The sequence below is a fragment of the Acomys minous genome (assembly GCF_964271855.1).
Source record: "Acomys minous genome assembly, chromosome: 12".
Classification (NCBI taxonomy): Eukaryota; Metazoa; Chordata; class Mammalia; order Rodentia; family Muridae; genus Acomys; species Acomys minous.
In genome coordinates this window covers 63,954,510-64,098,688 of record NC_140493.1, presented here as the reverse complement: position 1 = coordinate 64,098,688, position 144,179 = coordinate 63,954,510, and the positions used below count along the sequence as shown (strand labels likewise).

The window sequence follows — 144,179 nt, the reverse complement described above, 5'->3', positions numbered from 1 at the left end:
GGAGAGTGGGGACTGACTTTCACACAAACTCTAGTGCCCCATATTTGACCACGTCCCCTGGATGGGGAGGCCTGGTGGCACTCAGAGGAAGGATAGCAGGCTACCAAGAAGAGACTTGATACCCTATGATCATATACAGAAGGAGGAGGTCCCCCTTAGTCACAGTCATAGGGGAGGGGAGCAAGAGGAAAGCAGGAGGGAGGGAGGGATGGGAGGATACAAGGGATGGGATAACAATTGAGATGTAATATGAATAAATTATTAAACTTTTTTTTAAACAAAAGAACAAACCCTATTCCCTAAGACCCGCCTCCTCAAAGGCAGGCCAGGGAAGGCCAGGGATGGAGTCAACCAGCTCCCGTGGTGACTGGCAACATCCTTTCTCTAAAACTATATTTTCTAAATCTTAAAAATAAAAATTGTCTCTGATTTCCTTTATTCTGCTCTCACAAAAAAAGTCTTACAATTGTTTATTGGGTGTATGATTGTTTATTGGGTGTCATGTTTGGACCACATATAAAACTTAGCCTCTTTTTATTTCCTTTCAGATTTCAAGGTTATAAACATTTATTTAACGATTATGTTTTTACCCTGATCCAAAATGTTTTTGTTTTAATTTATGTTTTTACTAATTCCTAGACAATTAAATAAATGCTGTTCCTCCTGTCATCAACTAACCTGGATTCAACTATAGGCTTCCTGGCTAATGGGTTCAATACTTCAAAAAATATTCTACAATGTTCTACTGTGTTAGAATTCATTTGTTTACCATGTTAAAACCTAAATCACTGCCTTATAAATATGTTTAGCCTAAAAGTCTAAATGTAATGTTATAGATCATACAAAAACCTATTCTGCTACTTTTGGACTGTGCTTACGGTATTTTACACTTGAACTTAACAGGGATAAAACCTAAAGTCTTAGTCTTTAAGTATTAAGATAAACTATAAACAAAATTGTCTATTTAAATATTTTTAAGATAGACAAAACTTCAGTCTCATTGCCATCTTAACAAAAGGCTAAGGATGTTTCCTGAACACCCTTATGGGAACTGGTAAAACAAAACAAAAAACCTTTAAAACCCAAGAAGAGCCTTCCCAACAAACTCAACTACAGCCAAAACTATATTCCAGGACATAGCCACTACCCCTGAGGGAAAAAGTAGAGGTCTGCAATGCCACCTCCCACCAGGGTCCAGCTTGAGCCAGTTCTACCAGGGACCTGTTTTAGATGCAGCCAAAAAGGAGACACTGGTCCCACAGCTGCTGAAGAAAGAACAGGCCACCAGTCCCACAGCCTTGCCTGCTGGCAAATTGGTCTATGGATGTCAAAATGCTCACATGCAGGCTTGTGCTCTGTGCCTAGTCTGGATGCTCAATCAGCACAAGACCTGTAGACACTTCCAGCCTTCAGGTTCCTTGACTTGGTCAAGTACAGATGGCTCTTATATTCAGCAGCCTTGCCAAACCCAGGGTTATGCTATAGGTCTGTTTTAACCTCATTCTTGGTCTACATAGTCACATGGCCAACTACTATCATGGGAGGCTTCCCATCCCTCTTCATATGCAGGGTACCAAACTTTAACTGGCAGGTTTTGATGCAGTCTACCTGGTTACCATTCTTTTAGCTAAAAGACAGTGACTACTTACAGAAATTGCACCTCTATCTTAAAGCATCCAAAAAGACATTTTATGAATGTCAGAAGGACTAAGAAAATGTTTTAAATTGGTAAATGCAAGATATAAGGTCAATATGTCTAAAAGGGTGTTTTTTTTTTCCTGTTGCTATGCTATTGTTGTATTAACTGTTCAGAACATTGACACTGATCAATGGAGCTCTAGTTTACTAACCTAGCTATGGTAAAATGTTCCAGTATACGATCCTATCATAATTCCAAGTACACATTTTTAAATTTCCTTTTTGTTTGTCTTTTTCTTAAAATGTCTCTTATTGTACTAAAATTATATACGTCCAGTCTTGTTGGCTCAGTTTTTTAACAATTAAACTTTATTATACAACCCAACTAGCTTACACAAGAAGAAAAAAAGGTTAAAGGGACAAAAGAGTGAACCTTCTGGTATCCGTTCCACGGGACGGGTCCTTAGGTGTCTCTCTGGCCTGCGTGCTGGTCTGGCCTGTTCGCGGCTCCACACGCGCTCAAGTCCAGGCTGAACCTGTTGTTCTCTCCTTCCCCACCTGCCTGAGTCATGTGGGAAGGGTGGTCTCCTTCTCCTGTTGAGGGTCAATTAGAAAAACAATAGCCCAGGTGAGGTTTCCAAGTCTGCTTCCTGAATTCCAGGCTCAGGATGGCTCCACTCAGTCTGTCACAAGGTATTCATGGGGTGCCCCAAGGGTAATGCCTGGCAAGACTGCTTCCCCCTGCAACAAAGCTTAATCTTTCCCACACAGTCTTTTGAGGAGAGGGAAGAAGCCCCTCTTTCATGATTTGTACTGATGCTAAGTAAGCTTTCACCTTCTTCACTACAGGAAATTTCGTCCTCTCCATGTTACCATTTCATAGGTATCAGAGAGTTCCATAAGGCTCTGCCTTTCCTAAGTTCCCCTTTGAGTATTTGTGTTTTGACACAAACTTTTTCCAAAGCCTCTACTATTATGTATGTCCACTGCCTTTTCCTAAAATGTATACATGTCTCACAATGTGTATCTCACCACAGATTTCAAACAATGATGCTGTTAACATGTCTAAAATGTATCTCCCTTTATGAACGTAAAAAGATTCTTATAAGCTATAGGAAATCAATCTCTCAGGTCAAATGGAATCCAGATAAATACTGCCAATCCAAAGCCTAATCTCACCTATCTCCTATCTCTGAGGATGGTATTTCTCCCCTTTTTCACTGGTTTTGGCACTCCCCTCTCCCTAAATACCTGATTGCCACCTTTTTGCACCCAACACCAGCTGAATTCCTCCTTCCTAGTTGTGTAAATGCTTTGTCTGAGAGACTTGTCAATACCTCTCTAGCTTACTGGGAGCGGAGGTACCCAACCTAAGTCCTCCTCACTGACCTACAACTAGGACCTTTCCTATTGGGTGAGTTTTCAGACATAGCTTTTCTCCTACAGCTGTCTTCCAAACTCCGATGCACTGGGTAGCTACGTCACCAGGTCAGCTCATCTGCTGTCGAGCTGTATTCTTTTGGTCACTGGGCTGTACTGACGAGCTGCTTAACAGTCCGTACCTGTTTTTCCATGAGTCACTATCCATTTTGAGGGACACCCTAATAGATTACTGGCTTCACCTCCTCTTGGAAAACATGCAGACACCGTTCCTCCTAGAATCCCTTTGGGGTGCTGTCGCGAGCAGAGAGTTTACACTCAGAATCCGGAACAAAAGAGTCAGGCCAAGAGCAAGTGGTACGATTTAACAAGAGAGGTTTATTAGCAATACAAAGGCAACTACAGCAAAGGGCAGCGGCTAAGGCTCCAAGGCCAAGCCACCAATACCATTTCATTACACTCTTAAAACTATCTTAATTCTAATAGGAGTAGCATTTAGCATCTTATAATATCAATGTTCTGGGAGCTTATGCCATTAGGGTATACGACCTGATATCGCGAAGTTCTGTCGAACAGGTTCGCTGCTGCGACTTGATTCAGTTCTCGGGTTGTTATCTGACAGCATGTCTGTCTGCTCCGTCCTGGGAGAGCGCCCATCGGCTGGTAGCATTTTAGGTAATCATGGTGACAGCGAGAGAGAGAGAGAGAGAGAGAGAGAGAGAGAGAGAGAGAGAGAGAGAGAGAGAGAGAGCGAGAGAGCTAGCGAGCGAAGAGAGCGAAGAGAGCGAAGAGAAGAGAGCTGGCTGCTTCTTCTCAGGGTTTTTATACTTACTTTTGCCTTACCCTCTCTAATTCACACATCTAGCTTTCTGCGGCACTCTTATCACTAACTTGCAGTCCTGGCTGCTCCTAGGTCAGAACTTACTACTAAGGTTTTATCTATCACTCACACATCTGGTCAGACGTCAGCTTTTTGGGCTGTCAGCTATTTTCTACGCTGGGCTTTGAAACAAGCCCAGGCATGTAGCTGCTTCCTACACTGGGCTTTGAAACAAGCCCTGACATGTTTATTACATTCCACCCCCTGACACCTGAAATGATGTCAACATGAAAGGTGTCATCCTGGTTAGCCATCAATTGTTGGCTATTGATGGTTAAACAGTTGCCTCGCAGGGCTGGGGTTCACAAAGTCATAATGGCGCAAACTTCTAGTAATTAAAGTAAATGGTTTCCTTAACTTAGCTTCCATATGCAAACGTTTTAAAATTCTATATCTTCTATTCATTTCATAACATGTTTTAAAGGCTGCAAATTCTAATAACATTTCATCCATCATTGGTGCTATCAGGGCTCTAATTGCCCATGATTGTAAGCTATTTTGGGGTATAAACATGTTCCACTGCACAACTGCAATAATAATCTCCATATAATAACATTCTAGCTTTATAAGGGTCATGTCTTATCATTGCCTTACATAAACTATAATGAGTATGAGATCCTTTCATAATATAACAAGATAATAGGCTTGCTAACATATGCACTATTTTTCCTACTGGGTGACTTCGCATATTATCCAAAGGGTGATGTACAAAATGATTCATTAAAAATAACAATTTATCATTATCCGGGGGGCCTGAAAGGAACATGGATGAGAATCTGTGTCGACAGAAATGACAAGATTCTTCTCCAATGTGTCCAGTTGCCAATCCCATTCTATGTAGAAGGTGGTAGAAGTGTGAGATGAAAATGCGGGGTCCATTGCGCTGTAATGGGTCACACCGTCTTCCACTGGGTCCTTTTCCGAAGTTTGGCATGTTTTCTCTATTTCTGCATGATAAAGCAAATTTTGCAAGAATAATGACAACAATAGCAATGCCTGCTACCATTACCATTTCTTTAAACCATTCCCACCATCCATATAGTGGGGAACATATCCTATTTTCCTGCTTTGTTTGTCTAGCCACCAATAATGCTGCAATTACTTCTGCGTGTTGCGCTGACTTTCCAGTTCCTTGGTCAGTTATGACCTTACCATCTTCTGGCCTATAGGCTGCAGCTTTCCACTTCACTATATTATTAGTAGTTGTTGATGACCCATCCGTAAACCATGCATTTGGTATATTCTTGCTGAACTCCTTAGTGCCCCACAAACCAATGGTCTGATCTGGGCCAGGTTCAGCGCCCTTAGGTATAAGACTGGGTGGTATCAGCCAAGTGGGATTTTCAGTATTTCCTGATCTCAGAACTTCTTCTGAGGTTTGGGATATACGTCCCTGGGTTGATACTTTATTATGTTTGAGAAAGTCTGACAGGTACCACTTCCAGTGAAGTACTTTGCCTTCCATGGGTTGTCCTGCCCAGGCTTCTCCTGGTGCTTTAATCCAGTCTATAATGGGCATTTCTGTTCGGATCACAGTTGGGTTATTCTTTATTAGTGAGTGGGCAGTTCTGCATGCCTCATATGTAGCCCAGATGGTCCTCTCAAATAGAGAGTATTTATTTTCTGACCATGGGAACTTTTTGCAGTAAAAGCCAATTGGTGTTAATCTACTTCTGAGAAATTATAAAATTATAAAATGTAAGACGCTTGCTTGCCCTGCCCAGAGGCTTCTCCCAGTTCTCGTTACTACTAGCCTCAGAGTCCCACCCTAGTTCCCAGAATAGCTACATGCGAGCTCCCGATATCAGAAGTCCCATATGGTTTCTAGTAACCGCCCTAGGGACCCACACCCAAGTCCCCACAAGAAGTCTCCCACTGCCAATGTCCATATGGTTTAAGCTTGATAAGGAACCCCACGTGCTTTGTGGTTTTTGCCCTTAAAAACTAGTCTGTAACAGCTACTCGGGGTCCTTCACCTCCCGAGGCTGAAGGGACCCTGGCGCGTCAGTAAAAACAATAAACCTTTGCTTTTGCATCAGTGTGTTGTGCCTCGCGTGGTCTCTCACGGCGACCCCCCTTCCCGAGTTGGGTGTTAGAGTCCAACATTTGGTGCATTGGCCGGGAAGTTGAGGTCGCCCGAGACCCCCGACTCACCCACTGAAGGTTCCCCTCCCCCCGGCCCGGGCCGCCGACGGACGACTGAGACGTAAGTGACTTTTGTTTCGTATTTGTCTGTATTTTTGTTTCTCTGTAGCGCGCAAGTCAGTAGCAGGGACAAGAAGTAAGGGCAGACGTGCTGAGCACTCTCTCTCCCTCACCCTAGAGGACGCTCTAGGTGGTTTGGTATCACCCTGGAGGACGCTTCAGTGGTGTTCTGGAGGAGCCCTGACGGCGACACCGTCAGTCTCCTCAAATCAGTAGGCGAGCGTGTCCGCACGCCGCCGTCAGAATCAGTATTTTTGGTTTGGCGTCGATTCAATGCTGCGCAGCGTGTGTTCGCTTGTCTACTAGTTGCGTTTGTGTGTGTTATAGCCCTCTTTGTATTTGTGTTGACTGAAGCGACCAACGCTGACATGGGACAGACTGTGACCACCCCCTTGACTCTAACGCTTGACCATTTCAAAGATATACGTGCCCGCGCACACAACCTCTCTTTAAGCGTCCGCAAGGGACGCTGGCAGACTTTTTGCTCTTCGGAGTGGCCCGCCTTCAATGTAGGCTGGCCACCCGAAGGGACCTTTGACTCACTGACTATCACTAGGGTAAAATCCATTGTCTTTAGTCCAGGGTCGCGTGGCCACCCCGATCAGGTACCCTATATCTTAATGTGGGAAAGCTTGGTTTCAGACCCTCCCCCCTGGATCCGCCCATTCCTGCCGCTGAAGCCTCAATTGAAACCTGACACCACCCTCCTGCCGGTAACGTCCTCAGCTGCTGGAGATCAGGACCAGACTTCAACTTCCCGCGATTCGATTTCTCGGCAGTTCTTGAAACCTGTTATTCCCCAAGATCCAATGCAGGACCTTCTCCATCTGGACTCCCCTCCTCCGTACCCCCTACCTCTAACCCCACCAACTTCGTCTCTACCCTCTACCACCTCCGTATCTACCCCCTCCACTGTCTCACCCACAGCACCTCCTTCCCCTGACCCTCCTCTTACCCCAGCACCCGCTCCCTCCCCTCCTCGCCTCCGCCTCCGCCGGGGCCCCACTGAAGACCAATGGCAATCTTCCCTCTTTCCTCTCCGTACAACCAACGGAGAAATCACTTACTGGCCTTTTTCAGCCTCAGACCTTTATAATTGAAAAAACCATAACCCCCCTTTCTCCCAAGACCCTCAGGCACTGACATCTCTGATAGAATCCATTCTGCTGACACACCAACCCACCTGGGATGATTGCCAGCAGCTGCTGCAGGTGCTCCTGACGACCGATAAACGACAGCGGGTCCTCCTAGAAGCCAGAAAAAATGTTCCTGGCCCCGGGGGCTCACCCACACTCCTGCCCAATGAGATTGATGCAGGGTTCCCCCTCACCCGTCCAGACTGGGACTATAAAACCCCAGCAGGTAGGGAAAGTCTCCGTGTCTATCGCCAGACTCTGCTGGCAGGCCTCAAAGCAGCGGGCAGACGCCCAACCAATTTGGCCAAGGTAAGAACCATAATTCAGGGAAAGGATGAGAGCCCTGCAGCCTTTTTGGAGAGATTATTAGAGGGGTTCCGAATGTATACCCCGTTTGACCCCATGGCAGCTAAACACAAGACAACAGTAGTCATGTCCTTCATAGATCAAGCAGCTCCTGATATTAAAAGGAAGTTACAGAGACTGGATAACATTCAGTCCTTCAACACCCAGGATCTTGTGAAAGAGGCAGAGAGGGTATATAATAAGAGAGAAACAGAGGAAGAGAAGGAGGCTAGGATAGCAAGGGAACAAGAAGAACGAGAGGACCGTCGAGAAAGACGTAGAGACAAAGAATTAACTCGGATCTTGGCCACAGTGGTAGCTAATAATTCTAGGTCTAAGGGGCAAGATAGAGAGGGGGGAGATCGGAGGCGGCCCAGGGTAGAAAAGGACCAATGTGCTTATTACAAGGAGAGAGGCCATTGGATCCGAGACTGCCCTAAGAGACCCAGAGACCAGAAAAGGGTTCCAGTCTTGGCCCTAGGCAAAGATAGTGACTAAAGGTGTCAGGGCTCTGAAGCCCCCCCCGAGCCCAGGCTAACTCTTACAGTCGGGGGGCAACGTACCACCTTCCTGGTGGACACTGGCGCCCAACACTCAGTCCTGACCCAGCCAGCTGGACCAATGTCATCAAAAACTTCCTGGGTCCAAGGAGCAACTGGAGGCAAGTTACACCGATGGACTAATAAACGGACTGTTGACCTTGGCACAGGTATCGTGACCCACTCCTTCCTAGTAGTTCCTGAATGCCCTTATCCCCTGCTAGGAAGAGACTTGCTAACCAAATTGGGGGTCCAAATACATTTCTCAGAAGAAGGGGCACAAGTACTTAACTCCATGGAAATGCCTGTGCAGATTCTTACTGTCAAACTGCAAGATGAGCACAGACTGTTCGAACCCACCCCTCAAGGGCCTCTTTCAGAAGATAACCCATGGCTCCAGCAGTTCCCTCAGGCATGGACAGAGACTGGAGGGCTCGGACTAGCCCACACACAGCCACCTATTATTGTGACTCTTAAACCCTCGGCTGTACCAGTCTCAATCAAACAATACCCAATGAGTCAAGAAGCCCGGCTGGGCATTAAAAAACATATCCACCGATTCCTGCAACTAGGAGTCTTAAAGCCTTGTCAATCTCCCTGAAATACTCCACTCTTACCTGTAAAAAAGCCAGGGACGCAGGACTATAGGCCCGTGCAGGACCTCAGAGAAGTCAATAAGAGGGTGATAGACATCCATCCCACAGTGCCTAACCCATACAATCTACTGAGCACTCTAAGGCCGGATTTTACTTGGTATACTGTTCTAGACCTTAAGGATGCCTTCTTTAGTCTGCCCTTGGCCCCCCAAAGCCAATTGTATTTTGCCTTCGAATAAAAGGACCCTGAATTAGGACTCTCAGGACAGGTAACCTGGACGCGCCTTCCTCAAGGTTTCAAGAATTCTCCTACCCTGTTTGATGAGGCCCTGCACCAGGATTTGACTGACTTCCGCACCCAGAACCCTGAGGTAACACTCCTGCAGTACGTGGATGACCTTCTATTGGCTGCTCCCACCAAGGAGGCCTGCATCACCGCCACCCAGCACTTACTCCAAGAACTAGGTAACAAGGGCTATCGTGCATCGGCCAAGAAGGCCCAGATCTGCAAAAAGGAGGTAACATATTTGGGTTATGTCCTGCATGAGAAAAAAAGATGGCTTACCAAGAGCCGAATTGACACGGTGGCCAAGATTCCCCCACCTCAGAGCCCCAGACAGTTAAGAGAGTTCTTGGGGACAGCAGGCTTCTGTAGATTATGGATACCAGGCTTTGCTGAATTGGCTGCCCCCTTATACCCTCTGACACGGGGCACTGACTCTTTCCAGTGGGGGGCCCCCCAGCAACAGGCCTTTAAAGCCATAAAGAAGGCCCTCCTGTCTGCCCCAGCCCTGGGATTGCCAGACACCACAAAGCCATTCACCCTCTTTGTAGATAAAAAACAAGGGATCGCCAAGGGGGTATTGGCACAAACTCTGGGACCTTAAAAACGGCCTGTGGCCTACTTATCTAAACAACTAGACACTGTAGCCGCTGGATGGCCTCCATGCCTGCGCATTATGGCTGCCACTGCGCTGTTGGTTAAAGATGCCAACAAACTGACCTTGGGACAATCCCTGACCATAGTCACGCCTCACGCATTAGAGGCAGTGATACGCCAGCCCCCCGATAGATGGGTCACCAACGCCCGTCTCACTCACTACCAAGCTCTACTCCTAGACTCCGAACGTATCACCTTTGGCCCTCCAGTTACCCTCAACCCTGCCACATTGCTGCCAGCCCCAGACCAAGGACAAGAGACTCCACATGACTGTCATCAAGTGTTGGCTGAGACACATGAAACTCGAGAGGACCTCCAAGATCGTGAACTTCCAGAAGCCGACCACACTTGGTATACAGACGGTAGCAGTTATTTGGACTCAGGTACCAGACGGGCCGGGGCAGCAGTGGTGGATGGGCAGAAAGTCATATGGGCCCAGGCCCTTCCCTCGGGGACCTCTGCCCAAAAGGCTGAGCTTATAGCCCTAACCAAAGCCTTGGAACTCTCTCGAGGCAAAAAGGCTAATATCTACACTGACAGCCGGTATGCCTTTGCCACTGCCCATATACATGGGAGCATCTATGAACAGAGGGGCTTACTAACATCAGAGGGCAAAGAGATAAAAAACAAGCCCGAAATTAAAGCCTTGCTAAAAGCCCTCTTCTTGCCTGCTCGAGTGGCCATCATTCACTGTCCTGGGCATCAAAAAGGACAGGACCCCATTGCCCTGGGGAACCAACAGGCAGACCGAGTGGCAAAACAAGTCGCCTGTATGGAGGCCCTAACACTGGCCCTAGAGGCTGATAAAGCCAATCAGGCAATCAGCCAAGTAGAACCATATATCTACACTTCAGAAGACCAAGCCAAGGCTCAGGCCTTAGGGGCCTCATTAGACTCAAAACTCCAACAGTGGATCAAAAATGGCAAGACTGTGCTACCAGCCAAAGAGACAACTGCCATGATCCAACAGATGCATGCCTGGACCCACCTAGGATCAAAAAAGCTTCGACAGATCCTGGACAAAACAGAGTTCATCATCCCTGGAGCCAATGCCCTGATTGACAAAACTGTAGCCAATTGCCAAGCCTGCCAGCAAGTCAACGCTGAAAAAAGCCAAGCCCCAGAAGGAACCAGGGTCCGTGGGGACAGACCAGGAACTTACTGGAAAGTTGACTTCACTGAGGTAAAGCCCCCAGCTGCGGGTTATCGATACTTATTGGTCTTCATAGACACTTTTTCAGGATGGGTAGAAGCTTTCCCAACCCGACGGGAAACAGCACAAACAGTAACCAAGGCTATCCTAGAAGACATCTTTCCTCGGTTTGGACTCCCTAAGGTAATTGGGTCAGACAATGGGCCAGCCTTCATCTCCCAGGTAAGTCAGGGATTGGCCAAGATCCTGGGGACTGATTAGAAATTACATTGTGCTTATAGACCCCAAAGTTCAGGACAGGTAAAAAGGATAAATAGAACCCTAAAAGAGGCCTTAACTAAATTGACCATAGAGACTGGCTTAAAAGACTGGAGACGCCTCCTACCTCTGGCCCTGTTTAGGGCCAGAAACACCCCTTCTCGTTTTAATTTGACTCCATATGAGATTTTATATAGAGGGCCACCTCCTCTGTCTACTATGCTCAATTCTTATCAGCCCTCTGCTTCCAAAACTGATTTACAGGCTCGCCTAAAAGGACTACAAGCAGTACAGGCCCAAGTTTGGGCCCCCCTTGCTGAGATCTACAAGCCTGGCCACAACCAGACAGGACATCCTTTCCACGTCGGTGACTCAGTCTACATTCGACGACACCGGTCCCAAGGACTCGAGCCTCGGTAAAAGGGACCCTATACAGTCCTCCTGACCACACCCACCGCTCTCAAAGTAGACGGAATTGCAGCTTGGGTACACGCCTCCCACGCCAAGGCCGCTCCTCCTCCTCCTCCAGACCCCGAACAACGCTCCCAATGGCGCCTACACCGCTCCGGAGATCCTCTAAAGATAAGACTCACCAGATCTGGTCTTTAACTGTGCTCTTCCTCATGCTGGCCCTAGGGACAGTGGCCTACCTCAATCCCCATCAGCCCATAAAACTCACTTGGCAGGTCCGATCCCAACTGGGGGATGTGGTCTGGTCAATATCCCGAAAAGCCCCCCCCCATACCTGGTGGCCTGATCTAACCCTAGACTTGTGCCTCTTAATTGCTGGCTTAGATACTTGGGATATCCCAGAAAAAAGTTATAAAGAGTTACCCATTCTTTCTAAAGCCACTCATTACCAAAAAACAGCAGCCTTAGGTTGTGCCAGGCCCTGGTCAAGATGCCAGTTACGACTGGCTCCTTTTTATGTTTGTCCTCGAGATGGTAGATCAAGATCAGAAGCCCACCGATGCGGAGGGCTGGAAAGCTCTTATTGTGCTGCCTGGGGGTGTAAAACGTCAGGCTCTGTCTATTAAAAGCCCTCCTCGACATGGGACTTAATAACTGTATCCCGCAACCACTCTGGCACTACTAAATGCCCTCAGCGGGGACGCTATCTTCCTAGCTCCCAGGCTACTTGCAATCACAATAGCCAATGTAATCCCATAGTTATAAAATTTACAGAAAAAGGAAAAAAGTATTCAGATTGGGTAACAGGGCGACAGTGGGGCTTAAGATTTTATGTAGAAGGCACTGACCCAGGACTTACTTTCTCCATTAGATTAAAATTAAAAAAACCCCTAAAAATGTCTATAGGCCCCAACCCCGTCCTTACTGACACTGGAGTACAACCCCCACGCCCCAGGCTCCCGACTATTGCCCCAACTCCTCCACCCACTACCCCAAACACAGAGCCACCCTTACCCAAGACTGGAGATCGGCTCTTTAATCTGGTTAAGGGGGCTTTCCAAGCCCTCAACACCACCAACCCCCAAGCAACCCAGTCCTGTTGGCTCTACATCACCCCAAGCCCACCTTATTATGAGGAAATTGCTACCTCAGCCACTTTCTCTAACACAAGTAATCATTCCTCCTGTGACTGGGGTCAGCACAAAAAGCTCACCCTGACGGAAGTTTCAGGTCAGGGGACCTGCCTAGACACTGTTCCTCCTAGCCACCAACACCTCTGTAATCTTACCTTCTCCATAACTACCACCACCAGTAACTACTTCCTTACTCCTCCCTCTAACCTATGGTGGGCCTGCAACACTGGACTCACCCCTTGTGTCTCCACTGCCATATTTGCTGCAACCCACTATTGTGTGCTAGTCCAGCTTGTCCCCAGGATTTACTATCAGACTGCCCAGGCTTTTAAAGCCAACTATGAGGACACACGTCCTTCCCGTTTTCGGAGAGAGCCAGTCACTCTGACTCTGGCTGTCATGTTAAGCTTGGGGGTTACAGCAGGGGTGGGGACAGGGACAGCAGCCTTAATACAAGGGACCCAACAATTCAATATGCTTAAAACAGCTATAGACGAGGACCTCCGTGCCATAGAGCAGTCCATCACCAAGTTAGAAGAGTCCCTCACATCACTATCTGAGGTGGTCCTACAAAATAGAAGAGGGCTAGAACTTGTGTTTCTCAAAGAAGGAGGTTTATGTGCAGCTTTAAAAGAACAGTGTTGTTTTTATGTGGATCATTCTGGGGTAGTTAGAGATTCCATGACTAAGCTCCGAGAGCGCCTTGACAGGCGGCAACGAGAACGGGAGGCCAACCAGGGATGGTTTAAAACATGGTACAGTCAGTCCCCTTGGTACTCTACCCTGATATCGTCTATTATTGGGCCCCTGATCCTGCTCCTGCTTATACTCACCTTTGGCCCTTGCCTCTTAAACCGCCTAATGGCTTTTATCAGAGATCGACTTAATGTCACTCAGGCCTTAATCCTGACCCAACAGTACCAAGCCCTTAAACAAGAGCCTCAAGATTGAGGCCAGATAAAAAAAAAAAGGAGGGAATGAGAAATTATAAAATTATAAAATGTAAGACGCTTGCTTGCCCTGCCCAGAGGCTTCTCCCAGTTCTCGTTACTACTAGCCTCAGAGTCCCACCCTAGTTCCCAGAATAGCTACATGCGAGCTCCCGATATCAGAAGTCCCATATGGTTTCTAGTAACCGCCCTAGGGACCCACACCCAAGTCCCCACAAGAAGTCTCCCACTGCCAATGTCCATATGGTTTAAGCTTGATAAAGAACCCCACGTGCTTTGTGGTTTTTGCCCTTAAAAACTAGTCTGTAACAGCTACTCGGGGTCCTTCACCTCCCGAGGCTGAAGGGACCCTGGCGCGTCAGTAAAAACAATAAACCTTTGCTTTTACATCAGTGTGTTGTGCCTCGCATGGTCTCTCACGGCGACCCCCCTTCCCGAGTTGGGTGTTAGAGTCCAACACTTCCTTTTGCGAAGATATTCCAATTACCATATCCCTTTGTATACAATACTTCTATTATTACTGTATCTTCCTTATTAATATAGCCAAGGGATTGATACTGTCTGATTAGGTCAATCATGGTTCTGACTGCCTGTTCCTGTGCTTCTGACCATTCAAAGTCTTGAGCTTTTTTGATAATTTTTGTAAAGAGGCTGCAGTAGGAGTTGCTGATAAGGAATATGTTGGCACCAGTAGCCAAACAGTCCTATCAGATGCTGCACCTGCTGCTTATCTTTAGGCTGTTCCAGAGTATCTAGTTTACTAATAACTTCTTCTGGTATTTTAGGTCCTTCTGTGGACCAATGTACTCCTAGAAATTTTACTTGTTTGCTAGGTCCTTGAACCTTGGTTTGGTTAATAGTTCATCCTTTATCTCTTAAATGTTGTATTAAATCTTTTACTGTATCTTGAATTTTGTCTTTGTCCTGTCCATAAATCATCAAATCATCAATATAAGATACTAACTCCACCCCTGACTATCAAAGTCCTCCAGGGTTTTCATTAGGATGGTGTGGGCTATAATTGGACTGTTTAAATAGCCTTGAGGCAGTCTTAAAAATTTATATTGCTTTGACTGCCAGGTAAAAGTTGTTATTTCTTGTGATGCTGGATGCAATGGTATTCCAAAGAACATATCTGAGAGATCTATAGTTGCCATCCACTTTGGTGCTGCTTGTCTTATTCTTAAAAATATATCCTCAATGTCAGGTAAGGTTCCTGGCATTTTTGGACTTAATTCATTAATTTTTCTATAATCTACTGTAAATCTCCATTTGCCATTTGGCTTTAATACTGGCCAAACGGGTGAATTATAATTAAAGCTTTGGGTAGGTGTCACTATACCTTCTTTAAGCAGTTCCCTTAAGGTGTTTGTAATGTCCTCTATTCCCCCTTTTATAGGATATTGTGGGGTGAAGGAGGGCTTAATTTCTGGTAACCTTACGGGTTCTATTTTTACTTCTGCTAAATTAGTGAAAAAAATTTTAGTATTTTTGATTTGCAAAAATTTTGGAAAAAGCATCTTAATATGATCTATTCCTAAAACACTTGAGGGTGCAGTAAAGCTTGCCATATCTAACTCATATTTTTTACCAAATAAGTCTACTGTTACCTTGATAACTGGTACTGTTTTAGTTGAATTTACTCCTTGTACCTGTATATTTTTAAATCCTTTGTTTTGATTTGGGTGGCAGTTTATAATACTAATTTGACTTCCTGTATCTAGTAGCCACCTTACTGGTTGTAATTTTCCATTTATATCTATTGGGAAGTTAACAAATGGTCTGGAGTCTAGGTCCTGCCATTCTGGTTCCGTTGCCATTGTCTGACTTGTGCTTGTGGGTGAGGAGCCCTGTGGCCCCCGTTGCCTAAAAAAGGTCTTGTCCTCAGGAAAGGTCTTATCACTGCTCTCTAGGTTTGACTTTCGCTTGGAAAGATACCACTCGTTCTTGTTCTAATTCTCTGAAGCCTTTAAAGAAATTAATAGCTTCTGCCACTGTTTGGCAGCCCTGAATGCTTCCTGTCAAGCTCATTTTTAGATGTTGTGGAGCTCCTTTAACTATAATTCGCTTGAAGGATGGCAAAAATGGTGCTGCCTGGGGTGTGTTAGCCTCATTATATATGAACCATAGAATACCCAGTTTTCTGCAAATGTTAATTGCCTCTGCATAAGTTGTCCATCTACCTGCTGTTTCAAATTGTGTTAGATCTAGGGTGGGGAAAGCTAAGCGCCAGGCTGCAGTTATCCAATCCAGGAGTGGGTGTGTGTCACCTTTAGCGGTGTCCAACACATGTTCCAATGCTTCATAGATAGACGGGTTTTCTATGATTCCCTAATTCGTCCCATCTCCTGTTCTGTTAGAATGATTGTGTCAGCCCCTTTTTCCCACAATCTGACCATGTATTGTGCATCTTTCTGACCATTTTGGGCATATTCCCGTCTTAAATCTGCCATCTCCTGTGGGGAGTATGGTCTGGACTCTTTGACCTCTGTTCCCGGGGTATAATGGGGCTGTCTGCCATCGCTGAGGGGATTCAGACGACTGGCAATGTTCCTGATTGGAGTCCTTTTACTTGTAGTTACTACCGGGAAAGAGTATGAGGGTTCAGATGAACTGGCCAGGTTCTTCTGTTTCCTCACTATATTCATGGCTAGCCTTTTGCCCATAATTTGGTCCTTGTCTATATCCTGTATAGTTTTCACCAAAATTGCTGGTACTTCATTCTTAGGCGCCTGTTTTACCAGCGGTTGCACTACTGATGGGTCAATAAGATCTATTCTTACATCAGTAGGTTTCATGCCAATTCTATTTTTAACTGCCTGGGCTGTTCCCAACCATTTCTATTCTTCTGCAGTTTCTGGGGGGCTTCCTGTGGCTGGATTTAGATGTAAACCTCTCATTTTCTTAATTAAAGACTTCATTTCCACAGCTTATTTGCCAACCAGTATAGCAGTTTAATCTCTCTTTTCCTAAGGTACCACTGAAGGTTACTTGTTTGAGTGCTCTTGATTAATTTTTCAAATTTTAGATCGGCCAATCTTTCAATTCGTTTACTGAAAAATTTCAGCATTTGTTTGAATTTTAGATGCCTTATATTGAGTTCTTTTCCTCTGTGCCATTAACCAGCTCGGCATCAGGCACTGAGTTTGTCCTACTTCCGCACCCTTAGGGAGGGTGGTGTTTTCGGACCCAGGCTTTCCCCGCTCCTCTGGCATCGAGGAGTCCGGTAATCACCTAGTAACTCGATATAAGTTTTCAGCCAGATTACATGCAAGCCTTATGTAAATTGGGGAAAGTTAGCATAAAATGATCCTCTCCCCAGCCTTGTTCCAGATCCTGCCGACTACGCCAGCTGTCGGGAGCAGAGAGTTTACACTCAGAATCCGGAACAAAAGAGTCAGGCCAAGAGCAAGTGGTACGATTTAACAAGAGAGGTTTATTAGCAATACAAAGGCAACTACAGCAAAGGGCAGCGGCTAAGGCTCCAAGGCCAAGCCACCAATACCATTTCATTACACTCTTAAAACTATCTTAATTCTAATAGGAGTAGCATTTAGCATCTTATAATATCAATGTTCTGGGAGCTTATGCCATTAGGGTATACGACCTGATATCGCGAAGTTCTGTCGAACAGGTTCGCTGCTGCGACTTGATTCAGTTCTCGGGTTGTTATCTGACAGCATGTCTGTCTGCTCCGTCCTGGGAGAGCGCCCATCGGCTGGTAGCATTTTAGGTAATCATGGTGACAGCGAGAGAGAGAGAGAGAGAGAGAGAGAGAGAGAGAGAGAGAGAGAGAGAGAGAGAGCGAGCTAGCGAGCGAAGAGAGCGAAGAGAGCGAAGAGAAGAGAGCTGGCTGCTTCTTCTCAGGGTTTTTATACTTACTTTTGCCTTACCCTCTCTAATTCACACATCTAGCTTTCTGCGGCACTCTTATCACTAACTTGCAGTCCTGGCTGCTCCTAGGTCAGAACTTACTACTAAGGTTTTATCTATCACTCACACATCTGGTCAGACGTCAGCTTTTTGGGCTGTCAGCTATTTTCTACGCTGGGCTTTGAAACAAGCCCAGGCATGTAGCTGCTTCCTACACTGGGCTTTGAAACAAGCCCTGACATGTTTATTACAGGTGCCTTCTGGAGAATTTCAAACTCCTATGCTCACATTAAGGATTTCTAAGTTTACATGCCCCTACAAACAAACGTGGGTAGATAAAAAATTAAACTATTTTAGTTATTGCCAGCAATCAGGTAAAATGAAAGGAAGCTCCCTATGTCCAAACCTTTTCTTTGGTCTCCCAAAATCTTCAAGCATTGTCAGCATTCTCTCTCTCTCTCTCTCTCTCTCTCTCTCTCTCTCTCTCTCTCTCTCTCTCTCTCTCTTATTTTCAAGCCTTTTCTCTCAAAGAGTTTCAAATGTACACCTAAAGGGAATTTTCTCCCTAGCATATTAACTTTGTCTTCTGCCAACAGTATCCCGCCAGACTTCCTACATCCAGGACATCATCATAGCAGCTACCTACAAGTGCTCCAGTCCAACCTCACAGATCGCTCCAGCTGGACCTGCATTGCCTCTCCTAGCTGCAGATGTTCTCAGATACTGGACAACAAATCAATAGCCTGTTCTTCCAGAAGCTGGAAAACATTTCAGCCTTTGAAAACCCCCATCACTGCCCTACTGTCAGCAGGAAGTAGCTACGATGATTACTTCACCCCTTATCCATTTACAAAAAGCTGAAATGGTATGCTCCAGGTCTGGGACAAACAGTTTCTGGTTCCCTCAGCACTCCTTAGTCCCTATCTGCTGCAGAACATGGCTGACACACCCAATCCTCTACCTTAAACTTTCATTCCTTTTCATCATATAATCTGGACATTTTGTTGCTATTGCTTTTCTTTTTTCTCCTTACCTATATTTATATACTTTAACTTACCTTATATAAAAACAACCCAATGTTCCTCATTTTTTAATTATATGAAATGGTAGGAATGTTAGGATTCTGCTCCAATCTGCCTACCTGTGACGTCACTGCCTACTTGCCATGAGGGTGTGCCCTGCCCAGGGCTATATAAAGGGACAGCCCTACCTTGGCTCTCCCTCTTACTCTTTCTCTCTCCCCCTCTCTTCCTCTGTCTCTATCTCTGTCTCTCTCTCTCTTTCTGGGGTACCCCTCCCCCTTTCTTTCTCTCCCCCATGCTCATTTAATAAACCGTATATATTCTAATATCTTATTACCTTGTATCTTTTCAGTTTAATTTTAACATAAAAAAATGGGTCCTAGACCTCCTTTCTCTCTTCCTCTGTCTCTGTCCCTCCCTGTCTCTCTGGGGTACCCCTTCCCCTTTTCCTTTTCTCTCATGCTCATTTAATAAACCTTATATAATCTCATAAAAATGGGTCCTATATAAGTTTGTAGCAATGTCTTCATTGCTATCTTGCCATTCTTTGTCTAGTAACCAATATAGGTTCAATAGCTTCTTATTAATATACATTTAAAGCTGTTTACAGATAAGGTCAGAGTGATGGTGGATGCTGTACTAGGAATAAAACCAGCATTCCCCTAACTTGTGTTTCATTCACACAAATAAGACAATGACATCTTTACTCATGGAAGTGATGAGTAATTAGTTGAAAAAACAACAACTAGGGGAGCTGGATAGGTGGCTCAGCATGTAAGAAAGCTTACTGCTCTTATAAAGGACCCAATTCTGGCTCCCAGCACCCACAATGTCAAGTAGCTCACAAGTGCCTTGTACTCTACCTCCAAAAGTAGACCATCTGACATCTTCTTCTGGACTTCAAGGGCACCTGCACTTGCATATAAACATAATAAAATGAATCTTTAAAAAAAAATGACAACTAAAAAACAAACTCTGAGCTTTAATTGTTGAGTTGATGAAAATATGCCTAAATTTCTGAACTAAATTGACTTTTCAAACCTCAATTTTCTTTTTTAATACAAAGTTGAAAAACATCATTTTTTTTAAAGATTAGAACTATAAATTATGGAACTTCTTTTTTAGATAAAGGCCAAAATGCTATGTGTAATCAGAGCATAACTATAAAATCCACTCTGTTCCTTGGCATGAAGTAAATAAAATTTTTAATAATTTTGGGATGTCATTTTCAAGCTTTATATCTTGGAGTAATGGCTTTCATTACTCATGTTTGCAGTTGATTTTTCTCAACAGGTTGAATTTGTAAGTAGTACAAATCATGGAGAGATACAATAGTGAATTTTCAAGTAGTTTTGAATCTTACTCCACATCTCTCAGTACACTGAATCATCTACTCTTTAAACACCCAAAAGCGCCCATTGCAAACTCAAATACAAAAAACAGGAAGAGTGGATAAGAAGTGAAAAACTAAAAGGCTGAAGTCGTATGTCGCCTTTGGGCCTTGGTGTTGTAGAGAAGGTTCCTCAATTCTGAAAGAAATAAATAAACAGACCAAAAGTTGCCCACAGAGAACAGATAAAATGCTACCTGAACAATATTTAACCTTAACAGGAAAGGAATTCTGATACCTGCTGCAAATAGAAATAAATCTTAGGAATTCTGGTAAGTGAAAAAGCCAGTCAGAGAAGAAACATACTTTATTTCCATTTATCTCAAGTCCTTATTAGATAATAAATAGAAAACAAAAGTAAGATTTAAGGACTAAAGGAAAGAAGTTGCTTTAGTCTTTTTTTAAGCTTGACTTATTTAGTGTGTGTGTGTGTGTGTGTGTGTGTGTGTGTGTGTGTGTGTATCTCTGTGTGTGTGTATTTGCAGCAAATACTTCTGTGCATGTTGTAGCAAAAGTGCAGAAGTCAAAGGACTACTTGTAGAAGTTTGTTCTCTCCTTCCTCCACATGAATCCCAGGGACTGAACTCCGGCTGTAAGAGTGAAAAACAAACACCTTTACCTGGTGAGCTATTCCACTGGACTGTGACACTGGCTTTTAATGGGGATAGTGTCTCAGGTTTGCAAAATAAAAAAAGTTTAAAAGGTGCAAAAGGCACTTAACTTTATACTCTATATACTATACATGTATACATGCATATACATATACTATACACATGCATACACGCACCCACATGTATGTGTACACATACAAACACATGCACATGAATATGCTGAACACAATACATTTAAAAATTTTTCATTGTTAAGTTTAGTTGTGTTAGTTGGAGTAGGTTCACTCACTAGCAAACTGATTTCCAAATGGCTCAATGAAAGTAGATAACTTTTCTCTCATGTAACTATCCATGGAATATAGTAAAAAAAAATTTCTTAAATAAATGAATGGATAAATAGTTAACTGCATGTGCCTTGAAATAGAATTGAATATACTAAAGACTGACTGCCAGACTCTGAGTTAATAAATGTGTGTTGTTTCAAGCTACAAAGTCTGTGGTACTTGTCACAACAGCCAAAGGAAACTATATACTGCATCTACAATTTCCTGGGAGTGGCTGCTACACAGGGGCAGCAAGGGATCTAAGGAGAACACTGAGCATAGAGATTCAAAGCAGGCCACCTGAATTCAGTGTTCAGCTTAGTTAGGTGCTTGTTGTACAACTGCAGTAAAGTCAGCAACCTTTCTTTGTGTTAAGAACCCAGAATGAGAAAAGTACCTAACTCATCAGGTGACTGCGAAGATTAAACATCCGATCCTATAATGTTAAGGGCTTACATCAGTCCTGGATTGTAGTAAGCAGTACACTGTAGAAGCATTTGTTGTTATTTAGTCTTAATATTATCTTCTCATTCTACAGTGGGAGCAGTTCATGCTGCTTTGTTCCCCAGTTTAACACATACTTCCATCCATAAGAAGGTTCAGCCAAGTCACTTCATCTCAGAGCAGTCCATCCCAGACTACATGACAATTCATTCTGCTCAGAATGTTCCTCCAGTTCCGGAAACATGATGGTGACTCTCATGCCATTCCAACAGGGATGTGGGGAATCACTTGCCCCCACATACCTTGCCACTCATTTACCTATCATTAACGTGCTTGTCTCGTCAGCTTATGAAGAGGCTGTGATGAAGGCTGAACCTTGTCGATTTTGCCAAGGGAAGCCCTCACTCTGTTAGGTCCCTCATACAGGCCTGAATGCTGTCACAGGAGAAAGTCTCTACTGCTACAGACACTAAAAAGCTCTGGCTCAAGTCATGCCACTCTGTGTTCTTTCCCTACTGTACCCACCAAAAGTAACCCTAAGAGCATATTAGATTCTTCCCTGGTTCCAGTTTCCAGGCAACATGAAGTAAAATGTTATCTAAAGCCTTGGGACACTTGGTGAGGTTGTTTAAGGCTCACAATATGAGGCTAAAAGCCAATAAAGAAATGTGGAATTGTAGGAAGGAGATTGGGGTGGGAGGTACAGAGAGGCCTAGTTTGAGCAACATGGGGTCTGGATGCACTAAATTGGAAAGCACAGGTTTAGACCATGTTTCCTTGGTCACCTTCAGATGTCACTGTTCTGTTCACATGGAATGTGATTTTCATGCCAAACTTAGTTGTCCCCAAGCCCACAAGGAAGGAAGGAAGGAAGGAAGGAAGGAAGGAAGGAAGGAAGGAAGGAAGGAAGGAAGGAAGGAAGGGAAGAAGGAAGAAAAGGAAAGGAAAGAAAGAAGGAAAACAGTAGCACTTCTTTTCCTTAAAGCCTCCTTGAGTTACAGATCTTAAAGCAAAATTTAAACACACACTATTTTGATGCATAAAGAGATGGAATAATCCTGGTACATCCGTGTAATTCCAGCACTCAGGGACACAGAGGCAGGCAGATCTCGGTGAGTTAGAGGCCAGCCTGGTCTACAATGAGTTGAGGACAGCCAAGACTACACAGAGAAACCCTGTCATAAAGAAGCAAAACAAAACAAAACCAAGAAATTAAATAAAACTATTAAAAGTTGTAGCTTTTCCTGAAAACACAAAGATAAGCCAAACAATGACATTTTGAGATAGCTCAGCAATTCATACCACTGTCCTTTTTCTTTCTATCAGGCATATTAAATATGCTAAGTGTTTATTGCCAAAGTATCTTATATTTTAAGATTTTTCTTTAATACAGTTTTTGTAATTTGCATGTTTGTGTTTTCTCCTGACTTCTCACCATTGATGACATGGATTGCCTTTTCTTTCTCTCATTGTCCCACAAATGGATACCCTCCCCACCCAGTAACACCCTTAAAACATCAAAACAGTAAAACAGTCTGGTCACTGGAAAGCAATTTGAAAGCTGTAAGAATATCACTTTTAGTTCCACTGGAAGAAAAAAGGACAAAGTCCTTGAAAAGACACTGACTGTATGTACGCTTGGTGTGGTCCCGACAATAAATCTGAACAACAGTATCTCCTCAGGTCACAAACAGATTCAGTGAGTGTCCAACAATGACTGATCACTTGCCACTGAACAGGACAAGGAAATCAGTGACCCTCCACTACCCATTTGCTTCTTACTTCCTTTTCTTTCACTCACTGCCAGCCAGAGTTTTTTGAACCGTTGCCAAGAACCAAATACAAATCAACGAAGTGGTGGGAACTGCCTCTGAGCTGACTCCAAGGAAGGTTTCTCTGGTTCTGCAGAACACCAGGGGTGACAGTGCTGTGGAAAAGCTGCAGCATGCCCAGCTGAACCAGAGATGTTTAAGCATCAAAAGGGGCAGAGACAAAGGGACTGAAAGGGAGCTCAGCAGTGGAGTGCTCTCCTAGCATGTAGAAGGCCCTGGGTTTCATTCCCAGCACTGATAAATACATTAATTGATAAATAAAAGGTGAGAATCAGAAGAAAAGAGAGAAAACTGTGCTCTCTTGTCCACTATAGTTTTTCTGCTTCAAATACAGTAGCAAATGACTTTCATGTTGCGAACTTTCAATGTCATTTTTTGCTTTTTGCTTTTTTTGTTGTTGTTATAGTATAATGTTGCAAGTTGGAATGAATGGAAAATATAATTTTACTCTGCCCATTAACTTCTTTAATATATGCATAATGGGGCTGGAAAGGTATTTGGTGGTTAAGTGTGTGTACTGCTCTTGGGTTAGACCCAGGTTTGGGTTCCAGAACCCTTGTCTAGTGGCTCACAATCACCTATAAGTCTGACTCCCTCTTCTGACCTCTAAGAGGCAGCTGCACCTATGTCCCCATACCCACATGTATACAGACAGACATATACATAATTAAGAATAAAGCAAATGTTCAAAATGTTATATATAATAATATATGTGGAACTATGCTGAGGTTTTTCTGAAATTATTAGCCTTTTTAAACCTAAACAAGGAATGATGAGAGACCAGAATCCAGGAGTTTTGGAGAAATGAGGACTTACACTAGCAAATACATCACACAATACTTAATTATACTAAACCATTTTTGTTTGTAGCAAAGTCTTGTAAAACATGGGGTAATCCCTATTTAAAATATTAAAAAGCAGTTGAAACAGAACAATTTGTCCAAAACTCAACACATTATAAAACGGAAACTCTTTGATCTGAACCCCGAAGAGCTTGGCCAGCTTCCAGTTCCATGGAAGAAAAGAACTTCCTAGTGCACATCTTTAAACATAAAACAAAAATATAAGGTCTAGTCTATTAGCTCATCCTCAAAGAATGTAGCCCCCAGTTTAGAGGTTTAATCAATTTCAACATTTTGGGGAGTATTTTTTAAAGATAGGGTCTGCTGTCTTAAAAAAAACAAACAAAAAATACCCCCCACACCCAAAATCAGACTGACCTCAAAGTTGCTTATCCAAAAGTGATGCTGGATCCCTTTTCCTCTTGCCTTCACCTCCCACGCCTGCTTTCACTACAGGCTCAATTTTCAGTATTGATATGAGTTCAGCCCCAACTTCAACTAAAGCTTTGGGTAGATTGCTATTAGCAACATCACTATTTGACAGATTTTCTAAGCAACAAGCACACATACTCTTCTCCCTGCCCTTACCTCCTAGCTGGGTATCAGCATTTTCTTTTATTCATAGATACAATCAAGCCATCATCAACAGCCTCCACCTACACTACTATATGCTTTTATGACTTACCTCTTGAATATCTACCTTGACACCAGTAAAGTTAGGAACTATAACTCAAGTCCAAGTCTTTAAGAATTGTAAATATCCTTTGGCTTATATGAAAAGATCTGTGGAGAGAATACTAAAAGCAAGCACACACGAAGAAGTACCAAGAATTTATGTTCTTTCTTAAAAATAGGTATGGATGGCTATAGAGATGGCTCAGCAGGTAAAGTAGTTTGATCTGGGGTTCAAATCCCCAGCAACTATGTAAATGCCAGGTGAGCATGGTGACATGCTTGTAATCCCAGAGTGCAGGAGGCAGAGTCATGGGATTTCTCAGAGCAAACTGGCTAGCTGGACTACCCACAAACCACTAAGCTCTGTGCTCAAATGAGAGACCCTACTTCAAAATATCAGGTGGAGAACCATCAAGAAAGCCACCTGGTGTCAACCTCAGTCTCCATATACACCTTCACAAAAACATGCACTCCCTATGCATGCCATACGCATACACATGTATAAAATCTTTTTATGAAGCTTGGGTAGGTTTCTTCACTTATGTTAATAAAAATTTCACAACTAAAATCACACATTAATTTTAGTGACAGATTAAATCTCCAGTGTGTTATGTTGTACTTTAGTAGTAATCATACAGTTTTGTCCTGTTTTCATGAGCTACCGGCTAAATGATACCACTATCCATTTGATTATTTTTGCTGCTTATATTCCTAGTTTTTTAAAAGCCTGATAATTAAAGTTATAATTTACAATTCTGTTTTTGTTTATCTTTCCTGATGTTTTCACTGAAAACACTTACTGTTCCCAATTGATTCAGTATATTTATTCCCTCCAGTGCATTCCTTAGGAATAAAATAAAATGAGCTAAGCTTAACTAAAATAATAATGAACACGTTATTTTATCATTAAATTGCCAGTGTTGACCATGCTATTGAAGGCTGCTACCATCTGCACATTCATATGACATGGACCAAAATAGGCAAATATTTTATAAACCAGTGACTATTTTTAATGAAGTCAAGCTTAAAACCTTTATCTGCAATGCTAATTTAATTTAGGCTTATGATCTTTAGGGAGATTTGTGATACATATATAAATTGTTATTACAATACAGCATGTTATTTTCTTATGGAGGTAAAAGTGAAGGGGGTGAGCATGATTCTATGCAAGGATAAACTTTCTTCCAAAGACAGTTAAGGGTTAGAAAAGAAATCTTTACTCAGAAATATCTGAAATGAGCAAGGTAGTGATCTTTCCAGGGCAATTTATCTGAAGCTGTGCTGGAGATTAGCTGCTGAGTCCTATGGCTAAACTCTTCCCCATCTTTGGGCAGTACTGTAGGCTTGAGCCTTCAACAATTTTCCCTACTTTCACTCTAAAATGAAAAGTAACTTTCTGCTTAGACTGTCATTCTTCCTACCTAAAGACAATGTGGACCAACACAATTATTATGGGGAGAGCTTTCTACTTCATAGAATCCCTTCTTTGCAGAAGAGATGGGGTCCTTCACGAACTAATCATTTCTCAATAGGCTTCACCAACAAATTTCATCACATTGGGGATTAGGCTTAAATACAGCAGTCATGTTCAAGATACCAATATTCAGTCTCCAGCACTACTTCAAATACTGAAATAAATGTTTACAAAACATAATTGCTCTTTAAATATATTAAAAACTAATGCTGAGAGGTAGTGATGCATGCCTTTAATCCCAACACTCAGATGGCAGAGGTAGGTGGAGCTCTGTGAGTTTGAGGCCAGCCTATTCTACAAAGTAAGTTCAAGGATAGCCAGGGGGCTAAATGGAGAAACCCTGTTTTGGGAAAAAGAAACAAACAAAACCCCAGGCAAACAAAAACTCTTAATACTTAACAATGAGAAAATGAACAACCAGGTTTAAAAATGGGCCCAAAACCTTACCAATAAAGATATAAATATGGCACCAAAAGCATGTAAAGATGTTCTTCATCATGTACCATTAGTGAGATCCAAACAAACACAGCAGTACAATGCCACTATACTCCCACTATGAAGATGAAAATAATGATACCAACCAATGCTGGTGAACATGATCGAAAACTGCAGCTCTCAAATATGACTGGTATGAATGAAAAACAATACAGTTACAGTGGACTATTTTTTAATATCTAAAAACACCCATACCATATGGTTTAAGGCTCATTACCCAAAGACTTAAAACCCTATGTATATATCAACACTTGCACATGGGTGCATGTAACAGCTTTATACCTGCCTACACTGAGAGGAAATAAAGATGTGCTTTGGTAAGCAATTGGATACATAAACAGACATATTATTCTAGTCAACCATCAGCGATATTCCACTTGATGGCACTTGGGAAGCAAGGAGGAGAAGAGCAAGGAGAACAAGCAAACCACTCTCCTAAGAAAGTAGAGGTGCTAGAGGAGAAAGATGAAATTTAAGTTTTTTTAAATCTACATGAGCACTTAAATGGACAAAATTGCATATTCAGAATAATAGTGACAATGACAATAAGTTAGTAAGAAACCACAAAACACAACAAAAACATCATGCATCATGTCCCAACAAAAGTTTCAGAAGGTAAACCAAAGCAAAGAATACTTTCTGCTGCTGATATCTGGAAACCAGGAGAAACTAGAAGTTATGACAAAACCCGAAACAAACTGAATGCTATCTCTTAAGAACATTTTACAGACAAAAACAAGAAAGAAAACATATATCAGAAGAAAGTGTTAGAATTCTGCTTCAGTCTGCCTACCTGTGATGTCATTGCTTATCTGGCATGGGGGCATGGCCCTCTCGAGTATATAAAAGGACAGACTTACCTGCCCCCTCTCTCCCCCCTCTCCCCTACTCTCTACCTCTCTCTCCCCTCTTTCTTCCTATGTCTCTGTCTCTATCTCCCTCTCTCTGTGGCTCTCTGGGGTGCCCCTTCCCCTTTCGTTCTTCCCCATGCTCATTTGATTATCCTCACATAATATCTGGCATCTGGTATCTTCTTATCTTATTTATTATTATTAAGCATAAAAAAAAGAAAAATATTTTAAAACTTAATCCAGATACATTTTATCAGCAGAGAAAACTTATATATGCAATCTTAAAGGTCCACCACAGAGTCCACATGCACACTGTGTCTCTGGATTCTAAGGGTAATTGTGGAAATTTTTATAAGATCATAAATAGAGAAGACAGACTGCTTAGAGAATATATTCTCTCCAATGTGCGTGCTCTCTCTCTCTCTCTCTCTCTCTCTCTCTCTCTCTCTCTCTCTCTCTCTGTGTGTGTGTGTGTGTGTGTGAGAGAGAGAGAGAGAGAGAGAGAGACAGAGAGAGAGACAGAGAGAGAGACAGAGAGACAGAGAGACAGAGAGACAGAGAGACAGAGAGAGAGACAGAGAGAGAGAGAGAGAGAAAGAAAGAAAGAAAGGAGAGAAATAATGGAACTTAAAAACTTATGATTAGCTTAAACAATAAACAGGAATCAACAAGATAAAGGAGAAAGAAAATAAATAGTAAGGGAAAGTAAATGCAAAACATATTTTAAAATGTTAGTTTAAAAATCTCTCAGGATTCTGGTAACAAAGAGAGTGAGAGCCAGGTGCAGGAGAACCAGGCACAGGAGAGATTGGGAAGAGACTGCTCTAGAAACAAAGCCATTGGAAGCAATGTTAAAACCTGACAGAGAACAGTACTTTTGTGGCAAAATACAAATGTCAAAAATTGTCCCTGAAGAAATGCTAAGATTGAACAGACCAATTATGACAGAAGAAAGAAGAACTAGGAGAGCTGTTGTTGAACAGATACCAGGTCCAAATGGGTTTGTAGAGTGTAGATGTGACCTTTTGATGCAGCTCAAATTAGTCAGGTCAGAGAGGAAGCCCTCTGGTTAATTTTACACAGACAATGTAACTTAAGGGCATGACCTGTTCTAGCAACAAGTGTTAGGGAAGAGACATTAAAAGTTCTTGTAAAAAAAAAAAGGCTCTGAGAGCAAGGAACACGGGAGCTATCAAAAAAAATCCTCTGGGAACATGAGCACATTCTATTATCCCTCAAACTGAGGGGTAAAATTCACAGGTCAACAACCCTGAAGGGACATCAGTAAAAGCCTCTAGTCTTTTTTAATAGAAACTCTATGAAGATAAATGTTTTGATGAACAGACGACTATATCCAAAGCATCCACAAACATCACGTAAAAATTATTAATTATGATTCATTGAAATCACTTCCAGAATTCATTATATAAACCAAGAACTCATTATACAAACTTCTGTTATTTGAATAACTGGTCCAGACCTCCAAGTCCTCTGCATATATACTTTATCTTTCAGCTTAGTATTTTTATGGGACTCCTGAATGTGTAAATGAGTGGATCTCTGATTCTTGTTATTTCTCTTAGGGTTGTTTTATTTTTCTATTGGTTTGTCTTGTCTAACTTAGATATGATGGTTTTCTTTTGATCTTAGTATATTTTATTTTATTATATTTTGTAATCTCTTAGACGCCTGTTCTTTTCTATTGAGGGGCAGAAAGGGAGTGGATCCAGAAGAGAGAGGAGACGGGGAGAAATTGGGATCAGTAGAGACAGAGGAAATTGTGTATAGATTACATTAAGAGAGAAAAGAATCTATGTTTCATAAAAATGGGTTTAAACCCAATTTTTAGTTGATGATAAAATTTTATACCTAGAAATCCATGAGACTCTGTTAGGAAATGATGAGAGCAGCAGTAAAGAACTTAGAAATGTGTTATTATGCACATGAATACATGAGAACAGGTATTTCTTCTCTATCCTACCCGTAGGTTGTGTGATGAAAATAGAAGTCCTCATATAATGATGAGGCAGCAAATAATAGGGATGTAACAAGACCTACATGTGATCTACAGGAAAACAAATATTATAACATTGAGCTGAAGATACAGCATCTGTGAGTCTCTTATTCCAGTTCCTAGCGCCACATAAAACCCAAGCACGGCAGTGTATGCCTGCAATCCTAGTAGTCATAAGACAGAGGCAAGAGGGCCAGGAGTTCAGCTACATGGTGAGTTTGAAGCCTGCTTGTGTTACATGAGATTGTATTCAAATAAATAAGTAAATAATTAAATAAACAAATAAATAAGTAAACAATTTAGAGGTCTGAAGTATATATATAATATTTTCTGGTTAATATCACAAAAATGTTTATTTTCCCCAAAACAAATGTATAAATTTAGTACAATTCCAAGTAGGCTTCATTTGGATATTTTAATTGAAGAATCCTTAGAGCTTATATAAATGAAAAAAGTTTCAACGTATCCAAGGAAGACACAGAATATAACCAAGCAAACAACTAAATGAACCAAGCTGCTAGTGGGTGGTTCATAAGCACAAGGAGACAGGCTTTGAATGTATGGATTTGGGGTGATCAATGGAAGACACTGTGACATGGGAAAAATGGTAGATCAGTAGGTGGAAGAGAGAACTGAAAATGTTCTCAGAATATATAGGAATATATGCAAGACGCACCAATGAATGCAGCACTAACAGCAATCATGGGACACCATCACACAGGCTCCAAATTCGGGCTTACAACTCTGGCTGCTTTCCCAGAGGCCATGCGAGTACCATGGACCCCAGATAAGACACTGCCTACCTTTATTAACACTACTTAAAGCCCATCCAAAAGCCCCAAATTGCACCCCCACCTTGGGCTCCATATTCTGGCCTACAACACCGGAAGAATTCTGTTTTATCAGAGGCCAAGCTGGTACTAGGCACCCCAAGTAAGATACAGCCCAGCATCCTCAAACATTCCCTAAAGCCTGCCCAATAGCCCTCAACAGGAATTCCTCTCCTAGGTCCCATATTCTGATTCAAACTTCAGAAGAAAAACTCTTCTTTACTGGAAGCCACACCATACTAGGAGCCTCAGAGACAAAGTAGGTACCCAGAATCTTGGATGCCACAAACATAATTGGAACCTCAGAGACAACATTGGATCCAAAACCTCAGAGGTCACATAGGCCATAAAAACTCCAGCAGAAACACTTTGCTGGACCTGAATTCTCACTGGTCATCATAACCCCAGGCCACTCAGGCCAGAAGACTAGAGAAAGGACAGAAATCAAAGGAAAAAACATCCAACTATAATCTATCTAACAAAAACAAACTCTGAAATTAGCACCTAAAGCTATAATAACCCCAAACCTCTTCTTGTAGGTTTCTAGGACCCTATGGATCCTTCTATTTCCCCATTCTCCCATGCTTCTCTCATCTAGAGTCCCAATAGGATGTCCTCCCCTCTGTCCCACTTTCCTGGTAATGGAGACTTTCATGGGACATATGCCTTGGGCAGGGGTCTGGCTCAAACTAAGACACCAGCCAAGGACAATATGTACAGTAAACTTTGAACCCTTACCCAGATCTAGCCAATGGACAAGACATTCTCCATAGTTGAGTGGAGAGTGGGGTCTGACTTTCCCACGAACTCTGGTGCCCTATATTTGACCACGTCCCCTGGATGGGGAGGCCTGGTGGCACTCAGAGGAAGGATAGCAGGCCACCAAGAAGAGACTTGATACTCTATGAGCATATACAGGGGGAGGAGATCCCCCTCCGTCACAGTCATAGGGGAGAGGAGTAAGAGGAAAGTGGGAGGGAGGGAGGAATGGGAGGATACAAGGTATAGGATAACAATTGAGATATAATATGAATAAATTAACAAAATATATTTAAAAAATAACCCCACACCTACATATCTAGAGGGCAGTGTAAGAACACAATGAACAATAGCCAGGGCAATATGGCAAGCCTTGTATATTCCAACATAGCTGGAGCACAATAAAATGACTTTAAATCCCATCTTATGAAGATGATAGATGGCCTTAAAGAGGAAATTAACAAATCCCTTAAAGAAAAGCAGAAAAACACAAACAAATAGGTAAAGGAAATTAATAAAACTGCCCAAGACCTGAAAATGGAAACAAAAGCAATAAAGAAACTCAAAGTGGGGGAGAAGAGATTCTCAGACATAGAGATATAATAAAGGGAAACGATACATTAAGCAAAGAAAATATCAACTTTAACAAGATTCTAACACAAAACATCCCCCAAATCTGGGACACTATAGAAAGACCAAATTTAAGAATAATAGAAATAGAAGGAGATTGCCAGTTCAAAAGCCCAGAAAAATATTTTCAACAAAAATCATAGAAGTAAATATCCCTAACCTAAAAGAGATGTCTACAATGTACCAAGAAGCTTACAGAACACCAAATCTATAAGAACAGGAAAGAAAGTCCCCTTGCTACATAATAATCAAAATATTAAATATACAGAACAAAGAAATAATATTAAGAGCTTCAAGAGAAAAGCCAAGTAACATATAAAATCAGACTTATTAGAATTATACTCAACTTCTCAACAAAGAGTCTAAAAGCCAGAAGGGCTTGGGCAGATGTTTTATAGATCCTAAGAGACTACAAATGTCAGCCCTGACTACTATATCCTGCAAGACTTTCAATCATCATAAATGATGAAAACAAGTGTTTTGTGAATAATTCAAATTTAAACAATATCTATGCATAAATCCAGCACAAGATATTAGAAGGAAAGCTCCAATCACAGAGGAGGTTAACTATGCAAAAGAAAACAGAAAATGAATAATTGCACAACATCAAAAGAAGGGAAGTATGTGTGCACATGCACACACACACATGCACACTACCACCACCACCACCACCACCATCAAGATAACAGGAATTAACAATCATTAATCCAAACATCAATGCTCAATTCCCCAATGAAAAGAAATAGGCTGACAGAATGGATGTAAAAACAGGATCCATCATTCTGCTGCTTACAAGAAACATACATCAGCAACAAAGATACATATTATCTGAGAGTAAAGAGCTGGAAACCCATTTCCCAAGCAAATGGAACCAAGAAGCAAACTGGTATAGCCATTCTAATATCTAACAAAATAGTCTTCCTACCAAAATTAATCAAAAGAGATAAGGAAGTACACTTCATGCTCATCAAAGAAAAATCCACTAAGATGATATTTCAATTCTGACCATCTATGCCCCAAATGAAATGGCATCTACATATGTAAAGGAAACATTACTAAAGCTTAAATCAAATCCCACATAATAATGGGAGGCTTGAACACTTTACTCTCACCAATGGGCAGGTCATCCAGACAGAAACTAAACAGAGAAATAATAGAACTAACAAGCATTATAACTCAAATGGACCTAACAGATATCTACAGAACATTTCACCAAAACACAAAAGAATATACCTTTTCCTCATCACCTCACAGAACTTTCCCAAAATCAAACATATAATCAGTCACAAAGAAAGTCTTAACAGATACAAGGAAATTGAAATAACTCCATGTATCCTATCAAATTGCCATCAATTAAAGCTGGATTTTAACAACGACAGAATGCCTACAAACTCATAAACAGAAGAACTCTTTACTGAATAACTACAAGGTCAAGGTAGATATTAAAAAACAAAAAAGAATATCTAGAATTCAATGAAAATGAATGCACAACATACCCAAATTTATGATGGCACACAACCACCTAGTGTTGCTAAGAGGTAAGTTCATAGCACTAAATGCCTTCATAAAGAATTTAGAGTAATTTCAACTAGCAACTTAATAGGACACATGAAATCCCTAGTACAAAATGAAACAAACTTATTCAACAGGAGCAGATAACAGCAAATAATCAAACTGAGGGCTGAAATCAATAAAATAGAAAGAAGGAGAACAATACAAAGAATCATTGAAACAAAGAGCTAGTTCTTTGAGAAAAATCAGCAAGATCAACAAATCCTTCTTCAAACTAAAAGACAGACAGAGAATATCCAAATTAACCAATCAGTAATGAAAAGGAGTGCATAACAACAGACACTGAGGAAATCTAAAGAATCATTAGATTATACTTCAAAAACTTCTATTCCACAAAATTGGAAAATCTAAAAGAAATAAGCACTTTTCTTGGTAGATACCACTTACTGAAGTTAAATCAAGTGCAGATAAATAATTTAAATAGACTTATAACCACTAAAGAAATAGAAACAGTCATTAAAAGGCTCCCAGCAACAACAAAAAAAAAATCTAGAACCAGATGGGTTTAATGTAGAATTCTCCTAGACTTTCAAAGAAGAACAAAACCAATTCTCCTCAAACTATTCCACAAAATAGAAACAGAAGAAACATTGACAAATTTAGCTTATGAAGCCACAGTCTCACCTGGATACTCAAATCATATAGAGACTCAACACAGAAAGAGAATTTCAGGCCAATTTCTCTCAAGAATATTGATGTAAAATTAACTCAATAAAATCCTTGCAAACTGAATCACATCAAAAAGATCATCTACCATGATCAAGTAGGATTCATCCCAGAGATGCAGGGATGGTTCAACATACAAAAATCTACCAATGTGATCTGTATAAACAAATTGAAAGAGAAAAAAATCACATGATCATCCCAATAGATGCTGAATAAGCATTTGACAAAATCCAACATCGATTCGTGTCAAAAGTTCTTGGGATATCAGAGATACAAGGAATATACCTAAACATAATAAAGACAATATACAGCAAGCCAACATCAAATCAAATAGACAGAATCTTAGAACAATTCCACTAAAATTAGGGACAAGACAAAGATGTCCACTCTCTCCATATCTAGTCACTATAGTACTTGAAGGTTTGTTTAGCTAGAGCAATAAGACAGCTGAAGGAGAACAAGGAGATACAAGTTGGAAAGAAAGAATTCAAGGATATGATAGTCTACATTAGTGACCCCAAAATTTCTACCAGGGAAGTCCTATAGCTGGTAAATACCTTCAGTGAAGTGACTAGATACAAAATTACCTAAAAATATTAGTAGCCACTGTGGAGAGCCACAGATAGCAGCACCCCCTGCTGCTTCCCCGTCACAATGCGCCCCTTATGCGCATGCGCAGTGTGCCTTTGAGCAAGCTCCTTATGCGCATGCCTGAAGGCATAGCGTGAGGTGGCGTGATCTGAACAAGGCATAGCGTGAGGTGGCGTGATCCAAACGCACCAACCAAGAGCGACAACGTGGCAGTCTCTGATAGGACCAGGCACACTATAAAGGTTCTGTGGGAGCTTTTCCCGGGGTCACTCCGGTAGTCCAGGATCCTGAATAAACTGCGACAAGAAGAGTTCCCGGTGTTGGTGTCTTTCCTGCTGGTCGGGGCGGCATCGACAAGCCACCCTATATAAAAACCATAAATGGGCTGAGAAAGAAATCAGAGAGACAAAGCTTCACAATAGCCACAAATAATATAAAATATATTCATGTAATTCTAACCAAACAAGCAAAACACATGTATGACAAGAACTTCAAGTCTTTGAAAAAAGAAATTGGAGAGGATATCAGAAGATGGAAAAAAATCTCCCAATGCTCATGGATAGGTAAGATTAACATAGTAAAAACGGCCATCTTACCAAAAGCAATCTACATATGTAACGCAATTCCCATCAAAATTCAAACACAACTATTTACAGACCTTGAAAGAATAGTATTCAAGTTCATAGGAAACAACAACAATTCAGGATATATAAAATGATCCTATACAATAAAAGAATTTCCTGAGGTATCACCATCCTTGTTCAAGCCATACTACAGAGCAATAGTATTAAAAACTGCATGGTATTGGCATAAGAGCAGACAGGATGATCAATGGAATGTAATGAAAGATCCAGAAGTGTATCCACATACCTATTTACCTGATTTTTGGCAAAGAAGCTAAAATTACACAATGGAAAAAAAGAAAGTATCCAACAAGTGTTGCTGGTCTAACTGGATGTCTGCATGCAAAAGAATGCAAATAGATTCCTAACTGTCACTTTGCACAAAACTCGAATCCAAGTAGATCAAAACCTCAAGATAAAAGCAGATCCACTAAACTTGATAGAAGAGAAAGTGGGGACTAGCCTTGAATGCACTGCCACAGGAAACAACTTTCTAAATAGAACACCAATAGCACAGGCACTAAGACTGACAATTAATAAATGGGACCTCAAGACACAGACAGTCTTCTGTGTGGCAAAGGACAACATCAAAAGGACAAAACAGCAGCCTAAACATGGGACAAGAACCCATTCTAACTGTGCAGAGATTTTCCCAATACCATGCCTTATGGCTCCAACCTTGGACTTCCCCATGAGGTGAATACCTTCTAGGATTGAGGACATGTGGCTCCAATCTCAGGTGCCCATGTGACAGATACTTTCTTGCTACCATGACTTATAGCACCCACCATGGAGTGGGGTAGGAAGCTCCAATTTCAGGCTTCCAGATCAGTGAGCACAGAGTCTGAGCACACTGACTGAGCACTAGTTACTAACATTAGATCCAGAAAACAAGTAATGGGGCATCTGACTTCAGGACTACCTTTGGCATAAAGAGGGTTCCTGAGAAGCCCACTTCATCCCTATAATCATACATCTGAGGAGAACCTCCAGCAAGTCCCTGAAAGACACCCACCAGTCTGAGACCATTCCCAACAATTTGAGGAGGACACCTATAGGAACATCTAGCATGCTGCCTAGGGCTCTTTCTGCAACCCATGATAAATCCATCAGGACACAGGATCTACCGGCCAACATCAAAGACAACCAGATGGCTGAAGGCCAGCATAAAACCACAATCAACAAAACCCAGAGCAATATGAAATCTTCAGAACTGAATAATCCTAGGGTGAGCAGCCCTGGATCTCTAATACAACTAAAAATCAAGAAAATGGCATTAAATCTATGCCTATGAAAATGATAATTGAAGAAATGAAGAAAATACTTTAACAAATTCAAGAAGATACCAGCAAACAGTTTGAAGCCTTTAGAGAGGGAATGAATAAATCACTGAAAGAATTACAAGAAAATACAAACAAATAGGTGAAACAATTGAACAAATCACATGAAGAAATGAAAAAATACAAACAGGAAATCAGTAAAACAGTTCAAGATCAGAATGTGGAAATAGGAACAATAAACAAAGCTCAAACTGGGAAAATCCTGGAGAGGGAGAACTTAGGGAAGAAAATAGGAACTACAGAGGTAAGTAACATCAACAGAATACAAGAGATGGAGCAAAGAATCTCAGGTGTGGAAGACACAATGGAAGAAATCAATGCATCCATCATAGAAAATGTTAAATCTAAAAATTTCCTGAAACAAAACATCGAAGAAACCAAGGACACCATGAAAAGACAAAACTGAGGAATAATAGGAAAGAAGAAGGAGGAGATCCCAGGCTCCAAGGCCCAGAAAATATTTTCAACAAAATCATGGAAGAAAATGTCCCCAATCTGAAGGAAATGATGCCTATAAGTATACAAGAGGCCTACTGTACACTAAATAGATTAGACCAGAAAGGAAAATCCTCTTGACACATAATATTCAAAACACTAAATGTATAGAACAAAGAAAAAATATTAAAAGCTGCAAGGGAAAAGGGCCAAGTAACATAACAGCAAACCTATGAGAACCACACCTGGCTTCTCAGCAGAGAAGAAGAAAGCCAGAAGGGACTGGACTGGACAGACATCTTGCAAGCCCTATGAGACCACAGATGTGAGTTCAGACTACTATACTCAGCAAAACTTTCAACCACCATAGATGGGGAAAATAAGATATTCCACAACAGAATGAAATGTAAACACTATATATGCTCAAACCTAGCACTACAGAAGATATTAGAATGAAAACTCACACCAAAAGTTAACTCCATGCCCCAAAAAACACAGGACATAAATAACTTCACTACAGCAAAAACAAAAGCAGACAAGCCAACAAACACACTTCCACAACCAACACCAAAACAAAGGTTCCAGCAGTCACTGGTAATTGATATCTCTCAACATCAATGGACTCAAGTCTTCAATAAAAAAATACAGACTAACAGAATGGATATATAAACAGGACCCATTATTTTGCTGCATACAAGAAACACAACTCAGCCACAAAGATTGATATAAAATGAGAGTAAAGTTCTGGAAAAAGGTCTTCCAAGCAAATGGTTCCAAGAAACAAGATGTAGTAGCCATTCTATTATCTAATATACATATATGTTTTTTCAACAAAAATTAATCAAAAGGAAGGACACTTTATACTCATCAAAAGAAATCCCACCAAGATGACATCTCAATTCTGAACATCTATGGCCCAAATACAAGGGCACCCACATTCACAAAAGAAATATTACTAAATCATAAATCATACTTCAAACTCCACACACTAATAGTGGGAGAATTCAATACCCCACATTCTCTAATGGACAGATCATAGAGACAAAAACTAAACAAAGAAATAATGAAACTACCAGATGGACCTAACAGATTTCTACAGAACTTTTCACCCAAACACAAAAGAATATATATATACCTTCTTCTAAGTACCTCATGGAATCTTCTCCAAATAATCCCTTGTATCTTATCTTATCAGACCACCATGAACAAAAGCCAAACTTCAACAACAATAAACCTACACACACATGGAAACTGAATAATTCTCTACTCAATGACAACTGGGTCAGGGAAGAAAGAAATAAATAAATTGAAGACTTCCTAGAATTCAGTAAAAATTAAGGCACAACATACTTGGATATGGGACACAATGAAAGCAGTGCTAAGAGGAAAAGTACATATTACTAAGTGCCTTCATAAAGAAATCAGAGATATCTCATACAATCAACTTAGCAGAACATCTGAAATCCCTAGGGGGTGAAAAAGAAGCAGACAAACCCAAAAGGAGTAGACGACTGGAAATAAACTCAGGGCTGAAATCAATAAATTAGAAACAAACAGTAAAAAAAAATGAAAGAATCAAGGAAACCAAGAGCTGGTTCTTTGAGAAAATCAACAAGATAAGACAAACACTTAGCCAAACTAACTAAAAGGCAGAGAGACAATATATAAATCAACAAAATCAGAAATAAAAGGAACGCTATAACAACACACACTGTAGAAATCAAAAGAATCATTAAGTCTTACTTGAAAAGCCTGTACTCCACAAAATTTGAAAATCTAAATGAAATGGACAATTTTTGTGATAGATCTCACTTACCAAAGTTGAACCAATATCAGGTAAACAAAGTAAATTACTATATTAAATTATATTATATTAAATTACTATATTCCCCTATGGAAATAGAAGCAGTCAACAAAAGTTTTCCAAACAAACAAATCACAGGGCTAGATGATTTCAGTGCAGAATTCAAAGAAGAGCTAATACCAATACTCTTTAAACTATTCCACAAATGGAAGGCACATTACCGAACACATTCTATGAGGTCACAGTCACCTTGATACCTAAACCACACAAAGACCGAACAAAGAAAGAGAATTTCAGTCCAATTTCCCTTATAAGCATTAATGCAAAAAAAAAAAATAGTCAATAAAATAATTGCAAACTGAATCCAAGAACACATCAAAAATATCATTTACCATGACCAAGTCAGCTTCATCCCAGGCATGCAAGAGTGGCTCAAAATACAGAAATACATCAATGTAATCCACCATATAAACAAACTGAGTGAAAAAAATACACGATCCTCTCTTTAGATGCTGAAAAAGCATTTGAAAAAAATCCAATACTCCTTCTTGTTTAAAAGTCGTGGAGAGATCAGGGATACAAGGCAAATAACTAAACATAATAAAGCCTATATCCAAAATCAAACTAAACACAGAGAAAATTAAATTAACCTACTGAAATCAGGGACAATATAGATAAGATAAAGCTGTCCAATCTGTTCATATCTCTTCAATATGCTGTATTTTTGGATCATAAGAATCACTGCCCCCCTCCAAGTTCGGGTGAGCCTTATGGTCTGATTGTGGTTTTCACTGTTTTTATTGTTTTACTGCTCTAAAAACTGGGTGCGTATTATGGTCAGGTGTGTCCTATAGCCTAACAATTAGTGTAGCACTTGAAATCCTAGCTAGAGCAATAAGACAACTAAAGGGTATCGAGGAGATACAAATCAGAAAGTAAGAAGTCAGTGTCACTATTCGTGGGTGATACAATAGTATCCATATGTGATCCCTAAAATTCTACTAAGGAACTCCTACAGCTGATAAACACTTTTAGCAAAATGGCTAGATAAAAAATTAACTTAAAAAAAAATCAGTAGCCATCCTGTATACAAAAGAGAAATGAGCCAAGAAAGAAATGTAAAAAAAACACCCTTCATATTAGTCACACAAAAAACCCCCATCAAATATCTTGGTGTAACTCTATCCAAGCAAGTAAAATACTTGTATAAAAAAGACTTCAAGTCTCTGAATAAAGAAATTGAAGAAGATCTCAGAAAATGGAAATTTTTTCCCATGTTCAGGGTTCAGTAGGATAAACATAGTAAAAATGACCATCTTACTAAGTGCAATTTACAGATGCAATGCAATTCCCTTCAAAATGACAACAGAGTTGTTTTTCAGGCCTTGAAAGAACAATTCTCATCTTCATATGGAAAAACAAAAAACCTTGAATAGTTAAATAATATTGTACAATAAAAGATCTTCTGGAGGTATCTCCATCCCTGATCTCAAGCTGTACTATTGATCAACAGTAATAAAAACTGTATGGTACTAGCATAGATACAGACAGATGGATCAATGGATGGACTTGAAGTCCCAGAAATAAGCCCACACTACTACAGACACTTGATCTTTGACAAAAACCACACAATAGAAAAAAGATAGCATTTTCAAATGATGTTGGTCTAACTAGATGTCTACATGTAGGAAAATTCAAATAGATCCATAGTCATCACCCTTCACAAAACTAAGCTCCAAGTGAATGAAAAACCTCAATATAAAACCAGACACATTAAATCTGCTAGAAGAAAAAGTAGGGAAGAGGCTTGAACTCACTGGCACAGGAGACAACTTCCTGAACAGAACATCAACAGCCCATGGCACTGACCTAGCCTCTTTGTACATATATTACAGTTAAGTAGCTTGGTGGTCTTGTGGGATTCCTAACAGTGAGTACAGTGGCTGTCTCTGACTCTTGCCTGCATCTGGGGCCCTTTCCTCCTATTGTGTTGTCTGTGTTGCTGGATGCTTACTACATTGTGGGTTCCTTTTTCTTTCACCATTTTTCCATTCTTTCAACCCCCTAACAATAGATGTGAAAGAAAAAAAACCATAGAGAGAAAAGGAGGTGATGTTATCAGACTATATTCAGCTGGTTAGGGGCATTGAGCTCTTTGGGGCAAATTTAATCTTCACAGTCAGGAAATCTAATTTTTTTTTCTTATTATATTTTGTGCATGACCAACAACAACTAGCAGCACCCAACAACCCCTCATTGCGGCTCTAGCCTTTATATAACCTCTGAAAAGTACTCAGCAATCCAAATATCACACAATTGCAGAAACTATCTGCAGCTGGCAAAAATCACACCTCTGCTAAAGCACAAGGCAAATCTTAGTCACCTGCTATGAAGTATTCCCATATCCCACACCAGGAATTAAAATAAAAATAGATTCCCATAATATTTCTGTGTTTTTTGAAAGAAACTAAAATTACACAATTATCACTAGATGCCTCATCTAGATTTAATAGGAGAGGAGGTGTCTCGTCTTACTGCCACTTGACTACTAAGCCATTGCTGGTTGATATCCTTGGGAGACTTGCCCTTTTTTTAAAGAGAAACGGGAGAAGTTGATGGAGGTGGGAGGAGGATGGACTGGGAGCAGAAGAGAGAGGGGAAACAAATAGAATACACCCACAAAAGGATTCTCTGAAGCACTGGCCATCAGGAATCTGAAAATAATCTGAGCAATGAGCTGACCATTCACACTCAGCATGCTTGCCTCTGGGAGGAAAGAAACACTTCTTGACGGCTGGGAAGTGGGGAAGGAAGAAGCAACTCTCAGATTCCTTGGTTGGTACATGAGAACTTCTTGCTGTCATAAAATGGTCAAGAAACATCTCATAAACTTAAAAATATTTTTACTATTCAACCAAACAATCCTGTGCTTGGGAATCTAGTCCACGGATAGGAAATCACCAGTACTTAAAGAAACGTGAAAGGTATCCCTGTGATATCGCTGTACTGGTGGTGGTAATGGGAGCCAATTGGAATCATAAATATGCTTTGGGGAAGAGGTGGATCAAGCAGGAAACACCTATGCCAAGCAGCCATGAAGAACATGAAAGAAGTTTTATTAAGGGACTCTGTGTTCAACAAGATGAAGAAAGCAGGAAAGTGTTTTTGCTGGAGTCCTATATTTGTAAAACAAGAACAAAATATGTAGAAAACCCCTTGTGCATGTGTGTGTGTGTGTGTGCAGGAGAGAGAGAGAGAGAGAGAGAGAGAGAGAGAGAGAGAGAGAGAGAGAGAGAGAGAGAGAGAGGAGAAAGAGAGAAAAAGAGAGATGAATATGAGAGACAGAGGTGAATATGTATCCATACAAAGTTAGATGAGCAGAGAGGTAAGAGCATAAGAATTATGCTTGGCTGCTTACATGGTTTATGATTTACCAGGCACTAGTGTGTGCCTTTACAGAACTGGGTTTGCAAGAGCTCTCTTTAATATAAAGAACTGCCCAGGCTTTGTCATTTGTTCTATGAGGAAAAGAAGAGAAAGGTGATATTTAACTTCTGACTGTGGAAGAATACATGTCTTTCCTTCCTTATATTTTTATTTCTTCTTCTTCTTCTTCTTCTTCTTCTTCTTCTTCTTCTTCTTCTTCTTCTTCTTCTTCTTCTTCCTCTCCTCCTCTTCTCCTCCTCCTCCTCCTTCTTTTTATTCTTTATTTTCTATAGGCTTTACTTTTTTAAAAACCTATTTTATTTGGGATTTGTAAATCCCTCTACCTCCCTTCCAACCCACTGGCCCTAAGTAGGAAACAAAGAAGGTTAGTGGGAAGAAGGGGCATAGTTCTCTTCGGCTACCTCCTGCTGTTTAGGGCCATTGGAATCTTTGGGGCATTACTAATCTCCATTGTCAGAATATTCAGCCAGCAACAACAAAAGCAGCAGCATCCTTCTCTTCCTCCTCAGATCATCTCCTCCAAGCATTCTTCTCACAACCCTCTTTCCTCTTTCTCTCTGGGTTCTCATTTATACCCTCTCAGAGTCTGCACAAGATGTTTTCTAGCTGGCAAAAATTACACATCCATATGAGGCATATTGCTGCTGACAAAGAAGGATGTGTCCTCTCATGAGGCTGTTATCAGCTGTGGACAAACTGGAGCAGCTCCAATGTCCAACACCCGGGACTAAAATGAAAACATGTTTACATAACATAACTGAGTTCTTAAAGAACCCAAAATTTCCATATCCTCTTCCTCCTCCTCTTCCTCCTCCTCCTCCTCCTCCTCTTTCTTCTCCTCCTTATTCTCTTTGTAGTATTGAGGTTTGAACCTAGGGCCTCGTACATGCTAACCAAGTGCCATTCTATAGTTGTTATACTCATTCCTAGTCTTATTTTAACCTTTTGTTTCAAACAGGGTCTCATTAGTTAGCTCAGGCTGGACTTGAACTTGTGAATCTCCTGCCTCAATCTCCCCAAGTGGCTTCTATTATAGACCTGCTACATCACTACCTTGTAATGTGAAGGAGGTAACTTTTAATTGATTTGATTTTCATACCTCTATTTCAGAGATTGCTGCTTTGAACTTTTAAGGTATTTCTCCAAGGATTTATTTCATTTTCAGCTTGTCGTGGTACTTTCTGTAAATGATATGATGAAGTATACTTCTATTTCTTATTCGCTCCTTATGCCATCCAGTGGTCTGTACTTTTAACTACACAGAACAACTTTTTAAGAGAAAATTTCACAATGACTCAAATATTCTTTTACTTAATGGGCGATTATTAATTTTTGAAAGTCTTCTTTTTAATCCAAGGGTGTCATGGAAGGCTTTTTGTAGGTGTGTGATTCACAGTAGGAATTTAAAGATTTGCTAATGGGGATGCCTACAAACAGATGCTTACGGGGCACTCAGAAATTGATTGCAAAGAGAGGTTAAATGATAGGTTCTTCCAACCAGAGAAAATAATAACCTGATTGACATTTATGACAATGGACACACATTGTAATAACACACTACTAGCAGTTATAGAACATTCACCATGTGTCAAGTAACTTGCTAAGTATTTTGTATTATTTGTGCATATACTCCTTACCTTAACTCAAACATAGCCAATCTACAGAGGAAGAGATAGAAGCTTAAATTTAATAACCTGCTCAAGTATCAAGTTTTTATGAATGAAGAAGTGGAAATGAGATCTGCGATGGTGACTCAGTGGATAAAAGCACAAGTGTGAGGGCCTGACTTTGAATCTCAGATCCTACGGAAAAAGTTAAGGGTAGCCACACATATATCTGCAGCCAAAAATCTAGGGGACAGAGATTAAAGATAGCTGGTGTGGCTAGCTACCAGCCTAGACAAATCATTATCTCCTAGAGTATCAAAGGATAGATGAGGACATTTGATCCTGGAGAAGGTTGGAGCATGCAGGAGCTCATGCGTGTTTGCATACACACACACACACACACACACACACACAGTAATAATAATAACAATAGCAACAACAACAACAATAATAATGCAAGCTGTGGAAACAGCATTTAAACCTCTGTCTTTTGCTTAAATCACAGCTTAATCTCTGAAAGACATATCCTGTCATATCAAGCAGTAAACAAACTGCTCTGTCTAGCTCCTTGACATTTTGGTTCACCCAATAATTTTTCAGGAATGATTATTGAACCTGTCACTCAGTTCATTGTTAGGTAGCACTTTCACATGTGAACATTTGAGAACTTTACATCCTAGATCTCTTAGAGAAAAACTTCAATGAAGTAATGACCAACTGCAGTTTTTATGTATTTGTTCATAGTATTAACACTATTTCATTTGAAGAATTTCTATGTATGTATGTATGTATGTATGTATGTATGTATGTATGTATGTGGTTCTTGTTTTTCAAGACAGGGTTTCTCTGTGTAGCCTTGACTGTCCTGGACTTATTTTGTAGACGAGGCTTGCCTGGAACTCACAGCTATCCACATGCCTTTGCCTCCTGAGTGCTAGGATTAAAGCATTAAAGGCATGCACCACCACGTCCAGTGTATTTATTTTCTTTTTCCTTCTTTCTTTTTTGGAGAGGGATGTATCTGAGATAATTAACTCTATAATAAAACATTTCTCCTAAGGCAATTCAATAATTATTACCTCTTTTGCCTTAGAACTTGCCCCGGTTCATATAACTTTTGCTGATACGAACTGATTGGAACCTAGTAACTGTCACAGAAATCTGTCTTTACAAAGCCTTTTCTGGAACTATATATGTCTCATTGATCAACAAATGACAAGAGTGTCTGCTAGCCTGGATTGAAGATAAGGTAGTTATAGTTCTGTCTCATTTTAATATCTTTTTTGATATTATTAGTTGGCAACAGAAGAAACACTCTTCTTCTTTTTAAAATTTCATTCTTCTGTCATATAATACACCCCAAAGGCACTATCCCCTCCCTCCATGCCTCCCAGTCCCTCCCCCAACATGCCCTCTCCCCCTGAGCAACTCTTCCTCTGAAGAAACACTCTTCTAATAGCTTTTAATAAAGAAAGAGGAATTTTACTTAAGGAATCAAAGGTATCTTGAAGATTCTAATGGAAGAAGTGGATCTGGCTGGATAAAGAAATGCAGTAGCATAAATAATGGGACTCTATTTAGCCTTAAGAAGAGGGGAATCTCATTATTTGTGATAATGTACTTGAACCTGGAGGGCCTTCTGTTAAGTGAAAAAGACAGGCACAGAAAGCCACATGCTACATGACTTAATTGATATGTGGAATCTATAAAAATTCAATGCATAGAGGCAGAGTATACAGCAGTGCTTACCAGCAGCTACAATAAAGGTCAGCCAAATGATTAAAAATTTCAGTTAGACAAGAGGAATAAATGTAAGACTTCTACTGTAACCATTTTTGAAAATAGCTAAAAGAACAAAATTTAAGTTCCTTTCATCACAAACAAAAGATATCTAATTAGCTTGATTTCATCATTCAACAATGTGTGCACATTGCCAAACATTTGTACAAAATGACTTTATGGGTTTTTTGTTTTGTTTTGTTTTTCTTCCTACTTTTTGTTTTCTTCTGAGATAAAATCTTAGTTTGTAGCCAAGGCTGGCCTTGAACTTGCAATCCTCTTGCATTAGACTAATCACTGCTGAGATTACACATGTATGTTGCCATGCCCCACCACCTTTTACTCTAAACATGTAATTTTTAATGGTTTAAGAAAATGCATTGTGTTGAGAATTTTGGTTTAAAAACCCAGATATGCTATATGAATATACTTTTGTTTTAATCCTAGGTGTAGGATATGGGGCTGCTTCAGATTGTCCACAGCAGCTAACTATAATATGTCTTGTAATCTGGCAGAGGTGGGATTTGTGCTACCTGAAGATATTTTATTTGTGGGAACTCTTGAGAGGGTATAAATGGGAGAGACCCAAGAGGGCCTGTGATGGCTTCTGCTCCCCCTGTTGCTGCTCCTGCTGCTGCTGCTGCATTGGCTATCACTGGATTGCTGGATTGCTGTAAATCCTGATGACAAACGTTGGCCTGTTCTCCAGGAACTACTTCCTGATTCAGCAGGAAGCAGTCTATAGAGGTCTATGCTCCCTCTCCCCTTTAACCTTCTTTCTCTCCTACCTAGTGTTTTGGCTTTAGAAGGGATTAGGGTGGATAAGTGTTGGAAGAGAGATAGAGGTATAAGAACCCAATTAAACAGATTAAAAACAAATACTCTAACAACTCTCTATCTGAATAGTGCCTAGCAAGATGGCCGTACATGTTTGCTGATTGTCTTATAAGAACTGTACTGTACCATGGTAGCAGATGCAAATGTTACATTTCTTATCCTATTCAAGGGATAGTTTATGTATTTTACAGTTCCTTGTCTTTCTTATCTGTTTATTAGTAATGGAAACATGAGTTTTGTTAAACATCAGCACCATGTCAATTATGTAGAACTGAAACCATCCAACTTCCCTGGAAAGGGGTTGATGGATGACAACAAACAGTGAAAAGTTTGATGCTAAAAATATATTTTATTTAGATTGCCTGCAGATTTTTGTCACATTCTCAGTTCACCTGCCATTATTAGCAGTTAGTTATTAATAGTTAGCTGAGTTTCCTTTCTTTCATGTTCTATCACTTTCCAGGTTGATTCCTGCAAATTGATTCCTAGCCTAGACCCATGGCAGCATTCCATGGAACAGTAAAAGGAAGAACACCCAAGCGCTGCTAAGTGATATCTCTTGGCTTTTGCAGCTTCACATAAGTGACAGCTCATCTTAGAATGAAGCACCTGGTTGTCCAAGGCCCTAATTGACATTAGATATATCAGCGACAGAGTCTAATGTGCCAGCTTAGGTGAAACACTTTATCTTCAGTGGCATTTATTTCTTTTTTAAAAATTTTATCTGGTTCTTGGGCTGGGGAGATGGCTCAGCAGTTAAGACACCTTGCTGCTCTTGCAGAAGATCCCAGTTCAGTTCCTAGAATCCACTTGGTGACTCATAATCATTAGTGATTCCAGTACCAGTGGTTGTGATGACGTCTTCTGACCTCCTTGGGCAGTGCCGGCACATGTCACACATACATACATTCTGCATGCAGACAAAATACATTGATATAACATAAAATATGTGAATTAAAAAATTAATCCAGTTCTCTTTAATTTTTTCATTTTCTTGCCTACTCTCTAGATTTAACTTGTTTCGTATGCTTTTTAATTCTCAATTTTAAACACATTTATGTGTACATGTGTGATGCTATGGCACACATGTAATAGTCAGAGAACAACCTTTGGGAATTGATTCTCTTTTTCCATCATATGGGTTCCAGGAATAGAACTCAGGCAGTTAGGATTGACAGCAATGGACAGGACATACTGAACTGTATCACTGGCCCTCATTTTACATATTTTCTTCTGAGATGATACAATTAAAGCCACTTGGAAGACATTAGTTAAGATGTCTGTGAGTTGGAGGGCATCAGAACATATTCAGAATGATTGCTAGTCTAGTCGCAACAATCTTTTCTGTATCAACTGTATTTCACAAAATTTAACTGAATTTTAGTTTCTATCTTTTTTTTCTTTTTTACAAAAAAATTCACTTAGTGAATGTATAACTATGCCTTTATTATTTCCAGATTTAGACACATTTGTGATAAACACCCATTGGCTGTACCCTTCCCCAAGCTCCTTGGCATAGGTGATATCAACAGCTAACTCATATGGAACCAGTGCTTATACGCACAGATTACACCCCGCCACCCTTACTGGTCAATGCTTTTGAACACAAATCATGAATAATTATTTTCATGTACTTTATAGTGACTATCAAAATGATACCAATTCCCTTATGAGATAATGGCTCAATTTTGTGTTATTTTATTCAAATATAAGTCACTGAGAGTCCAATAAGCCAAGTGCTTTGGAGTTTGTCATCAGGGAAGCTGACAGATACATCCCTTCCTTAAATATAGCTGCTTATTAATTTTTATTGCTTTATGTACAAACTTAGTCAGAGCTTCTTGTTAGGTAGATGCTTGAGAAACAACAGTAAACTGTAAAAACCAATAAATGAATGCATAATCCAGTTTTCCTCAGTGTAGAAATTGCTTTTTATATATATTTTTATTCCAAGTTCTCCATGTCTGTTATTATTTAAGGTCTTTATCTAGATTCTCACCAAATTGTAGCCCCATTGAAGTTTCCAAATGCTAATTGTTGGGGACAGTGGAGGTGTGGGTGTGTGACCTAGTCTCAGGTGTGAAAAGTAAACTGTGTCCTTTGTGGAGAAAGAGGTGATGACTTCTAGATTTGAACAGTTCATTTCATTTTTATGTGTCTGCGTCTGTGTTACATGCATGTAGCTGTAGTGGCCAGAGGCTTCAGATCCCTGGATCTGCAGTTACCAGCCAATGTGAGCACTGAGAAACACACCTCTGTGAGAGAGGTGTATGTTCCCAACATCTGAAGTTGTGGAAAAAAAAAAAACCAAACACACACACACACACACACACACACACACACACACACACACACACACAAACAGAAAAATAAAACACACAAAAAAAACCTTCCCAGATAAACATAACACACATGTCTAGTCACCCCAGATAGGGAACCCATGGCAGATCAAGGTATAAATACCACTAAGCTCCAATTTGGTGAACTAAAATTGTTTTACTGGTGTTACTTACAAGAACATGCATGTGAAGGGGTTACTTCTGGGAGCAGAAATTACACAAAAGCATCACTAGAATCCACCACAGCATGGATGACAGCTCACAAAGCTGGGAACCTGAGGCATAGTGCACACCTATAGGGAGCCCCCCCCATCCTCTCTCTGCCATTCGGTCTCCCTCCCACTCTCCTGTTGGGGACTCTCAATTTTTCTTGCTTTCTTTAGTTGGGGGAGACCTAGTGAATCTGATCAGTTTCAGGGATTTCCTGAAGCTATTTTTGTGTAGTTTACTTTCCTGCTTAAGAGGCTTCTTGCAGGATGCGATGTTGCAATCTTGGAGTAAGTTTTATACAACACCATCTCTTCTGTCTCTTGATTTAAGAGCTTTAATACAGTGTTAATTTTCTTGTAAAAATTTAGGACCTTTCACTTCTAATGGTGTTTTTCCACCACCAAGTGCTGACCTTACAAATATGTCCTTAGTTGAATCTTTCAGAAGCTACTCTCACTGCTTACTCTTCTATTTCCCCACTTCTCCTTTCCGGCTGCTCATAAGCACTAGGAAGTTGGTAGGTAGTTAGCTGAGCCAAAGTTGATCTCTTAACTTAGGGTTATGATTCTCCTGCTATTTTTTCCTTTGATATAACAACAGTGATGTATCACTAAGACATTGTAATAGTCACTTAAAATGTGATCACAGTTTGGTCTGTATCGTGTGTGTGTGTGTGTGTGTGTGTGTGTGTGTGCACGCTCGCGTGTGTGTTTGTGTTTTAAAAGGGCTTTTATATGGTATGACTTAAGCTTTGGAGTAGTATTTACCTACAATATAGTTATTGTGTATTTTTAATGTATCCTAAATAATAAAGTAGTTACCAAGACTGAAAAGTTTCTGGCCTCCACGAATGGATACTATAGGAGGGGGAAAGCCATAATTTATTCAGTCCCTAAATCAAAAAGGGAAACGGTAGAAATGAATAGGGTCTGTGCCTGCCTGCTCTGTGTGCCTGCCTGCTCTGTGTGCTTGCCTGCTCTGTGTATCTACCTGCTCTGTAGCACCACACAGCATTTATGCTTTCAGATCAGTTTCCTCCATATAGGAAATAAATATATATTTGTTGTTTTCTTAAAGCCAGAAAAGACTATCTTCTCTGAACTTTTCTTTTTTCTGCTCTTATATAGAATCTCTAATTTTTCATCACTATTTGTTGCTTCCAAAATTAGCCTAGATGCCTGGGGGTGGTGGGGTCGGCTAGGCACAAAGTGTGAGCGGCAGGAAATGTGATTTGTTTGTTTGTTTTTACATTTAAAGACACCGAACTTTGGAATTGTGTTTTCTGATCCTCCTTCCTCTAGTTTTTTTTTGGGGGGGGGCGGGGAGCGGGGAGTCAGAGGGTAATCGTAACACGAATTTGTTACAATTATTTTCATTTTTTTCTGAACTTCAGTCTTCATGATCTAGTGATCCGTCGGCACTTTAATTGCTTGAAGGGAATCTATAAAGTTTCTCATTTTTTTTCCGACTATCATCATTCTTTCTTTCTAGTTACCCAATCCTCACAAGTTAGAAAAGGCTCAGTGTGACCATCAGCCCTTCACCGATTTTTCCTCGGAAAATTAAAGCGAAGGAAATGAGAATAGTGGGGAGGGGGACAGAAAGGTGGCGGAGAGAGGTGAGGGCGTTGAGAAGGGGAAAGGGATGGCGAGAAAATGAAAGAGCACTAGGGTTTGCAGAGGCACGTTCCTGGGGCAGCCACAGCGTGGAACCGCGGGCTCCTACTGGCTCTGGAAGCTGCCAATCGCTGTGTAATCCTGTAAGACTTTCTCCCGGGTTTATCCTGGAATCACAGCAGCCTCCTTTCCCCTAGTTGCCTAGAGGAACCCCCAAGCTGCAGGCTAGGAAGGGGGCTGGGGAGTGGGGGCGGAGGAGGCTGAGGCAGAGCAGGACTAGGGAGAGGACGCCAAGAGGGGAGGGGTCGAGGGAGGATCGGGAGGCGGAGGCGCGCGGAAGGAGGGGCGCTGTAGCCAAGCCACTAACCCAGCTGCAGAGCTCTGTACTCCAGATACTCCCGGAGCTTCGGCCGCGCGGATAGCGCGTTCCCGCCGCTCCGCAGTCCAAACTTCAGCAGCAGCTTCGTTTCAACCCTTTGACTGCTTGCTTCAAATCAGACTGCACCGGGACCCAAGCACCAAGTCCGCAGAGTGAAAGCCCAACGCCGAGTTGGACCAGACCAGGAAAGCAGCCTCGCAAAGCAGCAACTCCAGGTTGGGAGCGCAGAAGCCAACAAGTGAGAGGACGCCGCGTTCCGGAGGCGCAGCGCGAAAGCTAAGGCAGGAGCCCGAGGAGACAGCTAGAGCCGGGAATCCGACCGCGAGCCGAGCGTGGCTCAGCTCCTATCTCTCTAGGCCGTGCGCTGGGCTTCCTTTCATCCGGGTTGCGAGCTAGGTCCCCGAGGAATATGCAGCGAGCGTGGATCCTGCTCACCTTGGGCTTGATGGCCTGTGTGTCCGCAGAGACGGTGAGTGGGCCGAGCGGGGACGAGTGCTGTTCTGGGTGCCCAGGCTATGAGAGGAGCCAGAGGGTAACTGGGGAGCGCCACCTGGGGGATCCTCCACCCCTAGATGTGGGGCTGCCTAGGATCTGCTGGGACAAATGAGCTTGCTTTTCCACACCTTCCTTTTCCCTCTATCAGAATTGAGCAGCTACAGGGAATTACCCCATGTCTTCGGGGACAAGAGCACAAGAATTGCAGTTTGGTGACCTCAAAGGCCCCTAAAGTCACTCCCAACTTTACGCCCTTGGGGGATTTTGTGGTGTGGTCCAGGAAGGAAAGGGGGCTAAGAGTTGCGGGTTATTAGAGCACTGCTAAAGGCAAGGAAGGGATTCTGCAAGCTCTGTGTGCCCGACAAGCCCCCGGGGGTGATTTGGAAACTTTGGGGGAGAATATGTTCCTCTAGACACCAAATCCCCACTCCAGGCTTTTGACACGATTGAAGGCAAGTTTAAGGAGACAGAGCCCATGTTAAAGAAACCCGAGAGTATCGGGAAAGGAAAGTTTCCAAAAGTTCATTTGTTTAATGCCCCCTGTTGCTGTGGCAAAGCTCCCACACTATGTGAAGTCGCAGTTGATGGTGTAGCTGGCATCCGTGTGGCGCTTTTCCGGCATAGACTCCGGCATCTTCCACGAACCCTTCTCGTGGAGCGAGGCCAGGGCCTCTAAGAGAGGAAATCTTTGTACCAGTGACACTCGAATGTTGGAAAATGGAAAGGTGAAGGTGCTTATGACATTGCCATGGCCTCAGATCCTCCGGCTTTGGGGAGATGAAGACTTCTTTCCTGCCACCCTCATGACTGTGTGAGTCTCCAATTCCAGCGAGACTGTCTTCTTCCAGTACCAGCATCCTCCCCTCTCGGAGGCGCTGGGAACTTGATTTTCTCCTCATGACTGTGTTTCTTCTGTTGTTGGAATTTGTTTTTCCGAGTTGCCCAATGAACGCCCTCTAATGGTAACTGCCTCCCAGGCTCGCAATAGTTCCGCGGCCCCTACGTGGGCTACTGCTGCTCTGCTTTGGCAGGGGGAAACACAAACACCTTCTGCTCACATCCAGCCCCAGGCTGCTTCCTCAAGTAGGGAGTGCTAGTAATGTGTCCACTTCGAGTTAGTGGAAAGGTCCCTTCGAAGACGCTGTTGATCTTTAGTTGGGTTTGGGAGGCTCTCCCTTTTGACGATTTTAGGTGATTGGGAAACTGGCATCCAGCAGGACATGGGCATTTGTGATGGGGGTGGGGGCGCTGCTGTGTGGTTCAGCAGGTCGCTCGCTGTACATTGTTCTAGATTGTGGAAAATAGAATTGGAAACTATATAGGATAGGTGAATGTTTTGAGATGTTGAGGTGTAAAAATACAACTCTGAGATGTGCCAGCATTTCTCCCTGGCAAATGATGTTTAATCCATTGGAATTAGTAATCTTTCCTAGCTATCTCTGAACTTTGGCTTGCTGTAAACCAAAAGGGAGCTATTCTGTGTTTACTTTAAAAAAAAAATAAGGCAAAGGAACAGCTTAATTAAATGCTTTCCCAGAGAGGATCCCAGTAAAGCTATGCAGAGTCGGGGGACCTTTTCTTTGCAGAATCTGGTTCAGCGATTTACTAGGAAGAAAAGTCCTTTGGAGTTTATGTAGGGCCTTGATAAGCCCTTAAGGAATGGTGGGGTTTATAGTTGTTGTTTGTTTTACCTGAAATGGGCTTGTCTCCTTTCCCTGCAAGATATCCCCTGAAATCTCTTATTTTTGGGGCTCTACCATTTTCTTAGTTCAAACCAGAATTGAATGTTTTCCAAGCGAGCAGCTTTAGTGGGAAGGTTTTATTTTGAGCCCCTAAACTATCATTGAAAGGGTGATTAAATATTTTTGAAATGTCAACTTGAGAATCCTACATAGAGCCTTTGTTGGGCAGCGAGTCAGTCTTTCTCAGTAAAAGCTGTTTCAAAACCCAGACTGGTTGACAGCCCATTTACATCCTTTTCCTGTCTCTGTTTGTTTCACCTAAAGCAGCATATGCATACCCAGACTTGAAGGACATGATTTTTAAAAGTTTAGCTGTTACAGATCATTATTTCCAGCCCTTTGTATTTTAATTGGGAAACTTCTGTGGTGTCCTAGTATTTAAAAGTACTGATTGTCTGAGCTCAAAGACTCTTTTATCAAGAAAAAATACCTGCAGCTAGTGAATTTGTTAGTTTTATACTTAGCTAGAGTAGAGAAAAGTTTCACAGGCACTAAGTTTCAAAACTGGGGAAAGGAACCAGGGGCCCCCTTCTTGGGGAAACAGAGCCAGCAGGGAAGCCTAGCCCTAGTGACCAGTTCATGCTTTCCACTGGCAGCTGAGGACTTTCACTGCCCGAAGGATGGTAAAGGAAAAGGCCAACTGTGTGGGGCAGCAGTGGCATGCTGCTAGGTTTTCTGTCCAATTTTTTTACATGACTGTTTATCTTTAGAAATAATACAGTGCAGACTGCTATAAACATATAATTCGAACTGGAAATATGTTTAAGGGAAGGAAGCGTTTTGAGCTGGTGGAATTTTATAAACAGGCTTAGATGTCTGTAAATTAAAAGAAACTGTTAAGTCATTTGGAGCTATGCAGTACCTCAAAGGGCATTATGAAAGCCAGGCTGTGGAAAGTTTGTAGCAGAAAGGAAATTAAAGCTGAAACACTATAGCTCTTAGCAGTCTTTCTTTAAATGTATTTTGTCAGTTCTAATGGGGCAAATTACTTGTGCTGGAGAGTTTGAGAGAAACAAAGGCTCTTTATCTCTCAGTCCAATATTAGCGGTAGAGAGTTGTCATTTAAGAAGGAAAGCCCAGAAGATGGGTGTTCAAGAAGGAATGTGAGTTTGCCTTTCAACTCCTGCTTATGAGATCTGCTATGCCTTTTTCTTTTCGTTTAAAAAATTATTCATGTATGCATTATGTGATGTTCAAATCAAAGTAGTATGCCTTGTTTTGGTGTTGTCTGCCACCCAAAGAGCAGCTTAACGGTGGACGGTGTAACATGATTACCCAAATGGCACCTTGGATAATCATTAATTGAGAAAGAATTTTAAAAAGTCAGCTAGTTTTTCCAAAAAAGCCAAACGTATTTTCAAGCCTCCAGAAACACCCCCAGACCTGATCATAGGTAGCTTGCAATCTTCTTGGGATTGTATGTACTGAGGCTGACCTGGCCATAGCGAGCCCAGTCAGCCTGTCATTAAGATTTACAAGGAGTCTAGTCAAGCCATCGTGCCATTGGTGTGTCAGCTGGCTGTGATCCAGCAGGTCCTGGGAGCAATGTCTCTGACTAGACGTTCTCACCAAGCTGTCCTTTTCTCCGCTGCCAGAAAGCTAAACTACAAGATCTTGCCCATCATTCTGTCCTTCCCAAGGCAGAAAGAAGGCCTGCTATTCATACCTGTGCCAACAGTACATTCCAGTACCTCAAAGTCATCTCATTGTTTTATGGAGTAGGAGCCAAAGTAAAGTCTCAGAAGAAAGCCCACAGCATGAAGAAGAAGCCTTTACTGAAAACAAAGTCATCTGGTTTTTAACTCTTTAGGCTGCCACATCATTTTAATTCTAGTCTCCTTGATTGGGGTTTTGAAGGAATCCTTGATGCATTCATTCAGCAAGCCTGCAAATCCTCTGTCTACTTAACGGCTGTATAGTTACCACTCTTTGCCTAGAGTTGGTCAGTTCAGTCATTAGCTCCTTATCTGGGCAATGGTGGCCCCAAAACTACCTTATCATGACTTGGAGTCTGCATGCCTTGGCCAGAGTTGTAAGCTGCTCCATGCTAGTACCACATCGTAATTACTCCTTCCTGGTCACTGTTGTAGTCTTTCCTTAGACACAGATGACTTTTCAGCATTCTTCCTTTAGAATTCTGTGCATTAAACCCAAGCCTCAGTAGCCTTTCATGTTTGTTCCAGTTCAACTTCCTCTTCTTATGTTACAGTAAATAGGAAGGACAAAACGACAAGGTCATTGGAAGGACATAAAAACACAAATCTCAGAAGCTTATCTCAAACTTAGGAAGGCAGAGCCTCGGTGAGTGTGTGTGGTGGGGTAATGTGTATCTCTTACAAAGCATCTCTGATGGTTGTAATGAGTCAGCCACCCCTGGGAATCAGAGGTTACCCCATAATTATGGACTGCCCGGTATCCCTTCCAGACTTCTCAGCTGTGGCTGGGCAAGTGCATAAATGGTTTAGCCTTGGGAAGCCATCAGGCCTGGGTTCCCGTGATGGTGCTTTGTTGTTGTCCATTCATTATGCCAGAGCTCCCACAAACGCATGCCACTTAAAAGTGCATTTGTATGAGTGAATTGGACTCCTCAAATGATTTTATGACATGGAAATTGATTGTTTTGGGGGTGCCGTAAGAACACCTGTGAATGGCAGAAGGCACTGGGTGGTTTTCTTTCTTCCTTGGTCTGGGCCTGCGTTCTTGACTGTGAAATACAGATACCACATGAAGTGTTCTTTAAGATCTCTTATCCTCCTGTGTCTCTCTCATCAAGATTGGAGCCATGTGAGGGAAAGGGTACTGTCTGTAACTCTGTTCTGCACAGCCCTGAGCTCAGGTAGGAGCCAGGACCTGGCCAACCCCTCTTGACCTTGAAACTTTAAGCGTGGGTGCTGGAGGGCTTGGCAGACATGGATTGCTGGGCACCTTTTGGTTTGCAGCATGGTGTGCTTCCTATCTCATCTTCATTGCCATGACAAAATAGTGAAAAACATGAACAGGACACAGATGCAAAGCCCTAGGATGTTACCAGTGCACATTCACGCTTGCTCCTGCGTTCTTCAGATGGATTGAGAGAACAACCAGACATTCAGAGGCATAAGGCCTCTCTGTCTTCTTTCAGGGTATTGGGTGTGGAAATGTTAGATTAATATGCTTAATAAGTAATTAAACCATTGCCAAATAATTCTTGAGTTTTAAATTAACAATGAAAGTTATATGTGCTTATTTTGTAAATGTGTTTAAAGTAAAATATTCCTGAGTTTGTTATTGAAGCAAACAATTCTCTCACATTACAGAAACATAAGTCATTTGTGATAGCTAGCAATAATGTGTTAACTTGAACATAGTGTTCACCATGTACTAGGATTAGTTACATTACTCTGGATGCTCATGACCCAGCATGTAGTGGTTTCCCCTATTCCTATAAGCTAATGTATCATCGTGGTAAGTTGATGGAGTGGAATGACATTGTAAGATGCTATGTCAGAGTCAGAGAAGTACAGGAAAACAAATTATAGGTCAGTTTCACTCACCACTGATGTCATAATTTTAAATATGTGTTGCCATGCTGAATGCATCTACAGTTTTTATTAAAAGAACAATATGAGCCCATATAAGATCTATTCAAGGGATGCCTTGACATCAGAAAAGCAGTGCTGTTATTAGCACTTCAAGGGGAGATAATAGTATGGTCATCTCAATAGAGGCAGAAAACTATCTTATACAAGCATATGGAAACGTTTTTTACACTGTATCTTAAATTCTGGTAAGAGGGTTACTATATTGGGGTTCATACATCTGTGCCAATGACTTAATTCACTTGACATGTTTAGGAAGCCAAAGCACTGTTTATGAAGTTGTTAGGCAACAATATTGCATGGGTAACAGGTGTGTGAAAGTCCAACAAAGGCGGGGCTGTAACACATAGGTTTTAGCTCACATGGAATTGCAGTTTGTGCATTTCCAGTGTCACCCCCACCCCCTGCTTCCCCTGAATTCGGATGAATGCAAGAGATCATGTTCAGGCTTTGGAGTTCTGTAAATCACAGTTTAGTTTTGGTGTCACTATTTAAAAGTCACATGATCCAGAGACGTTTCTAAGCACTTCTAAACTTGTTTCTCTATGTAAAACTGAAGCTTATAATATTTGCTGTTTTGATACTTTGAAGATTGGCTTTAATATTTAGCTTTAGTATTTTGTTCCTTTGAAGATTAGCTTTAATATCTGACATAAAGTGTTGGCATTTTAAGCATGTTTGTTTTATTTTGCTTTAAACTTTGTGATTCTGAAATAGTCTCTGATAAAAGTTCATAAAATGTATATATACAAATACGTGTGGATGTGTTTGCATTTATCACTTACATCTTGTGGCATACATTGTCACAAATACAGGAGCAGTTATTTGTTGATTTGACCAGGGTGTGCTGCTGAGTTGTATTTTTGCTTTTCCTCCTCATCATCACTGTGTTACTTGATTTAACACTTAAAGCACACAGAAATCTTACACAACAAATTTCATCAAGACAGGAAAGCCAAGAGTAACTCTTGATATTATAATTGTAAAATGCTAAAAGAAAGCCAACACTGGATTCTTAAGTTGTAAACACCAACTGAACTAAGTTCACCGATGTATTAAAAATGTATATCCGACTTCTGACATCATGTATCTAAGAGACATATTTTGCTTTGCTTATATTATATTTGGTTAGATTTTGTAATTATTTTGGTTAGCTATTGGATTAAGTTTTATGTTTAATCGATTGTTAATACTTAATGTATATCAGTATATGTCTACCAAGGGCACAGCTCCCACCTGGCTTTTCAAACTAAAAACAAATGATCACTTGGGGGTTACTTTGAGTCTACTCTAATCCACATTCAGTTACCTAGGAGAGGGGAAGATGAACTGGATCTATGCATAACAGACATGGCATGTAAAGTATGTGTCTTTTTGTCTAAGTCCAGTCGGATATTTCTAGAATCTGAACTGCCAGAAAGCTACAATCCGGAAAGAAGGACCACTTCCAAAGGAAAGCAAAGCCTTCACCAGGATGCCAAATGATGGAGGAAAACCTCAGAATTGTGCTGTTGGCCTTAGTCTTTTCTTCTGTCTGATCTCCAAAGAAAGACTTCAGGAGAGTAAAATACAAAGAAAGCACAAGAGCAAGAAATTGTTTAGAATTCCCTAGAGTATGTTGTTGCTTACATGAGAGAAGAAAGAGGCTTTGTGCTTTAGTCAAGTCACATTTTCCATGTAGTGTATGCTTTAGGCTTCTAATGTCAAAATGTCCCTTGTAGGTGGCCAGCTTAGATCAAGAACTTAGTAGCATTACGATGATTCTTATTGTACTCTCTTGGAGTCTTCCTTTTCAATCCTTGGAACACCTAGTGGATATTGGAGCTGGAATAGTTAATTTAAAAAAGATAATTGATGAATTTTTGTTTTGTTTTGTTTTGTTTTGAGGTGGAGTCTTATTATGTAGTCCATGTTGTCCTGTAACTTTGTGGTCTTCCTTCCTCAGCCCCCTTAGTGATATTATCAGCATCTGTTATGACATCCAGCTGTGTTTTGTTTTAACATTACATTTTAATTTATTTGTGTGTGTGCGTGTGTGTGTGTGTGTGTGTGTGTGTGTGTGTGTGTGTGTGTGCGCGTGAGAGAGGGGGGGGGGAGAGAAAGCATGTTCATCCCTGGCATGTGTGTGGAGGTCAGAAGGTCACTTTTAGGAGCTGTTTGTCTCATTTTACCATATAAGTTCTAAGGATAAAACTCAGGATGTCAGACTTGGCTGCAACTCTTTTTTTTTCCTACTGAGCTATCTCACAGGCCCCTGATTTGACATTTAGAAAGTGACACGTTGAGAGCATTGAGGGAGGTTTAGCAGCTTAACCAAGGTGCCATAGTTTAATCTATGTTACCTAGTATTTTTTTTTCATCAAGCATTCCTTTTCTGGTCCCTTGTGTTACTGTTTTGACACACATGAAGAACTGAATCATGAACAGAGCATGTGTTATGTGCAATACATGGCATCAATGTGGCTCATGTGCTTTGTGTCACATGAATAATAGTTGATATTTAGCTAACTTACTCATTTCTAGCAAAATATGTACTCCAGCCTTCTAGCTAGTTGTGGGAAGAAGTTGCAAGAGCTCAGGGATTTGGTAGAACAAGAAGGATCAGGGACTGAAATCAAGTTGGTTTGCAAATGTTAGGAATATTATGGAGATTAAAGCTTCCTGGAGATAAGACTCCATGGGAGATGCAAAACCCTTGTGAGTTAGCACTGAATTTTTCTGATGGGGAAAAGGCTGCTATTGGAGGTAGGGAGATAAAGAGCGTTTCTCAGGTTTTTACACTAAAAATATGTCAGCAGTGTGCAGCAGGTGAGCCCAGCATGCCCATGGCCGAGGTAAAAATGATTCTTTGCTGTGTTCTTTTCTTTTGTTTTTGTTTTTATACTTTATTCACATTACATCTCCCATGTATCTTCCTGCTCCCTCCTCCCTTTGCTATGTTCTTTTTGCCAGCATTGGAAATAGATTAATATTTTAACAGTGTCCCCTTGAAGACTGCTTTCCTAAATTATTGCATCATGTAAGTGCATTGTTCTAGCCATTTTCAGAGAAGTTGTTTATGAGATGATTTTTAAAAATGAATTTATTGAAGGGCAATAATATTAAAGAGGACTGTCTGTGCCCTCCTGCGTTGGAGTTCGGATTGTGATCTGTACTTTTCACTCGTTATTTGTGACTGTCTCCTAACTGCCTTGCAAGGTTATTTGCCAAGGCTGTAGTCTATACACTCTGTCCTCAAGTGAGAGCTTCAGTTTTTCCGGCTTACAGCAAAGTCCTGTTGTTATACTATAATCTCTCAGGAGTGTAGTGAATGTTTCAGTGTTTCTAATTTTATTTCATCTAATGTGTGTGCAGGATGGAATAACAAAGTGCTAGCTCCTTGATTTACCCTGACTAGCCTAATTCTTTTGCACACTGGAATTCAGAGTTGTTTACCAACCTGTAGTATTTTGCTTTGATGGGTTCTGTCTACATGTGTCCCTTTGATAGCAGGGCAGCTAAGGGACAGACTTCACTAAAATCTATTTGTTTGTGGTTTTGGAGATTTTGTCTGGGCCTTGCCACTGCACCGGACTCCCAAGCTTCAGTGGGATATTAAGTTCTAGGTTTGCTGCTTTCTGATTGTGATGTGGGGAAGTCACGTAACTTATTTACACCTCAGTGTTCACATCTGTAAGAAGGTTCTTAGTCACAGTGGCCACCTCCCTGAGATGCTGTCATGGTTAGCAGTCACAGACAGTCAAATCTTTAGAAGACTATCTGCATGCAGTTTGTAGTCTTGGTGCTAATGATGGTTGAAATGGATGGCTCATAAAATGCATTCATCAGACAAGACTGGTCTATGCTTTGAGAGATGGGGGTGAAGGTGGGGTGTTGGGATGATGGTGCCACTGATGAGGTAAGAACACAAGAGGGAGAGTATGAGTTCGCCCTTTCCTTTTTCCTCTTCCTTTTATGGCAGTTTTTATTGTTGTTGTTGTTTAGTTTTGTTTTTTGTTTTGTTTTGTTGGAAAGGGAGTGTTTTAACCTCACTGGGCTTCTCATCTGCATATTGAGGGTTTTACTATAGTGTAATCTTGTCAACTTGTGATACACAGTATCATATTTGGAGGTTGGTGGCTCATGCTTGTCATGCCAGCATTCAATAGACAGAGAGAAGTCTAGTTTTATGACTGTGAGGCCCAGATGAAAAGGGCACTGTAAGAAATCGATTCACAATGAAGCAGAGGCAGACCTGGAACCCCTGAGTCTTCAACCCTAAAAACCACAATTTCCATCTCTTAAATAAAAGAGGGATATCGTTAACTGAAGCAGGAAGAAAGAAAGACCTTTCATAAAAATTCAAAAGCTTTGGATTTCTATAAGCTTTTAAAAATTTGTTCTTCAGGATAGCACTAAAACACTGACCATTTAGAAACTGCTTCTCCACATGTATCTGTCCTATAGTAGAGATGAGAAGAGTGTTCAGAGAAAGCTGCTAATAATATTATTGCTTAGTTTTTGGTGAGGATAGGGTTAAATGTGCCTTCAAAAAGTATCAAGCACAAGTGTAGCTTAATGTTAGAAGCCAAGTGAGTGGAAATGGGATTTCCCTCTCCCGTCCACTCTATTGTATCCCAATGGGTAGGTAAACATCCCAAAGCATTAGTGTGATGTAATTACTGTATAGCTGTGCGGCTCCCAGTATATGTGGGCCAGCATCAGTTTCAACCAGGAACTTGTATGAAATGCACATTTATGCCTCCATACACATGCACACATCATTCTCTTTACTTCTCATTGGTCTAAATATAGTCATGTGGCTAGAAAGGTGCTGTGTGCTGAGATTTAAAAAACCAAAAAATTCCGCTGGAGGTTTCTGTTGCAAGCTAGCACTATAGAACAGTTGACCCTTGGCTTTCTTTGCTGACAGCATGGGCAGTACTGAGAGGTCATAGCTGTAGGACCTAGATACTGGTTTCAACATTTGCAGCTGCCTGAGAGATTGCAGCACTCAGATTTGGAGGCCAGTGCTTTTGGACCCTACTAACCAAAATGTGGCATAGACTAGCAAGTGGGCGCATCATCTGAGGGCTTGTTAGAAATCCAGAATCTGGAACCCCACTGAGACTTACTCAATTGCAGTTTGCATTTAAACAAGATTTTTAGTGACTCATAAGCACATTAGAGTTTGTGGAAAACTGCTTTATAGAAATAACGAGTTTCCTTTATAGAAGTCAAGCTCTAGAATGCCTTTAATTTACCACTTTTGTGAGGAGGCAGAACAGCTGCTTTGGCTTATGCCTGGCAGTTACTTGGGGGAGGCAACCAGGAGGAAGCAGAGGGCAGCTTCATAGCTTTTGCTTAGAAGGACCAAGAGTGCCCCAGTGGCAGTCTGCCAGCCACTGTGAAATGAGTGACTGCGTAAGACCCTGGCAGGAGCACGTAACATAAACCCACTTTAAAGTGGCCTGATGCCAAGGAACTTCTTGGAACATAATGGAAGGAAGCGAAAAGCTGGGTTCAGGTGTGGTGGCACCAAGAAATCAGGTTTGATCTACCTCTGAGCTAAAGTTCCCTTTGTTAGCATCACTTTCTGGCTGGAAAGAAATTGACAACTAAGCTATTAAGAAAAGATCCTCAAATACGGTGGCTAAAGTAGATTTATTTGTCTTTAAAACTCAAAGACTGATGAGAAAGTTCCCCTTGGTTCTCGTACAGCTTTTGCGAGTAACTCCAGGGTGGCTCGTTCTCTCTAACTTCACAGAGTCGCTCTTAGAATTTTCCAGCTAGGAAATAGTCAAAAGGGCCACATCATTTTCCTCATAACCCCATTGGCTGGATTCCAACCACATGTCCAGAATGGATGCAGTCTCCATACCCAAGGCCATATGACTGCTCACACATGAAGAGACAGGGAACCTTTTTGGATATTGATGACCAGGAGAGAGCAATCCCCTGGCTACAGCAAGACTGGGTATGGCATGTCTGAGGTAACAGCCTGTCCTTAGCTGTTGCAGCAGAGAAAGACCCCCTTTCTCCACCAGCTCTGTCTTCCGCTCCAGAAAAACATCCCAGATTGGCTTCTTGTTGACTCTTACTTGGCCTGACTTATATGCACCAAGCTTGCACCCAGATATGGACAATTCATCACCTGAAACCCATGGACTACGGTAGAAAAAGGAAGGCTTTCCAAAGATGCAAGAAAAGACACTTACTTGAGAGGCTGGAGGGAATACCGTGGGATGGGTCCTAGCTCCCACTGTCACCATCCATTGCCTGTGTCTGACTTCCTATTGTAACTTCCCTGTGCTGTCAAGCCTGACTTTAGTCAATGAAATGGGTGGGACACACAGCCATTTGCTTTGGCCTCCCAATCCTGAGGCACCATCATGAGCAGAGTCCAGGTGTCGTCACCCTTTGTGTCTAGGCCTGTTCACTGACACTGGCTTAGCACAGAGTGAGCTATACCTCAAGCTTACACAGCTGGCCGGAGACAGAAGTAGAGAACTTGGTGTGGGGCCTCAGGTAGACAAAGGATGTTGCTGTCTCTCTGCAGCTTCGAGTTTGGAACACTTGGAGATTATGGCTCTATGGGGACAAGTTTATTCACTGGCTCTGTTGATGTGTTTTTGAACTTTGCATCATGTGCTTTAGTGATTAGTAAGTTTGAATCTAAGTGTAGATATATTAGTTTACTTTCGGAAATGTTTTTCTCAAATACCCAAAATGAGTTAAATGTCTTAATTCCTAGAGATGCATATAAGCTTATAGCCAAATAATACGTTTTATAAAAATAATGTTTTGAACTCACTTACCATCTCCTTCTGAAGCTTTTGTTTCCTTTAATATGTTTTTTTAGACCTGACTTGGAGCACAAAAGAATAGAAATGATTTCTAAAACTAAAGGCATTATTCTGCAGGAATGAGGTAAATAGTTAAATTAGACATATGCAGCTCAAGTCCTTTAGCATATACTGTAGAATGCCTTAAAGAAAGAGTTTTGACATCTACAGTGATAGAAAAGTAATAATAATAGTCAAATAACACGCCATTTCCATGCTTTTCAACTGAATGCTTATTGTCCTTTTAATAAAAATAAGGATTGTAGACACATCTGATGTAAATGAACTGAAAATTTATTTGCCAGAACTCTGTGTATTCCGTTAATAAGATTTACTCCAAACACTGCTGTGGGTTTAATAAATATTAAGGGAACATTTGTGATTTGCCTCCTGGTGTTTGCTGTTTCTCTCCTCTGAGCATTAACTACTCTTGTGCATCTTTACCAGACTACTTTTGTTGTTTCATGCCTTGAGGTACAAATAGACACAGAAAACCCAGAGGGTTCGAACAAACTCCATACCGTAAACTTTTTACAGATGTGTTTAGTATTCATTGAGTTAAAATCTTTTTGCTTACTGAATGAAAAATATTTTCTTCTTGGCATTTTATGTGTACAAGGGATTTGGTTTTTATTTTACTAGAAACTTAAAAAACAGCAATAAATGTTACTGGACAGACACGATGACTTGCCTGGACGTTTTATCTTCCTGGATCCCCCATTCGTTTGGACACTGGGTGTGAGGCAGTGGCAGGGACCTCTGAGGAGTTGATTTGGGTTGGATACAAGGATGAACTTTCTAACTGGCAGGCAGGTGAATAGGCAAACTGGACGGTGAGGCCCAGTGCCTGCTGTGTGTGTGTGTTTTGATTTTCAGAAGCGATACCCTCCATCCTTTGGATGTAGAGATTTGCTTGCCTTCCCAAGCTCCTTGAAGCCTTCGATGATGCTGTTGTTCTTGCAGCTTGAAGTTGTGCACTGAGCAGCTTAGCATGCATTTTGCTTCCTTTCTTGATGACTTGGTCTAACAGAGGCTAGGAATCTTTTGTTTTATCTTTAGTAGAACTGTGGGATTTTAGGATCAACTCACAGTAATGCCAAATGTTTTGTTGGGACGAAACATAAACATTGAAATTTGACATTCCAAACGGTTCTGCCAGGCATCTGCTGGGAGAGTCGTGTCAGTTTTACTCTGTCACGTTAATCAGAGAAGCATGATCCTGGCATGGGGAGGAGGGGGGGGGGTAGGATTAGGCAAGGCCAATCAGAAAGTGGTCGTGATGAGGAGGGAAGAGAGCCTCCAAAAGGGTCAGCCAGAAGCAGTGCAAACCACGTGGGCGTACAGCCAGCAGGGGCCTTGTCCCCGCCTCGGGGCTTGGGGAGGCACTGCTCTATACTTTATCACAAGGACCAGCATACCTGCTGAGATACTAACTCTATGCCATGGGTCATTAAGCTAGGCTTTCTGTATGAGGCTTAAGCGATAAACACCATTGAAATGAATAAGGGTCAGGAAAGTCTAGGTTAGGAACTACTTTCTCTACTTGTTTCTTTTCTCCTAAAGTACTTGTTTCCACATTTCTTTCCTTGTTTTACGTGGCTGGTAGACTAGAGTTCATGCCGGCTGGATTTTCTGTCGTTCACCAACTCAGATCATTGTCAAGTCACACAGCCTCTTTTCTGCTCTCCAGTTGGCCCCTGCACATAAATGCCCAAAGGGCATGCAATGTCTCTGTTTTCCCTCATAGATGTCATCTCCTTCAGCACTTAAACCAAGTGCCTTAGAGTTTAGTTCTTTAAAATTCTAGTGCTGTTTTTGGCCTTATGCCCCATTTTCCTCTCTTCTCCTTTAAAGCCAAGAGGATTGGTTGTAGCTGTCAGTTAGAATGCAGTAATCTTTCATGATGGACCATTTCCTTTCTGAGGTGCTTCTTCATATAGCTCCTTTCAGATACAATGGAGAGTGCTCTAGCTATGGGGAGCGGGAGGTGTCATAGGAAGTGAAGTTCTTACTGTAGGTCGAAAGTGTAGGGCAGGTGTCCCTCTTCCATAGCTGAGAACCCCCAGCTCAGCTCCTTCCACATTTTAAGCTCTAAATTTTATTCCAATGGGCATACAGTCGGCCTGTCTTAGAACTGAAGTATTTTCTTTTAATGTGAGCAAGTGTACATGCCAAAAACGGTTGTATTGCAGGAGTTGATGAAGTTCCTTTTCAACCTAGCATGCTATATTTAGGACCTTTCCATTAGAAAGACTCCCAAATGCCTATGGACTTCATGACAAGAATTCTTAGAAGAAAACACAGTTCACTTGCAGTGAACATATACACACGAACCGCTGGCTTATCAGTCCTAGGATACCTGCAGCCCCAGAGTGCTCTGAAGGTGGCTTGCTCACCCCAGTTCATCTCACCCTGCTGAAATGCATATTCATGGTTCCTACCCTCTATTCGGCAAGGTCTAAACACACTGATGTTTTAGATTCATTGCTTTAGGCTGCGAAACAGAATGCTCAGGATGACTTTCTACAGATCTTACCCCTGTGCCAAAATTTTAGACCCACTTGTAAGATACTCTACAAAATGTAAATTTTGATACAGAGCTAAAAGTGAAAATATCATTTGTGTTATCTATTATAAGTTTTATGACCACAGTTGATGTTTGTCCACAATGTACAATAGATCTTTTAAGATACTAACAATCACCACTTTTAAATGTTATGGTCAGTAGGTTTTGATACATTTAAAGTTGTGTAAGACCAGTGACCACTATCAAATTCTAAAACATTTTTATCACCTTGCCTCACATTCTCATTATCAATAATTTCTTCTTTACCCACAAGTTCTAGGAAGCCACAATATTACCTCATAGATTTGCCTATTCTTGTCACTGCAACAGAGAACATTATGGAAAGTTACAGCCAATCAAAATGCCGACTTCTAGAGCCCATTCCCAATGGATACATCTGGAAAAGAACTCCAACACCTAAGGCTCAGGGTATATCAGAGAAGAGAAGATGAGAAGATTATAAGAGCCCAAGGATCAGGTCATTGCTGAAGACATACATACAAGTAACATTATGTATATTGAACAGATTATAGTTAGGAATATGCACATGTATGGATGTAGCAATACTTAATGTAATAAGAGGTCATGCATTAGAAAGAGAGCAAGGGGAGGTTTATAGGAAGCTTGGATGGAGTAAATAATGTAATTCTACTAGAACTTCAAAAAGAAAAGAAAAAAATAGAAACAATAAAAAAAAAAGAAAAATTAAAGTAGCCATGTATGGTAGACATGTCTGTAATTCTAGCGCGTAGGAGGCAGAGGTAGAAAGATTGTTGTAAATTAGAGGCCAGCCTGGACAACACAGTAAGTTCTCGGTCAGGCTAGCATACAGAGTGGGCCCAATATTAAAAATAAAATAACTCCCCCCCCCAAACCAAACAACATCAAAAAACCAAAACCAGACAATGACAATAAAATAAAAAGTAAATAGCCGACTGATTGGGTTGCTGTTAGTTTTATTCTTTTTCTTTTCTCTCTGACGAGGAAGATGTTATGGAGTCTTCTGGAGTGGTTCATATGGTGGGTCTGATCTTTGACCTGCACCTGCTGGTAAATAAGGACTTAGCAAAATGATTAGCTGAAAATGTTTCCACCTATATAAGATGCCCATTCACTAGGCTGTTTTATTTTATGGTGTATGAAAGCTTATATTTGTGATCTTTGAAAGGCTGACAGTTTTTTTTCAAATTATAAAATACCTGGTATAGGGGCAGTAGGTAATCAACCCAACACTTTGCTCTGACTCTTGATTGTTTCTTCTCATGGATGTAGTTGAAGACATAGTCTGACTTCGTTTGTTAACTGTGGAAAAATATCTGTGTGTTCTTACAATATATTTTAATTTTATTCCTGGGCCTGAAGGGATTTAGCACTGTGGTATAGGTTTTTAATTGTTGGCAGCTGTTACATTAATATAGTGATGATAATAATTGGAAATAATGTGGTTCAACTCTTAAGCTGTTAGCATTAATCCACAGAATTTTTTTTTATCTTAAGTCAGCCAAAATCTTGAAGTAGAACCATTTGGAGGAGACCCATTCTAGTTTTTAGTCAGAGTGTGTTCATACCCTGTCTTGTTCTGATTTGCGACGATGATTTTCATTGTTTGATTTTAATGTTTTCCACATGAAAACACAAAAACAGCCAATGTACAACAAAATCCACCTAAACACCCTCTCTGAGGAGTCTGAACAGAAGCCACGATGTGCTGTGTTCTCTGAGAGCTGCCAGGCTCTGGGGGCCATGCAAAGCAGCAGAGGTCTGTTGGGAAGCAGGCTGTAGGAGATGGAGGCAGAAACAGACGCAGAAGCAGCTTGTTGCTTTTCACTTCTGTGTGACAAAAGTGATTTTCCCATTCTCCAAATAACTGTCTAGAAACCATAAAGTAGATTTACAAAGTTATTTTTCTTCCCTCACTGTTTTTAGTGAATTCTTCAAATTCTAAAATATAATTCATGAGTGGAATTTATTTAGTGCTTCTTAAGTCTCAATACATTTTCAAAACGTTTCAAAATTATAATTATTCACTAGTGAGTAAACAGAGAATGCGCTGTGGGAAGCCGTGGCGCTGCAGACGGAGAGATAGCCCAGCTGTTAAGAGTTCACACTGCTCTTCTGAGTTTTGTTCTCTGCACTCACCGCAGCTCTCACAACCACCTGTAACTCCCACTCTAGCAGCCATCCACACTTACCTTATATTCACACAGGCGCACACATATAAATAAAAAGGAATAAAAGCAAATATTTAAAAAATGACTTTGATAGAGGTTTGGAGACACTTAAAATATTAGCAACTAAGTAAGGACCTCTAACTATATTGAATTATTAAAGGATAACTTTTGCTTCAGGAGTCTTCTGTCACCAAATTATATAAATTTATACTTAATATGGGAAAGTATTTTACAAATCCTAGTGGAATTTGAATTGCTTGTGTGCTAGAAGCAGTAGTATAAAACTAACCGTATGAACAAATCAGTAGTCTCTCATGATTTATGCTGGCCCATAATTTGACAAATTTAGTACATAGTTGTTACCTAGAAGTGGCTGGTTCTCAGACACACCGCGGCTTTTCTCGAGAGACTTCTTGGCACAAGATGAGTTGTGCTAATTATAGTTGATCTGAGAATCCAGCCGAGAAAACATTGTAATGATGACCTTATTTTTTCAAATACATGTTGTAAATCCCTCTCTCAAATCTACAAGTGGAAAGCATTTTGCTAAAGCTAAGTTGTTTGTCATGCTATATTTCTAAGAGAACAAAGCTGAGTCATTTTCACTTTCAAGTACTGTGGGATTGGAATGATGAGGCATGACAGTGACGGGGACATGAGACTGGGATTAGGAAGTAATGTCAGCTATATATTTAGCAGTGGTGGCTGAGGCTGTTTGAGTCACCTTCACTGTTGTGTGAAATACTTGCCTGTTCATGCGAACAGTGGCATGGTAACAGAGCCTTAACGTCTGTGGCTCTCTAGGCACCTTTCCCACACCCACACCCACACCATTTATTTATGATGTTCAGTGTGTGGACAGAAAGCAGGCTTCTGTTGAGGTACTTGCATCTGGAAAGGCAGCTTGATAAAGCAAAACAGAGAAATCTGTTGGCATTTTTGAGCATGGAATCCACAGAAGATGGTGTTTGCAGTGTGCTGAAAACATAAGGTTCCAGCAGCCAGAGCAGGCCTGGTGCCAGGCAATCTCACTTCTAGAGAACACGGAGGGCCAAGCAGTCCTCAAAGGATTAGCTCCAGCTCAGCAGCTGCTGTCTGAGTCTGATTATGCGCATCCTGCTCCAAGAGACCTGCGTTAACCCTTAGCCCTCTGGGAAGGGAACCTCAGGGCTGTCTTTAAACAAAAGACTCTTCCAGGGATAACCCAGGATTACAGCCAAGACAATGTGGAGGTTAACAGAAGGCGGCTCTCTGGGAGACTAGATTTGAGGAAGCACTGAGCTGAAGCTGAGGAAGAACAGGGAACAGAAAAAGTTTTTGCATCCGGCGATGCTTGAGGAGCTGAAGAGGTCAGGGGCTCAGAGAAGTGACCTTCTGAATCATTTTTCCATTGCTACAAAGAGACAGCATGACCACAGCCATTTGTTGAAGAAAGCATTTAATGGGGGCTTACAGTTTCAGAGGGTGAGTCTATGTCCATCATGGTGGGGAGCATGGCAGCAGGCAGGCAGACATAGCACTGGATAGCAGCTGAGAACTTATGTTTGTTCCACAAGTTTATCCATAAATTCTTAAAATCTTAAAGCCCATCCTCTGTGGCACTCCTCCTCCAAAAAGGCCACCACTCTTAATCCTTCCCAAATAGGTCCACTAACTGGGGACTGAGCATTCAATTATATGAGCCTATGAGGGCCATTTTCATCCAAACTACCACAGTGAAATCCATGTCTCTTCATGCCCCAGTTAGAGCCAATCCCTGAATACCACGTCCCGCACCACATTTCCAAAGTTGTTATCTAACCTTGAGATACTCCTGTGTGTTTGTGAAAACTGATCTTAGAGAAGAAACTTTATAGAGAAAGCATTACGGTAGCTGAATACACACTGTCCTTGCAGAAGACCCGAGTTCAGTTCCTATCACCTACATTGCTTGGGCTCACAGTCTCCTGTGCCTCTAGCCTCCAAGGACACCCACACATATATGTACATACCCGTATTTAGACACATATGCATACATATAGTTAAAAATAGCAAAAATATACCAGGACTGGAAAGATGACTCAGCAGTAAAGAGCATTAGCTATTCTCCCAAAGTTCATTTCCCAGTACTCACATGGCTGCTCACAACTGTTCGTAACTCCAGTTTCAGAAGATCCAATCCCCTCTTCTGTTCTCCATGGACACTAGACATGCCTCTGGCACACAGATAGATATGCAGACAAAATATACGTGTATAAAATATGTTTCTAAAAGAAAGCATTGTGGAGTTGTATGTTAATCACTGTGTACTCCCCAGGTATTCTGGGATATTTTTCATTTTTCATTCAAGTAGTGTTTTATCAGTGTGTAAATGACTACTGGGTAGATCATTACAATAAATTCCATGTACAATATTAAAGACAGAGCAGGCATATTTGGTGTTGAAAAGTGTCACTGAGAATGAGTCGCCGTCTTCTTCTTCTTCTCCTTCTTCTTCTTCTTCTTCTTGTGTTGAAAAGCATCACTGAGAATGAGCCATCTTCTTCTTCTTCTGTTTTTCGAGACAGAGGTTCTCTGTGTAGCCTTGACTGTCCTGGACTCACTCTGTAGACCAGGCTGGCCTCGAACTCACAGGGATCCATCTGCCTGCCTCTGCCTCCCAAGTGCTGGAATTAAAGGTGTGCGCCACGACCACCTGGCTGAGCCTTCTTTAATGGAATGAATTCTTTTATTCAACTCCGGTGGGATGAGGCTCAGGGCTGCACTCCAGGAGAATTTATAGGCTGTAACCTAGAGTAGGTAGATGGGCTTACATTTGGGTTAAAGAATGAGTGAGTGTGTGTGCTGAGCCTAAGGCTGTCCAGGTAACAAAAGGCCTTGTCAGAGAAGATGAGTATCTTGAATTCTCTAATGTGTTGCTGTTTATATCATGAATGTTCAGTATTGAATAAGCCCCTGTTTTGTAGTTTTGAGAAGATGTATAGAATTGTTTCTTTGAGTGGTTGGGGTTGATAATTTCATGTAGGAACTAACACATGAAGTGCAAACCAATCAGTATGTTTTTTTCTTTCTTTCTTTTTTTTCAACCAATTGAGGAATTGAGCTGTTAGGTTTGGGTTTGCCTTAGAGAATTTTAACTAAACAACAGAACAATCCAACAAATACCAACAACAAAGCAAAACCAGGATATTCTTATTCACTAAAATTTTGCGTAGTTTTAGAATATATTTTCATTACTACTGTCTTGTCTTTTGTGTTTGCTTGTTTATGTATACGTGTTGGTTCATGGTGTGGAGGCCAGAGGTTGACGTCAGATGTGTTTCTCAATTGTTTCTCTGCCTTAATCTTTGAGACAGGTCTCTCACTGGGACCCAGGGTTTACTGATTATTAGATTAGACTAGCTGGCCATGGAGCTCCAGGAACCCTGCTATCTCTGCCTCCTCAGCACCGGGATTATGAGCACCTTGCCAGACATACCCAGTTTTTACCTGGGCATGAGGATTAAACTCAGATTCTAATGCTTCTGTGGACAGCACATAATCGACTGAGCTATCCTCCCCAGTCTTGTATTTTTATACTTCCTAATGGTGGAATCTCTAATTACACCATTTATTTTTGAAGGTTGAATGGGAGCCTACAGTGTAGATGTTCCTGTGGTCCCTCTATTCTTTCCACAAAACTAAGCATTTAGATGCTGCATTTAGGATGCTTTACTGAGATGCTACAAAATATCTTTCTTCACACCTATTCTTTCCCCAAGCTTTGATGTCACACATAGTAACAGTGTCTTCCAGAAGAGCTGTGGTTTGATTCAGTCACTTCATCAGAATGGACTTGTGTCCACTGGTTGGTTGATTAGGGTTGTGAAGTGATGATGAACTGAGTTTCCTACTCTAGCTAGAAAGAAGCTCTGTGTTCTTTGGTTGTTTACCTAAGATACAATTTTGGATATGTCTGAGAGAGAAAAACACAAGAGTGAACAAAGATACCAATGAATAAATGAGAAGAAAACCAACATAACATACTAAGAGAATCTGATCCTGTTTTCCTGTATTCCTTTAACTGGTAGTAATGTTTCTTAATCCCGAGGATGTGTATTTTCAATGCTGTTACTTTGATATGAGTGAAATCTGAGGGAGAATTTAAATGGAAATCTCTGTAGGCAGTTGTTCTAATTTGTGAGATATATCCTGTGCAACTTTTGGAGAATCTGTAGACTAGTAAAGCAGAGGAAGTAGGTTATGGATCTGCGGTGGATAAATGAAGTCATTATTAAGCTGTGCCATTGGACATTTAGAGAGCAAAATGAGCAGACTGAAGGTGTAAGATGTCAGGTAGGACTGCTTCTAAACTGTCACTTAGGCGAGAAATCCCATCAGATGGTGCTTTCTCTAGGATCTGGCATGTCTGTCCTGGGAGTAGCTTTACATAAATAGAGTGTGTTTCCCACCCACTGTTCTTGCCTGGGGTTGGCATTTTCCCCTTTGATTGTTTGTTGTTGGCTGTCTGGCTAGACATGTGTCCTCTTTCCATTCCAAGAGAGTGGATTGTGTGGTTTTTCAAGGAAAATTTCTCTAAGGGCTTCTGAGCTCAGTTGCTCCAGCCTTAGAGATTCCCCTTACACTGATAAACCTCAGAGTTTAAGAGCTCTTTACACATCATCTTACTTTTTTTTCCTCCAAAATATATGTGATGGATTATCAGGCATCTAAAATCTTGTACTTTTTGAGATCTCCTTTTTAGTTATTTTGTAGTATTTCTGTTTAAACCCAATTTCCTTTATAGGAAGTTGAGACTTTTGACTTAGAGGAGTCCATTATGAATGGCTCACAGCATGGCATCTGGCCCCTGTTAATTTAGAAACATTACTTAGTAACTTTCCTAAGAGTTGATCTTGCCCCCAAGCTGGCTTTTCCAGGGGAATTCCTGGGTACCGTTGGAGAGGAGCCTTCATTCTTGGCATTCTAGGAGAGATTTCCATCTGTAAACTGGATAAAAATATGTGAAATGGTGATTAGTTTAATTGTCCCACAATTATAATTATTCAGTAGGAAGTGACTGTGGAATTGCTGTTATAACTCCAAATGCCTGCTGGGAAGGGGAGGAAAGTCACTGAAAACAGCAACATTCTTAAATGCTGGCTTAACATATATTTAATAATAACAGATTGTCCTGGCCCTTAAAGGATAGAGAAATTCTTGACAATTTGGTACATCTATTCATCTGAAGATGAGGTGGACATTTGTTCAAGGATCACTGGGAGAAAACTTTCAAATGTTTTCTTTTCCTGACATACTAGGTAGGGAACAGGTTTTAGGAAGAGCTAAGCTCTCGGCCCGCATGTTTATAACTTGAAGACGGTTGAGAAGACTTTCAGGGTGGCCCCAGGAGTGGCGTTTTGGCTTCTTTCAATTCCAATCCTTGTAATATTGTAAAGTGGAGTATTTTTCTTTCACATCAAAGGGCAGGGAATGTTCTACAGACAGTGAGCTAAGAAGTAGGGAACTGACATTACAGTGCTTGCTTTGGGAAAGTATGCGAGGAATGTCATAGTTCATGGACCAGAGACCCTGAAGTGAATCCAGGTGCCCGTGTGGTGCTAAGTTGTCCCACAATGAAATGCCTGCAGGCAGAAATTACAGCCAGATAACCCCAAATAAAATTGATGCTTTTATTGGACATTCTTTTCATGAGATTTAACTTTCTAATGTGCACATATATCACTCTGACGATGTCGTTGTAAACAGCCGACCTTTGTTTCAGGGAGCCGCTGTGAGCTCTAGGTGCAGCTCTGCATGCAGCACTGCTTTGATTTCTACCCACATCTGTTAAGCATGTGAGATATGCATGCAGATCTGCACAGACACATGCACACACTCACACACAGATGCATACACACTGCACCTAGACAACTGGCAGCAAAACAGAGCAAAACAAAACAAACAAGCAAATAAAACAAACAACCCTCTCCCTAAGCAAAACAAAACCCATCAATGAAAACCTCTCAAATCTAAGTTTAGATGCTCCAGCTTAGGATAACAACTTTTCTGGTTTTGGATGCTGAAGTTGTGGATTTCTTAAATGGCCTCGCTGAAAGTTTTGTTAGAAGCCTCCATTGCAGAGCACTGGCGTTCTTTTTCTTGCTTCATCCACTCTTGCCTATGGTTAATGACTGCAGAGTGACTGGGAATAATGGGCTCACTCTGCAGAGCTTGTTACCAGCAAGCTTTGGTGATATTTAAATGTCATCCCTCCACCCTCTTCCTCAGCAATAGGAGTCAGAGTGCTGCCATGGCTACACCTAATAAATACTTCAGGCTTCATTGGGCTGTTTAATGAGACCTAATGTAGTGCCATTTGTGCAGCTCAGTGGGTGGTTCTTATTTTTCTGTGATGAAAACATGTGATGTCTGAAGAATTTCCAATTATAGTCTTCTCTTGGTTTTGTTTTGAAGACAGCATTACACTTAACCCAGGCTGGCCCTGAACTCGGGTGCAATCAAGATTGGCCTTAAACTCATCTCTACCTCTAAAATGAAGGGATTGCCAGCATGTGCCACCATGCTTGGCTGTTCCATTGATATCCTTTGATTACACTAGAATATTAGTGAGATAAGATATTTCACAGATACCCTGGATTTCCATATGAGCTTAGAGGGTACCAGAGAAGTTGAATCACAGTAATAAGGAAATACATTCTGCACATCAGGTCACTATAGAGAGATGAATAGAACACTGGCTGACCCTTCTTTCTGCACATCCTCATCATGACTTCAGCCTCTCGATGTCTACAGATGCCAGTTTTCCTTTGCGTGGTGTGCTTTGTCCTACCTTTTACTAGTTTAGACACAAAGGTGTTAAGACTTTCAGCCAATGCATGATGATTCTAGGGCAAATAAAAGCACCCTAGTCTTGTACACCCTAGGGATTACTGCTAGACTACAGATGCACCCTTTGGGTGGTAAAGCTTCAACAGCTACCCTCCCCCAGACTCAGAGTTGTGGACTTCCTCTCCATAGCATAGATTGGTATACCTAATTCTCTGGGTGTTCCTTTTAAATGCCTATTCTTTGGGAAGTAAAGCCATATCCCATCCTGTTCCCCATTTTGTATATCTTCACACTTACTTGATTATTCTTGTTTTATAGCTGTTTAGGGCTCAAGAAGAGGGTTCTTGTCCTGGGGGCCAGGATTCAGATAAAGTTTCTCTGACAAAACCTTCTTCAAGCTGATCATCATCCAGATAAGTTAAGTAACCTCTGACAGAGAAGGAAGCTGGTGTTTGAAAGAGTTAGAGAACTTACTTAGGACCTTATCTTACTAGCAAAGTAAATGTCAATTTTGTTCCTGAGCACATTCAAAACCTTGATTTATGGGACCCTTCATATATTGCTTGGTCTTAAGTTTCTCTCTCTATAAAATCAGAGTAAGAGCCCTCACTTACACAAAGGAGATGGTATCGAGAAGAAGCGAGAGCCTCTAGGACAAAGGCAGCACACCAGCCCTTTGCACACACAGCCAGAGTGGGACCTCACTTAGTCTGGGGATCAGGTGTCACTGACCAAATTTCATGGATGTGGATAGTAAGTCCCAGAAAGGTCCAAATGGAGCTTATCAAAGCTGAACATCTGGTCGGTAGTTTAAGTGTCATGTGACATAGATAGTCACGGCTTCTGGGTATGGCTGAGGCATGTTTTGCTTTGTACATCTTTCCTGATATTTTGGTTCTGTAGGCCCCTCCAATGCCCGTGTTTGTGATGGATCTATGGAAGTAGGAATTCTGCAAATGTTAACTAATTTTTTTTGTGACTGGTTTTATCCATGGATAAAGATATATTATTTTAGGTTTTGTAGACAATAAAGCATCTCAAAATCAGCATTCATGTGTATGTTGACGAGACTGTTTTCAACGTCCAACAGATACCCAGATGGATGTTCAAATTCTTATCCAAGAAATAGTATTTTATATAGCAACAGTAATTACATGCATACCTCAGAGACTCTTTTGATTACTTATAATGTCTTACAAGCAATACTTTATAATAGCAGTGTGTAATGCTGCATGAATAGTTATTATACAGGATTGTTTAGGATGTAGAAAGAACAAAGTATATTTGTTCAGTTGAGGTACAATTGTTTGAGAATATTTTTTTATCTCTAGTTTGTTCAGAAGGAAGAAACAAATTGGAAGCCTACAAGTTTGCAGCACAAAACTGATCTCCTTAAAGCAGTTGTACAGACTTCCTAGTTACTGAAGAACCATGTGTTTCTTGTTGTGAAGCATATGACCAGAAAATGCATAGCCAACATCTTAACACAAATTTATTCTGTTTTCTGTGAAGTGTAAAATGGTATACCAGGTGTTTTATCTTTAGCAAGACAGAGGAATTATCTTTTCTGTGTTCTATGAATGCAAGCACGGAAAATTCAGAGAACCCTACTAGTACACCTGATTGGTGATAGTGATGGTGGTGGTGGTGATGGTAGTGATTAGAGTGGGGAACGGCCTTTCATTCATTCTGAGAAATTTTGGGGGGACCTTCATAAGTAATTTGTACTTCACCAAGACTAGAGGTGTATCAGGCTTTATTTATTAACGTGATGAGAAGATCATGCATAAAGAGAGGGTTTTAAATTTCTGGATTATTTGAATGCTCCAACATGCCTAACAGTGGAATAATTACAGGGAATTTGTTCTCCACTGCCGTAGCCCGTAGCTACTGCCCTACAACAGATACTCCAGGAAGCTCCTGACAGTTTTTTCTGACACTGGGGGACTGAACCCTCATCTCATAATTCCCCTCCTGGGGTGCAGTGGTGTGGTAGGCTCAAGATCCCGGCTCCCTCAGTTTATGGGGAGATTCTGGGTAGGTCATCCCCAGCCAAAAGCTGCTGTTGCCAAAAGCTGCTGTTGGTTTCTCCTAATATACTGTGAAAAATACTGCCACAAATAACACCCAGTGCACAAAACATACTTGTAGCCAATTGTTTTGCTCTAAAATTCAAGAAGTGAATGCTATATAGAAGAGGAGATAATTTTAAATACATTCAAACAATGAATCCTTTCTACAATATCAGTAATATGTGAAAAGTAAGTGAATGGAAGAAAATACATTAAAACTTTGTAATTATTTCTGGAGATTGGATAGCCACCATATATCCTATAGATAATTTTTCTTTTCATATTTATAATCTGTGTATTTGACTTTTCATATGCTAAGAATGCATATAATGTAAAACACAGAAATTTATTAAAAGCAACCAAGTTACCAGCAGTATTGGCTTACATTTGGAAACTCAGCACTTCAGAGGAAGAGACAAGACTATGGTTATGAGCTGGAGGCTAGTCTGGGTCACATAGTAATGATCTGCCTCAAAATAAACAATAACCACAACAAAACCAACCAGATTTACACTTGTAGCCAGCCTATATTTACCCTTATAGTCCCCGATTTTTTAGAATAAGTAAAATCATTGTGGCTGTCAGGGTTAAGAATCTAAGGAGAAAACAAACAAACAAAAACCAAAAAACAAGAAAAAACCCAAACAAACAAACAAAACAAAACACCAAACCCATGTCCACTACTTAGATACCCTGGGGTATTAGCATCCCAACGTTCTTTCTCTGTGCTTATTTTGAAGGCTTTTTGAAGGTTTAAAAGGCAACCTTTGGGCAGGAGCTAGAAACTTCTTATTTGGGGTGTTGGTACAAGATGCCTTCTTCCTATTTTTTCTTGCTATTTTTTTTCTTTTTCTTGAGATTGTTGAATGGTTATTTGTTTCATTGTTATTCTCATCCCTTGTATGTATATAGGTAGATGTCCCTTGTGGCCACTTAGCTAAGTGATGGAGATTCTGTTTTTAGCTTGTCCCTCTTATGCCATCCCATCTAGTTCCTGGCTCATTATAGTTTGCCCTCTCCTTATTTTCCCCTCCCCCCATACTTATTTACATCTTCCTTATAATGAGATGCCAAGAGAACTTTCTATCCTATTAGTTTAAAGCAGATTTTTAAAGGTGTTCTCTTTTTTTCTTGGTCTTTAGTGCTTTCAATCCATATTTTGATAAAATGCCTTACTTTCTTGGTCTTCTGAAATGGGTTTTCATTAACTTTTGGCATTTTAATCCTTTGAGTGATTGCAGAGCTCTGGGGTCACGATCAATTAGTGCTCAGTTCTTCCATGAAGCATGATCTTGCCTCACATAGTTGTTTGGTAGAGAACACGAGAGGACTATTCGCTGAGCTGCTCTGCCTCTTCCTAAGTGACTAATATCTAGGCTGACATGTCACACAATAATCATTCATAAATATCAATTTACCACAATTCTGTTACTATTAAAACTGTGGCAAACTATTAAAACTACTACAGGCATGGTGGCGCATGCTTGTAATCCCAGCATTTTGAGAGGAAGATGCAGGCAGATAGCTGTGTGTTCGGGACCAGACAAAGATACACAGAGAAACCCTGTTTTGAAAAACCAAAAACCAGCCAAACAAAAAAAAACCTGCATTAAACATATTTTCCCTTTATTTATATACTACATTAAGATTTTATTTGGAGATAGGCAAAAAGAAAAAGAAAAAAAAAACCCAAAACCCTAAATACTAATAGAAATTCCTAATAGAGTACTAGTAAATAATATTGTTATTAAGCGTATAAATTTAAAAGTACTTTTATTTGTATATATGAGTTTAGTAATCCCATGGATATCTATATCAGTTACTTTATTAAAGCTTTTCTCCCCCAAGACAGCATATTTTGACTTTCAGAACAACAGGATGAATAAAAGAAGATGCTAGGCCCTTCTTAAGGCCCTGTTTTGACTAACTTGAAAATGCCTGCTAGTCAATAAGAGAGTCTTGACAGCCACTGCATTTCTGGGACCACGATATATACATTAGCCTCGACTTAGGAGATCCCATGACAAATGAAAGGGATCTGGGTATCATTCTCAGAAGTAGGGGACACCTAACAGATTTTTATTTATGTACTTTGCACCTCACTGCAAAATGTAGAAAATACTCATCTTCCTTATCTGAGTAACAATCCTAATGATCTAGCTTTCTCTGTACAGAGCAGGAAGTCTGCACTGGAGAATGTGTGGATGAGATAGACTAGGAAGAGACAGCCACGCCTGTTAAGGATTCCATTAGGCAGTTTTATGAATCATAGAAATTGGCGTTTTTGTGGAGCTCAAAGGCATGATACTGACAGACCAAGACTAAAGTGGTCTTGTGTCTATCAGCCTCCTAATATGTATGAAGGTACACTACTCACATGGCAATGCCTTGCCCTGAGAAGGATTTAATTTATGGGTGAGAAATTTGAAAAGGAGCTTGTTCGAGTTTTTTTTTCTTCTCTACTCTAAGACAGAAATAAGAAATGGGCATGCTATGGCTGTGCACAGGAACAGTCAAGTGAAGGCTAGTCAAGGTATGGCCACTGCCAGGATCAGTCACGTTTCCTAATGAAACTTACAGATGATATTTGGGTGTCTTCTGTGAGCATGGAAGGGTTCTGGATAAATAAGTGCTGGTGATGTAGCAGTGAATGGCCAGACACAGTCTGTGCTCTGAGGAGCCCGAGTTCTGTCACACTTAGTTGAGAAATGTAAAGACAGCTAAGCCAGGGGGGATCTCTGGCCTCTGGGATCTCCTTGGGGTTTCTTACCTATGCCCTTTACCTCTGTGTTTGTCGGAGAATTCTGGATACCTGGCAGCAATCTGCATTGTCCGAAGAGTTTATCAGACTTTAGATGTTTCATTAAGGAACCTTCAGTAGCCACTCTAATCTGACAAAAGCCAATTTCAGTAAAATCATTAGTCAACCTACTTATTTCCTTATGAAATAATGAAGGCATGATCCGGCACAAGTTAGACTATCTCTTTCCAAAGTTGGTGGCACATGCTCATAGTTCTAGTACTTGATAGGTTGAGGCCCGGGGATCTCCAATAAAAAGCCAGACTAAGTTACTAGTGAGATGTTTTTTGAGAGGAGGGAGGGAGGGAGGGAGCATTGTCATGGCTTTGTGGGGTACAATTATGAAAAGTAGTAAGAATTGATTTATCTTAATGACTTAATCAATTTTTAAGAGACTACCGTATTAGCAAGGTTTATAGCTTTTCTCCTTACCAAAAGAATTTATAAATGTTACAGGGGCCACATGGCTGGTGAGGAATAGAAGACAAAATAGAGAGCTATTGATTTTGAAAGTACATTCTCATGCTTTTGAGACAATGGGGTGGGGCTTCCTTTTCCTCAAGTCCCTTGAAATTTGAACTCTTACTTTTGTAAATATGTGTCTGCTTGAGTTGCTTAAGGTCCCTAGTCTGAAGTTCACAGGATTTGATGTCATCATATCCAGAGTTCTTTCTAATACTCAGAAAAAATTGAAAATAGCTTAAGAAACACATTAACACAGAGGGAACATTCTGTGGGCATGGCAGGGTTCTCCAGCAGAAGAAATAGCAGAGCAGGCGGTAATGAGAGTGGAAGATTATATGGAAGTTAAAAAAAAAGCTAACCTTTTCTGTGAGCAGTTCTTACTTCAGATATTTTGATTATTATTTTATTGGTTTCAAACACTAAATTTAATGATCCCTGTATTTTATTTTGGGGTCACTAGTTTTAACGACAACAAGGGAAAAAGAGGTCATGCATTTTTTTTCTTTTTTATTCTTTAGGGCATTATGCACTTAGAGCTGTCAGCTTTCTCTTTTTATTTACAAGAGACCCCTGACTTCAGGCTTAATTTGTGTGTGAACATTTAGATGTGACTCTTAACTTTTTGTAGGCTGCATTGTGCAGGCGGCTATTAATATGATGTAAATCATGAAGGCTGTATTATAAGGAAACCTAAGTTATATGTTGTATATTATACCTTTCATTCTTAGAAGTCTATTTCAGACTACTTAAATAACAAAATAATATAATATTCAAAAATGCAGATGCAGTTTTGTTTTTGTTGGTTTTGTTGGTGTTTTGGTGTTTTTGTTTTGTTTTGTTTTGTGGAGGGGGTTTCGTTTCAAGACAGGGTTATAGTCCTGACTGTCGTGGAACTTGATTTGTAGACCAGGCTGGCCTTGAACTCAGAGCTCCTCTTGTCTCTGCCTCTGGAATGCTGTGATTAAAGGCATGTGCTACCATACCCAGCATAGATACATTTTTCTAGAACAAGTAGTTTGTAAATATTTCAAGCCAAATATATTACAGGTAAAAGATATTTTTCTGTATATTTTTCTTTTGGCTATTTTTTTCTAACTAGCTTTAATTGACTGAAGTGTATATGATTTCAATGTTAAATCTCCCTAAGGCAGATAAATGGCTTTTCTGTTTCATCATTTAAAAGATCTTCAAAATGTGTTAGTTTTTTAAAATAGAGTATTTACCTCAAATTCTACAGTATATAAATTGATAGACATGAATGAGTTCCTTAATTGCTAAAAGCTGAAGGAGGGGCAGTTTCCATGGCAACTTTTTTCAGTCACCCATGCTTTTATATTTTAGAAGGATCTTCATTGCTGAGCTGTGAATGCAATATTAAGAATCCAACCAAATCTTTGCCATGTGAAAAGCAATTGCTAAAGAAATAATTTGCCTTAAACATCATTTTAAAAAGTTTCTTCCTGTGTCTATGGCTTCTCAGCTGTGTCAGTCCTGATAGCCTGCTGCTGATCAAGACATTATCTTTGAATACTAACCTCATAGGGCATGATTGACATCTAGTGTTTTGAAATCCCCATTAGAATTATATGAAAGACAGTTATAAGATGAGCTATGGTTAGTTGATACCTGTATTAGCATGTTAAAATAAAGCATTTTAAACTATTTATTTGAAAATACTCTATGAGCCCTCCCAAAGTGAAAAAAAAGTTTAATTTTGGCCAAAAGACATTTTCTGTCTTTCCTTTTGTTTTTATTTTTATTAAATTTATTTATTTATTCATTTTAACATCCCGATCGCAGCTCTCTCTCCCTTCTTTCCTCCTCTCCCACCCTCTTTCCTCTTTCCTCAAAATGGGAGTGCTGACACCCAACCCACAAACCCTTCCCAGCACATCAAGTTGAGTCAGGATTAATCATATCCTCTTCTACTAAATCCCACTAACTAGTAGGGGAAAGTGAGCCAAAAGCAGACAACAGAGTCCATGTTGGAGACCGCCCCACTCCACTTCCTAGGTGACCCACATGGAGACCAAGCTGCCCATCAATTATATATGTGTCAGGAGCCTAGGTCCAGACCATGCATGGTTTTTGGTTGGTGCTTCAGACTTTGTAAACCCCCATGGGCCCAGCTTCATTAACTCTATTGATCTTCTTGAGGAATTCTTGTCCCTTCTGGGACATTCTATCTTCCCCATCCCCACTCTTCTGCAAGACTCCCCAAACTCTGCCTAGTGTTTGGCTGTGAGTCTCAGCATCTGTTTTGATCTGCTGCTAGGTAGAATCTCTCAGAGGACGGTTATGCCAGGCTTCTGTCTGTAAACATAGCAAAGTATCATTAATAGTGTCAGGAGCTGACTGTCTCCTATGGGATGAGTCTCAGGTTGAACCAGTCATTGGTGGGCCATTCCTTCAACCTCTGCCTCATCTTTATCACTGCACTTCTTAAAGGCAGAGTTAATTTTAGGTGGAAGGTTTTGTGGGTGGGTTGGTATCTCTCTCCCTCCATGGAAGTCTTGCCTATCTAGGAAGTGGCCATTTTAGTCTCCATGTGCCCAGCAGCCAGGAGTCTCAGCTAGAGTCACCCCCATATCGTCCCAGGAGCCTACTCTGCCTTGTTTCAGAGATACTTTCCTCCCTTGGTTCCCCTTCTCCAAGACCTCTCGACTCCCACCTCCTGTGCCCACATCTGACCCCCAACTTCATTTCTATCCCCACATCCTCTCCCACCTAGTTTACCCACTTCCAATGTCCATTTTATTTCCCCTTTGGAGTGAATTCAAGAATCCTCCCTTGGGCTCTGCTGGTTTTCCTTTTGAGTAGAAGAAGACAAAACAAGACCTGTCCTTATCTTGCCATAACCAGTGATAAGCATGGAATTTTGTGTAACGTCACATGAACCATTGGAATCTTGGCAGAAATGACATTAAAGGAAGGTCTTTTATCTCCCATGTTCTCAAAGTCGAAACACATCACAGCAGGAAAAAGAAGACATTAAAGTACTTTTCCTCAAACACTTCTAAGTGTTTATTTTTCCTTCCTGATCTTCTAAACTAGATTTGTGTTTTGTGAGGTGACACACATGACAAAGTGTTTATACAGTTGTGGGTACACATTATAGTGACTGATTACCTGGCTGAATTTGAAACTTTAAAAGTTTGTATTAAGATAGGAAGAGCAGCATCAGTCTTGGCTTTCTGCTAATACTTAAACAAACCAATATGAAATAATGCTAATTGATGTTTACCTAGCATTGTGTTGCAAGAAGCAAAGTAAATCTAAGAAATGACCCCGCTCCATTTAAGATGCCTGGTCTGTTTCCTGACTATTCATCAGTGTTTAGAAAGCAATATAAAATGCATCTAGGTTTTTCCTTTTAAATTCTGTCTTCATATATTTTCCCTTAAAACAAACAAACAAACAACTAAAACCTTTGACACCATTTATACTGTAAACTTTACAGCCTTTGCTAGTTATTCCTGTCCTTTGGTTTCCCAGGTTTTGAAGGTGTCATTTCTGATGCCTTATTCTACTCTTAGGACACCATAGAATATAACTTAGCACAAGCAGTTCTGACCAGTGAATTTGGGAGGTAAAAATGGGCCATATTGTTACAAGACATACTTTTAAAGCATGTCCGCTATATTAAAGTCCATTGAGATAGTTACATCAAGTGCTCTAGAAGCTCCAAGGACTACTAAGAACAAAGAAAATAGTACAGTTCTGTCGTGAAAATTGTCATTATGTTCTTGGATCTCCTCATGTTTGAAGGAGCATAGGCTCAGGTGTTTGAATACTGATCCCCAGTTGGTGGCGCTGTTCTGGGAGGTTTCGGAGTGGTGTGGCTGGAGGAAGTATATCACCCCTGGAATCTGGCTTTCACATTTCAAAGCCTTTTGTCACCCCAGTTTCAGATTTAAGATGTGTCCCTCAGCTTCTGTTCCAGTCACCCCACCTCGCCTGCCTTTGGCATCCTTCTGTGAGAGTGATGGAATTTTCCCTCTAGAATCATAAGTCCAAATTCTTCCATCTGTAAATTGCCTTGGAAGTGATGTTTTATCACAGCAATAGAGAAATAATGGATACATGTCTACACTTAGAATCTTAAGATGGGCCAAGAGGAAAAAATAAACTCTTATACCCCGGTCTTGAAGACAAAGAGAAGTGTTCAGACACTTTCAACTGGAGGTTAGCTAGGGTCACCTGCCCCTCTTTGAGAGGTCACTCTTGTGGACACAACGCTACTCCTCCACCCCCAAACACACTTCTTTTTCAGACCTCTGTGGCTCATCAAAACCAGGACTTCAGAAGGTTTAGCACAACTTATTTTATCTTTCTGGCACTGATTTTCCTTTTCCGGATGCAGAGCTGTCCCTCCTGGCCTCCAGTGAGGTGAGCCTTACAGCAGCATTGAAATAGAGGCATTCAAACATAAGCTGAGAAAGTGCAAAGCAGTTTACCAGAAAAGTCTCACTGCACATGGGCCAAGAGGGCTATTGAGTTCTCCATTTTCCTTGATGGAAGACTATAGAGGGCAGCCTTGGGAAATATTTTCTTCCAGTTCATCTCTGTTTCTGTAGCAAATATCATTTTTTTTTATTCCAGTATAAGAAAGATACTTGAAACGCTCACCACATTGAACATGGACTGTGAGTGTGTTCTTGTCTTTGAAGTATAGTTATTTCATTGATTCAAAACACGTTCACCATGGGTAAACACAGCGTGCTTAACACAGAGAGTAGAGTAACTAGGAGTGGTGCTGTACACCTCTAATCTCAGCACTCAGGAGTCTGAGGCATGAATATTTTGAGTTGGAGGGCTGTCTGGGTATGCAATGAGGTCTTGTCTCAAAAAAAATTTTTTTAAAGAAAAAAAGAATTGGCATTCACTACCACTGAGGTAAAACTTAAAAACATTATGCTAATTTAAGGAAGCTCAGCAGAGGAAGCCCAGAACTTATTTTGCAGGGTACCTACAACAGTCACGTTTATAAAAATAGAAAATTCAATGGGGGGGGGTGCAGGTCTGGGAGAGGGTAACTGAAGGTTAGTGTTTGATGGGTTTACAAATTTCAGTGTAGCAAGATAAGGAAAGGTCAGAAGAAAATAGATGTGACGGTGTTTACACAACAGTATGGGTGTACATGATACTACTGAACTCTGTGGTTAAGGTGGTAGAGTGTGCATAGATTTTGCCACAGTTGTTTGTATTATGATGCATGCTGAACATTTGTGTTTTGAATCTATTTCTCCAGCAATTGGCATAAAAGTTCCCCAGGCTGGAGGGAGCTCACAGCTCAATGACAGGTGAGATTATGATGCTGTTGGAATGGAGGACACAAGGATAGGTCATGGTCAAGGGAACAGTGATTCTCAGATTGTTCTCAGACATAACCTGGCTGTTAAAAGAACTGTGATGCTCTCTTTCTGACTCACTTTTGGTCAAATCCTCTTATAGCATGCAGAAGCTTCCTCCTTACTGTATCCTAAGCCAGGATCATAACACCCCTGCCGGTGAGCCTCTCCTTTGACTGGCCTGGCTTCTGCTCTTTTCCAAACCCCGCACATCCTTTCCATCTTGGCAATTTTTTTTTTACATTTCTTATTTCCTGTGCATGTATCTTTCCTTTTACAGACCATATCATTTTCCACCTTGAAATCTTAGTTTAAAGGGAATGTAAGCTCTGAACTGTGACCTTTGTAGCACCCAGCACAGAAGACCATACTTAATCAATGTTTTGGGCAAGAAGGCTCTGAAGTTGGAAGCTGACATGTCTAATGTTATTAATGCCTCTTCAATACTAAACGATGGTCTGCTGTTTATAGCAGAGAATGAATAAAAAAAATTCTATCAGAGTATTTCCATGTATATCTGGTTTAGCAATCCAGGGGGATGAAAAGTGGGGACAGGCAGCATCCATTGAGAAGACAAGGGTCTATGTGCCCTGTATGTGGTTTCAAGGGGAATTATGGCTGGAATAAATCTATTCACTAAATAAAGTTCTTCAGTTCCTCAGTGCAGAAAGTATACTTTCTGCCTAGAATAATAGTGCAAGGGTGACATATTCCTAGGTTTTAACACGTTTGCTTGGCTTAATTATTAATAACTTACTTTTCATCCTATAGAGTTTTTAATGGTAATTTTATTGCTACAAAAGTCATGAGTAAGAAAGAATATATATAAAGAATCAGTTATATGAGGAGGTGGAAAAAAGATGAAAGGCGAGCTAGGTTGGTAGATCCAAAAGGAATTGTGGAAGAGCTATGTAGTGTGGAAAGACATTTGACTTTTAATTATGTTAGTCTAATATGTTAAAAGCCTGAACTGCTTGGGATCAAGGAAATACTTATTTTAGTTACTAATAATGTAGTAGTTCAGACTAACAGATTTATATGTTTACAGAATGCTGCAAACATTTTTATAGCTAAGAGAGCAATTAATTGATTTGTATGCTTATCTTGCTTTTCCTTTTCTTTACTTTTGTATTTCTATGTGTTCTCCTAAGGCAGAGTTTTTCTGTGTAGAAGAAGCTGGTCCTCTAACTTCTAGACATGACCCACAATTCCCAGATGTAATTTTTTTGTTGTTTTAACTATGGGAACCAACTTGGTTTGTAAAAATTCTAGTTAATAGTGTAGGTATTTAGATAATTTTACAGTGGATAGTCAGTTCTCATTAATTTTACCTAGTAGGTAATATTAGAAGAAGCTAAGGTAGGCTTATAATAGTTTATATATTACATATATACGTAGAGGAAATTCAGGCAATAGAGACAAAATGAGTGTTTTAAAATCAAGTATCACTTAGGGGATGTTTATGATCAAAGTGTTAATTTAAACTAGTTTGGGCTATTTGCTCGCTACTTATGTCAACTTGACACACAAACTAGTTATCTGCAAGAAGGGGACCTCAGTTGTGGAGATGCTGCCATAAGATCCAGCTACAAGGCATTTTCTTAATTAGTGACAGATGTGGAGGGCCCAGCCCGTTGTGTGTGGTTCCATATCTGGGCTAGTAGTCCTGGATTCTGTAAGAAAATATGCTGAACAAGCCTTGGAGAGGAGTGTATCAATAAGAAGCACTCTTCCTTGGCCTCTGCATCAGCATCTGCCTCCAGGTTCCTGCCCTATTTGAGTTCCTGTCCTGACTTCTTTTGATGATGAACAGTGATATGGGAGAAAAAGCCAAATAAGCTCTTTCCTGGGAGTTTTTTGGTCATGGTATTTCATCACAGCAATAGAAGCCCAAACTATGACAGCCTAATTTTATATGAAAGCATAATATCAGTTGAAATAAGTGGAAAGACAAGATACAGGGCTCTTTCAGTACTGATCTGCTCAGTCACCCAGGACTCGTATCATGGATGGTCCTGTGCAGTTCACCAGTTTCCATTCCATTGTCCCTGGCAACTCTTCACCTGCTCTGACGTGATCCTTTCTGTTTTCCTGTTTTAATCACAGCAACAGTGTTTATGTATCTATGCATATGAGTAGGTATTAGGTATGTATATAAAGTGATGTGTGCTTTAAAAGAAAATTAAGCGCATTTTCCAGCGATACTGCACTGTGTTGTGAAAAAATCTATAACTATAAAAGGAAACATCTATCTCATAATATCCACAGAGCTTCTTCAGGGTAGGAAAGAAGCAGACTTACTCTAGGTGTGACTGGAAGGAAGGAAGGATGAAATCTGACTCAAAGCCAGGTCTTTAACTTTCTTCTGAGGCTACCTCTTAAACCTATCACAATATATTCAGAGGAAATTGTTTTTAAGTGTCTTTACCTTTTAGGCTTACTTTGAGGTTATGGCACACTCATCTTTGTTAAGAGGGAATGGACCAAGGTCTTTTTGGATCCATTAAATGTGGTTTTCCCATCTGCAGTGTACACTTACTATGTAAAAGTTTGATCACCTTACAGGTGAACCAGAGAAGTGGTGGCTTCTTAGTTCACATGTCCTTGGCCAACTGCCTACATGCCTTCCTGCTACATTCCTGGGTTAGGAGTTTTTGTTTTTGTTTTTTATTTACCAGTCTTAAAAACCCTTCTTTTGCTGACTACCTCCTCAGTCCTTAACTCCACTTGAAAGACTTATGCTCACCCCTCAAGAACAAACTTGGATGCTGCTATCTCTCTGGTGCTTCCTCCATCTATTATGGTAACAGCTCTGCTTTGCCTGCAATACTTTGAATTTCTCCTTTGCCCCTTATCACTTAGTGCTATACACAGTGGCTATTTGTATTTCTTATATTTCTCCTACATGACTATGTGAACTCCTTAAGGGCATGAAGTTCCACGTTCAGCCTGATGAGCCTGCTGTACTTAGCTCAGTGCAGCAACCATAGGAAATTCTGTGGCCTTTTAAAAAATTATTTTCTTTTATGTGAATGGGCTTAGTGATAGTTATAGCTGCTCACAAGAGATTAAGCAATTCTAGATTATCAAGACAGAGAACTTTATTTAGAGAAATTATCACCTGGTTTGTGCGTAATTATGAAATGTAATTGCATTTTTTTTTGCAGTTTGTTATTATGCATTACTTGAAGGTTGCCCTACACTTTATGGGCCTACCATTTCATGACATCATCTAAGTGATTTGCGGAATGGTCCTTTGAAGAGGTTCAGAGATGACTTCCTTCTAGAAGCTCAGTGATCTGGTTCCTTCTGTTATCAGCATATCCTGATGGGCTAAGTTGGAAAGAGCTGACTAGCTTTGCTCTAGTAACTCCTGTATTAGCTAAGAGATAGGTTTCATTATTTCAACTCTTTCTCTGCCCAGGATACAGTTACAGAAATATTTTAATTTGTTTTTATTGTTGTTGTTTTAAGTAGACATTCATTAGCTAAGTCTTCAGTGTCTTGTGAGAGTTCTGTGTACGTAAACTTTATTTCTTGAATGTTGACACATTTATATTTCACTGCCAGCCCTCTCAATTTTATAGCTTCTTAGCCTGTCTTATGACTGGCATTTTTACCAACTTCTTTCCTTCTGCCTTCCCTAACAAAGTAGTGCTGATTTCAGACAAAAGAGCAACACCGGACTAGAACAGTATCCAAGAATAAAGGAGTTTGGTGGAGGTCTTTTGAAAAGTTCAAGATGTGGGCAGGATGAAATGAGATGGTTCTCTAACAGAAGTGAGAATCAGAACAAACTCAAAGGCAAGGAAGAAAACACCCTTTGTAAAGACTGTGGCAACAGGATCATAGCCAAGTTTCAGTGGAAGACTGATCTCTGTAGAGCTACAGGTGCCCTAGAGACCAGTGAGCTAATTGTCCATATTCCTGCTTCTTCCTACCCTGAAAATTCTGCTCACTGGAGGTCCTCTGGGATTAGTGTATCTCCTGGGATCTGCATTGCCAACAGGGGTGACCTTGGAATGTTGGAACCCCAAGTTTTGGAACCACTCCTCAGATGGCAGTGCTTACACTTCTGCAGCTCTTAGAGCTTGCAGTTGACTGACTATTCAGATTTAAGAAGAGGAATCTGATGCTGTATCTGGGAGACTCCTTCAGGGCTGCTGAGGAGTCCTGAGAGGGCTGTTCATGCAGGAGCAGAGCAGCAAGCAGAAATTTAAGGTAAAAAAATTTTCCAAGGCTGAAGGTATAAACATCTGAGACTGCTGTAAAATTCCAAAGAGTGTTTTGTTTTGTTTTTTTCCTTTTGTCATTCATTGAAATGGTTTAGAAAGTCAAGCTTTTAAATCTGTTCCTCTAAAGGTCTGATAATAGAGCCTCATAAACACCCCCAAATAGCCCAGGGTAAGAGACTAAACCTATGGAGGGATTTGACTTGGGACCCATGAACCTTAAATGTACTGAAGGCCATTGAACCAACTCCCAGAAATGTTAGAATGGTACAGCCATTTGCTTTATGGGGGAAAAAGGCCATCTCCTTGACTGCATCCTCAAAGATGCCCTTACTCAGATTTGTCAAAGAAGACAAAGCAGTCCTGAGATGTAGTCTGGGGAAGCCTAGGCTGGTGTCTTGCAGAAGACATCTATCTGCTTCTCTGTGGATGGGCCACGATCATTACTGGAAAAGGGTGGACAGAAAGAAAGGTATTTTGCAGCATATGTGATATATTTTTCTGTTTCTCATGGGACTGTTTCGTTGGTTTAGGCTGAAGTACAAAGGGATAGCAATTTTAACAGCAAGGAGGTGAATTGCTATCTGCTTTGGAGCTGAGGGAGCTGGTGTATGAGACAGGACCGTGTGTGAGTGTGTTCCTCAAGGGTTTCATTAGAGTTGTCAGAACAGTTAGCCCTCTGACCAGGCTACAGTCTCTGGCTTCTGATTCCTTTGTGGAATTAAAAATGCTTTTAGTAAGAGGAGTTAAACAAGCCTTTTGTTTGGATTTCCATATATTGATTTATGGACCTGGTGAGCATCCTGCTGTGAACTCCCTCTGCCAATGGTAGCCGTCACAATAAGCAAACGCATTTCTGAACTGGCACTTCCACAGACCCTGTAGACTGCTCTATTGGGTGTGACAATTTTTAAAAGCCACTGTGTTAGAATGAAAACAGGCCATTTCTAAATGGTCTATTGATTTGCAAAACCTCTTTGTGTTAGATTGAATACTCTCATATCTGAGATTGGGGGGGTGTGTGCCAACCATTTTCAATTTATTACTGTGACTTGAAGCCTTGAGCTGACAATGTTTCAGTGGTGGTGTTTGCCTCCTGTGGAAAGTCTTCTTGCATCTCAAGCCTCAGTAATACATGTGAAAATCCAATTCATTATTTTACACAATAAAAGACTTCTACAGTTCCCATAGAGTGTGAGTCACTGTGAATGTGGCTCTCAAAGGCCTAATTATGACTCAAGCTCACCCATAAACTTGTGGACCACCTCCCCACCAACGCTCTGTGCTGTGCTATTTGTAGAAGTTGTTAGGTGGCTTGTGTGTCAGGCCAACAGGATAGTGTTCGGTCTTAGAGTGGCTGTGAGTTCTCTATAAGAATATTAATTTACATTCAAAATTTTAGATGCACCGAGATAGGAAAGATGTCTTCTTCAAGGATGCCAAATACAAACAGACAAAACACTAAGAATGTAAAATTTACATAATTCATGACTGCTTCACAGTTCTTCTTGCTATAGGTAGTTGATTGTGTGTGTGTGTATATATATATATGTATATATATAATATAAATGATATGTAAAACTAAAACTATATATAATAAAAAAAGAATTAAAGATGGCAGAGGCTAGAGAGACAGATCAGTGGTTAACAGCATTTGCTGCTCTTCCGGAGGACCTGAGTTCAGTTCTTCTGACTTACGTTGGGCAGCTTACAACCATCTGTACCTCCATCTCTAGAGGACCCGCACCTTCTGTGGGCTTCTATTTTAATATCATTCCTGATGGGGTCTGAGTCCTATTTTTTACACCTTTAAGGTAGTTTTTTTCAGTGTCTACTTGTAATTTCCAGTTACAAAATTAGAAATGATACCTAATATAGGTGGCCGTACTATCTGCTGCCTGAGAGCTGTCCTCCCAAACAAAGACTGTCCAGGGAAAGACAGGTCTCAGAATCACAGTTTCTGCTTCAGATACACAGTGTGATTCATCTTGTCAAAGGAGTGTGTGTGTGTGTGTGTGTGTGTGTGTGTGTGTGTGTGTGTGTGTGTTCAGGCTCAAGTGTATATTGGGGCCATTTTTAACAACTTGGGTTTAACCTATATTTCATGTTATCACTGTGGTGTCTTCTTTTGTTGAAACCTGTAGAGGTCCAGGAGGTGACTGCAGCTGGGGCCTAAGTCTGAGACTACAGAGTCTGAGTCTAGTTTAAGCTGCCAATTTTAAGAGTGAAAATTTACTTGGCAGTACACATGAAAGAAAGACTTTGAAGAGTTGAGAGTTGTGGACTTTACTGGCTTGGTATCAAGTAGTATCACAAGTAATATAGTCTGTGAATGCTTTGGCCCCACATATTCATATATATGAAAGCTTTGACTGCCCCCCCCACTCTGTATGTGGACTAGGGCAGCCCTCCCCCACCTCTGTATGTAGACTAGGGCAGCCTCCCCACACACACTCTGTATGTGCACTAGGGCAGCCCCCCACTTTGTATGTGGACTAGGGCAGCCTCCCCACACATACTCTGTATGTGGACTAGGGCAGCCCCCCACACACACACATACACTCTGTATGCGGACTAGGGCAGCCCCCCCCCACACACATACACTCTGTATGTGGACTAGGGCAGCCTCCCCACACATACTCTGTATGTGGACTAGGGCAGCCCAGCATATCTTAGCAAGCAGTGAACATAAAGAGTAGATGTGGCATTTGCTGGGGCATTGAATGGGGCACAGCATAATACTGTGTTGTACAAACTTCCTGTCGACAGCACATTCAGCAAATTGAACTGAAAGGTGCCCTAGAACCTTTTCTCTCATGTGTTGCTATACAAATCGTATCTGTTGGAAACATTTCTTGAATAGTCTTAAGGACAGGAACCTGGAAAAAGTGTTCAACAGAACCCCTTTGTACTAAAATTGAGGAGACGTCTTGTAAGGAAAACATTAAAAAGCCATGTTGTTTAAAATCAATTTTTTTTTACTGTTTACAAATTTCCCGCATCAGTTTTCCTCCTCTGCATTTTCCTCCAACCACAGATCTTGGCTTAGAGAAAACAAAATACTCCCCCTGCCCTGTACATGTCTGACTCTTAAATCAGACACAAAGGAAGTGAAAAGGGTTAAGAATAGGGTAGCAAAAACGATATATAGGAGCCCTGGAAGACGAAGATTTTATCTTTAAGAACTGTGTGTGGATGAACTGTTGTAAGTGGTACAGTACAGCTTGGGGAGATTTCCTGTGACTTCTGTGGCCTGAGAGTTCTAGGTGCAGAAAGGGCACGATCACAGCTGATGGATGGATAGAAGCTGTTGTCCTCCGTCCGATAGGCTAATTGGAGCCAAAGATTTGAGGAATGCTTGTTAATTGCCCTTTGTTTCCTTTATTTATTTAGGGCAGCTTCACCAGACTGTTACCATGGTACTTCTGTCAAAGAAAATTCGGTTTTTAACAGATTTCATACCAGGTTCTGGTATGATGGCAGAATATGTTTGCATCTCTTCAAAAAATGATTTTGTGTAGCAATTCAATGAATAGAAGTATTGAGGGTTTCTTAAAATTTATTATGAGCACACTTAAAATACGCCATTTCTGCAGAAATGTGGTGGTGTGTGTGCCTTTCTTCACTGATAGACTGTAATTCAACGTTTCTAGCTCCTCAGTTTTAAGTGTTAAACCTGCATCCTAGGCGTGGAAATTTACACCTGGATTTTCAGGGTCTCTGAAATATAGTATTCCCAAATACACAGTGAATTTCTTCAAGCCAGGAGAAGATTTCTATTTTCTCAGAAAACGGAAACTCAAAAAAAATTGTTAGAGAGCTCAGATTTATAACTATTCTGTTAAATATAAAAATTAAAATCAGGATGGAAACTAGGTGTCTGCCCTTAGCTAGCTCTTTTGAGGTTTTGAGAGTAATTATAATCCAAACAGTGCACAGAATGTTTATTTATTGTCTGAGAGACAAACTCCAGTCTAAAATTGAATGTCAGGTGGTGTTTTATTATTGATGCAGCACTTTTCAAAGATGCTGATGAAATCGTGGCTCCAGTATTCTCCAACTGGTATGCGTCACCTGCTCAATGACATGGACTCATTCCTGTATAAACACAGATTCCCAGAGTCCTAGGGAAATAACTTAGTAAGAGTTCCCAAGAACCAATCTCTGTTCCATAGGCATGTTGGGTCAGAAAGGTTTTTAAAGGTCTAGTTGAAGTATACTTGCAGTGATCCTCAGAAAGGTGGAACTCTTTCTGGTTAGTGGTCCCTGCCCTTCTGTGAGTGTTCTCCCCTGCAGCCTCATACATAGGGCTTACTCATGAAATAATAAGGATCAAGTGACCTCCTACTGATGGCTGCCCTGAGCTGTTTGCTAGGTTCTGGATCATTGGCCTGTGGTCCTCCACTCCACACACCCTGCCCTCACAGTTTGGTGAAATCTGCAGGTTTTCCCAGGTCAAGAGCTACTTCTTCAGATTCAGTTTTCTTCCTGCTTCCCTTGAGACCAGCACAAGTCCCTGTTGGCAGTGAGCAGAGCTGCCAGAATAGCAGGTGGCTTTCTCCAGGGAACCTTGCCAAGTTCAAGTGCTGTGACTCTGGAGAGGGCTTCTCTGTCCCACACGTACTTTAGGCAGGTGGCTTAGATGCAGATTCATGTCACTGTTGCTAGGGGTTGCATCACATTCCCCTAGAAGCCCCTATGAAGTCCACCCTCTAAATATGACTGAAAGCGAGTCTGTTCGTACTTACAACTGTTCCTAGTCAGACCCCACAGTTTTCTGTCTGTGTGTGTGTATACATATGTGTGTGATTGCATATATGCTGGGCATGGGACAAAGGGGAACGTTAAGTATTTTTTTCCTCAGGCTCTCTCCACCTTGTCCTCTTACTTAGATAAGCTTTCCCAACAACCTGGAGCTTGTATAGTCATGGAGGCTGGCTGGCCAGGAAGCTTCAAGGATTCTTCCTTTTCTACCTCTGCAGAACTACAGAACTCATTTTTTTTCTCACATGCCACATGGTGATACAGGCCTCTGCTTCAGAGGGTAGTGGCTAGGGATAGTCACTTCTGTATCGTGTTCACTGTGTGCAAACCCTTCTTCTGAACATACTTTGCCTGAAGTCATTGAACCTTGGCAGCCACCTCTTGAGGCAGGTACACTATCATAAATCCAGTCACATAGAACAAAAACAGCAATTCATTTATTTGACCAAGCCTTGGCACTTAGTGGGCCCAGGGAAAAACCTACCTAGTTACGGATCCCAGATCTTAACCAATCACACCTCAGTCCCCAAGTGCAAGATGGTTTCAGGGTGGCTCATTTGGATGCCGATGGCCTTTTCCAGAAATTGACCTTGCTGCTCCAAGTGCAGGCAGGTCATTTTCTAAACACATGGCAGTGATCCATCAGGAAGATTTCACCAGCATAGCACTGGGCAGACATAGCCATGCTCTCTGCCTCAGCTCCTCTGGGCTTAGCTGAATGTTCTCTTGTGCTCATTTCCTTTTTCCTGGAATGGATTTTCTCAGATACCTCTTTTTTTTCCAATCTTTTCTTCCTCCTTCCTATTTTCTGAAATGAGATCAGCCAGTTTCTTGTTGGGCACAGGGTTTGGGGCTGCAGGACTCAGGAACCTTATTGGTAGGGATTCAAGATTTATGCATCTCCCTAGGCTGTGGAAAGGCCTCCTGGTTTGGCTAAAACGGCAAATCCCAATGTGCAGTAGAATCAGTGGCACATGAATGAGACTGGCCTGTAATAAGATGCTACCATATTCTCTCTGAGCTTAACTGGAAGCCCTGAGTTATCCAGATCTTACACCAGCCAGTGTCTCACCTCCAGGTGAAATAGGCATGAAATGCTGATTCTAGTATCTAATATAAAACTATAACTTGTTTTCATTCTGAACTCCATCTTGGGACTGTGTGTTCTGTCCAGAGGCTTGGAGTTTTGTTTATCCCTTTGTTTTTATATATTGAAGTACTTGAGTAATATCCCATGTTACTGATCGTGGCAAAGGTTTCAATATCAAGGAAGCAGCAAGTGTGTCATGTTACCGTGCATCTGGCTACATTTTGCCTAACTATTGAGGGAAGGTACTTTAGGCAGCTATGATTTATTGTTTTGTAAAATTATCTGTACTACCTGTATTATCTGTAGGCCCGGCTACCAATCAATTAAGACACAGACACTTGTTATATTTTAAAATAGCCTTAGTTAACCTCGGATAGGGCAGACATCAATCCTCTAAACTACCTCTCATAGTGGGGCAGGCCTGGGATCCCTGCCTCCACCCCATGTCGTCTATTTCCAATAACCCCTATCGAGCTCCTTGCCATCCATAATCCCAAATACTTGCTAATGTTCTTCATCTGGGCAGCCTTCCGCTCCTCTCCTCAGCTCAGGTCTCTCTCCTTTCTCCTCATGGTGGTCTTTTCTTCTTCCCAAGATTCCTCTCTCTCCTAGCCCCACCTATCTCCTTTACCTTGCCCAGGTCGGATGGCTTTTTATTAAGCAAAAAGTGGGTCACACAGACAACAAGATGTAATTAGCATCAAAATACATCAGACCATCCCCCAACAATGATTCATTACCATGAAGCCAGTTTCCACTTTACCTGAAAAAAAAAGGGGGGAGGTGACCTTTAAGACAAATTGAATGTGTCAGTTGTTTAAATCAAGAACCTAAATCTGTGGACAAATGATACATGTGACTTAGATAAATTAAAATTTGAACTCTTGTCTGATTTTTTAAAAAAAGTGAACAATTGCATTGCACGTCCTAGGGAAACGCACCAGTTCAGTTAAAGCACAAAATAAAACAAAGGTGACAAATGATCAGCTCCTCAATTTGTTCTGTGCCCCTTGTTAAAGTTTATTCTTGTTATCATTGTAAAGTTATGTGTTTTACTTCAAAATTTGAGACTGAAGGGGACATGGGTTTGTGGGGTTTGTTTCTGACTGGTGTCTTGTGACACATTTTTATATTTTGAAGACATGATTTTGCTTTTTTATATTCCTTGTTCTTTAGAAGGTTTGCCCCTGTTTACTGTTACTTGTTATATGAATACTTCCCCTCCTGTTAGGCCACGAGGAATGTTGAAATATCTCTGGTTTCTTGAAGCATCTTGTTAAGAGAATAATGTTTCTCTGATTCATTAATCTTCTAAGGGTTTTCTGGTATTGAGTGAAGAAGAATTGTAGGTATTTCAGGAATTCCTGAATGGCTGTTCTATAATCACCCAGTGAAAAGAGAGCTGATTTTAGGCATAGGATAAAGCAAGTTGCAATTTTTAACATGGATACAAAAATATGCACGATTATTTTTACAAAATGTCCTTTTGTATTGAGGAAGAAATTGCAAAAAGTTATAAAGTAAGTTTGGTTTCATTGTGTTTTAAAGATGGCTGTGATTAGGAACATAACTACTAAAATAGTTCTGAGACAATATCTCCATTGTTACTGATTTTAGAAAATATTAATTGCTGGTGTGTCATTTTGATAGCTGACCTCTGAAGAAATAGTCTGTCCATGCAAGTTGTATACACTTTTATTTTTATTTTACTAAGAACTTTTTCAGATTTTGAGCCACTTTTGGTAAGAATAATTGACCCATGTTATGCTTTATAATGCAAAATTTAAACATTAAAAACTTTTGGCTTAATGAGTTAATGCAGCCTCCTATCAGAAATAGATAGGCTACAATATACTAGCATGAATATCAGAACATTTTCCTCATTTTGTGTTTTTTTTTCACAAAGAATTGCACACACAAATAATGGAGCAGATAATATAGCCATTTATCTCCTTTAAAAACTCACAGTGCTATTTTTTTCCATTACCTTTTTACTTGGCATTAAAATGTTGGCTACATGATAAGAGTCACTGCCCTCTGCTTATTGTAGTTTTATATGAAGACTGTAAGCTGGCTGGTTCTGACCTTTCTCAGTAATACGGTAACTGGCTGATGATAGGCAACCCTGGATTTATGCCTAGGCAATTTTTTTAGGGAGTTTTATGATTCCTTTAAATGTAAGCTTATGTTTTATGGAAGCATAACTACTCTGTGCCTGATTTTTAAATTAATTGATTATTTTATTTTTATTGAAAATAGATTTCTCTCTCATACAATACACCCCAAAGACAGTTTCCTCTCTCCCCACTCCTGCCTGTTGCCCTCACATCTCCTCTTGCTCAGATCCACCCCAGCTGCTTCTCCCTTCAGAGAAGAGCAAGCCTCTAAGAGACGGCATGATCATGACTAAGCAAAATGCAATAAGACAAGGCAAAAGCTCTCACACGGAAGCTGGGCAAGGCAAACCAACAAGAGAAAAAGAGTCCCAAGGGCCATCAAAAGCGTCAGAGACACACGCACCCGCTCCGACAGTTAGGAGTTCTACAGAAACACCAAGTTAACAGCATCTTCAGGGAACCTGGAGCAGACACATGCAGGCCTTTGCTTGCCACTTCAGTCTCTGTGAGCTTGCCATTTATAAAGTTACAGTACAGATTAACTTATTTTAATAAAAGTCATTTTAATAAAAAGTCTTTAAAGTTTTGTGGATCATATTCTCTTAACATATTTAAAGTATTGGTATATACTTTTAAAAAACTATTATCTCTTTAGATACATTTTTAAATATATATCTTCCCGTTGTAAAAGGAAAAAAGTAAGTTTTAAGTGGGTGGTAGTTTATATTCTAGCATTTGGTTTTCCAAGTTGATGTGTAATAATGTTCATTTTTGGAATAGTTTGTTTTTACAAAGTGGTTTTTGTATTACTTATCTATTTTATTCCTGCCATTTGTACTGTGGCATAGGAGTTATAACTTGAGTCTTACACAATGGGTTAGGGATCATCCATCAATGGTTGAACTGACACCTAGGTCTCAGGTTTAGGTCATCCATGCTACAGAATTATTTTCATTTTTGTGTAAAGATAATGACTGATAAGATGTTTACCTGGGCTGCAGGTCTGGCTGTGCCTTCCTTCCTCTCCTCTTCTCTGTCATAGGCAGAACAGGCTGACAGGTTACATTTCTCATGTACCCAGCTGCTGCTTCTCTCGATTTGCTTTCATGTACTATATTGTTTCTGCATACAACTCTTTTTCTTCATTTGTTTTTTTCCCTTCCTTCCTTCTTGTGGTTAAGACCTAATTATCCCTTAGGGTGGTGCGAAAGCCTGTTGAGCCACATCTTCTGATCTCCCCACTGTGTGTTTCATGGCTCCACTTCCAGCTTTATTGCAAGCATCTGTCTTTCTTTCTTTCTTTCTTGTGTACGGTTTACCTTTTGTGTCACTTGGTTGTCTCTCCCATTAAACTAAACTCTGCTTTAACAAATTCTTTGCACAGTTTTCAATTTATTGTGTTCTCAGTCTCTAGCACAGTGCTTGACACATAAGAGGCACCTATACATCTGGGCGGATGGAATAGACGAATGACGCAAAGATGCACTGATTACACAGATTTTGTTTTGCCTCCTTTCTCAGAACAAAATGAGAAGCTCATGGCGTGACGTTAGCGCCTGTTAAAGGTAGCAGATATGTTTACGTTCAAACATATTTGTTCTGTTTACTACCAGTTCCAATAATCTAATCGTTATTCGTGGAGTGTGAGGTAGGGTGTGACCTGTTGTACCTGTGATATTGCCTTTATTTCTATATCTTACCACCTGAGCGTGCTTACCAAGCGTGGAAGGTGATTTTTGTAGCTGCCGGCAGCTATCTGTGGATGAACATGGATACCAATATGAGAAGTGCAGGACCATGTTCACGCAAACTCTGTACCACTAATAGAGTATGAAATTAGGTCAGATTTCATGTTTTCCACTTTAATATATAATACTTCCAGGCTTTGAAAGTTCTCAAACGTTAGGTCCCTGCTAAATTGGTTTTTGTTAAAACAGCCTTCTCATATAATGGCATTTTCCACATCCATCCTCTTCCTTTGTTCACATTTTTTACCCTTTTATTGGCCCTGCAAGTTGGAATGTACATATAAATTCACATATTTAAAAACACTTTCATAGCCAAGCATGGAGGTGCATACTCTGCACTTGGAGGCAGTGTGAGTTCCCAGCCAGCCTGTTCTACATGGTGAGTTCCAGAAAAGCTAGGGCTGCAGAGAGAGGCCCCGTATCAACAGCATCCAGCAGCAGCAGCAGCAGCAGCAGCAGCAGCAGCAGCAGCAGCAGCAGCACATAACACCCTAGACAACAGAAATAAAGAATAAAAACTTGTCTGGTACAGGCTAGATTTGAGTCAGTATTTTGGTATTTTTGTTGTTGGTGTTTTCTTTTGTTTTGTTTTTGGCCTAAAGAATAAATTGTTTAACTTACTGAAAACTATGCCCTTGTACTTCTTAAGCTTGGTGCGAAATTAGAGTTTGAAGTGAAATTTCAGAATATAGCACATATACAATACGCAAACTTGATTATACAGGGTGTACTTGAAAGTCAGACTGGATAAGGAATGTCTTGGATTATTTCTGTAATTATGATAGTGTATATTTCTGTGTGTGTGTGTGTGTGTGTGTGTGTGTGTGTGTGTGTGTGAGAGAGAGAGAGAGAGAGAGAGAGAGAGAGAGAGATTTTGAGAAGTTATTTGCATAGTTGCTCTAGTAAGGAATTTTTTTCTGTTAGAAAGACAGTAAACATGGAACATACTTCTCTAGTATTTATGAAACCTTCTTCCACACACAGTTTTTAAAAAATAATTTAAATGTTTTATCAATTAAATATTTTGCCATGTGTCTAGACATAGTTTGTCTTTTTCCCTTCTGAGTTTGCCTATTCAATGAATTGTTTCCAACCCCAGCGCATGGGAGCTTTGGTGTGTGATAGAATGCCAAGTTCAGAATTGTTCAGAAGAAGGGATGGAAGAATTGAAGAGCATAAGTACATGGAGCTGATGCTGAGGACAGATGTCAGGGTGTGCCAAAACCATGTTTTCATTCAGTGTGCTTTGTAAGGAAAACCAGTAATTGGTTTGCATGAGTAGTCAGAGGAGTTCTAATTACATGAGTCTACTTGTGAGAGAAGGATCCATTCTGTTCTTAGTGGTTGGGAAGATTATAAGTGTTGAGAGGAGCTGGGTATTTTTGACGGTCCATTCTGTTTGGAGGATGGAGAGAGACTGAGGTAAAAGAAAATGGGCTTGCCTTCTTTCTTGGCAAGAAGAAAGGGATTTGTGATTCTTTCTCAAGACTGGGGCAATACAGACAGATCAAGCAAAGGTTGGGCACTGGGTTGCTTTGTGATGAACAGCCTTCACTGACAGGTGTGTGCCTTGTGAAGGCATGTGTGTAAGTTCTCTCCAGCTTTACCGTTCAGGAGTATAACAATGAATAATTTCTACTGAGAAATTTCTGTGCCTTTGGGCTTCTGTGATCAAGCTTCTGATACCTTGTGAACATCCAGAAACACTGCTGAAAAAATGAGTGAACGTGATTTTGACTTGTTGTGACTCTATACAAATCAATATGCACCTTTTTAGCGTGACTTGTATTGTCCCAATTCTGAGCATTGTGACTATGGTCGTAAACTAAGCATTTATGGTCAAGAAGCACTTCAATGAAAGGCTCAAATCAGTTTCGTTTGTTTGCTTGCTTGTTTTTAATTGTTTAATTTGCTTGTTGTTACAGTGGGCAGTATACACATGAAGGTCTGAGGAGCTTGCACTATTCTCTTCCATCTTGATGAGGCAGGAACCCTCTTGTTTCTGCCACTGTATATCATACTCCGTGCAGACTAAGTGGCCCTGTACCTTCCAGGTGTCTCCTCCCCTCACTTCCCTGTAGGCATCCTATGACTGCAGACTCATGACCCCACATGTGTGGCCTTTTACGGTTTGAACGCAGGTCAATAGGCTTTTGCAGCAAGGACTTCTTACCCATCGAGCCCTCTTGCCAGCTGTCAGATTCTACTTCAAAAAGTCACAATTAACTCCCAGATTCCTTCTGGCTTATTTTTGAACTGTTTTTTTTTTTTACATGCTTTAACTTGGATTAAGAACTACACGTAGTCCCAGAAATCTGATGACTAAGCTATCTGTGCTTCGGACACAGGGAATGAGGTAGACTAGAATGGAAAGAGAGGAATTGATACTACGGGACTAAGAAGGAGGTGAACCCTGAGGTAGAGGGAAACAGTTTAGCCAGAGGAAAGAGGAAGGGCCCCAGAATCTCCCCCTTGCTTGGAGATGGCGATGTGGAATATGGGATGGAGAGGAGGAATGTTGTCTGTTAGTAAGATATGGGAAACTAAGTAGGCTTGTGGGCCTAGCAGAGGAGTTAGGGCTTATAACGGAGCTCATATGAAGGCACTGAAAAGTGCAGAGAGAAGCAGAAAAACGAAGCTGTGAACGCAAGCAGGCTCTCTGGTGATGTTAGTCTAATTTGCTGTTTATGGAGCCACACTCCAGGTATTGTTTGCAGTGTGGTTTGCTTTCCTACTTTCTTGGTAAAAAGGAATTTCTGGCAACTATTTAGTGATTAAATCTAGGCATTACATTCATGTCTTGCTTTTTGGAGTGTCACTGGGTTCCAGAATGTGAGCTTTTTAATTCCAGTTCTGTAGGAAAAGTGACATTGAGCTCTGGGATTTACCAGCAGATTCTAGCCACATAGGACCCAGCCCAGGAGTACGTTGGCGTTTTTTTTTTCTCTTTTAGGTATTATTCAGCAGCCTCATACAAACTGAATTGAAAACACCTGGGTAAACAAAACAGCCAGACCAGTTGTTAGTGTCTAAGGTGATGCTTTTACTTAAAGATGACAATATTAGAGATATATTTCCCTTTTAAATTTTTATTGATTTTTAAACAGGTTTATGGAGATGTCTCTCATACAACATATGGCATATCCACTTAAGAAGTATATAGTTACCAGTTTAAAGTCAAATCCATACATCACAATCTAAGTTTTGAACCTTCCCACCACCGTCCAAAAGCTACATTCATTAGCGTAGCTCCCCACAGTTTCTCCTTTCTGCCCCCTCATGTCATGCCATGTCATGTCATGACTCTGTAGTCCGTAACTGTCTATATTCCAGGAGATGATACCCTTGATCTTGAGAGAAAAACAGTTTACCAAACTGGACGAAGAAGCTTCATGGATTGGTAGAGAAACAGCCAGCCAGGTTGAGCTGTATACTCTCCAGTTTTCAGTATGCCCTGTTCTTCAAGTAAAAGTGTATCTGGCATGTGCTTGCTTAATCTTGGGGATGGAGATTGTTAATGCATCTTAGTCACACATAGAGAAGGCATGAAGACTGCTGTTCCTCAAATAAGAGTAAGACGGAGGCTGAAATGTCTTGCATATTCGAGCAATACCCTTTGGGCGTTTACCTTTTCAACCATGCATATAAACAAACATCAGATTCCCAATGGACCCCAGGGAAGTGGGAATTCAAGGTAGCTTTACTATTCAGAATGTGTAGTGTAGCTTTGAGTGAGTGTATTCCCTAGGTAACGGCTACTCATACACAAAGGGTACCATTGTTTATTTCATAATTGTTAGATAGCACTGTGATCAAATATCAGAGATATAACAGGATTTCTGAAGGCAGTGGTCGCCCAGGAGCCAGCAGGACAGGGAGCTCTGGAGGGTACCCCTGTGGTGATAGTCCTGTATGGGTGTTGGGACACGAGAGGCTTTGCCATAGTGAGACAACTCATTTTCTCTTCTTGTATCAGCTTCTTATTCCTTACAAATATCTAACTGATAAGATCATTAGAGCAAAATTTCGTCTTAGCTACTGGATCCAGTAATTTCACACAAACAATAAAAACTGGTAATCCTCATCTTTGCACTGTTAAAACCTAAGCTAAATTAATGTTTTTCAAGCTTCCTAAATGATCACACTCTGCACCTAAACCTGTCACATCCTTCTCTGTGTCTACAGATTAGTCTACATTTTATATATTTCTCATCATCTGGAGACTTCGATGGCCATCCTATTAAGCCAGGGTGAAGGGAGTAATAGGTTAGAAACTAAGAGAGATGGGATTTTTTTTTTACCATGGATTCTGTTTCTTTTTTATCCTCTTCCTCCTTTCTTCTCTTTCTCCCTCTTCTCCTGTTCTTCCTCCCTTTTCCTTCTCTTTTTTCTTCTTCATCCTTAGCACTTCACTTACCTTATATATTGGCTTCAGGCGGTAACTTTAACATGTATCACCCTAAATTTGTTTTTATGCTATGGCTACATCTCTCCAGTTATAGCCCCAGGGTTTGAACCTCCTGGTAGATGTTTATACTTGACACCCACTATTACCCAGACAACCACTAACTGTCAGTTTTTCTCCAAACACGTTTTTCTTCTGATACTTCTGTAAACAGCACTAGTGAGATATCCTTGTAGACAGGGCTTTGATGAAGGTTTTAGTTCTAAAATCTTAAAATTCCCTTTTGCATTTGTGGTCCATTATCTTGATCAGTCTATGTTGTAGAGAGCACTCTATCTAGTTTCCTTAGCTCTTCCTATTGCTATTATAGCAGTCTCTTTAAAATTTTTTTGAGCCTAGTATCTAATTAGATTGGGCCTTCTAGCCCAGCACTCAGCGTCCTGAATTCCCTGACACTTGCCCAATTTTGGTTATTTCTTTTTTTAAAAATTTTATTAATTTATTCAGAATACAATTCAATTGCCATCCCGTCACTTGTATCCTCCCATCCCTCCCTCCCGCCTGCTTTCACCCTATTCCCCTCCCCTAGGTTTATGACCAAGGGGGACCTCCCCCCGCCCCACTATATGGTCATAGGCTATCAGGGGCCTTGGCTCTTATTTCTGGGACAATCTTTCATACTCTTTGCTACCCAGTTTTGGTGCTTTTTTCATCCCCCTACTTCCTACAAATGCCTTGAGTTTTCTATTTTTCTTTGTTCAATCTCAGATTCTAAACCAGTTGTTCTCAGACTCCAGAGTGCAACAGGCTCACTGGAGCACAAATTCTCCAGAATTTTAGATATGAGGTTGCATTTGGGGATTTCTGCTGCTGCTGCTGCTGCTGCTGCTGCTGCTGCTGCTGCTGCTGCTGCTAATAGAAAACTATCAACTTGAGAACCAACCAATCTTCAAAGCATTTTTAGGGCTTGTGCGGAAGGCCTATAGTTCCTATCTAGTACATTTTGGTTAAAGGTTCGTGTAATTCACAAGAATGCCGTTACTGAAATGGTCCTGAAAAGCCCGTGTGTTGGCCCCAGCTTAGCAGTGCTGATAACTGATGGAGAGACATTAAGTGGTGTGTCTGTGGAAATAAGTCACCAAGACAGCATCTTTGAAGGAGTTTTTAGACAAGGGGTACAACTGCTCTTGTCTCTTTTCTTCCCAGCCTCTGTAAGGTAGCAACTTGCTCTAACTCTTGCCCTAGTCAGCTGTTTCACCAGGGGTCCCAGTCAGCAATGCAGCCAAACTGAACAGGAGTTGAAACTCCTAAAGCTATGAGCAAAAAAAAAAAAAAATCCTTCTCTCTTTTAGAGGTGATTATGTCAGGCTCTGTTGCAGTGGTAGAAATCTGACACAGGGGTCATTGGTTATTCAGAGCCCTGCAGCAGACTGCACTGGAAGTGGGTGAATTTATTTTATTTTATTTTCCTTTTTATTAATTCATTCATATTACATCTCAGTTGTTATCCCATCCCTTGTATCCTCCCATTCTTCCCTCCCTCCTGCTTGCCCCCTACTCCCCTCCCCTATGACTGTGACTGAGGGGGACCTCCCCCTGTTTATGCTCATAGGGTATCAAGTCTCTTCTTGGTAGCCTGCTATCCTTCCTCCGAGTGCCCCCAGGTCTTCCATCAAGTGACACCACATGCTGGCGAGGATGTGGAGAAAGAGGAACACTCCTTAATTGCTGGTGGGAATGCAAATTAGTACAACCACTTTGGAAATCTATCTGGCGCTATCTCAGAAAACTGGGAATAGGGCTTCCTCAAGACCCAGCTATTCCACTCCTAGGAATATACCCAGAAAATGCTCCACCACACAACAGGGACATATGCTCAACCATGTTCACAGCGGCCTTATTCATAATAGCCAGAACATGGAAACAACCTAAGTGTCCCTCAGTAGAAGAATGGATAAAGAGAGTGTGGTACATTTACACTATGGAATACTACTCAGCTATTAAAAAAAAGGAATTTCTGAAATTTGTGGACAAGTGGGTGAATTTAAATACACATCAACTCCTATTCTGTGCTTGCCCATAGACTCTATGTCTACAGATGTACCGTTGACTAGAGGGCTATATTTCTGTGTCTCTTTGTATGTTAGGGGAGGATATTTGCCTTATTTAGTTGTTGGCTCCATATGGCTACACCCTGGCATTACAGACCAACAAATGCTAGTTAACTCCCAGCATCCAATCTTTGGTTTGGTTTCTAGAGATAGTTTTGTGAGGCTGTGTCGGCTTCTTGGTAGTTCCTTCTGTTTCCAAGGAACTACAATCTTGTAGCTCCATGGCATTGGAAGTTACATCTGTAACAGAAGCAGATTCCCTTAGTAGTCCTTAAGGGAAAATGATGAAATGTGAACCACAGTAGATTTTGAGTGAGTGAGTGAGTGAGTGTGTGTGTGTGTGTGTGTGTGTGTGCGTGCGCGCACGCTCCTAATAACTCCCATGCTTACTGAAATTTAGTAATATATGAATAACAAGCATACATACTACCAAAAATTTTTGCTAGCGTTTTTGGAAACAAGTCTATTTTTAAATTTAATTTTTAAAATTTCAAAAACCTCTTTTCATCATGTTAAGCACTTCTGCTTAGGGAAAAGCGTGTTTCTGAGGACATGTTTGTATACATATGTTCAAATGTTATCCATATTTTCCAAAGCTCACATGACACTTTATCAATAAGCTCTCAAGAATATAAAAGTTTTTATCCAAATGTAATCAAGATCCCAAGTCAAGAATTTTGGTAGCAAAAAGACAGGGATGAATCACCAATTATCTGTGGCCATCTCCAGCCTTCTTTAAGCTGATGAAAAATTCACAGGAGTAATTTCCTTGCATTGGATATGTTTCCATGAACTACTTTTTTTTTTTTTTTACTAAAACCTTGCTCCTGGTTTCATGAGAAGTGTAGTGGAGGTCATGTGTATTCAACATCTTGTTTGCCTGTGATTCCTGTAACTATCCTAGAAGGTAGTTAGTGGTATATCATTATTTTTAGAGGAGAAAACTCTACACATTGCTGCTGTCACTCCCGGCTAGGTCTGGTTCACAAGGAAGTTCTATATTTATCCCATGCCTTCTTTATTCACGCTAAATTTCTGGTTCTTTACTTAGTGTGTGGTGATAAAACGTGTTCTTGTAATTTTAGTATCAATGAACTTAAAATATCTGCCTTAGTCTTGTTTGCTTTGTATTTAAAAAGCCGTGTGAACCATGAGCCTCATTACTTCAGTGTCTGCATCGAAGCCAGAGGGTCTTTTCTTCTTTCCTTCAGAAGTCCTAGCAGTAATTATCCTTAGTACGTTCATGGGGCTGAAAGATGCCACAACTTGCCATTCTGAGAGCACTCATGATATGTCCTTTGAGCTCTTGATAGGTGGCTAAGCCAGACTAGAAAATGCTATAAGCACAAAGCACATACTGGAATATGAAGACTTTAGCATGGAAAAAATATATAAACTATTTTCAGTAATTTTGAGATAGCTGGGGATATAATAAGTGGTAGAGTGAGTGCCTAACATGTATGAGCTCCTGGGTTCAACTCCTAGACTAAGGAAACAACCCCTGTGTACTGTGTGTATTGTAAAGAATACTTCATATTTTAGATTAAATAGAGTACATTATAACTTGAGTATTCCTAGCCTTAAAATCTAAAAGACATCAAAATCTCAATGAGTTTTAGCTGTCATGGTGCTGATGATGTAAAATTCAGCACTTTAAAGTTTCTGTTTTACGTATAAAATTATTAAAAGCGTTGAGACTTGACTCCCTAAGATATATATATATACACACACATATATACATACATATATATATGGTATGTATAGGTATGTATGTATTACATATATACATATATATTAATTTTTAAAAAACATTCTAAAATTTGGAGCACTTCTTATCCAAAGTAGTTTAGAAACCATACATTCAGTCTGTGTTAAATGAATGTAAAGTCAAGCAAGATAGACAAAAAAGGATAAGTGTTACTGCACTTATGAATCACCTGCTACAATCAGATTCAGAGAGATACGGTGTAGAATATCGACTGCAGGGCCTGAGGAAAGGACAGTGTGAGTTACTGCTAAGTGAATACAGTGTCGATTCAGTTTAAGGTGACAAGAAGGGCCAGGAGATAAAAGTACTGATGGTTACACAGATGACAATGTGTGATGTCCCTGAACTGTGTACCGATAACTGGTTTAAATGACATTATGTCTATATCACAACAACCTTTAAGAGCTTCCCCTGTGAACTATATGTTTTTTTATATAAATTTATTTTACTATTAGAAAATTGAAAATATAGATGATTCGGGTTGTGTTCCTGTGAGTCTGCTCTGGGATAGAGAGCAGTAGGAAGGTGCTTTGGACAGGGGCTCACACTTGAGACCTGCACAGTGTAAGAAGCTTGAAGGAAGAGGTTGCGCGGAGGAAAAGCCACGAAAGATGCTGGGGATGCGTGGGGAAGTGGAAGGGCTCAGGTTGCAGGGAGTAGGATGGCGAAGTTTGTGTGCTACTGTTGTCCATAAAATTTAATAATAGAAACCAAACAAAAGAACAAACGGAATTTTCAGACTGGCAGGTTGGCGTAAGAGTGAGAGTGTATGCTTTGGAAGCCTGACATCTGAATTTGATGGCAGAGCCCACAGAAGAGGAGAGAACCACCTCCTGTCCCCTGGATCATAACCTGTAGGTTGTGGTACACATGTGTGTTCTCTCTGTGTGTCTCTGTCTATGTCTCTCTCTCACACAGAGAGGGGGCGGGGGTTAGGAGGATGACGGGGGGGGGGGGTGGAGACGAGAGCTACAAACACATTTACATGTGCACACAGAAATTATTTGTAAGAAATTTTAAAAATTTAAGTGTGCCCATAGCTCAGACCACACGAAATGGTTACTTATTGCCTACAGAATGGCAGTTTCATCTGATACTCTCTGTAGTTTGGAGATCTAACTGTTTCCAAATTGACCTGTCTAGACACCATGTGGACTTCTCTGATTTCTGTGTAAGTGTTCCTTGGTAGTTGCCTCACGGACAGCCCTATGTCCTACTGGCTTGGTCAGTGCAATACTGTATAATAGATCTGCCATGGAATAGAAGAAAGTCTCGCTGTCAGAAATAATAACAACCTGGAAGGCTTTACCTTGAATCTTTTCATTGCGGTCAAGCTCTGCCTTAGCATGGTGGTTCTTGGAGCCCAGAGGGGGAAGATAAGAGTCTTTTTTAGCACCTTTGGATCCTGACTTGTTCAAGTCTCCAGGATCATCATTATTATTGTGCAGGTAAAATTTTCTTTCCAGAAAGGTCTTGGCACAGGACAAGAAAATTAAAGGATTGACTTTCTCAATAGGGGAGTGTTGTGAGGCAGGAAAATTGGAATTTGTTTGGCCTATTAAAGGCCATCCATTCTGGCTCTGATACCTTGACATCTTTCATTTCATGGAAATATTTTCTTGCCTTTGAAACATCTCTGGCTTTGCTGGGGACCCCTGAGTCTAGCAGTGATAGCAGGCCCTCGTTTGTTCTAGTCGGGTTTTTTTCAAGATGTGCTCTGTTGTATGTGAACCTCACTGTCATAGTGTTCAAGTGTCACCTCTGGTTCTGGGAAGTGGAGAGATGACTGCAAGTTACTTGAGGCAATCTTGAATTTTCAGGTTCCATGGATACTCTGTGCTCCACTGGAATTCCTGGGAATGGCCTCATATCCCAGGTGCTGTGAAAATTAGTTTGCTAAAAACAGTAAAGATTTAGTCATTTTTTATGTTACTATTGGCATATAAGCCACAGTATAGAAACATATCATATACTTTCTAGAAGATTTCTCAAGTATGCATATGATGGGCTATTTTTTATGTAGGACCACTGTTGTGTCATCCAAGTCCACGTCAAATGGGCCAATGAGAAGTTACTTGAATGATGTCTAACTTTAAAGCACTCTGCATCTCGATGGGCATTTTTTGTTTGTTTCTTTCGTTTTGTGGGCTGTATTTGAAAACAGCTACAGGACATGTCTCCATTGGCTTTCAGTCTTGGTCACATTGTTCTGCTGAGTTCGTGTCAGGATTCCTCTGGCCACCTGGCTCAGTTCCAAGCAGTCTCTTTGCACATTGTCCGCCTGCCCAAGAGGACAGGTACATCCTCACACATAGAAGGAACGGTTTGCACAGTTTCCTCTTGCAGTTTGCATTAACTACTTCACACACTTCAGCTCGTTACCCTGTCCATGAAATCTTGGAGGCAATCACTACTATTTAATAGATAGACTCAATCTCAGAGTTTCAGTGCAGGTTCAGATTGGTTCCTTTTCTCCCACATCCCTTTTGAAAGTGGCCAGAAGGGCTTCAAGAACCCAACTATTTAAGCTGAGAAAATAATTCCTTGTCAAGTATTATTTCCAAGTTTTAGTCCAGTAACTCCTGTTGGTGTGTACCCCTGCCCCATTCCTCAGCTGCATATAGTAGAAATACATGGCTTGGCTCTTGGCTTAAGTACATAGTAGCAGCCAGATCTTTAGCGTAGGGTTCCAGTTTGAAGAGGGCACAACATAGGTCATTTGAGTTAATAGCAGAGCCACCAGCGCAATGGGAAAAAAAAAAGATAGTATTGTCACCAGAGACTTCTTGCTCTATGCACAACAGAAAAGCTTTCTTGTGGTTTTCTGAATTTGAGGTGGCTGCAACAATCTCTGGTCCAACAGTAATTTTCTGTGATGTACCTGTTTTGCTTTTAAACTGTAATTGCCTTCTAAGAACCCTCCGCAAAAGCATCTCAGTTTGTCCCACTAGTGACAGCCAGGTAAGAGTCTGTTACCCATGGTCCCTCGGAATTAAACCTCTACCAGCTGAAAACCAAACCTACTCTGCTGTCTGTCCACTCTTGGGATCTTATTCCATCACGATAGGATTACACAATCTCTCCATGACCATCCCACAGCTACCTACTGATGGCTTTGAGGCTCCAGTGTAGTCTACTTGTTTTGTGAGACACACATATGACACCTGTCTTTGTTTCTTGGTTACTATTCTCTCGTAAAACTGTAGACTATAGAAAGATGTATTACATTACATATATGTTCCAAACAATTAGTAAGCCAAGATTTTCTTTCTTGTGAGCATGAGGTGGAAGTGGAGGGTTTTTTTTGTTTGTTTGTTTTGTTTTGTTTTTTGTTTTTTGCTTCTGTTAGATGCAAGACTCCTAAATGTTCCTTGACTTTCTGGCTCTGCTTCTGAATCAGTTCTCACATGTATAGTCATGCCTGGACAAAAGCCACAAGATGCACCCAGTGTGGGTGCCATACGTGTATCCAATTACAAACATGATTTAGAAATGTTTGAGGACTGCGGAGGTAGCTCGCTCTATAAAATGTGACAGGCAAGCACAAGAACTTGAGTTTCTCCACAGCACTTATGTAAAAATCCAAGAGTGGTGGTCTGTATTTGTAATCTAGGCACTGGGAAGACAGAGACAGGAAATACCTTCCTCCACGGCCAGCCAGCCAGCCTGCCTAACTTAGTCAGGAAGTCTCAGGTCCCAGAAAACCAATCAGAAAACCAAGGGTGGACAGCTCCTCAAAGTTGACACTCATCCATGGTTGACTTTCAGCCTCCATACACATGTGACACACAGCATGTGCGTGTACACCTATAAATACACTTCACAACGTAGATACACACATGCACAAAGAAAATTATAAAAATAGAGAGAATTCCTTAACTTAGGGAGTAAGGTTTATTTTCTAAGGCCAACTTTATTTTCTTTACTATTTATTTTAGTCAGATTTTTACTGAAGTGTAATTAAAAAAATACACAAATCTAAAGTGTAAAGTTTGAACTTCAGCTTGTCTTTTTAATATGTAATTCATGAATAATTTAGATAGTGATGCTATCATTCATTTCTTGGCTAATTGGGTGGTTTGGTGAGGTTGGAGATAGAAGTTTTGAATTATGTTTTCTTGTTGTTCCCACCCCCCCTTTTCTGCTGGTAGTTGACCCTAGAGTCTTGTGTATGCTAAGGATGCATTCTGTCACTGGATTGCACCTGCGCTGAATTCTGCTTTCTTGACAACCATGTAATAACTTCTCATGGTCACTGTTTTGAGAAGGTGAAGATTTTCTTTTCCTGGTGATAATATCTGAGTCACTTGCAGCTTGTACATTCTTTTCTTTAAAAAAAAACCTTCAAGGCTATTATTTTAGCCTTGGAACAAAAACAGGAATTCCATCATCACAGCTACATACATATATTATTGGTTCTGTTCTGTGAGTCTGATAATATTTGTCCAATAAAAAGGCGCCAAATGATTGGTTGCACATGTAATTCTGAAAAGCAAGTTTTCTACCTTGATTGATTTTATTTTCTCCATTTTGAAGACACCTCTACCTTTAATCTTTCTTCTTTATTGGCTCTTTGTTGTTGCTATAAAGACATCCCCAACACAGGCTAATGTTATTTAAAAAAACAGAAGTTCACTTAACTCACAGTTTAAGAAGTTCAAAAGTGTGGTGCTGTCAGCAGCTCAGCTCTGGTAAGGACCCATGGTAGAAGGCATCACACTGATTGAAGGATCACGTATCCAGGAAGAGTTCTATTACCAAACGGAAAGCTGGAAGACTCACATTGCTTTTTATAACAATTTGCTTTTCAAGAAAGTGCCCAAGGCTTCCACAAGGGCCACTTTAATCCCATTGGAAGGAAGCTTTTACAGTGACCTAAAGATCCTACTTGGCTCACCTCTCAAAGGTCCTCCTAGACCTGTAAGTGCTTGCTGCAAGCCTCATAACAGGAGCTTGATCTCCAAGACCACATGGTGGAAGGAGAGAACCAACTCCCTCAAGTTTAATGCTGTGGCACATATGTACCCCAGCCTCACAAAAAATAAGTATTTAATATATAAAATATAGAGTTTGCAGCTCAAGTCTGCTGCACAGGGTGTGTGTTGGAAGAGGGGTAGTCTTATATGGCGAGTATATTCCAAACTATATTTTAACTGGAAAAGTTAAAGTTGAGTGTTGTCTTATACACCAGAAAATACGGTAAATACATCTAATAATTAAAAACAGCAACACAACAAATCTCAAAGTGCTACCACCCTTTACACAATCTCATGAACCTTTGGGACAAACCACACCCAAATTGTAATATTTCCCTTTCTATCCTTAAAAAAAAATCCTCTTCCTTTTAGGATGAGATGATCCATTGACAGGGACCTTTTCTCCAAGACAAACTGATAACCACTCCACCCTTCACATATACCTTAAGTCCCAGCCACCTGCAAGTTGGCATGATTCTCAATGAAATTAAACTTGTTCTTCTAACTCATATGAAAGTAGTGAAACTTTTTTCAACTGGAATCATCTCCTACCTCTAGTTTTTAGTTGTAAATTCTTAAATATATAGATAAATTAAAATAATAGGATAATATCCTATATCTAAATTCAGTAATTGGTGATACATTATCATTATGTCTGTCTGTCTGTCTGTCTTTTGGTAGTTCCATCCATAGGAAGTGAGAGGTTACTACTCTCCCAAAGACTTCAGCAGAAGAATAATAAGAATAATCTCACCTAAGAAAGTTAATGCTTCAGTAATATTGTCTAATATCCAGCCCACCGTCATATTTGCCAGTTGACCCAAAAATGTCTTTTCTAGTGTTTTTTTTTCAAAGTGATCTAATGGATCTTTTATATTCTGAAATTCAGTTAATATATCAGAAACTGTTCACGCAGTTGTGATGGCTGAATGGATGTGTCAGTGGCAACCAGTTGTATACAATATATAGGCAAATGACCCATATTTATAATCCAAGCCACACTCTCCTGTCTATTAATGGCAGTTTCCTTGACTCTTGAGGTACCCAGTATGGCTGTAGAAGAATTTAATAACAGTGAATAGAAAACACCATATTTATGAATAAGCCACTTGATGGAATGCAGAAATCTGGAAGTATGCATCTAGTTGCTGATGCCAGTTGAGTCTGGTACCATGGGGGTGAGCCAACTGGGCTCCCAAATTACTGCTGACCAGGCAGCATCCCTTCTGCACTGGTTTACTAAGAAAACATCTTGTTACTGTAGTAGCGACTATAACCCAGGCCATAACTCTGAATATGTGGGAGGCCTAAGAAGTTCTCTAGGGATTTGGCTTTGTGATAGTTAATAGCCATAAATTTTGGTGACATTAGATTAATATAATACATACATAATATTTTACATACCTTCTGATTAGATTAATTTCTGTCTTTGTGATAAAATGTCCTAACAAAAATAACTTTGGGGAGGAAACAGTTTACTTTGGGGTCATAATTCCAGGTTACAGTCCAACATCACAGGGAAGCCAAGATAAGAACTTAAAACAGCATTCACATCATATCCGCTAGTCAGGAGCAGAGAGAAATGGATGTGTGTCCATTTGCTTGCTTGCTTGCTTGCTTGCTTGAGCTCAGATCAGTTTCTTCACTCATACAGTTCAGGACACCCTGCCTAGGAAATGGTGCTATCCGCTTCTAACTCAGTCAAGAACTTCCTAGACAGACGTCTCCACTGCTCAGAAAGCTCAGTATAGACAACGCCTCATTGAGACTCTCTTCCCAGGTATTTCAGCATTTGTGAAGTGGACAAGAGGATTCTGGGAGCTCGCTGCTCAGCCCATCTAACCACATTAGGGGGCTCTAGGTACTGTACTTGAAGATTGAGAAGAGCAGTAGAGGAAGACAGCTGAGTCCACTTCCAGCCTCTGGCCCCTCCCCGCCCCCTCCCTGACGACTACACACACACACACACACACACACACACACACACACACACACACGTATCTGAGTATACAGGGATAAACTGGCTCTTGAGTTCAGCACACTTTGAAAGCTCACCTCTTCATCCGCTGTAAAGCACAGTACAGTGCATTGAGCACAGGAATGGAAGCTCTATTCTTGATCAGAGGAATAGACATTGAATGAGGACGAGTGTGGCCACAGAGAGCATGAGTAGGTCAGTGAGGCTGTCCCTTTTACAGGGGCAGTGTAGGCCTCAGACTGTAGTGTTAGTTGACCTTCCATCTTCCACCTTCCATCTCCCATTTTATATACTAATACATCTTATATTAGTAAGGTGCATTTTTCCAATCAATGAACCAGTATTGAGACATTATTATTAACTGTAATTCAGAATTGATGTTAAGGTGATTATTCACATTGCAGTATTCTGTGGGTTTTGATAACTTTGCATGTCATGTGTCCACTGTTACAGGATAATGGGATATTTCAGTGTCCTAAAATCCAATATACTGTACCTATTTATTGCCCTCTCCTTTTTAATGCCTATTCCCTGGTAGCTACTGATGTTTTAATGTCTTTATAATTGTGCCTTTTTCAAAATACCTTGAAATGGGATCCATATGATACCTAGCTTTTTTCATATTGGCTTGTTTCATTAAGCAAAGATGCAAGTCATGGTTTTCCATGTTTCTCAATAGCTCATTTGTGTTTATAGCTGAGTAATATTCCAATGTCCTCTTACACCACCTTGCTGCTTTGTCTATTCACATATGTTACTGTTGTACATTTTAAAATGTGTGTGTAGTAGTCCGCGTGTGAAGGTCAGAAAGCAAACTGTGGGTGTCTATTTTCTCCTCCACCACATAGGTCCTGGAGATCTGACTCAAGTCCCCAGTCTTGGCAGCAGGCACCTTTACAAATGGAACTGTATCACTGGCCCTTACTGTTGTAATTGTAAACAAATAATATAATGTTTCTGTATATAAAAGTTGTTGAATCAATAGTTGTTAAATGACCTGGTTAGAGAAATTGGGATAGACATGACAACTAAGTTGTTAGGCACTGACTACTACAAATATACAGTTAAGCAGCTTATCCAAGTAGGAAAAGCTTAGCCTGACAATGTAAATGGCTTTTGAGGGCCCAGGCTTTTAACCATCATCTTAGGTCTCCCTTAGATGTGCATTAATCAGTAACAGTAGCCTCCAGACACTGTGGCTAGTAGAACATAAATTTATTAAAAGTAAATAAGAAACAGAGTATCTCAGTTGTTTTGGCTACCTTCCCCCTGCTCCATAGCTGTCCATGGCTACTGTTTTGAACAACATACATGTAGAAATTTCCTTCACTGCAGAAACTTTCACTGGCTAGCCCTGATTCACATAAAAGCATTCCAGCTGGAGGATGGGGCTGGAATTAGTTGAGCAAGCTGATTCTGGCTTCTCTAAGCTTTAGCTCTTTTGTGCCATCATCACTTCACAATAGAGGAGATGAAGCCCAGAGATTTGTTTGCTGGGGGGAGGAAATGTTGCTTAAAATGACTTGCTGGGGATAAAAAAGTCGCCTGGACCGGTGAAGCTGTGAAATGCACCCCACCCCCGCCCCGTGTGAACAGCCCCAGAATGTTTGGCTTGGAAACAGTCTGGGCCCTTGATCAGCTAGTATTAAGGAGTCTTACAGAACTCTCAATTTTTGCTAATTTAGTTGGGCAAAAAAAGCAAAGGCTTTCTATAATTTGAGAGGATAGGATAGATGTGAAGTTCAACTTCTCATGTCAAAACAGAAATTTGTGCCCGTCGCTTCTATAAACTCCTGTGGCCGCTGCATGCCAGGAACGTGAAGCTGGAGGGAATAGTGGACATGAGCCACGGAAATTGTAGCTAGCTCCTTGAAACTGAAATTACTGTGATTTGGGAGCAGAGCAAATAGCAGTTAAGTTTTTCTTTTCTTTTTGCCAGCTCTTTGGATGTGGTCGGATCTAATTTCATTCCCACAGTGGGTGTCACACTGACACACAGTGTTGTGGGATGTTACTCCATTTAAATTTCAGTTTTATGTTCATTTTATTGTGGCATTTTCATAAAGTCTCAGTTTTTCCTTTGAAACAAAAGTGCCAGTAGCAAACATTACGTTAAATTGTGCTTTTTCCTTCTTAGTGTCTAGTCTGGAATTTGGCTGTTAACACTGGTGATGATTTTTTTAAGTATGATTTTATATGCAAACACCAAACTGCTCTTAACTGTAAATATTGACCTCCTGCATTTTGAAATCCTCAAGTTTCTAGGAGACATCGTGTGAAAAGGTGAACTTGACAGAAAAATATATCTACCATAATTCCTGTGGAAAAAAACTTAGCATATTCTAGTATGTGGAAGTTCAGTCAGGGTGTGACCATTTGAAATCATAACTTTCTATAAATACAGGCCCCGAATTGATAGTTTTCTGTACAAGTAGGCACAGAGAAAATAGTATATTATCTTGCAAATTGAGAATTTGAAATGCCAGATCTTGAATGAAGATGAATTTCCATTCAACTTTTAAGTCTCTCTTGCCCACTAAACTATTATGAGTATCCAAGTTTTAATCAGTATTTAATAACTATTGAGGCTTAGTCTAGTGACTTTATAAAGAAAAAAACAATGTTCTGTCTTCCTTGAATACTAGGCAGCATATCAGATGTGTCTATCATATGTAGTATGCTTTTTATCTAATTCTAACTATATATGTGCATATATGTGTTTTATGTTAGTGAAGTCTAAAAGAATTGATTATGGTTTCTTAGCATTGACTTGTTTTCTTAAAAGCTGTCAATGGGGAAATAATCAATATTAAGGCTTTTGGAACAACAGCATTTCACAGGGGTCTCCACCCACTCCAGCACGATTGATTAAGCTGCTTTTGTACAGGATCTAAAAGAACAATGTGTTTTAAAAACATCATTCTTTGGTCTGAGCTTGAACAGTTCCAAATGGGTTTCCACAGGGGCTGCTCTACAATGTGACCACTGAAAGAAACTGTGGCCGTAGCCAGTGGGACAGGGGAATCCAGGCAGGAGAAAGGCACTTAGGTGAGGAGTGAATGGCATGCATGCCAGAAAGGTTGTCCCGGCAGCTGCACTCACTCAGCCACCAAAGTAGGAGAGACAGAGGCAAGTCAGTCTTGCACAGGCAACAGCACACAAGAGTAAGCTGCAAGAAGGGGGCTCAGAAACATGTGCTTGCCCCAGAGTACTGGGGAGAGCTAGGGATCTCCAGTCACAACTGGGGACGGTGGTGAGAGATTGCTCTCCAACCTTCAGGTGTTCTGCTGTTGTCCGAAGGCTGTTGGGAATAAACACACCTTTATTTGGTATTTCGCACATGTCTACTGTGACCTCACTACTCACACTGCATGCTGATCTGCACCAGTTCTATTTTCACACCAATTGATTCTGTACCAATTGTGTTTTCTTGACAATTAAGGTGAAAGTGGCTAAGGAGCTTTCATTTAAAAATAAATAAATAATACCATTTGGGTGTTGTTGTTGTTTTTGTTGTTGTTGTTTTGACAGGTTTTCATTGTGTCAACCTGGCTTTTAACTTTCGACTCTTCTACCTCAGTTTCTCCACTGTTAGAATTGCAGATCTTGGTCACCATTTTCATACATACTCAGCCAAAAGCTGCCTCACTGACGACATGTATAAGAATGTGGCGGTCTTTTACTTTGGACAAACTGAAGATTCTGGTGAGAGTGGGATATTTAGACAGTGCCTGACTTTTGCATCATTGTGTTTAATCAGTGAGAGCTAGATCAACACTGAAGTAAACCTTTCGTGTGGCTTCAGTCAGCTGGTAACTTCCATTGGTCTTGGATTAAGTTGGAGAAGGAATTCTTTGAGATACTGGGAAGATAAGATGGATATGACTTATAAAGATTTACTTTTGTTAACCTCTCATACTTTTGGTAAACTAAAAGTTTTATCTGTAATGAATTGGTATTTAGGAGCACGCATTCTAACCACTACTTTTAATTGTTATATATCTTCATCCTTTGGGGTAAAAAGTAGTGAAATATGCTGCCTTGACCACTTTCTTGAATGCGATTTTTAAATATTTTCAATAAAGCAGTTAATTTCACCATTTGTAGCCTCTTCATCCTCTACAACCCCTTAGCATAGGATTATGTGATCCTGTGAACAGAATGTCAAGATGTTTTCTTTGACAGATCTAAGTTCTGGTGGAGGTGGATCAGAAAGGTGCAGGCAGACTCCTAGGGAGTTGCGTGGCCTTTTAGAGTTTTGCAGCCTTTGGCCAATGTGTCAGTATGCTGGGAAAAAAATGTCGCTTTCCATGGTTTTACTGTTCCACTCATTTCATAAGACTATGAATGTGATCTTCAGATAAAATACTCATAAACTACAACTTAGCAAACAGGATTGCACCCACTCCTCCTCCCCTCACTCTGCTAATCAGTTTTTATTTATTTATTGAAAAGTTCATATATATATATGATGTTTTGATCAACTCGACTACCCACTTCCTCCCCTTCAACTTCTCCCATAATCCCTCACCACTTCTCCGTCCTAGCTTCATGTGCCCCTTTCATTTTTAACTCGCTGAGCCTTTTCGGTGCTGCCAGGATGCATATGGATGAGGTCATTTGATGGAACATTGGACAACTTGTTAGGGGACACATCCCTAAGAAAACTGATTCTTCTTCCCACTAGCCCTTACTTGTTAATAACTCCGAAGTTATAGGGAGTCCTTGGGTCCCTTTGACTTTCATGTGGGAGCTTTGACTGGTTCAATCTTTAGTCTCGTGTGTGTGTGTGTGTGTGTGTGTGTGTGTGTGTGTGTGTGTGTGTGTGTTTGTGTGTGTGTGTGTGTACAGCCACAGCTCCTGTGCGTTCCTAGACTAACAGCTCCATGTGGAAAACAGTTTCTCAGTAGTTCTCTGCATCCTTCGATTCTTAAAGGCTCCTGTCCTTTCCACAGTGATCTCTGATCCTTAGGAAGAACGTTATGATGTAGTAATCCCATTTGAGGCTCAGCAGTCTCCAGTTTCTTATTCTCCATGCGCTGACTAGTGAGCCTCTGTAGTGATTGGAATCTACTCAATAAGATGTTTCTTTGATGATGATTGTTTTCCAAAAACTATTCACTTCTGTGTAGCCCAGCCCATGTGTCTATCACTTCATCCCATGAGAGGCAGGTCCTTCGGACTCGGGGCTCATACTGCTGTTGTCAATGTCACATTGCAGTTTGTTCATGTAGTCTGTGCTGGATCAAAGTCCTATCTTTTCTTTTGGTCAAAAGACTTTTGTAAGAACTAGGCAAAATATAGGATGGTTCGTGAATTTGCACATCGTCTTTGCACAGGAGCTGTGCTAATCTGGTCTGCATCATGTCAGTTTTAACCTGTGCTGTCGAAAGGAACACTACGTTTCACAATAGATGCAAACAGATTTAAAATCTCTTCCTGGTTTCTCTATCAAGGAAACCGTTCTTTTAAAGCTGTTGGGACCTTCTCATTTGTTTTATCTGGCTAAAAAGTTTGGTCAAGAAGAGTTCCTTTCTATAATGAAAAGAAACACCGAGTTAGGGCTATGCATCTAGGAAGAAAGTGGTGTTGTTTCCAGGAGGTCATCAGGAAGATGAGTAATGTCTTGGGCACATACAACTGCATGGTGGCTTTCTGTGAGGTACTCATGGCCTATCTTTTAAAGTCATCTGTTTCCACTCCTTTGAAAGCACTGTTCTTATCTAACTTTTGCATTTATTGCTTCTGTTTCAGCTTATTGCTTAAGTGTGTTGGTTTAGATTTTTTTGAAAGTGTTAATGTGTTTTCCAACTTTACTCTAAGTGAATAGCTGGAAATGTGTGTAAACATGCCTCTTAGATTATACAGTTATGGAACTCAGGCTTCCTTGTGATCAGCAGGCATGTCTCTCTGTGCAGCAATGTCTGTGTCATAGCAAGGATACTGAAAGCCAGGAGGAGTTCAGACACTGGATAGCTAGTTAGTATTTTTGAGGCCTAGAGGTATCAGGACACACTTAGGTCCTGGAGCTGTGTTGGAAACATGCTTGTTACCTGGGCAACCAAGTAACCTTCCCATAGCTTGCAGTAGATTTTCTACTTGTCTAGGTGACTAGAATCAAGAAATAGCTAAAGAAAATTGGCAGTTAGTTCCTGGACTCCTATCTGTTGTATTAGACTCATTGCCTTTATGACCTTAAAGGAAATGTGTCAGAAGTGGTGCAAGAACTCTTTTATGACCTTAGCACATCTTTCTGAATGGTGAAGTCCTCTTAGCACTTACCATGTATACCGCCATATGATTCCATGAGGCTGTCTGCAGATTATTTCATGTGTTCTGGTGTATACATGGATGCTTATAGGAGATTTGCTTCTATATGTGGTGCATAGGCATGTGTGTGTGTGCATTTATGTATAAAGTAAAGAATATAACATCATTCTTCATCAGCCTTCCACCTTGTTTGTCTGTGTGTGGTTTTTGAGACAAAGTTTTTCTTTGTAGCCCTAACTGTCCTGGAAATCACTCTATAGATCACACCGGCCTCCAATCAGAGATTTGCTTGCTTTTGTCTCCTGAGTGTTGATTAAAGGTGTTGTATAAAGTGAGGGCATGAGCTCTCCAAGGTAAGGTTGTGGGGAAGGTTTTGTTCTAGATATGAGGGAGACTCCAGCCAGAAGCATCTGGAAGAGTGCAGGCGAGAGAGAGAAAAATATATACTGAAAATGGTCAGCAAACTGAGAGAGGCCATGAGAGGGGGGGGGGGAGGGTGAGAGAGGAAGAGAAGAGAGGAAGTCAAAAGAAGACCAAGAGAGTTCACGGCCTCATTGGAAGGGTTAGGAGTTAATGAGATTTGGTAGGAAGGGAAGCCCAGCCCTTGAGCTGAAGAAGTTTAAGGTAGAGTGCAGGGTGAGAAGAGCAAAGAGTCACAGGCACTGAAGGAGCCTGGAGGCCATCATGTCCTTTGATGTGCCAATAGGCACCACAGTTAACCGTTTGTCACGACTATCATTCTCATATTTAAAATATTTCTTTCTCTGATCATTTCTGAGATGTATATGCTTTAATAGTGAGAGTCTCATAGCTTTCTTTCCTTTTCTCCCTCCACCTCCCCTCCTTCCTTCCTTCATTTTCCCACTCCCCTCCTACTTTCCTTCCTCTCTTCTCTTTCCTTCTCCCTACCCCCTTTTTGTTTGAAATGAGGTCTCACCAAATAGTCCAGACAAGCACTGAGTCCGTTGTTCTCTTGCCCCTTCCAGGGACCACAAGCCCAGCTGTGAAGCACCTTAAAACCCAAGGCAATTTCTAAAGGGCCTGAGTCTGTTAGATAGCGTTGGTTAGATGGCACAGGGTTTGTTTTACAGCATCAGTGCAGGGCTGTACTTGCCTTCAACATTCAGACTCACTTCTAGCTCAGTTCTCTCCAACACCACTGAGTTGGCTGTTCATCTAACACTGACTGTTACAAGCCAGTGAGTCCTCAGCCGTTTCCCAGATTCAGCTGTAGCATCTATCTGCTCTTTGAAGTCAAGATCACTTCCATTTTTCTGTCCCATATGTTTCTCGTGGCATTCTGTCAGCCCTGATTTGGGTGGAGAATGCACATGGACCTAGAATTGGAGGCGTTGAAAAACTCCTTAGAATGAACTATTAAGTCCAAAACCAGAGGTAGTTGACTCCCGATGCTTGGCTTAGAATCTGTTCTATGATAACAATTTTCACAGAATACTTATGAATGAGAAATGAACTCCAAATATCTTTTCCTCCATCTCCTGCCAAAGTCTACCAGGAAACAGCATCTCATTACTTCAGTTGGAATTTATTAATTCTGACCTTCTCCAACACTTGGATCTTTCAGGTTCATCTCACATTGATTCTATTTTTACTGTAGTCTAAACTGTGGTCATATGGATATCAAATACTGGAATATTCTAGCTTCAGAGGGAGAGGGGCAGTAATACTTATAATAACATAGCTGCAAACATCCTGCTTCCCTCTGCTATTCCAAAAAAGGAAGCAGGCACGAGGCGGAGGACATCTGCAAGTAATGGACATTTTCCTTTTGTGTGTCATGCATATTCATCGTAACCCACTCACCATCCCTGCTGTTGCCTTTGTGCTTTGGTTTGGAGATCCCTGTTTCTGTTGCCAACAAATTTAATTCAACACAGAGGGTGTTTCCCCTCTTCCCTGGCTTGTGAATCTGAAGCCATCACTGCAAACAAAAGTATAGCTTGCCAGTGTGTTCTGTTCACAGATTCTAGTAGCTGTTGTTCAGTTGGTTTTATTCCTTAGTCACCTTTTCTGTTGTGGTTGTTACCAAGGAGGAAGTCTCTTATTTTGTTTAGTATGAGCAATAAACCAACTGGTTTTAGGATTTGTTTGTTTTTTGTGATTTGTGGACCTTACACAAGCTAGGCAAATGGTCTAGTGTTGAGCTACTTTTTAAAAGCAGATATATTAATTGAGCCCCGCAATGCAGTGGTTTTAAATTTTGGAAGTTACAGATGGGCAAGCAGTGAAAATTGTCACCAGATGGGATTATATAGGTTTTCTTTATAATTATTACAAAAGCAGGAGATGTGTCAAGAAGTTTGGTGCAGAGGTTTAAGTGTCTGTCTTGCTTACTTTCTTCAGTTAAATGTGATTCATCATGAAAAGGGAGCCTGTGAAAGTGAAGGCATTATGGCCATAAGGTTTGGAGAATAATATGCCAGGGATATGGTTGTCAGCACATACTCACTGCCACCAAGTTCCCCATTAAAGAGAAATGAGACTGGGAAGCACAATCTGTGTTTTGTGTTCTAACACATGAGGGTCGAAAAAGGTGGCTTCACTCTGTTAAATAAGCATAAAAGACCACCTGGACCCACAAATATGAGATGTTACTTTAAATTTACCCAACAACCAAGTTATTGAGCCAGGCACTATTCAGTAGGATCAGTAAACAACATGGTAGGAAGGCAAATAGTTTAGTAGCATTGTATTCACCAGCATCCATGCAGTGAGACACCTTATCTGAAAGCATTAAATCACAAATTCTCAATAGTATTTTAGTGTTCTTGGGCCACACAACTTATTGGCAAGGCATTTTGGTTTAGGTAAATGGTGTGTGTGTGTGTGTGTGTGAGAGAGAGAGAGAGAGAGAGAGAGAGAGAGAGAGAGAGAGAGAGAGAGAGAGAGAGAAAGAGAGAGAGAATGCATGTGTGTATATGTATGTGTGAGTGTATGTTGATTATTGCACTAAATAAAACACAATTTTTGTGAGAATTTTGGATTAGGAAATCCAGCTGCTTTTGACTGGATGCAGTTCTTTGTTAAATAGAGAGAAATGTCCACAGTTAGTACCATGCACTAACTCAATGTTACTTTTTAAAAACCATTTTCAACCACTTACATTTTTTCTAAGATTAATGCTTTCTTGGCTCATTAGAGACATTTAGTTTTTCTGTGCATGAGAACCTTAGGAAACTACACGTCTACTTTCTCAACAATCAAATTGTTTTCCTACCTCACCTGCTTCCTTTTGTTGTTGTTTTTCTTGAGACAGACTCTCACTATGTAGCCCAGTGGGGCCTAAAACTTGTTTTGCCAAACAAAGTGACCTTAAACCCTGATCCTCCCTCCCCAGCTTCCTAAGTTCTGGGGCTACACATGTGAGCACCGTCCCGCCAGCTCATTGGTCACATTCTTAGTGGGTTGGGGTTTCTCCCACAAGCATGGCCATCTTTCCTGGGGGCCTTCCTCACAGTTCAGGACTAACTCACCACACCTTCCTGTGAAGGCAAGAAGATATTGATCTGTTTTTTCCAAATTTGAAACCAACTAGGTCACCCTTAAAAGGCCTAATGAGACAGCCTAGCAGAAAATTTCAACTTCATTTTGTTGTGCATTCTTGTCATGTTGCCTCGCAGAGCAAGGGAAGGGATGCTGAAGACACTGAAAAGGGTTCTACTACTTAGTCACATACTCAACTGAGCTGTGTTTATTGTTTTTTTAATTAACTTTTTTGTTAGAATAGAAAATCAAATTTTCCTTAAGACATACATATATACAAACACACACACACACACACACACAATTTTGCTCATGTACATTCTTCTATAAGCCTTCCCTTTCCCCTACATTCTATTTTTCAATCACATACACGTGTTTGTACAAGTGCAAACACACACACACATATATACACAAAACATTATTTAATGTAGTTCTGAACTATGAGTTTCTTAAGCATAGGATTTAAGAATTTTTCCCCTATTCAACTTTACCTTTTTCTATGAATAGTTTAGATGGAGTGTATGTAGGGAAATGGTGTAAATCTGGAAAATCGTTAGACAGTAGACACGCCTCTTTAAAGAAAACCCTTAAAATGAGTGCCTGTAAATATCCATGGGGTTATTCCTCTGTCATATAATCACAGTAAAGGGCAAGAACATCTTTGCCCAAAGATAGGTAGACAGTTCTTTCTTGCTGCTACACTTTAAAAATAAGGTATTTCTCAAAAGTGATGTAAGTCAACTGGCAACTGTGGCTCTAGCTAGGCAACCTCATCCTCCGTGAAGCAGATTAGATTGATAGGTGCTAAGCAGAGAGGGGACTGTTGAGCCAGTTGCTCCTGGCTCAGCCTGCAGCTGGTTTCTTCTACATACTTCTCTCTTGCTTTCCACAGCTTCCATTCTGATCCTGTATTCACATCTTACAGCAGCCAAAAGGGGGAACGTCTGAAAGGCCAGCTTTGCTGTTCTCTGAACCCTGTTAGCCAACAGCATCACCTCCACCTCATAGCCGGTGTGATCCAAACTAAACAGCCTCTGTATGAAATTCCACAGTCTGCTCTCCTGTTGGCCTCTGTGTTTTTCCTTTCAGTTACCTTTATTCAGTCACGCTGTACCTCTGAGCCACTGAGCATGTGTGAGCATATACTGTCAAGGGGTATGGATGTTTGGCTAGGTGGAAAATCCAAATCTGTTGAGTTCTCCCTTTTCATGACCTTAGGGAGATACACATCACCATATCTTAAAGGAATGCTGGTGAATAATTCATTAGCCTTTTCAAGCATGTTAACAGAAAAATCTTTTACTAACACAGGGAGTGAAGTCAGAAATGGCATGTGTTTTGTTTGGAACAGTGTTTGGAGGGAATGGAGCCATGGGGGGAATTCATGGAGCATTATCTGCTGCAGGTGAAAAGGATCCTCCTTGCTCTTAAGGTGAACTATATGGAAGGATGAGACTGATCCCCACTTTGTTGCCAGAGATCCTGAAATCAGAGCAGGGGATGATTATTTTTAATTTGATGTCAAAATTACCAGTGGATGATGGAAAAACAAATACTTTTGGCTGCCTCTAAACAGTCAGACATCTGGGCAGCCCTGAACTAGTCTGGTGCTACAGGACCAAAGCGGCTTTAAACAGATTCCATCTGTAGGTGTCCCCTGACCCTATCTCAAGTTCTATAGGGATCCAAGCCCCACAATCACTTCTTAAGCCAGTGGCTTGTCATGCTACCCAGTGTGCTAGAAATGTGATATTGCTGGGATTGCCTGGGCAAATTCCTCCTGCCATGCACTGGGGACAGAGCACTTGTCGACAACTGGGTCATCTAACAACTGGAAACTTGCTTGGTATAGAAGAATTAATTATCTCAATGTTAACACTGCCACATCAGATTTGTTTGAGAAAGAGAAAAGAAGAGAATGAAACGAATTTGGTGTTAAGAAAAGAAAACTGGTTTCTAAAAGCTTCTTACGTGTATGACCCTGGGTCACTTAGGCAGATGCAGTGCAAGGTGTGGGAAGTGTGGGGCATACTACCCCTCAGACTTGAGTCCAAGAGCTTTTAACTATGAGGATCCCAGAGGTCTTGGGGGGGAGGTGTTACTGGAACCTGAGTCAAGGGTTGCTTAAGCCAGTGTGATTTAGTAATCTCAGCTGACAAATATTTATTGAGTACTCATGCACTTTGAGCTGGACAAAGAACAAGGTCACACAGGTTACTCAAGACCTCTATTGACAGGTTGTTGTCCTACAGAGGCAAGGAGAATACATATGAGACAATTAAAAACATCAGCAAATATCTATCTTAGCTGGTATATGTGCTGCAAAGTCAAAGACAAGTTCATAACTAAGGAACATAGAAGAAAAATGACTAGAGAAGTCAATGTGTTTTGAAAACCAGGCAGAATTTGACAAGAGTAGATGGGTCCTTAGGAAAGTTAACAAGACAATGTTTCATCCAGGTAGGACCAACAGTAGCTTGAGGTAGGAGCACAAGCTAACTCAACACAAGGAGTGTTTTCTGGGTGCCTACTATATGCCAGACACTGAAATTCAGTGTTGTATCCAGTTGAGTCCAGGATGCCTCTTGTACACCAACACTCACAGATGCTCAAGTCTTTTATATAAAATGACGGATCTTGCATGAATTCTACATATCCAGTTTCTTCCTGTGTATTTTAAGTCACTTCTAGGCTAGTTATAATGGGTAAATACAATGTAAATGCTATGCTAATAGCTGTGGTTTATTATGGCAAGAAAAAAAGTCTGCATATGCTCAATACAGATTTTTATTTACATTTACTTATTTATTCAGAGACAGCATCTTATTAGGTATCCCAGACTGCCCTCAATCTTGTGATCCTCCTACCTCAGACACATTAGTACCATTGTATACTTTAAACATACACACACATTTTTTCAATCTACAGTAGTTTGAGTTCATGGATGTGGATACCAGTAATGTGGAGGGTTATGTACGTAGTCTTCTCTCAAAAGAGTTGAGAATACAATGGGACTGCAATATGCAAGTGACCCCATTTATATTTCAAGCTTTGAGAACTGAAATGTGGAATGGACAGATGATTGGAAGCTGATATTTTGTAGAACTGCCTCAGATTACAGAGTGAAGCTTGAACTGTGTGACAGGAAAGATCCAGAACATTCTTGGCTGGAATAGGAGGGGCGTTACTCATGCCTGCAAACCAGGCTGCTGGAACCCAAATCTCTAAAGGCTATGTCCTCTGAATCTGTCAGTGGGAGATGTCAGACAAAGTGATTCCCATCTTTATTCCTTGGCATCAAGGCCTGTGGAGCATGTGGGCTCACATTTAAAATCCTTCTGTTTCTCCAGCCAACCCCTGATACCTGAGAGGATAAAGTGCTGCTCATCAGAGCCGGCCTGCTAGTCTTCCCAGGGAGGAAGACTATTGACTGCTGAAACCAAGTTTTATTTTTAGTAGAAATCTGATGGAAACCAACATTTTAAAAAAATTCTTGTGAGGGACAAACATCCAATTTAATCATTAAAAATGGGATAATAACGAATGTCCCCTGTTCCAAAGGCAAACATTGTTTAGAAGCTGCTAGTCTGAGATACTGGGGCTAAAATACCAATTTACTAAAACCTTTAAAAAAACATTCCATCTCTTCTGTGCCTGTAGTTCATGAGAGTAATTCCTTTGGCAACATTATAGTGAGCTTTAATAGTAACATCTTACTGAAAAGCTGAGAAGCTGTGGAGCTGGAATACGTGGTAACTTGATCCCTCTCCACATTAGACCTATGATTTGCTATCACTAACTGCCAGTAATAGAAGAAAAAGTATTCTTGTGGGTTTATCTGTGTTTGTCATTAAACGTTGGTAAGCCAGCCAGCCTGAGAAGTGGGCTTGCTGTCGGCCTTCGCGATTGGCAGAGGAGCCCCACAGGCCCTGCTCCACGCAGTTTGCCTTGCGTGGATCTGGCCAGTGTGGATCTGGTCTGTACAGAAATCTCTGGATTTCCACAGCAATTTGGGAGCACTTATTCTATAGTGAGAAAGCCAAGCTGGGTTGAGCTTGTGAGAGTCTGGTGTGCCTTGATGGGCCCCTAAGAGATTGTTTAGTTTGTGTCCTGATACCTTGCTTAAGCTCTCCAAAAAAGTCTTAAAAGATTTGAGTTTTCGGTAGCTTAGCTTTTCCATCAACAAATCTTATTTGTGATAGAAGGGATATCTGAGATAGTTTATTAATGTGGGACAACAGATACTCAGACAAATTTAGTGGAGTGGCATGAATTAAGCCTGTTCCAGAACTTGGGTGGCTTTGCTGTCATCATTCTGTAAGATTAGGCCACATGAGCTTCCTTGGGGACATGAGTGTGTGTTTGTCAGGGCTGGGTCGGGCAGTCTTTGATTTCCTATAGGTTGCTAGGCCATCCTGGATAAGGGATGGCTAGCCATGAGGATTCAGAGCACATCCATAGGGGTTCAGGTCTTCAGTGTAGCACATGCAAAAGTTTGTACAGTAGAGAAAGCAGAGCCTTTCTTAATCTGACCATCCTGAGTTGCTTGTCTTTCCTTTCTCAGAGAGCAGCGCTGACATCTGATAAGGACATGTACCTTGATAACGGCTCCATTGAAGAAGCTTCTGGAGTTTATCCTATTGATGATGATGACTATTCTTCTGCTTCTGGCTCAGGTAAGGCTGCCTGCTGGCTGCCATTCTCTGTACCTCAGCAAGCACACATTCTGTTGTGCCTTCTGTCCTAACAAGCATGGCATTTGTCATAGTCATGAGCATGATTTGGAGTACAATGTCTAGATCTGTGTAACTTGTGCTATGAGAACTTTGAATTTAAATGACTGTATTTACCACCAAATTAAGGTTCCGTTGCTGCAAAGAGGCACCATGACTATGGCAACTCTTATAAAGGTAAACATGTAATTGGGGCTGGCTTCAAGTTTCAGAGGTTTAGTCCACTATCATCATGGTGGGAAGCATGGCAGAGCACAGTCAGGCATGGCGCTAGAGAAGGAGCTGAGAGGTCTACATCTTGATCCATAGGCAGCAGAAGGAGACTGTGTACCACACTGAGCAAAGCCCTAGCATAACTTGAGCACAGGGTACCTCTAAGTCCCACCTCCGCAGACACACTTCCTTCAACAAGTCCACACTTCCTAATAGTGCCACTCCCTGTGGCCAAGCGTTCAAACACATGATTCTGTGGGGACTACAGTGTATTAAAAGCACCATAACCACAACCACATAAAGCTTTTATAGGGATAAAAGGAATTGAGGTATTAGCCTTAAATTTTGTTAAAAATTTCAGAATATGGTCGTAACCACAAGAAATCCTTCAAATATGAGTTTCATAAAATGACTGCTTATGTTAAGATTACACACAGACCCCAGAACTTAGAGGCTTCTAAAATATGTTGTTCCTAAGTAGCAAGGACAATGTTACAAAGGAGCCTTGTAACATAAAGGTTGATTCATTGCTTTGACTTCTTTGTTGTATTAATTATCTGCAATGCTGCCTAACAGACCATCCCAACACTCAGTAGCTTGCAGCAACAGGCATTTGTTTAATGCATTATTCTGGAGATTTGCTATTTAGGGGCTGGACCCTTCTGTGTTTGCAGCTGAAGCTTGGTTTAGTTCTGTCCTAGGTCTGTGAAAACTGAGCAGACTTGGCTTTACTCTATGTAGCTCTTCATTCTCCAGGTGGCCAGCCATTTTTTTTTTCACAAAGTGAAGCAGATATCTAATCCTAGACTGACAACTTGGCACAGCATCACTTCCGTGTGTGTCTGTCTGTCTGTCTGTCTGTGTGTTGATATTAGAGTGATAAAAGACAGTGTGTTAGCTCTATTATTTCTGTGACCAATTTCCTGAGAGAAATGTCACAAGAAGGAAGACTGTACTGAGGATCATGGTTTCAGATGATTTGTTTGGCCCGCTGTGCTTACTTGGAACAAAGCAAATAGAATATGTAATGGAGGAGGCCCTTTGCCTCATAGTTTGCAGAAAGCAGATGATGTGTAAGGTAGTGATGACTAGGTGTAACTTCCCAAGATATGCCCTGTCACCAACATCCCCTGCTGTTTAAAGGTTTTAATGACATGCAAAATAGCACCACTAGGTAGAGATCTAGGGCTGAATACATGAGTCTGTGGAGGAACATTTCGTACACAAACCATAACACCAGGGCCCCATGCATGTATATCACTGGCCAGTGTTTCCAGCCCCAGACTGCACCTCTTAATGGTGGGAGCTAACATCTCATTGCAAAGGATATAGATACCGAGAGGAATAAATGAACCTGGATATCTTTTCCAATGTATCTTACCTGGAATGTTTCACTTTTGCCAGGAATGGCTTCCAAGAAGCTGAGAAAAAGGAAGAGCTGAATATGTAGTCAGTGGACAAACCAGAAATGTCTGGCCAGTATCATGTAAGAAAAGTCTTAGCAAGACAGTTATTGTGCTGAATGTAAATATATAACAGTGAAGTTGGCCTAGGTTTCAGAATGTTCTAGAACAAATGAAAGTCAGTTGTTCTTGGTGAATATATAAGAGAGCTTGAGTTTGAAAATGGCCAATCTGAAAGGATGAGAGGCAGTAGGTAACCTAGTAACAATGACTTTCCACAGCATCCTGCTGTAAAAATAGCCCTAGTTATTCAAGGGAGTGCGATACATCTCACACACGCACAATGAGTGTGAAAGAGTTGCTCTCTGCAACCCACAACACTATTAATATCTTTCATTCATGGCACCTCTTTTGTTTAGCACCTCAAAAGTGTCTTGTAACTGTCATTTCAAAATGTCCTGAGAAATAATAAATATGGGTGTTTGTGGTCCTCCCCATTTCCTCACTGATCTTTGTATTCAAAGGTTGTCAAGGATCTGTAGAGGTTGCCCAACTCATTTTCTTGACTTCTCCCAAGATTGTGTTTACATTTAGTATAAGGGAAACAGAGGCACAAGCCTCTGTGACTCATCTAATTAATTAGAGTGTCACATTTGAAGCCATGAACCCACTCATCAAATGGACTAGAAGGAGATAAGACTTAAATGTGGGCAAGTTTCTTTAATCAAAAATCTAGCTCTAGGCATATTTTTGCTGTTAAAAAAAACAGAAACGGATTGTTCTTGACTTTAGAAATTACACTGAGCTGCACTGTGGGTATCTTTTTCATTGTAGTAGTGTGTGTAACTAAAATTTGTGAAGCACTTGGTGCTGGGTAATGCCGCATTCATGTAACAACATATCCCTGGTTCTATTATATGTCCTCTTTCACCTGGGAACATCCAAGGTGCAGACAGATTAAAGAGCTGCCTCTCATCTCATCCAAAAAGGCTGTCAGAAAGGAATGGACCAGGAAGTGGGGCTTGAGAGAAGGGCTTGTCTTTCAGCCCCTTGCTGTTTTACCTCTTGTGTGGTAAAACACTGTCCTACCATTAAGAGGTTCTGCCTCACAGATGACCAGTCCCAGCTGGAAACACTGACATCCCTCAGTGTTTTGTTCAGTGTACCCCCTGGCCTAGTTCCTCTCATGGTTCTCAGTAGAAAAGCAAATGGCTTGGAAGAGAATGTCTAAAGGCCCAGAGAATACATTCCAGCAAAGAGAAGGGACCCACATTATACAAATATGGATTCTGAATGGAAACCAACAAACTGAGAGTCTTCACAAACGTTTGTGAAGCTTTCTATCCCAAGGGCTGAACTAAAAACACAGAGAAAAAAGAAGTTTTCCACCCCTAAGAGAGCAAAAATCCATTCATTGAAATCTAGAAATATAAAAATGATAATCATTAGAATACCGTGTGAGTGGTGACAACAGAAGGTACTACTCAACAGAAATAGATAATAGAATTCTCGTTAAAGATGACAAATTGAAGCCGGGTGCAGTGGCGCACACCTCTAATCCCAGCACTCAGGAGGCATAGGCAGGTGGATCTCTGTGAGTACAGGGCCAGCCTGGTCTACAAACCCAGTCTAGGACAGCCAAGGCTATACAGAGAAACCTGTCTCAAAAAAACAAAACAAACAAACAAAAAGATGCCAAACTGAGCAGAAAAACCTGCCACATGCAAGATAAAGTGATATTAAAAGAATTGAGCATGAACTCACTAGAAATGTAAGAGAGCGACTCTAACAAAAGTCTCAAAGTTGAGACACACATGGGTATGCATTACCAGTCTTGGCAGACATGAAAAGACTGAGTGGGCCAGCACTGGGAAGCAGAAGGACAAACCACAGCACTGCAGGAGAGTGAAGGTGAGATCGCTAAAGCTGAGCCATAAAGAGCATTTGTTATCTGTTGTTTTGGTGGAAGAAGATGAATATATCTGTTTATAGTGTGCATGAATGCCGGAGAAAATTAGGAAGCTGTAAACTCTCAAACAAATAGAATGTGTCAAGGAGACATTCCTATCACAGTGTCCAATTGTGATAGGAATGTGTTGGTCAGATTTCTATTACCCCAACAAAATATCTGAAATTAACACCTTAAAGAATAGGAAATGATATTTGGGCTCACAGTTTTGAAGGTTTAGTCCATGATTGATTGGACTGTTGCTTTTGAGCCTGTAGCCAGGCAAAGCATCCATTAATTAAAGAAACACAGGAAGAGGTCATGGTCAAAGCATTCTGCACAGGGGACTGATCCCCAATGATTGATCTTCCTTGAGACTTCACCTTTTAAAGCACTGGTTCTCAACCTATGGGTTGCAAACCCTTTCGAGGTTATGTATCAGATATTGTACATATCAGATATTTACATTATAATTCATAACAATATCAAAATTACTGTTATGAAGTAGTAATGAAATGATTTTATGATCGGGGGGTCACCAAACACGAGGAACTGGATTAAATGGTTACAGCATTAGGAAGGCAGACAACCATTGTTTTAAAGGTTTCACTATATTCTAATAGCTCCATGAGGTATAGTTATGCATATGGACTTTTGGGACCATTTATCCCACCAATACAAGAAGGGTTGATTAAGTGAGTACCACTTAAAATAAAGCCATTGAATATGCCAACACAGAAGACATTGATTATCGTAACAGAAAGTATCAATAGTGGATGAGAGGGCCAATCAAAGAGGGAGGAGCAGGCACAGAAGAGGACATGGGGAGGATAGGAGCTTATGAAGGACCACAGCATCTTTGGGAAGGTTGGCTATAAAATGTTAGGGAAGGAAGGGGCTTACAATGAGATAAGCAGTCACCTGAAGGTCAGTCTATTCTTTCCATGTTCTGATTAGCCCTGGGTGGTGAGATGGCATGCTTCAACAACCACAGAAATATCACATAGGAGGAGAAACAGGACTATTGGGAATGGTTCAAGGGTGGCTCTCTGTGGACGTGCAGTAGCCAAGAGCTTAGCTTTGTGTATATTAACACTCTTGCTAACTGAAAAAAAATCACCATGCTACCGAGGGTCCCTGCAAACTCACTGAAGACCACAGGTATGTTTGTGCTAGAAACTCGAGGCTTGGCATCTTCAGAGCATGATTCTGAATCAATATTCAGTGGTATTGCCTGACAATGTACAAATCTGTGTCATAGACACATGCTTAGCATACCTTCATATTTTTCCTAGGAGCTGATGAAGACATAGAGAGTCCAGATCTGACAACATCCCGACTGATTCCAAAGATCTCGTTCACCAGTGCTGCTCCCAAAGTGGAAACCATGACGCTGAAGACACAAAGCATTACTCCTGCTCAGACCAAGGTGCTTTGGCATAGCATTGCATTAATATGTACTTGTGAATACCACTGTCTTTTGACTGCACAGAACAGTTTTCTTGAGAGGCTCCACTTGAAATTATATTGGGGCAAATAACCCTTCCATTCTCTTGCTGTAAATGGCTCTTTGCTCCTTAGCAACATTTTACAGTTGACCTGCTCACTGGTCTTATCACCTAAGAGGCATCTTCCTTAGAAATACACTTTTTATCAAGGCACTGTGGAATTTCGTTAGCCCAGTTATGAAGCAAACTCTTAGCCTATTTAGCTTAAGTCATATTTTTTTCTCCCCATGTCAAAAAACATTGTGAACTTTAGATCACTGCAACCGGTTAAGGAGTGAGGCCTCCAGTCCTGTCTTGGGGTCTCAGTGATACTCATGAACCTGCTATATCTGTATTTATTTGTTATGAGAGCTTACTTAATTAGAAAAAAACAAGCTAATTAAAACACTGAAATTATGCATTTGACCATGTTAGCATTATTGTGCAGTTAGCTAGTCATCCACTACTAGATAAGCTATTTAGTATGGAAACTGCATATTAGAGTCCAGTGAAGGCCTAAGTATTGAATTCTGGACCTAGTCAAATTTCTTGGATCATTATAAAAATTAAATGTGGATATTATGTCGCAGGCACCTGAGGCCTGGTTTCACTGTGTGAATGTTAGTTGAACTCATTGAACAGAAGAGATCTGACCTGCTCACCAAGACAGCATGTGTAATAATTTGGTAGTAGAGTTTATACATTTTAGGGATGGCATTCTGCTCATGAAAGCTTAGCAACACAAGCAGTCTGTTTTTGTTTTTGCCTTTTTAGTTCACCCATGTGTTGGTTTAGAAATGTTACCAGGCTCTTGCTGCATGCAGGTTTTGTGGTAGGCTTTGTGGGGTAAGAATCACCTCTCTGCTGGCAGGAGCACAGGCAGGCTTAACTTACCCATTAGAGTACCCTGCCCTTCCTCTTCCTTAGGTCTCCCCACTCATGGGACCATGAAGTTACGGCATAAATGAGTGGTTCTCATAAGACATGCAGTAGCCAAGAGGTCAGCTCTGTGTGGATTAACACTCTCTCTAAGCTTCTGTGGCATTGGTACTATTGCCAGCAAAGTGGTTCCACAGCCAGGAAACAGGAAGGCCAGGAGATATTCATGAGGACTGGGGCAGACATGCCTAGCATTTTCCGGGAGCCGTTCCATTGGTTTCTAAGTTGTATGAATAAAAGAAATGAGGAGCAAAGGAATGAAATGTAGCAGTGCTGTTGGTGGTAGGATGGTTGAAAATGCCAGAGCATGTGTGGTAGTGAGCTTGTGTTCCTGTGGAGAGATGAGCTCGCTCTCTCCCATAGTTGGACGTGATCTCATATAGCAATGACTTCAACTCAGTGACCGTTAAGACTCAATATCTTGAAGTCAGAAACTCTCCTGAGAAAGTTTTGGCTTTCAATCCTCAGTGTTTTGTCCTAAACAAATTCCAGTTTGATGGACTGTATGGATTGAAAATTGATTTAAGTTTGTAAAAACTGGCATTAAAGCATAACTGAATTAGCTTTATTTAGCAAACCAACATTTGGTGATGATTTAGAAATGACAGATCCCTGAACATTTTAATGCAAATATTTATATTTTTGTTGTATTTAATGTAATGGCAAGACTTTTTATGTTTGTGAGCGCTTTCATCAGTGTGTGTCAAATACACAGTTCTAGGTGCCGATTATGAAGAGCCTGATCATAAATAATGACAAAAGCAATGTTATTTTCTGTTTTATAATTACATGGTATAAGTAGGTTAAACCTTGCCTCTAGTTGCCCTTCATGAAGAGTCTGCTTTTGAATAGGTCTTACAGGGGCGTTATTGTAATGTTTATAGTTTTTCTCTCTAGATTGTTGTTCAGATATGTGACTGAAGAGTGAACAGAGCCTGTCCTTGTTTTTGTGGAACCTAGTCTTTTCCCCACTGCATTTTCACAGCCCCTAGACATCCAGACATGGATTCAGTAAGCTTTGAATTGGCTTCAGTTAATTATCTGTGCTCCCTTCTCATAATTGCATAGACATATTTTTTGAGAGGCATGTCAGATCAGCTCTGTACTGGGCAGTGGCTTATGCATCACAGAATCCCTGCTTCTTCTGTTCAATTGAGCATTTCAGTTTACAAATGATTACTCTGCCTAGAGCACCTTGTGACTTACGTACTGACTGACCACTCTCTTAAGTGCCATTTCTGTGGACAGCTTTCTAGATCATTCCTTGAATGAATTCTTTGTCCCCTTCTTATTCAGAAGTTCAATTGAAGGAAACTAAGCAAGTCAACTCTTACATGATTTTATGGACTTAAAAATAAAGGGAGGTGAAACAATGTGGCTTGTCTCAATACTGGAGTAAAGAGGAACACTGGAAAGAGAGATGGCTCAGCAGTTGAGGGCACTAACTTCTCTCTTCCCAGAGGACCCAGGTTCAAATCCCAGCACCCACACGGCAGCTCACAACTGTCTGTAACTCCAAAATCTGCCACTCTCACATAGACATACATGTAGGCAAAACACCAGTGCTTATAAAATTAAGGTAAATAAATTGAAAAAATAATGGAGTAAACATGATAGGAATACATAAACTTGGGGTCAAAGCTTCAGTGTCTATCTTATTTCCTGCAGTGTTCACTCACATCCTTCCCTGCACTCACACACATGAGTATCATCCAACCTGCTTGATTTTTCACTCCCCTTTCCTAACTGTTAACTGCATAGCAAACACAGCAATCCTAATGAGCAGAGAAGCATGTGCTTCCTCGATGGGGACTTCGATAAGACAGTCTCTGATCTGCTGCCCACCGCACCAGGCAACCAGTTAGCGATGGGAATTCTATACAAAGAAAATGGAGAGAACATGCAAAGTACTGCCAACAGGCTTCTTTCATCTGCTTTACTTGGACACAGCAGGACTTATGAGAGCCACCCATGTTTTCTTCTTTACTCACACAGAATACAGTGAAACCATTTTCTATTTATGCAGCAGTAAGAATTATAATTTATGGAAATCATGGCAGCTTAGGAGTTATGAAGCACAAGGATTCTTGTAGCTTGGAAAAGTAATGACTATCAATGTTATTACTTCCTGTATTTAGTGGAAGTTTCATGTGTTCTGATCAATGAGATGGGGACCTACTGAGTCCCATAATCACCAGAGTTTAAGTAAATCCACCTTGTCTAGCTTGTGGTTCTTCCTAAACATAAAAATGATTTTGAGGCTGCCCAAGAAAATGAACTTTTTTCTTTGTTCTTTTGTCTTCTTGACTCAGAAGAACTCCAACATCCACGAAGCAACTGAATGACACATGGAACGTTACTCTGGTTAAGATATCTAGGCATTCTTCAAAGCGATCGGAATAGGTCTGGATAGGTGGGGGCTCATTATCAACTGACTTTAAAGTTTGTACTGTCGTGTTTTATGTCAACTTGACACAGCAAGAATCATCAGAGAGAAAGGAGCATAAGTTGAGGAAATGCCTCCATGAAATCCAGCTTAAAGACATGTTCTCAATTAGTGACCAATGGGGGAAGGACTAGCCCATTGGAGTGGTGGCATCCCTGGGAGGGTGGTCCTGGGTTTTATAAGAATGCAAACTGAGCAGGCCAGGGGAAGCAAGCCACCCTGCTATGGATTCTGAATCAGCTCCTGCCTCTAGAATCCTGCCTTGTTTGAGTTCCTGTCCTCATTTCCTTCAATAATGAACAGCATGGACATGTAAACCAAATAAACCCTTTTATCCTCAACTTGCTTTCTGGTCATGGAGTTTGTTCATGGCAATAGAAACTTTTAACAGAGTTGACAATGTTTTCCCATTAGTAGTGAGGTCCAAAGCCATAAGATTCATGGGACTCCAAGGGGTCAAACTCAGATTATTATGCTTGCAAAACAAGCAAGAACTTGATGGACAGGGCCATCTTCCCAGCTCAGAAAGTAAAGATTCTGAGAATTGTCAGTAAAATAACTATGTACATCATTCTTATATTATGAATGCATTAACTACTGATCTTTGCTTCCATGATACCAGAACCACAAGCTACATGGGTCCATACTAGGGCCTCAACCATTGGCATACAAATATCATGCAAATTATTGTTGCTATTATTTACTAAACTTGTTTATTAAAGAAAGGAAATTAGGGATGTACTTTATTATTTCTATTCCTAATACATTTATAAAGAGCGATATTTGTATTTTCTTTCTTCTCCACACCAGTCACCTGAAGAAATTGACAAGGCAGAAGTTGACATTTCTGAGGCAGAAGAGAAGCTGGGCCCTGCGGTAAAAAGCACAGACGTGTACACAGAGAAACATTCAGACAATCTGTTTAAAAGGACAGAAGTCCTAGCAGGTGAGTTGCCAACAGGGTCAAATGGGAAGGAACTTAAAGAGCCCTGCTGCTTGGGATAAGTGGCATTCAGAGGCCAAAGTAAGGCTTGCGATTAATTAGTGGCCTCCCAGAAGCAATCTCTAGGCTTTTTATTCCAGAATGACAGGTGAGAGGCTAGGACTACTTTGTCTATATTCTGTTAACTCCTCTGGCCTACCCTTAGGCCAGCTAAAGGCTAAAGTGGGAGACAATTTCAGGCTACAATCCATCATTTCAAGGACATCAAAGTGGAGTAGTAAGATTGATCAGCCCAGAACTGTTGGATACGAGGACAAGGCAGGAGATGCCAGACAGATGCCAGTCTTCAGGTGACCTTCAGAGTTCAAAACCCACATCAGAGAAGGAACATGCACAAATGCTGCTGCTGCCAACATTAGAATTTTGCCTCTAATTAGAATTCACCTGATGAAAGTACAGGTTGAGCATCATTGATCTGAGCATCTGGAATATTCCAAACAGCCAAAGCTTTTTAAAGCCTGACATGATGCAACAAGTTCTACTTTCTGATCTCAGGGTGGGTTGTACCCCCAAAACAGTAACACTACACAAACTTTGTCTCATGAATGGGATTATTTGTTAACTTGTGTTTTTCTTTGAGCTATGTGTATAAACTATCTATGAAAATATGAATGGATTTGGTGCTTAGAGTTGGACCTAATCACTCTTAGCTCATTGCATACATGTAAATATTTAAATAAAAAAATCAGGCTGGAGAAATAGCTCAGAGGTTAAGAGCACCTGCTGCTCTTACAAAGGTCCAGAGTTCAATTCCCACCAACCACATGGTGGCTCACAACCATCTATGAGATCAGGCATACATGCAGGTGAAATACTGTACACATAATAAATAAATGTCTTTTTTAAAAAACACTCCTGATTCCAGATATTTCTGATAAGTGATACCGACCACAACCTGTATTGATACTTGTTTTAAAAAGGAAAAAGATTATTTACAAGATTTAACACCTAATTTGTTTAAGGGTCTCCTCAAATTCAAGAATAGATGCGCATTTGCATGCTTTCTGTACTTATTCTTCACTTTTTAAAACGATTGTATCATGTTTTGTGCCTTCATTGTGGTTTGAGGATGACACTGTAAAATGCAACCACTGAACACAAGGCTTGTGCTTTTGAAAGTGGAGAATTAGTTGAAGTTACCACTGGATTTTTCTTATGAAGGCCTTCGAGCGGCTAATCCATACCTTTCTGAGGAATAACACTATTGAATACAGATTATTCTTTTTAAAACTTAGGTTCTCAAATTAAACCTTTTATTAAAGTGTCAGTAGGTTGGAATTGTCCACACAATTTCCTGCAAACCTTGAACCTCATGCAAAGGACTCTTTCTTTCTGTTTCAGCTGTCATTGCTGGTGGAGTGATCGGCTTCCTCTTTGCCATTTTCCTCATTCTGCTGTTGGTGTACCGCATGAGGAAGAAAGATGAAGGAAGCTATGACCTTGGGGAAAGGAAACCATCCAGCGCAGCTTATCAGAAGGCACCTACTAAGGAGTTTTATGCATAAAAGCTCCCACTTAGTGTCTCTATTTAGGAGATCACTGAACTTTTAAAAATAAAGCTTTGGCATAGAATAATGAAGATCTTTGTTATTTGTTTTGTTCATTACAGAGCCATACTGGCCCTTCAATGATAAATATCCCATTGTATTTAAAACTTCATGTATTTCTTTAGAATGACTTAAAAGTAAAAATTTAACATCTGCAGTGTTCTGTGAATAGCAGTGGCAAAATATTATGTTGCGAAAACCCTTGACATTCATGGAATTGATTTGAACATCTATGTGCAAATACAAAATGATTGTGTTTGTCCTCTGGTTCAAAGATGACTGCTGTTCCCCTCGTCAGCATGTCTCAGTTGATCTACCAAGTGGATCTTTGTTTATTTATCTCATATCCCTCTACTCCACTGTCCCTTCTTGTCCCCTTCCTTAAAAACAAAACCTTATGCCTTTTATAGCTGTAACGGTGCAATTTGTCTTTGAATGATTACAATAGTGGTAATTTAGTGTATATGTGATTTTTTTCAAATATGTAAACCTTAAGTTCTACTTTCTGTAATTTTTTTAAAATGTCAGACTATCCATTTTACACTTGCTTTAGTTTTCATTACCTGTAGCTTCAGGCAGATTTGCAACAGCAAATTAATGTGTAAAATTGGATTATTACTACGAAACTGTTTAGTCCTAGCTATCTAATCAGGTCTTCTTTTGTGAGGATTTGGTGTAACTGACAAGCCTCAGCAAACCCAAAGATGATAACAGTATTTTGAGAAGTTGCTGCAGATACCTTTGGCCACTGTACTTGTTAATTTCTTGCAATTTGAAGGTACAAGAAAAAAAGATCATTTTTTTCTTTAAAATGCATTTAAGTTGTAAACATCTTTTTAAACCTTTGAAGTGCCTATGATTCTATGTAACTTGTTGCAGACTGGTGTTAATGAGCATATATATATAACAGTTTTAAAAAAGAGTAGGTATTTTATAAGCACAGACAATTCTAATGGTAACTTTTGTAGTCTTATGAATAGACATAAATTGTAATTTGGGAACAAACAAACTACTGAATAAATCATGTGGCCTAATATTGAAAATGTCACTGTTATAAATTTTGTACATTTCTTAAATGTACATCTCCCTTTTGCTATGACTGACCGTCTGCTCTCAGTGAAGGCATGGGTTGGATTTCTGAGTATCCCATAGTGTCCATAAGTCAAGACCAAAGAGCCCCTCAGTAAAGCTGTTTATTACCAGATCCACCTCTGAATTGGCTAGAAGTGTACTGTCATCCTGCGTGTGTCTAGGTATAGGGATAGGAAGCCTGCCAGGGGATTTCAGGCTTTGAAATCTTTATAGCATAGCTACTGGGAATATTGACACAGATGTCCTCCTTTGCAATTTACTCTTAGAAGTATAAGTTCCAAAGAAGTGAGGGGACCTTTCTGGAAGGAAATAGGTATCTGGGTCAGTCCTATAGAATCATTTCTTTGTCAAAGCTCCACTGGAGATTGGCAGAAAAACCCTTTGAGGAACACCACAGTCACTGCATGGGGCAGGAGGGAAGGGTAGGGAGGCTCTGGGTATGAAATGGCAGCCTTGTTAATTAGTATGGATGTTGCTAGGAAAGTAAAACTAGAGGAGGAGATGAAGGGATGGGGTACCCTGGTTGGTACTCACTGTACAGAGCATTTCCTTTTCCTGTTCTATTTTCTATTTTACCATTAATCTTATTTTTAAACTGTGAGCCATGGGCTAAGAAAAAAGACAGCAAAAACGGCAACTTTTCCAGCACAAAATTTACTTTTAATAAAGTTTGACTATTTCATTTGAGAACTTTCCCTGGACCTGTCACAGAACTCATTCAAACAAAAATAAAGTAACACTTGGAGCAGTGTTGCATCTGAATCCATAATGACCTTAACTTCCAAATTCCTGTCCAATTACGTATGTAATTCACCTTGTTTAGGATGACTAAAAGGAAATGATAAGCCCTTCCAAAACTGTATATGGCCCCTCAATTACAGAGGCTGAGAATGCAGTGGTTATACCTCTAACTGTGCAAAACAGAGAAATTCTACTTGTAGAATAACTTGCTTGGGATATCTGTGCCAGGAAATAAATTCTGGCAATATTTTGTCACTGCTGTAAAGCAAATTTGTTAAAGTGCCAAAATAAAGTCTGTCATGCTGAAAGTAAATCATTGTATAGACTCACATCCAGTTTTCTGTATGCTTTCTGCTCAGTTGTTTTTGTTTTGTTTTTTTAACTTTTAAAGTATAGTAAATAATATCATAAAACTGTTAGTAGTCATTATGGAGTTCAGGAAAATTTTGATAAAATATAAATATTAAAGCCAGTGTGGTATTTCCTGTTTTTTGTACCACATATGAATGAGCTTCCTTGTGTGAATATTGCTTTTTGTTTGAGAGATTTGCAGGATTCACACTGCCCTGTTTTCAACACATGATGGGAAAATGAGAAGATCACATTAAAAATAAAATGTTTAGTTACAGGTAGAAAAGTACCCAAACCTCAAGATTATGGCCTGGTTAATAAAATTGAATTTAGCTGTAACAAGACAGAAGGTGCCTTCAACTTATGTTAATAGTTGAGAAACTGTCTTCTAGGAGCTGCATTGACTTTGTCACTTGGTCCCGCAACCTTGATGAGGATACACTGTAGTCAGTGCAGATGGTTTAAGGTGTAGGAAAATGGTGACTAAGTAGAACATAGGCCTCGTACAGACAGGCTAAAGAAGCTAAAACTCCCTAAAAATAATAATCCATAGTTCTTAGGTGATTATTTCTTCAAAACCTTAGACATTTTCCAAATACAAGAAAATTTGGGGAGGAGGGAATAACAATATAACACCTAAAACTGTCAAAAGGTCAATCAACATATTAGTTTGGTATGCTGGTTAGTTTTTTGTTTGTTTGTTTAACTTGACACAAGCCGGGGTCATTTGGGAGGAGGAAATCTTAATTGAGGAAATGCTTCCATACAGTCAGCCCTGAGCAGGGATGAGCAAATAACAAAGAGCAAGCCAGTTAAGACCGCTGTGCCAGGGGCTCTGCTTCAGTTCCTGCCTCCAGGTTCTTGCCTGATCTGCTGGCCTGTTTTCCCTAAATAATCAATATGTCAAGGAAAAAAATATAAGCCAAATAAGGCCTTTTCTCTCTGAGTTGGTTTTATCACAGCAACAGAAAGCAAACTAATACATTCGATAAACAGGATCTTTTTTTATTATTATTATCCTTATTAGAGTTAGATAATGGAGTAGAAGCAGTATATTTTTCAAAATATTTGGGTGGCACATGCCTACATGATCAGCTGCAAGGGAGACTAAGTCAGCGACTAACTTCAGTCCAGGAAGTTGAGACCAAATTGGGCAGTACAGGAATAACACTTCCCCAAAACAAAGGAAAGGTTGAAGTGCTGGGTTGAGTCTAAGGGTGCAGTTCTGGCAGATTTGAATATATCTCTTATCTGTTCTGCTTTATATGCATCCAGAAGGCCCTGGGATCGATCCTCACCACCCAGCAAAATGAAAGCAAACATGGAATCAAGGACAATGTCTAGTGTGAAAGTCTCAGTTCTAAGTCTCTAGCAAGCGACTGTGAGAGCCTAGGCCATTTCCAGTGAACTTGAATCAAGACAAATGAAATGCAGTTAATTCATATTAAGTGACTAAAATGCTTTTCAATGTTAACTATTTTATACTAATCATGAAATTTGAGACTTGGTCATTTCCAGTTTCTGAGGAATCAGATTAGGGCTTCCTGAAAAATGTAAAACAGGTA

The 144,179-nt window shown here is 40.7% G+C and overlaps 1 protein-coding gene across 1 annotated transcript; it reads left to right on the top strand.

The window, feature by feature from the left end:
• Window positions 1-50,802: 50,802 nt before the first annotated feature.
• Window positions 50,803-142,775, top strand: SDC2 (syndecan 2). Its single transcript, XM_084751336.1, has 5 exons — window positions 50,803-51,343; window positions 129,276-129,387; window positions 134,304-134,437; window positions 138,691-138,826; window positions 140,225-142,775. The coding sequence occupies exons 1-5, from the start codon at window positions 51,284-51,286 to the stop codon at window positions 140,386-140,388; spliced, it is 606 nt and encodes a 201-aa protein (XP_084607462.1). The 5' UTR covers window positions 50,803-51,283; the 3' UTR covers window positions 140,389-142,775.
• The last annotated feature ends 1,404 nt before the right edge of the window (window positions 142,776-144,179 follow it).

Bases quoted from the DNA above. Each gene is read 5' to 3' on its own strand.
- SDC2 (XM_084751336.1), top strand. From the start codon at position 51,284: ATGCAGCGAGCGTGGATCCTGCTCACCTTGGGCTTGATGGCCTGTGTG. The intron at 134,438-138,690 runs GTGCTTTGGCAT...TCTCCACACCAG, and splicing joins TTACTCCTGCTCAGACCAAG to TCACCTGAAGAAATTGACAA. The intron at 138,827-140,224 runs GTGAGTTGCCAA...TTTCTGTTTCAG, and splicing joins AAGGACAGAAGTCCTAGCAG to CTGTCATTGCTGGTGGAGTG.